General features: G+C 37.6%; 1 protein-coding gene across 3 annotated transcripts; it reads right to left on the bottom strand.

The window, feature by feature from the left end:
• Positions 1 to 1,922: 1,922 nt before the first annotated feature.
• On the bottom strand, positions 1,923 to 108,054 carry CHD9 (chromodomain helicase DNA binding protein 9). 3 transcript variants are annotated; one of them, XM_068411490.1, is made up of 42 exons: positions 107,980 to 108,054; positions 100,058 to 100,135; positions 98,273 to 98,361; positions 88,431 to 90,034; positions 56,334 to 56,671; positions 47,841 to 47,952; positions 44,172 to 44,318; positions 42,833 to 42,901; positions 42,689 to 42,744; positions 41,165 to 41,282; positions 40,549 to 40,635; positions 39,024 to 39,161; positions 36,717 to 36,838; positions 35,229 to 35,472; positions 33,917 to 34,093; positions 32,859 to 33,002; positions 32,086 to 32,341; positions 31,056 to 31,266; positions 28,745 to 28,940; positions 27,798 to 27,965; positions 27,027 to 27,206; positions 25,377 to 25,487; positions 24,487 to 24,683; positions 23,500 to 23,699; positions 22,844 to 23,003; positions 21,787 to 21,876; positions 20,644 to 20,747; positions 20,400 to 20,517; positions 19,668 to 19,725; positions 19,314 to 19,356; positions 18,943 to 19,162; positions 18,609 to 18,811; positions 17,450 to 18,358; positions 15,140 to 15,303; positions 13,551 to 13,602; positions 13,330 to 13,418; positions 12,352 to 12,520; positions 11,159 to 11,298; positions 10,428 to 10,649; positions 9,585 to 9,713; positions 7,443 to 7,547; positions 1,923 to 5,318 (listed from the first exon to the last, which is right to left on the bottom strand). In XM_068411490.1, exons 4-42 carry the CDS (start codon positions 89,865 to 89,867, stop codon positions 4,455 to 4,457), a joined length of 8,547 nt encoding a protein of 2,848 aa, XP_068267591.1. In that variant the 5' UTR covers positions 89,868 to 90,034; positions 98,273 to 98,361; positions 100,058 to 100,135; positions 107,980 to 108,054; the 3' UTR covers positions 1,923 to 4,454. The 3 variants fall into 3 exon arrangements, with proteins under 3 accessions (XP_068267591.1, XP_068267590.1, XP_068267588.1); XM_068411489.1 differs by having other exon boundaries at positions 13,330 to 13,602; positions 15,140 to 15,300; XM_068411487.1 differs by having other exon boundaries at positions 13,330 to 13,602.
• Between the last annotated feature and the right edge of the window lie 36,125 nt (positions 108,055 to 144,179).

Below are 144,179 nucleotides of genomic sequence, written 5' to 3' on the forward strand. Positions count from 1 at the left end.
GCATTTCAACATCCTTCCTCTGTGTATGTTGTCAATATTTTCAAAGACCTAACTCACAAATATTTAACTACTAAAAGCTAGAAAAGGTTTTCTCCTAAAAGAACAGTCTTCCTCAAGGAAATGTTAACTGCAATTTACTTTTGTCATCAGAGACACTTAACCATCAGAAATCCTTGCTGTTACGTTTGAACTGAAAAAAATAATTTTACAAATCATTAGTTAAAAATTAAGTGATCAAGATTTTCTTACTGTTTAGTTATGGAAAGCTATTATCTTTATTTCCTTTTCCTCTAAATGCGACAAAGAAATGACACCGCCTCTCTATATAACATTAGGGCTATTCAGATAAGCCAGAAGAGTTATTTTGTAAACTCCCGTAGCTGCACTAGTATAATTATTCTCCTCTGTAGCCACCAGCACAAACCCGATGTCCCAACAATGTACAGATGTAAAATGTGTTGGTCAACTACAGCAGTGTAAAGCCCACATTACACTGCTACAGCTTGCTTATGTTGAAGGTAATTATAGGTGTAATAGAACTAGATCAGAAACTGTTTATACAAGTAAATGCTAGTAACTTTCACATCCCAAATAATTTCATACAAGACTACACTGCAGATCCCTTTATATTAAGGCACACTTCATCTCACTACAGCTTAAATGCAGACATTAAGAAGTAAACATTCATTTTGATGGTCTATCAGTACTGTCGTACAGAGCAATAAATGAAAAATATATTACTAAATAAAATAGCAGAAATAATTTACTTAGAGACAAAATATAACAAATAGGACAAGAATTTGCCTGGGCCACCTTGTTAATAGTCTCATTTAATCACCATATCCAGGTACTGTTTCAAAGGAAGTTCAAAGGAATGCAAGAAATTAAACACCAATACTGTGCCCTAAATCATCTGTTCCTTGGAAATAGTTTCACTGAAAAATAGATCTAGTTATATTTTAATTTACAGACTAAGAGGATTGGACTGTAAAATTACAAGACATGATTTTTCCTTTTTTTTTTTCTTTTTTTTTTTTTAAAATCTATGAGAGTTTTCTCATAGACCTGATAAAAATAAATTTAAAACACATTATTAGGGATTCTGCAGGACTTCCAAGGAAAAAAAGAAATAGGGGAGAAGATGAGAACAGAGCTCATACGCATACGTGCGTTTTTATCACCTGTGTACAGATTTGAGAAAGCAGAAGCTCAGAAAGGATGATCATGATCTGAAGACAAAATTCAGACTGAAATAAATAAGAAGGATACCACTGAATCATTCAAGTGCAATGACAGGTTAAAACAAGAAGGCACCTGACAACCAGGAGACAACTCGCGCTCAGGAGAAATGTCCATGCCCTGTACGAAATACATGAAAAATAACAACAGTAAGTGCTGTATACATAATTAAAAGATTTAGTAAACGTGTAGAAAGTAACACAGAGTTTTAAAAAGAAAGATTCAAAAGGTACTCCACTGCCAGCATGCTTACCCTGGAACATTAGATGCATCATCATTTCAAATTAAGTGAACTTTTGGACCACAACTTAGACTGTATGCTCCCTTCTAACTGTAACTACTGAAAGGCTGGAACTACAGCTTATTTTGTTTGTAAGGCAACAGAAGTACAGGAAATTGATTCCCAGAAAAAATTATACAACAGTAAAGCATGGTCTTGGGTGGGTGGGGGGGTGTTACATCCTTGGCTTGAATTTTTTTTTTTTTTTTTAATTTGTTTTAAGGTCTTAAGAATAATTTCAGTTTTAGGGCTTACCGTTGAAACTTAACTTTTGCTGCTGAAAGATACATGTTTAATCCTTACACAGACAGCATTATTTTCACATATTGAGGCCGACATCATGGGTAGTCAAAGAATATGTTTAATAAAAAATAATTAAACTTCCATTTGCTCTATAGAACATCATAGAAAGTAATTCAATAAATTACAAATGACTTTTTAAGACGCTTGTTCAACTACAGAAAGCAAATTCAGACTACACAGAACACAACTGGCAAATATTGCAAATGTCCAAAAAAAATCTGGACTAAGACTTGGATCATGAAGCCTGAAACAAGGGATAGAAATACAAGGCAATAACAGCTAAGGTTCTTTTAGTAACTACCAACACACACTTTATCATCACCTTGGATATCCTTTTAATTTTAACTTCAGTATTAGTGTAATTCTACTGAGGTTTCTTTATAACCCTTAACTTTATACAACCGTATTTGCATATAGTTTACTTGATAGTGGGACATTTTTTCCCCTTCTGGTTCAAACTGATTAAAAATAAACCCAATATATTATGTTCAAGTCTACACCAGCCTTCATTACTTGAAACTGTAATTGCCTTATTACATAGAAAGAATCATTAGAATGGTAACCAAACTCACTTGACCATAATTAGGAAAATACTTTATTTCATAAATCTGATATAAATTAGGTTTTAGCCACAAGATTTAGGATTTATTTTGTGGGGTGAGGGTGGGAAGTGATGGTATTGTTGACATACTCCATCAGCAAACTAATTTAATAACTGTTTGTAAAACTTTGGCTATTTCATAGATGCATCCTCGTTAAATAAAAGTGCTATATTACAAAGGGCAAAATATTAAATATGAAATACTTTTTTTTTTTTTATGATGAAGAATTGCTACCCCCTTCTCTTGGCAGTTTTTAATTTTCACTATTGCTAAGACACTGCATGAAGGGCCACAAATCAGAATACTATTTGGGAAAATACGTAACCGGCACAATCCAAATGGTACTTGTATAATTGTGTAATTACATGTAATACTGCTTCTAATCATGGGGCTAGTTATTTTGCACATAGAAACTTATATTTCATTGGTAAAGTTCTTGATAAAAAACAACACAGTTGTTTTAACTGTACAAGCAAGCAACAGAACTATATCAAAATATACAGTTTTTGTTTTTGTTTTTTATTTTTAAATTTATCCCTTTGTAAAGCTTTTTCAATGACTTCTACTAGTACCTGTATCTATTTTCTCTTTAACACTTGCCTATTCTTGGACCGCAAATGATGTAACAGGTCAACTGAAGTCTCAGTCAGTTCAGAACTTCTGTAAATGTGAATCTGGGCCTTGACTGTGTCAGAGTAATAGCAGCTTAAGAAGAAGGAGGAATCATATCACACATCAAATATCAGACAGATTTTATATAGTAAAGGGTTCTAAGGATTTGGACTTAAACAGATGCCTTATGCCCTGTTATTATGGTTTCTAGGAATAATTTGTCTGCCTTACTATTCAAAGTGCTTTTTCTTTAGTGGGCAACTCAGCATAATCTATGAAGTGATATCCCAATAATGATTTTGGGTAAGATTTAATATTTAGTCAGATTTAAATCTGCAGAGAAGTTTAAACTCAAAAGGAGTTCAAAACTATCTATTCTTTTATTTACCATTATTAACTGGTAACTCCAGGAGGTTTTATGACATAAAACACAAATAGAAATCTACACAAACAAAGCAAACAAACAATTTTTACATGAAGTATGCAGTGTTGAAAGGTCTTTCAGTGGCACTTTTGACAGTTTGCCTCTTCTGAGCCTTGGGGAAAATACTCATTTTGGGACTTTTAATTCTGCAGAGGGAGCACAAAACTTTGCAAGGTGTAAACTAAATAGATCTACATGGTGCCAAGTAGCATGAGATAAGACAGTTTTTGCTTTACTTTCCCCTTACTGCTGTCAAAGAGAACAGTTGTAAGGGGGAAAAAAACCCCAACAGTCAGATCTCAAATAACTCAGATTTTAACATGAGATACAGGATGTCGTTAGAAAACAAAACAAAACCTGAAAACAAGTAATAGAAACCAATGTAAACTTCCTAAACTAACTCAGCTGAGGTAACAGGTAGCCAGTTTAATTGGCTGATTGGGAAAAATTTATCTTCTTTTAAACACACTTGTACCTGAATTGGAAACAGCAGTGCATCACAACACTAGAGCATTTTCATGTAATTAAAGCAATGGATGGTGATGTAGATTCTACAGCTTTCATGACATTCATTAGCTGCCCAAATTATTGCTGAGTTTTGATCTGTAAATTATAAGTGTCAAGGAGGCTGTAAAACTATATTCAAATTAAATCAATAATATGCATAAAGTATTCTGTGTTCACTGCAAATATATTAAATATACAGCTCTTACTTGAGCATTATTTTCATAAAATTAACCCCCCAACAAAATTATAATGCCTTTTGTTGTAATTTTACACCATTGTGTATTTGATAGTACATACAAGTTCAGAAACTTATGAACTTCAAGAAATATTACATGCAAAACGTCTCTGAAAGCAGTTTGCACTTCTAAACAAATACTGAAATGTTCGGTCAGTAAATCATTGATGCACTCAACACTGGGTTATTTACAATGAAATAATTAAAGAATAAATTCAAAATCAGTTTATAATTTAAGTGCAGAGTCTGGGGTCAGTCTTCATCACTAGAATCTGAATCCTCAGATGAAGACGATGTACTATCAGATCCAGATGAAGCATCTGCTTTCTCTGAACCCTCATCTGTGCTGTTTTCATTGTGAGAGCTTGGCTCTGTTCCTCCTTTGTCTTCCTGATCTCTAACCCTAGAATTTCCCTCCTTTTCTTCTGTGGGCTTGGCTGAGCCTCTGTCATTGCTTTCACTGTTCTGTACATCAAAAATATTAGACTGAGACAAAGCTGGGATATGAAGATTAAGGCCTGGAGTGAGAAGCATCCCTGGGTAAAGTATGTTGGACAAAAGTAATGGGTTAAGAGAGAGAGGATTGGCAGCTGCAGCAGCAGAGGATGTTGAAGGAGAACTTGAAACAGAGTTTTCACCACCAGTATCCGTATTTTGGTCTTCTGTCCTTTCTTTCTTTATATCTGCCTCCTTTGAATCGCTTCCCTTTTTTTCCTCTGAAATAGATTCTGTAGACTTTGTTAGAAGTCCTCCCATGCCCAGCAAGTTTGGTAATCCAGCCATCCCTGACAGCAGCATGGGGAACATGGCAGCCACGTTCTTCGCTTCTCCTCCAGTAGTTAAGCCAGCTGGCATTCCCATTAATCCTGCTGTTACTTGCAGCGACTGCAGGTTTTGCAGGTTTTGTTGTAAGGCCTGAAGACTAGGCAGATCCACTCCTGGAAGCAATCCGTTAGCTAGCAGAGGGTTAACCGATACGCTTGCAGCGGTGGCAGCTGCTGCAGCTGCTGTTGCTTTAGCAATCTCACTTTTGGGGCGCCTTCCTCTCCGGCTTACTTCTTCCCGCACAACAGGTCCAGTGAGAATACGGTCAAACATACCTTCTGGAAGAAATCCCTGCAAGAGACACATTGGGTGTTTTTAGTATTTTGAGAGCTTAAAGATTGAAAAGTAAAAGCAAACAAAAGACCCAAGCGTACAGCGACTGTCAAAGATTATTCTGGTATGTTAGCACAGCAGCGTGATCTCCAGACAACTCACTGGAATTTGTGGTGACTTTGCGCTATCACATCTCAAATGTCTAAAGGCCCACTTCCACAGTGAGGTCTACATAGGTATCTTCTCAGACCCTCTGCTAACTCATCCTTAGAGGTTTGTTTGCAGATCAAGCCAAATATAGCTAATCATAGGAGCAATCTCAATTTAAGATCTAAACCAGCATTGCTTTACATCAATCATTTGACAGTTTAATTTAAAAAATGACTCAATTTGAGTTAAATATAAATGTGTGATTGCACACAGACCAACAATCTCCGAGCCCTTTTTATTATTGCTAGTGTCTGTTTAACGTCCTCACATTTCACCTCATCCATAAACGTAAGAATGAACAGTAAAGACTCAAGTTCAATTAAAATGAAATTCAGAGCACTTCTTGCACGGTATTACTTCACCTCTGTAAGCTCTCCTACCTAACCATGAAGAAAGAATTGCAATGGACACTAATATTATTCCCTTTGAAATGTGTTGTCTTGAAAATTCCTCTTAAAAATGGCTATCATAAGATCAACTATTACTCACCTCCATACTACAATAGCCTTTTTTTCTTCAGCAAATCTCTCTAATTTAAACTAGCCTAATACAACTAGAGGAATTCAGAACTGATACTCTGTTCTCCTGTCCTGTGGATCACTACTAAATTCTACAAGTAATTCTGTTATTATTTATAGCTTTATTCACTGTAGTCTAATCCTGTTCCTAGTTACCTATTTTTCTACCAAAATGTGCCACAAGGGTACTGGAGAGATTGCCATTTAGAACATCACAGAGAGATTACAAGTTCTGTTGATAGTGACCTAGAAAAAAAAACTAACTTGGTCCTTTCTTTACCAGAGGCTGTAGGAGTAAAATATAATATACTTCTGACAAGTTATAGTAGGTGAGGAAATAGACTTCAAAAGAACATCAACACAACCATCTTCACTTCTGTTACACACATGGAATGGAAGAGCAACTGGGTTACCAAGAAACCATTCTTTATTATACAATACAACTTTTTGAAGTCAAAATACATCCTTTTCTTCAAGGCAAACAGGGAATGAACTCAGAACAGTACACCATACTTGAAGCAATGACACTTAAAAGGAAAGAGAACCAGCTATATAATAGTTCCCCTAATGAAAATGAGTACGTGCTGTTTTGTTGGAACTGTGGAAAAGGCCTATAGAAAAACTTCCTTCTTTTAAACTGAACCAAGTACAACCCTCAAACAAAACCAAACCTCAAACTCACTGAATGCATCTTGCCTCTAGTAAGAAGCTGGCTCAGGACTACCAGGGAATATAGTACTCTTATCAATAACTTTGTTGGTAATCCATACAGAAGGAATACATGGGCAACACTGAAGTTGTAGTGTAGACCTACTCCTAAGAATATATTAATACATCAACCTCGTTCCCTCCACTGGAATCTCAACACTAGTTTTTAGCTAAAAACAAAACCTCTAAGAAATAGAAAATACAAATTCTAAGTAGTAGAAAATAGCTATATTAACACTTGATTTCCATTTTGATTGAGGATAGTAATTTCTTAAAAGTGAACACTGAAAGTATATTAATTAAAAAGTAAAATAAATATGTAAAATTATATTCATCTTCCTAACTGTAACTTTAAGAACAAGAAAGTATTCTGTGGGCTAATACCTTTCCTAAAAATGTTCAAGGCTACATTTATGAGATGAAAAAGTCACAGTATTATAGCACCTTCAACCAAATCTCTAATTTGGGGTTGCCAGCCACTGTCCCTCCCTTCCTCCTACTCACAGCTGTGCCAGCAAACCAGTTTAGGGAACTGAGCTGGCAGGAAAAAAAAAAAAAAAAGCTAACACTGACTCACATCCTGCATTTAATATAATACCAGAAATGAAAAGCATGCCTTTTGGCATGCCTTTTTTTTCCCCTGTTTGCCTTGTTTGTTTTTAAGATACATTTCATGTCACGGTTATCTTATTCTGCAAATACTCACAGACTGTTTTACAACTTCTCCCCATTCAGGAGCCACTCCATACTCTGGGTTTTCTTTCAAGAACCTGCACAAATCCTTCAGAGGGGGAGCAAATGCACCCCCCACCTGAGAAGCAGAAGATAGAAGTCAGGAAATACTTCACACTTGATAAGAAAAGGGCAACATTCATACCTGACACTGTTTCATTTTTGCCTTTTATATAAAACAATACAAATAAAGTCTCACTTTAAATTATAAATGAGTATGATACAGCTTTTGACTCATTCCTGGTAGCATATGTGAGAGACTCTTGATTTGTTCTAAATCTACTAAACTCAAACTCATCTATTAAACTCATATTTTGCTACTTCAATATTTGACATTCCTACTGAAGTTTAATATCAGAGTTTATTTAGACATGCAATGAATGTAAGAGCAATCACATCAACAGAGAACAATAGTGGTCCAAGTATTACCAAGGAGATTTTAACTACAATCTTGTTAAACTTCTCCTTCATCCACTAAATCAATCCTATTCTATCATCTCAGTCAATTTCTGAAAATACTTCCATTAAGGGGCTCTGCTTCTCTTGTGAAATTATTTCTTGTATTTTTTTTTCCTGTGAAAAGTTAAGATTGCTAGACAGCATGTCCTAATAAAATCATATAAGCAGATAAGTAAGCTTTCAAATTAATCAGAGGTATTATTCAGATACAGAAAGAAGGAAGAAATGGCAGAAAGAAGAAAGGAAAAATAATTCCAGTTTCTGCTCAACTTTCTCTATAAACTGCAACTCAAACCCACATTTTCTAGGCTACTTTTGGTCCTCTCACTCCTTGGTACTAAATGTATAACTGAACTAAAAAAATGAGACAAAATTAGTTTGGTGATGCAGAGAAGTTGGGGACAGATTATAAATGGGAAAAGTGAGGCTAACAAAGTAACAGAACAGAGTGTCAACCAGGGTGTGGAAATTTATTAGAGAGAAAAGCCATCATGAAAACACAGGCTTTTACAGCAAGCACAGATCAAATCTCTCACTCCTTGATCATCAACTTTGAAAAGATTCCTCAGGGCACGGCTTACTGCAGAGCAGCCAAGGGTCTGTTTTTCAAGAGACTAGCAACCATACAGATTCTTCTTTAGAGCTGCTGTCTCAATGCACTGAAGAGATTAAAGACTCTCAAATTCTGCCTCACTCTCCTCTACAGATACAAAAAGCTTCTGACCTTACTACAGCTGCATAAAAAAATTTCCTGCTTTCCTTGCAACTGCTCTCTAACAAAAAGAAAAGCTAGCAGTATCAGAGAAAATGCTCCATACATTGACACAATACCTCAAAGACTCCCACTGGACTGCTGCTCTGGTACTACATTGACATTCAAAGACACCAACCCACACATCTGTCCAAATCTGTTCAATAAATAACAGTAATGTTTTGCATGCTTTTCTTGAATATTACCTCAAATTAGCCTTCCCCAAAGCCTATTCAAATGCATTATGCCTTTCCCAGACTTTGATCACCTGTCCAAAAACTTGAATTCAACACCTGGTCTCCCATCTTCCTCTGATGGGATTTTATACAAGAATCCCCCTTCCACATTTGCTCCCCTGCCACACCACTGTTTAACCTAGCAATATGATTTACAACAGATACACACTGGTGAACCATATAGGTCAAATGCCAGCGATAACTGAAAAAAGAAAAAAGCAAAATAATCCAGTACACAGGATCTAAGCAATTCTAATGGACAAGTTTCTATGCAGAATGCACTACCAATGTAATTTTAATCGTGTCAAAAGTAGTAACGAGAAGATGCACACAAAATTTAGAATTGAGAATGCTGCTACTTTGATCAGAACCACATATATTTCAGTGGCCATGCCCCTGTATTAGTCAATGGCACACATATTGCAACATAGTGTTCAAGTCTATCTGAACATAAACCACAGGGTAAGTTTCTAGCCATATCTTACATATTTTCATAGTTGCAAAACGTTTACTAAAAGATTGTCACTGACTTTCTTGCTCTATGTCAAAGCCTTAAAACAAAAACCTTTCCTTTGTACACAGTATTTTAGCAAGTGTAATATTAGAGTTCTTCATTTCAGGTAACTTTTCATTCCGTGCAACATCAGAATGGGAACTGAAATAAGAATACCTTTCTTGCATTTCTTCTATTTATAAGCTGAACACGTTCTTCACCAGTCAAACTATTAACATCCAGTTTATTAGGGTTTCGACAACGGTGTCTTTTTTGTTTGGGCCTCCCATCATGCAGCTGCATCCTCTGTTATAAAGGAATTGAAAAGCCAATTATCTTTCTGATATAAGCGTTTTAAGAATGGTAAGATATCTATGCATTCTCGAATCAGGCATTCATTTGAAGTAATCTGCAATTTCAGAAATATTTTAGTAACAATACTAGTTTACTAATCACAATCACATGATAAGCAGCCCAGCAGACAGCACTAAATCCTCTCTCTGATGCTTCTATCATTGCTTAGTCTTAATAATTTTTCAGTTTTCAATAGTGCTTTAACTGTCAGGACCTTTACTACTATTTTGTACTATAACATCTTTACAGAGAAATAAGGTTGTTATTCCAGATGTCATAAATATGATTTTCTTACATTCTGTTCAACATTAACAAATCTCAAATTCAGAGTCAAAATGAGAACATCATTCCCACACAAACATCACTAACAGCACTGTAACGTAGGTATGAGATACATCCCACAGTGAAGTCTTTAATCCTCTAAAAAATCCTTTAATCCACTAAATATGTTGTTACACATTTTTCAGCTCCCATCATCAGTATCATGGTAATATGATTTTCTTATCTTACACTTTTTTTTTAATCCTAGGTGAAATCAGACAAAGATCAAATGTCTTTGTTTAATATTGCTTTTTTAGTATTTTGTAACATAGAATACAAATTCAAATACATTTTATGAGAAATGTTCTACTATTTAACTAAAACAGAGCTGAAAGGGATACTCACAGGAATACAAGCTCCTGAATCTTCAACATATCCAGGGTGTTCTTTAAGCCACCTTTCTAAATCTTTTCTTTTTGGGGCATCATCACCTGCAAGCCTTGTTCCATCTTTTAGGTTAATTACAGGAACGGGACTCTCTGAATCAAGAATGCCTTGGGACTGCGTGTAAGTGAGTGCTGGGTTTATTCCTGCAGCAACTTGACAGGAGTTAATACCTGGATTAACCTGGAGAAATTCAAAACATTTGACTAAGCTCTCCGCAGAAAACAAACCATCACAAGTATTTCATGTATGATACAATGAAGGCCAGAGTCCTGTGGATCATTATGCACACACTCAAGGACTCAGTGAGATGACTCATCCCATAAAGATAGCTCCCTTTAAGTCACTGTACAATCAGATCCTGTAACAGATGTTACAGGAAAGGATGTCAGAAAGTGTGGCTAGGTCAAGTATAGCTTTTATTAATACACTGTTAGTTACAGTTCATCAAAACTAGAATTAAACTTACTTTTAAAAAATAGTTATCAATATTGAATATATCTAATATTTAGTAAAACTCTACCAGTTCTCATTTGTGTAGTCACAAACTGTCAGTGAACAATTTTAGAAAAAAGCCAACCCAACAGTTTTGAGTAAAAGTTTTTCTTGTATGTTGACAGCTGGTTATGCTCAGTTAAGGGATTAACAGTAATTTGGACCTTATTTTTGGATTCAAAATCAAGTATACTTACATGATTAGGCTGTTTATTTCTATTTATAAAGAGGACATCAACTCCCTCAACATTCTTCCTTCTCCCTCTTCTCTTTTTGACTACAGGCTGACTGTCAGCTATGACTCCATTGGCACTGGCTGTTAAGTGACTGGAAGTACCTAATTAATGATGCAATAAAATTAGTGTCAGATGCTTGAGCTGTTTATAACAAGAAACATCTGAATAAAAATAAGGAAATTACTTGAAACAGTGCAAGTGCATATAATTTCTACAAGTAATATCTAACAGAAATTGCCTATTGTTTTATGACTGTTTAAAACATTTAATATCAAGCTCTGAAAAGCCACTCTACTATGAAAGTTTCCTATTGCTGCCCTCTACCCCCTCCAAATAAAATCTGTACAGGCAGGAGAGCTGTTAAAAGCTGCTGACATCACACACACTCAGAGGCAGACATCCCTAAATAAATGTTTGTAACAAACCCTTAATGGTACATTGCAAAAGAATGAGAAACTACAAAATGCAAGGGAAGAGTAGTATTTTTTTAGAAGAAATGTTCTCATCTGTGTATATATGTAATCTCAATGAATTACAGTCATTTAACCAGAAGCTGGCCTAAACCAAGCACCCAATTCTAATAATTTCAAATATTTTATTCCAAATCTTAACCGCTTGCTTTAGGCTCATTTTCATTTGTCAGTGTACACCTCCTGTTATTTTTTATGAAAATAAGCTCTAAGTTTTCAGCTGTAATCCAAAAAATTGGTTCTAGAGTATTGTCCCTCCACTGTTTCTTTACATAAGAAACAGGAAAGAATATGAAGAGTGCAAATTAACACAGGCATAAATCTGTAACTCTTAATCTTTACTTACAAACTAGCTGCAACAAGTTCCGATTTAAACTGTCAGTGTAGAGCGATGCACTTCATAATTATTAAAATCTTGTGGGGGTGTTTATAATGTATAATCATTCTCATAAATGAACGTTACAGTAACTGAGACTGTGAGAGAGTATTCATGTGGTTCAACCTCATGCCTCAACTTAGGTGCCCACTTTCCCTAAACACACTGAAGAGAATTCCTCCAGACTGCAACTTAGAACAAACAACATTGCAAACAGCTCTCTTCACTGCCTATACATGGAGATCAACGGAAGAACCCAGATGATAGGATTTATTACTAACTCTTATGCCCTCTGACATTTTATGTACCTGATTCGGGAACTGATTTTGGGAAGTTGACAAGGCTGGTTTCTGAAGCATTCTGGAGTTCACGTAGCCGAGCCAGGTATTGATGCTGCCCCAACACACATTCCTCACTTTCAAATGGCCTTTTCTGAGACAGTCCCTGCTTCTGAAAAGTCAATTTCAAACCACCTTCCTGTTAAATAAATCCCAGGGTTAGAAGAGTCTCTTCTGAAGCAGAAATGACTACTTCATAATCAGGATTCTCACAGACAGTTGCTCCGGAAGAGTTGAGGAAGAATGAAAACATTGTATTAGACCTTAAAACAAGTCTTGCTTCTCTTCCATGTAAAAGAATCTGAACAGAAATTTCATGGAATTGCTTCTATGAATATATATTTTAGATTATCTACCATGTTAACTGAAAAATCCAGACACTGAACAGCTGTCTAGCTCCCTAATCTAGTCCTAATTGCACACCAAGTCCAATTACAAGAGGAAATTTTCATATGTTTTTATGTGCTACCAACAGGTCTCAAACTAGAGATAAGAAAAATGTTTGAAGCTTCTAGCCTTCATTTAAACTGGGAAATTTACCTGTAACCCTCCAAAAGATGATGAAATAAAGTGCTTGCTGGACAGGACATGCTGAAATGTTCAAAAAAAGCCGAACAACAGAAATACTAACTAAATTTCTTAAAAACACCATAAAACAGGCTGTCTGAGGAAGCACCAGAATGGCAAAATTTCAATTCAGATAGAGAAATAACAATTATTCCTTCCAGTGGCTTATGCGAATTAAAAAAAAAAAAAGAACAAACACCCCCCCTCAAAAAAAAAACCAAACCCCCAAACCAAATGCTCAATGCCCAGAAGCAGCAGACCCAAATACCCACAAACAAGCGTGTGAAGGAAGTGAGAGTGAGAGCAGGCAGCCACTTGCAGGTAAAGCATGCCGCACACCGCAATCGCAATCAGGTCCTAGGGCAATAAAAATAAACATACGTCATTGATTTTCACTGTAAACTCCTTTTCTCGTACATGCTTCTTCACCTTTGACATCTGTGGTGATTGATCGTATTCTTCTTTAACACCTGCAAGAGGGGGTGTTGGTATGCTGGGCTCACTGTAATCTGCAGCTGCACCTGGGCTATCCAGAAGCTTGGTTGTGTAGAAAGAAGCCACCGTACTGCTGTCATAGCTCCTTCTTGCTGAAGGCCATTTACCTTTCAACACTGTTTGACAAATACTATCAAGTCGATTAATCATAACTCGATCCTAAAAAACAAAGAAAACATTTTTGTAAGAGTAATGCTTATCTTATAATTGTAAAAAGAAGAGAAATGACAAAATTGTTAATCACTGGACTTGGACCTAAAAGATTTCTAAGTTCTTGGATTTGTACAGATTCCCTGTAAAACTTTGTGGAAGCCACCTCTGTACTTCATTTCACCACCTGTGAACAAATATGCAATCTCATCTATACAGGGTCTGGGGCCTCCAAATGCTTGAAACACATTATCTTGCTGATTTTTAAAGGAAAGATAAGGTAACTACCAAAGCAGTATTTGTGGGTCTGGCTTCGACTTGCTGGTAACAGGGTCCAAACCTGTGGGCAGCACCATAACCTATCTAGCAAATAGCATTTATAGAACTAAATCTACAGACTTTTATTCACATCTCATTTTAGCTTTTGAAACCATATTATTCTTCGTTCACATTCTTAAGACACCAAACACAGATTTGTCTTCACTCACCTGCATAATACATAGATCTCAAGTCCCAATAAACTCAGTTAAGTACATGTAAGACTTTAGAAAACACCAACTTTTCTGATATTCTGAGTGCAGTTATTTGTAAATAAAAAATGTGAACACTAAAATTACCTGTTCTGTAAGCAAACGGTTTTTTGCCAAGTTCAAGAGTTAAAAGCCAAGTTAAAAGTCTGACTTTGTACACTCTGCATGTAATTTTTCACAATCTGCCAAGCACCTGTGACATGAAAGTTCTGCTCCCCTTCTCAAAATGAACATTCAAAAATCATGAAAAGTAGTATTTAGATTTAAATGCGTCTTCCAGGAGCAAACATAACAGGAACTAAAAGCTTCTGAAAGTTCAGATCCTACATCTATTTTCCCTGTTTCATCACCCTTTTTGTCTCCTGCATTGTCCTCCTTTTCAGACTTTCCTCAACTTCCTGACCTTGAAACTTTTCCTTCATTACGAGCCTGTGATCTGGCTCTGAATTTTCAAGCTGATTTGCAACTCCTGCCTGTTCCACAGAAAGAGATTTTGAAGTTGTTTTTTATTAAAAAGCCAGTGTATTTTTTTTATATAACATATGCCTAGCAACACACTAAACATGCTAAAACATGCTAAAAGTTCTTTAGAACTATTGAAAAATATAAGCATCAAAAAAATCTGTCACAAAAGTTAACACCCCATGGGCTTTCCTACACTTACAAAAGTTTCATTTTTTTACATTCTTTTGGACTACTCTAAACAGTTCATCTAATTGACTTAAGATCATCCAAATACCTGATAAATTTTTCCATCATCATCTTAAATATGCTTCCTTTAAAGTTTTTTTTCCTGAGTGTTCTCTCTTTTACAGATATAGCTATATAACTGATAGTAAAATTATGACGAAGCATTTTATATATTATACATCATCTACCATGAACAAAATTCTGGGTTTTTTCCCAAGACCTCCCCACAACTCAGTGGTATGGTTTTAACATATTTAATTGAATACTTATGTCATAGCCTACCTTCCCCTACAACTTTGGTTTTCAAAGTGGTATTATAAACTTGCCTTTGGCCAGTAGGATGCAGCCAACATGTATCCACCTTGTAGGAGATAACTGGAATTTGGTGTCCCATTGTTCATCTGGAAACTGTCTTGCGTCTCATCTTGTGTTGTACTCAGAGAGGCTACACTCTCTTCATCATATGCTTTTATATGCGGGGTTCCTTCTGCTAAATAAAACCACTAATATCATTTGATATCGTAAAGAAGTTGAACACTCATTCTAACAGGTTCAGGTGAACAAAACACACAGAACAATATTCAGAGAAAGTCCGAACACGAAGTTAAACTGAAGAATTAATCTGTCAGGTTTTTCAGGATGACTGCTGATCCTTTTCTAGGCTTGTAAATCCCACACATATTCCTGTTAATATTTCAAGAGCTTAATATGTCAAACATTCACCTATCTGAAAACAGACACGCTTCAGAGAAATCTGATAGACAGTCCTTATTTTCACATATTTCCTTTGTAAGCCAACACGCACTAAAATATAGAATTGAACTGAAACGAAAGGTGTCTATCAGCAAAACATGGCAAATCTATTGGGATACTACTTTAAAGAAACACCCCATTTAATCTACTGGATAGAATGCTGGATGTTTCATGTCTTGAATACATGTGTCTGTGTCATTTAATTTTTTAAATTTTAACCACAGAGGATTTTTTCCTAGTATCTTTCCAGTGTGTTCTCTGACTTCTTTATACTTCTCTCCTCATTATTATTTTACTGTTGCCTCCATCCAGACAACAATGTACGTGTCACTATGACATGGGGAAACAGTCTGAAACTAAAAGAAAAAAAAAAAAAAAGGTGCTGCCTGAAAACGTAAATACTCCATCAGCACAACGAGTAAGAGTACTGAGTGACGAATTCTACAGAACTCAAATTTGTCCTTAACAATAGCTATGTACCGAGTTATCTGGTATGATTTAGCTCTCCTTTAAAAGATGTTTCAAATGTGAAAAGTATGCCAAAGGTCCATGAGTACTGTATAATATATGAAGTAAAACCTGGGCTTAAAATTAAAATGTAGATGAAGTTAACAGAATTTTCCTGCATTTACCAATCTTTTCAACACCAACTTACAGCAAAATAGCCACAAAAAGAAAGGCTGACTGATTTACGAGGTTTCGCAATACGAGGATGGCACAATTACTTGCCTAACAGACTGAGCTGGCAGAATGCAAGCCTAATATTTGGACTTGCAGCACATGTTGTAGTATCCACTATCTAGATCTAAATATTTATGTCAAATAAGCATTCCTTTTCTCTCACTGTTTTCATGTTTGCATACAACTGTTTCCTCTGAAAATGTCCTTCCACTGCTACAGGCAGCAGCATCTTAATCATTTTACTTGCCCAGTAATCATTTTCCCAGTAAATTAACCCTATGGTTTCCATTTGTCATTTCCACAGACAAGACAGTCCATCTGATTAACATAATGCCTTTTTCCCTGAGGCATCAGAAAAAAAAATAGCTTATTTACTTATGCTGTAATCCCACTGCCTAACTTCATCCTCTTCCTTTTTCTATTACAGTTTGTTATCATACAGGAGGGAAATCTTTTCACATTCTGAGTTTCAATGGGGCAAGAGTAAAGGACACTTGATAGTATCAAAATAAGGAATGTATTAAATAAAGATCAGTTGGTTTATTAAAAAATTTAAATCACTGATCAGAGCTTTTTGCTTCTACTTTGAAGCTTCAAAAAGCACCTCTGTGTTATTTGGTCCTGTGCTCTACAATCGCCTGTCTTTTCTAAGCAGGTACATATTTTTAAGTGTTTGAAAATGTCCAGTACAAGTACACTGCTTGGCCCCCTGCTGTTTACAAGAAAAAAGCAGCTTACATTACTCTATAGGTTGGACAGAAGGAAGCTCGCAGATTTCATGAAAGCACAATGAGCAAGCTACAAAGACAGGTGAGTACGGGTGAGAAAACAAACAGGGAAACAAAAAGAATGTTCATATTTAGGAAGAAAAAGAAACAGTAGCAGGGAACACACACACACACACAATATATTCCCAGAAAACATTAGCCATTCAACTCTCCTCCCACATGTGAACCACATGCACAGTAGGCTTCCTTAGGCAATCAGTCAACAAATCCTGACTACCTCATCCAAGGCGCTGATATGAAGTAAAGAAAATGCTGTAACCCTGAAATTCTTACAACTCACTTGAAGAATCAAGCAAATATGTTTATTTAAGTTCACTTTTGCAAGATTTAACATCGTTTTTTAGACATTTTTCCATTAACAATAAACTCGTTCAGTTTAAGAGTTATACTGCAGAAATACTGCTACACACATACCACGTTTTTGTGCCTCCTCTTCATCACTATCACTCTCTTCAGATGATGACGACGATGACGACGACGACGATGAGGATGAAGAGGATGAGGATGAAGATGCTGAAGAACAAGATGAAGATGATGAAGAACTAGAGCCCGATCGAGAGTGTGAACAAGACGAGGAAGACGAAGAGGATGAAGAAGATGACCTGGAAGAACAGGATGATCTATCTGAGTCAGAGTCTGAGTCAGAGCTAGAGTCAGATCCCCTTTTGCTGACTCTCTGTTTCTTGGAAGCTGGGTTTGGAGTTAGAGGCTCTGTCCTTGCTGCCACCATGCGCCTGTCTGTTTCAGTCTTCATGGTAGGTTTGTGGTCTGTGTTTTGTATTGGTGTGCCATTTTTTGGACTCAAAGGTTCAGATTTCATTATTGTCTGTGCCTCCTCTGTAGACATAGATTCCTCTTCAGAAGACTGAAGGTCCTCTTTCAGACTTTCATTTTTAGCTTTTGTGTCCTCAAAAGCATTCACTTTAGCATCTGACAATCTTGACTGAGGTGTAAGAGGAGAAGCAGATAATGCCATCTGGTACTGATGCAAGAGTGGAGTAGAAGTCCTCGAGAGTGCTACTTTATTTTGATTATAGTTTCTCTGGGCAGACATAAATGAGAGTTCAGGATCACGAAGAATATGATAGTCTGTCCTGCTAACTCCATGTTTAGCAGCTCCAATAAGTAAATCCCTGTCATGAGTCCCACACTCCCACCAGACAGGTAAGTCTGGGTTTGGCTGGCATAGTTTTAGTCGTTCAAACAACTGTGGGTTTCTAAGAGCCTGTTCTCGCACTTTCCTTAGGAGTTCAATGCGATACAAAGTCCGAGAAGCACGCTCCTCTGTAATTGGTTGGATAAAAATGTTTGGGTCTACGAGTTCTGTATTAAAACAAAACAAAGATGAGAATCTAGCAAAAAAACTCCACTGCAAATCAATACCAGAAGTAGATGGTTTTAATCAGTTAATATATGTCTCCCTGTTACAAGCTTTCAATTTCACTTAACATCTTTCCTTGTTTTCTTCTCCCCCATTTTTATTTTTAAGCACATGAAAGAAAAACCTTTTTCAATATACACACTGGCAACAGAAATTTACGATAAAACAAAGTAAAAAAATATACACACCCACCTTCCTTTGACGGGAGACGACAGACTCTCCTGCACATTGACATAAATGCATACAAGTACTTCTCTAAGCTCTCATCAGTTTTCTTATGTAGTCGAGCCATTGCTCTAAATTTGGTCCAGTCAAATCGTCCCCTTTCAGGGTCAAACACCACTCCAAATGTGGACACAACTCTGTAAAAGTCAGCTTCTTCTCTTCTTGTCCACCTTGAGCAGCAAGAAAAAAATTGGAAATTCTGCCGTTCTCTTCACTATTTCACGCAGTTAGCAATTATTATTTCTTCAATATGTTTTATATAAGGATGTATTAAAAATGCATATTTGCATGCTGCACATACCTTTGCTGTCTTTCAATCTTAGCAGCCATCTTTGGATTTAGAGCAGCTTCTTCATATGGAGGCTGCATCATACTAGTTTGTACTGAGAACGCTGGCTGGATCTGCTGGGCCTGCCTATTTTTACTTGTTCGTTGATAAGCTGTTATTAGGCGGCGGAGACGTGTTGTTAAGGCAGACTGAGTGGGCCAATAGATTTTGTCTCCTTCCATCATTTGTCCATCTATATTACAACAAAGTCACAGGAAAAATAAAGAAGTTAATAATTGCTGGCGCCTGTGGTTCTACACTAGGCAATCTAAATACACTCTTTAGCTAAGAGTTAGGAGAATTAATTCAAAATAGGGCTCAGACTTGAAGTTTTATATATTTACCTCCATCTGCTATTACTAGATCACCTGGGGATGAAACGTCATCCTACAGAAAAACAAAAATAGAAGCAAAATTAAAAATGTATCCCTCTCCAGAGATTTAGGTTAAACTTACATCTTGCAGACAATTTATGAATATGACAAGAGTAACATATATTTTTGACAAATGGCTAACAGAGCATACAACAGAATTATACAATTCCCTCCCATTCCCCTCTGCCCACACAACTGCAACACACAGAAAAAGTTCTGTCAATTTAGAGAAAGATAGAAAGATGTAATAATTTGCTCAATGAAAAGGTGGAAGTATACATTCTAAGTCTGTTAAAAGGAGCTATTAATAGGTGCCTACTATACCTCTACGTCATCTTTAAACATTGCTGGTGCTGGTTTATATTCTGGATCTTCTACATCCCTGTTAAAATTTCAACACAAAAGAACCCATCTTAGTAATATTTTAGAAGTCCTTACATTCTTTTCAATTAAGCAAAACTCTGTTACATTTAGTTAGATATACTCTATTTAATTTTCTATTTGAAACAGGGAAAATATTTCATTTCAGCTTTGGCTTGAATCCTGCGCCCCCAATTCACTATCTCATTCCAAGATGTTCTTCATAACCACAGCTGCTAAAACCTCACTGATGAATAAAAGCAGTTGTTCCTTTCAGCAGTTATCAGTGATACTAAAATTCAGCTACCAGGGTCACTGGTTAGCTACACAAGACTAACACACCAAGCTGACTGACCTGAAATCAAGTTAAACAGATCTGTAGTACTCTACCTCTGAAGGATTTTGCACTTCAGTGTCTAAGTAATATTTCTCACACCGCAACACAAGGTAGAGTCCTTGTTAACAAGTTGCTGCATTTTCCCTTTAACGGTGAGATTCCAAACTTCAGTGGTTCTGTTACATTGTTCCTAACTCTTTTTTCACTGTCTAGAAGTAAAATCAAAGTAGTATTCTTCACAACAGTGACATCAAACTAGTATAAAACCAATTAAGAAGAGAATAAAGCACAACATACAAATTCAGTCTCATTTACTCTAAGGCCCCAAAACATTCATGCCCACTTTTAAGCGCTCATACCCATCCATATAATCATTTGCTCTCTGTTCAGCAGCAACTGCTTTTTCATCTGGCTTGCCAACCCTTTCCAAGAAGCACAGCGCTGGGTCTGCTCTGATAGTGTTGTATTTTTCATAACCTATAAAGGAAAAAAATAAAAGTGGCACAAATTCGACTTTCAGACTAAGCTACAAGAAAAACCTGAGTGTGGGGTGTTTACGTTGAGGAGCAGGGAAGTACATACATAATCATCCACATTACTCACCATGTTTAAAAACTCCAATTAGAAGGGATTTATCTGCATCTGCATCCCACCACTCAGCAGGAACTTCAGAGTGATCTGGCTCAGGGACCCAAACATCAATTTCACTAAGAAGAATCACCAACAGCACACCAACATCAATAACATTCAGAGGAAGAAATGCATTTCTATTTTCTCTTTGTACATTTATACTTTATGTGGGATTTTTTAACTTCTCTCTTCAAACACACATATACAACATGCTATGTCCAATAAACTAATTCAAAGGTTATTCTGAAGGTTGTAAAGTGTCCTAGGATTGAAGTATTTAATTTTTTAATACACTTTGGTATTTAGTTGCAAGTAACAGTTAATAAGTGGATGGTTATGCTACTAAGAGCTACATAAGCCACATAATACAATGTTAATTTATCATTAGGAATAATTTTGATAATTGAGGGATACAATTTTTTACCTCTGCATTCAACGAGACCCTAAAAACAGCAATACAAGACACCCAGACAGTTTGGTATTTTGTATTTGACAGACAGCAGTAATGGGAAAGAATATGAAAGCAGAACCAGTATACAATATTCTTCCTCTCTCAGTAAGCTCTGCCAACTCCTACCAGTTCGTGCTTACAAAACTTAGTAAACCAAGGATTAGCTGCTTTTGTGTTTAATAGCACAAGATGGACTGTTATTCCACAAATGTTTATAGCAGCTTTCTGGACCAAACTAAAACTTTCTATCCACCGCAAGCTCTTGTAGCAGTGAGTTCAAGAATTTCCAAATGGCAATACTCCCATTAAAAAAAAAATAATGAATCAACAGAATATGCAGCACACAACCAAAGAGGCAGGAAAAAACCCACCAATTAAAATGTGAAGTATGTAATTCTATCTTTCACTCACTTGTTCAGTCTTATTTGACTTAAATAATTTTACTTTATATAGCTAGACTCATAAATAGGAATCGGGACTTCCTCATGTCAAGTCAATACGAAGTGTTTAGTAAACTAAGAGTAAGCAAAAATGTTTTTCTCACAGCCTAAGGATACAAGTATTTGTTTTTAACATTTCTTATTTAGGTCTAGGAAGAATTTCTGAATCTTCATTTGATAGTTTACATTTAAAATAAACAAGCAAAAAACCTCTCTATAGTTCACCTGGCATCAATTCCATCAAACACCTTTTGGAATTCATTACCAATGACTTCTTGTTTTAAGTAATACAGCATTCTTACTCGAAGCAAGACCCTAAAACAAAGAAAAAAAGAAATAACAAATATCAGCACTCTAAAAGCTTTCAATAGTTGTTGGTGGTTTGGTTTTGTTTTGTCTTTTGTAATATCACAAATCTTTCAAGTCGTTTTCCTAAAACACACTTCCTTCAGTTATAATAGGAGATAACCTCCAATTCAGGTCACCTAACACTTTTTATTGCCATCACTTTTACAAATCATTTCATTGCAAAAACTCTTTCAAATCCTAGACAAAGACCAGGGCCCAGCAGACCACTCACTTGCTTCATAAAATACTGCTAAGAACAAACTGCTATTTCCCGGTTCCTGCTTAGAAGATTCCCTTAGAAGGAATCTAGTGGGCTGACAATGAACATCTTTCCCATCACCTTTTCACTCCTCTTCACTTAGAATTTGGTGTATGACCCTGGTGGCTTCTCCATGCATTATCTCAATTCTCGACTACAGCTGTATGAAGTTTTCAAGCAGTCTGTGACAGATTTTGCTACAAAAAAAATGATTTGTCTAAACCAAGCTCATTCATGGCTATGAATAAGCTTTCAACAAGGTAGTAGCTCAGAATCTCAGAAGCCTAGAAGACATGCCAAATAAACAGCATGTAAGATAGAGGGGCAATGACTTTAGTGCTTTCAGTTTCTTTGCTAAGCACTCACAAACTCATTAGTCATTTGGCTGCTACAAGGCTCCCCAAACATGCTAGCAAGATCTCTCTCTTTTTCTCTGTACAGACACAAATACATAGTTTCTTTAAAAATGACAGCAGAATTATTTTAGATGTGAAATACTCGGTTCATCTCCTAATACACTGCAACCTAACTATTCTAATCAAGCTAACACCATTAAAACTTGTTTCTTCATAGTGCCACAAGTATTTTGAAGTCTTCTAATACAATGAGGAATTACAAGAGAAAAGAATCTTTACATAAACAGTGAAAGACATTCACACTTCAGCTACTGCTTACTTGTTGCAATGGTGTTTTATGTGCTTTTTGTAACCCTCATCTTGCAACAGATGTTCTGGATTGTATTTTCGGAGCCATTCTGCTTTGTGTATATCAAAAGTGCTAGCCTGGGTCTTCACTTTTTTTCCTTTTCTTCCTCTAGGCACAGGGGCTGATAAGCCTATATAATTTAAAACATAATACAATAACAGCAACAGGTAGGTATAGATCCCTGTGGTACTTATAGCTCCTATATCCTATACCAGTATTGTGACCTGCAGTGCAGAAAAAATACCATCATCACAGCCTACGGATATGAGGTTTTTTCTTTTTTGTCTCTTAGAGCAGCTCTGGAGTACATTTCACCAGCTAAGGACAAAGCAGGAGAGGGGGAAAGAAAGAGTGTGTTGTCACCTACTATGAAACAGAATAGGTTCTTACGAATGGAAATGAAAAGAAGGCTTATGCAGAGTATACCAGTCCATTCAGGTAAGCTATCAAATACAAAGCAAAGCAGAAATGACACTTCTTTTCCCATCAATTGAACTGCGTATCTGGAATAAATTCCACTTATTTCAAGTAGGACACATTCAGAGAGAACTTTTTAGCTGCTTTTATCCCAGTACCACAGGCATACATATATGAAGCTATTAACTGCAGAAACACGTAAGTCTTACCAAGGTGATTCTGTAGCTCCCGTGTTTGCCCATCCTCTGTTGGGGTAATGAGATCCCATATAAAACTTTTTATTTTCTCATCCCCTCTGTAGTGAACAAGACAATAGGCTAACAGAGCTCGGCAAATTATCTCCACATCCTGTTCATTCAGCTGTCTCTTGAAGCGACCGTGTGACAAGATTTCTCTCCATCGACCCCACCTAGTCAAAACACAAAGTGAAACACAAATCAACACTTGGATAGACTGTAGATTTCTGTTACAAAAGGGAATTTCTCTGTAAAATATTTAGCTTTCCACTTTTTTCCTTCAGCTTACGTTCCTGAGTGGAAATATGAAAGTAACATCTGCAACAAAATTCCATCCGTTTAAAACAGCTTTAAACAAAACTTGCCTGTTTACAAAAAAATATGGATGACTGTTCTAGGCTTCTAAGACACAAAACTGATGGGGACTCATACTGATAAGTCAATACAGTCATTTATCTTATAAGGTAGGTGACAGAAGACCTAAGATTTTATTTCCAAATCAACATATCTGATTTAAGGACGCTTAAAATAACTGGTTAGATTTTCAGTTCCTATTTGCACCTCATGAAGTGCAAGATGTTCTGCAATTATGAACATTAAGTCACCTACCAAGCCTTTATTTCAGATATATATTTATTTACAGTTTTGTGCATGCCTGCAGGACGTACTGTATGTAATGATTTTTTAGAGAGACTACTGTAGTGCCCATGTTAAATGTCATAATCCCCTTTACAAAAAGGTTGTCACCTCTCTTTACTGTTTCTTCAATTGCAAACTGTCAGAAAGATTTATTCAGGGTGCATGATAAATTCACATAAATTCATGTTTGAAATAAATTCTGTATTTACACACCAGGTTATTGCCAATATAGCTAAAAGGTATTCCATAAATACAATTTAGTACATGGAAAAATACTATTTTTTTAAAAACTTCCTAGAATGAGAAGGATGTATACAATACCCATAGACCAGTAAGTTTTTTTCCACCCGAAAGCACTCTGTTCTTCCATATCCATTGGAACGGTCACAAGGCCTGCGGAGTTTTGGCTTATCATCACCCTCGCTCTCCACTTCAGATAACTCAGCCAGCTCATCTTTTGTAGCACTAAACGGCCGTGTTTGTTTCCTAATTCTTGGGGTATCGATAACCAGGCTGTTCTGCAAAATTTCAAAGAAACGTTATCAGAGAAAGAGTTGATAAGTCTTTGTTAAGTAGGCGGCTTCAGTTCAGAAACAATTTCTATCTAATGTCATTAATAGGTATTTTGTAAAAACATCACAGTCAACACCCATAAAGCAAGTACAACATTTTGTGGCATTTAAGGCAACAAAAAATGGGTTTCATACCATGATGTCAGTACATTAGTTATAAACAATACTGAATACCTCATCTGAGCTGAATACTTACACAGACTATGCTGCAGCCTCTGTGAGTACAAAGGGGCAATGAAACCTTTTTAGAACTGACTGCACAGGAACGTGTTCAAGTACAGGACACAAATTCCAGTATTATAAAATTGATAAAATTCTTAGTCAGCTATTTCGCAGATTCCAGCCCAAGATTTACAGACAGAGAAACAGGGCAATCAGAACAATTACAGACTTTCAACCATTGCCAGGTCTTTGACAAAAATCAAAGACCCAAACTCCTTTGGGACAGCAAGGAACTAGGAAATACTAAAGCTATCAGCAGGCTGATTACCCATGCACAAACTAACCAGCACAAAAAAAAAAAATCTGATTTGTTGAAATATTAATCAAAAAGCACCACAAATCCTACACCTGCTATTTCAGAATGCAACAGCAAGCACATACTTGAATAAACGTCCATTGAAAAAGAGAAGTACTTACTCTACCACTGATGGCATCTATATCTATTTCTGCTTTTTTGGCCCATTTCTGCCAGAAGTTGGGATCATCTAGCGAAATATCAGTCCTGTTTCCAGATGCAACAAAACTAGCCTGTAATAAATAAAACTAGATCTTACCAACATCATACATCCAAAGTTCATAGAGTTTGAATGCCTTAGTACTGTGAAGCCTGCATGACTATTTAATCAAAATCTCCTAAGCAGCTGTTAAGACTTTAGAAGTTACTTACAGTGCAAAGCAACACAAAAGTTCTCCTCCCCCTTAATTTAATAAAATCAGATCCATAAAATATCAGAAAAATCTAATGAACTTTTATGCAGCATCCGGAGAAAAGAACATTAAGCAGCAAGATTCTTCTGCTTCTAAGTCTGAATCTAAATTACTTGCACGGAAGAAAATAGAATCTTTTGAAGAAGCTTATCAGCATTTGGGGATTTCATCTCATGCAGAAGTACTTGCTTGAGGGAAATTTCAAAGGAGTGTTGAAACTACCAACAATCAAAGCCTGAGAGCATGGAATAAGCTTAATTTCAGAAGGCTTTTAAAAAATCCTGATACACTGCTTTTGGGAAAAGAGTAAATACATATAAACATTTCTAACTTCTGATAAAAAGACAGTGATAATGATGTTCTCTGATTGGTTTCCTCTCTCTTCTTTAGAAGTCTATTTCTTATTTAAGCCACAATCAGCAAGATATAATAGAGCCTAAATAAATGTATATTTATAAATAAACAATTGTATTCTTAAAAGTTTTCCTTTTGCTTTGCCTTTTTTTTTTTTAATTGTCACAACTGCATTTGTGAAGTACCCACGTCCCAAGCTCAGTTATACTGCTTGATATTTTAAAAAAATATTATTTATGTATTTTTTAATTTACCTGAATGTGTATTTGTTCAGATTTGTATTTGCACATGCTTTGGAAATTAAGGAGTCCAAATTTACTTTTTGTTCTGTTCATCCAGCTTTCCAGCACAGGCTTTTGGATGCTATGATGTTACTGTTTTTCTCTTACCCACAAAAAATTAGGAAGTGTTGGTCCAGTTTTATTCTAACTTATTAGTCCCAAGACTTTATATCCTCAGCCCCTGCCATGTATCAAATATATATTCTCCACGCCCTGCTATTTTAGGAGCTTTCTCATTTTGCTTTTTGAACTCTTACCAAAAAAGCTCAGGTTCAAACTATATCCTATGTGTAGGCATCTTTAGAATAAGCCTGACAATTTTTTATCTTATTAATTATTGTCTTATATACATCTTCCCCTGCTCTTAATATATCTGAATACAAATGGATCTATAAACAAAACTGTTTTCATATTCTTGGTTACTGCAGTCCATTATACATCAACACAAGTCCTAGCCTTTCCAAAAGCAGCACACGCCTATTATTCATCTTTGCTCAAGCATGCTCTTCGCATCTGGCATTTACTCAATCTGTACATGCAAACTGGATTTTGCTATGAGCACATGTTAAGATAAACACATAGAGGTAAGAACACAAAAAATGTACCTAAGATATACACACATTAGATAAAAGTAAACATAACTTAAAAAAAAAGCATAAGCTTTACAACATTCAACTATATTTACAGCTCTGTAATCTCAAAGAACAACTTGCTGCTTCTGAACCTTGGCAAATGTGGAGCCCCTTCCTTCCGATTCAATCGTGATAGTTTTAGTACGACGCTGCAAAATTTGATCAATGTCTTCCTCACAGAATTTAGAGCCTTCATCTTCTTCATCCATAATGGCACCATATGCACCTCTTCGAAGCAAGTCTTCTATTTCTTTTTTGGAGAGTTGTTGGATCTGCGCAAGTAAAATAGGTGTTAGACAGTCTAGAAAAAAATTGCCCAAAGTATTTTCTATTTCTCTTTCCCTTTCCAATGTTTCTGCAACCTAACTGTGCCTTTGTTTTTAATAACCTAGATTTTAAGTTTATAAATTAAGATAAAAGTCTAGTTGACAGTTGAAATAATTTGTTATGTGGTTGCAGTACACATTTTTACAAGTATGTTTCTTATTTGTTTTGTCTATTCTCAACACCATGATGAACGTAAGTTTAAAAATATCACTTGTTAATACTAGGTGTAAATCTCATTTTATATTAAAGTAACACACTATATTACCATGAGAAAACACAAGGAAAACAAAGTGGAACTTTTCTCCGTGTTTTAACATTGACATCATCTACCTTGGATCTTAAGAGGCACAAAATAGTGGAAGATTAATCAGAGTTAACTGTCTACGTTTAAAATTATGTCAACTATATTGTTAGTCTACAACAGAAAACATAACAGCGATGCAAACTACAGAAAAATGGTAGCTTCTGTAATTTAAAATAGTTCCCACATGATTACAAAAAAGGGGAAAATTATTTCAAGAAATAAGCCTACATACACCACCGACAGTGTTTTCTCTTCCACTCATACTCTGTAAGACAGCCTTATCCAGTCCCAGTTTCAGACTTGCTCTGTCAAACATCTCTCTTTCATAGGAGTTGCGCGTTATCAGTCTGTAGACCTTCACTGCTTTGTTCTGACCTATCCTGTGACAACGGGCTTGAGCCTTTTGAAGGAAGGGAGAAGAGCAATAAGAATTTAGACTTATCTAGAAATAAGATACGATTCTTTTAAGAAATTATTTCTGCTGTAGTGCAACCTGAAAAACAATAGTATGAACTCCAAAGGAAGTCAATTCACATTTTAGTAAATGGAAGCTATCAGACATTTTCTACATTGTGAAGTTTTCTAAAAACAGTGTAGCAAGCAAAATGCAGATGAATGATCTGTGCTGAATGCTACAGAATGGTATTTCTCTTGCACTAACACTAGATAAAAAGACATGCTAGCTCGTAAGTTATCTGATCTCTAGATACAAATGGTGAAAGAGTTCTGACTTGAGAATGGATTCAATTTCAGTATCCCATTCCTAGATTTGATTAATTCACTGTTTCTTAAGACAAATGAATCCTTTCCTATATATTATGTTCTAGCTGAACAGCTCTATTTCCATAAACTCTGTTAGTCAGTATAGGCAAAATCTAACCCACGGTTTCATAGTGTCATCAAAATCTTAAGGCTTTTATCAACTCACTGACTTAATTTACCTCTGTTGTGCTTTTAAGAAGTAATCAATTTGAAAAAAGTTCGAACCCAGCCAAACCCAGATGACCTCTTCTATCCAAGTAGAAAGTATTCATCAAAAAACATTAAACATACGCCTTAAAAACACCAGAACATTTTAAAATTATGCATGTTCAAAACAGAGACAATATTCAAAGTGACAAATTTATATCAACCAGGTTTGACTTCTTAGGCCTCACTATTAAGCTCAAAAGAATTTACCTGCAGATCATTTTGAGGATTCCAGTCAGAATCAAAAATTATACACGTATCTGCTGCAGTCAAATTAATGCCCAAACCACCAGCTCTGGTGCACAGGAGGAAGACAAAGCGATCAGAATCTGGTTTGCTGAACCGGTCAATTGCAGCTTGTCTGAGATTCCCTCGTACTCGCCCATCGATTCGTTCATATAAGTACCTGGAAATTGCCACAGATACACACACACAAATCATTACAAAATTTTTCGTAACTTAAAGGGGGATCAGAACACGTCTTCTGCTTGCATATTTATTCTTTACAGTGAATAAAAGTGATATAAACTAACTCTGATTATCAGTGGGTAACATAACCAGGAATCATGACAGAACTCGCCCACCTGTAGTACTAATAGACATCAGCAAGTTCAAACACCAAGCATTTCAATACAAGTTCTTCTGAACTTTGTCCATTAAAGCAAGTACCTGATTATACATGCCAGGAAATATATATGTATTACCATGGCACCTAGTTGCACTAAGTGCACACCATAACCTGAAGTCCTGTGTGGACACTTACAAGTTTTTCACACACTATGACACCTGGATGCCTGCCTAGGGTCACAGAAGCAGGACAGTGTACTTTTGTATTATATACCAAATTGTTTGAACATGTTGGGGTAACCAAATCATCAGCAGAAAGCAGTACTTGGTGAGCTGTCCTTGGACAAACTGAACACTGATTCTGTCAAGATTAAGAGAAACGGAACAAAAACGACATGACAGCACCTCTGACAGTCTATATGAAGGCACCAATGAATCCAGGGCTTCCTAAACTAAAACCAGCAAATTTAAAAGCCTGAAGTAAAACTGTCATTTCTGTTACCTTTGATAATTACAAAGACTCCTATGAAACTTCTGAAATCAAGTGAAATGCTTAAAAAGGGAGCAAATACATCTGTACGTTGTAAAAAGAGTAAGATGCTGAATGTGTATCTACTAATCAAAAGCCTCACAACCATTTTTCTTCTAATCAGCTATAAAATGGTACAGCAGGTCTACAGGACCACAGGCATTTTGGCAGGCAGCCATCTCCTACAGTCATGACTTCTGTTAAATGTAAGTCTAAACGTGTGTGCACTCTAACATTTCTAATCAAACAGTAGCATAGAGCGAGTTTCAGGATCTATGGTCTTCAGAAGATTCTACCTGTAGATATGATGCACCAGTCTAGATGTTACATTGTTACAGAAAAAAGAGTGGTTTCGATACTGGATGATAAGTACTACTATGAAGTTAAAATTAGTCTATTAAAATAAAACATACAAACTGTTGAGCTCTCAGTTCAAACAGATACTAGCATTATGAAACAAAAACCACAGCAGCATAGAGTGATATAAAATTATCACAAAAAGAGGTATTAATATAATCTGCTAATGATTTTCAATATACATTCCAGTAACATGCAGGAAGGCTTGACATTTCTACTAATTTTTTTTTTTTTTTTACATGTTAACTCTATATTACTATGTAGTTCACTGACAAAGACATAATTCAAAGCAGTATGTACATTCCAACAAACGGACTATTAAAACAATGAGAACTATCCCTTTTATAGTGCTCAGGTCGATATAGCAACTACCAATTGTAACCAAGTTTAAGGTTAGATTTTATGTGCTAAGGTGTTATGCACTGTATTTAGTCATGTGCTTAAATAAGCTCTTAGTTTCTGCAGAGTCAACAGTATAATCCAAGGGTGCTACTATGTGACAGCAAAAGCCAATCTAAGGAGCTGCTTTACGGCTGGCAGTTCAGTTCTGCTGCAAAATTCAACGCAGTAAAAATTTAGGAAAGAAAGGAAGCACTTTATTTTTAAATTTATAAAAAACAACCAGTCGTTTACCGTTTTGTATTAATATTCTGTCGGGAGTAAGGAGCTGCATTACCCCTGTCTGGTCCAAGTTCAACATGAGGTAAATGAACACTTCCAATGCTTCCTGGGATTTGGATAAGCAATGCTCAGCTTGAGCTTACTTGGTTTCTGACAGGCAATGTACAAACAGTACATACATACATACAAGAACTTTGAACAGAAAAAGCAACAGACTGAAGGCACATGGTCTACTCAACAACCTCTCTTTAGTTGTTCTCGTAAGTTTTTCATTTGTTGGTGAATAAGTGATAAGCCATCACAGAACACAGCAAGTTACACAGTGATTAGCAAAAAAAAAAAACCTCCTGTCTTTGGTATGTTGTAATCACTAATCCCTCACTAACATTCAAAGATACGCCCACTGAGAACAACATACTACAGGAGATAGAATATGCAGATTCTTACCTTTTATGTATAAGGTAATCCTCCAAAATATCAAGGCAGCGCACCATTTGAGAAAAGATAAGGACCTTGTGGCCTCCTGCTTTCATTTTTGGAAGAAGTTTATCAATAAGAACCAATTTACCAGCAGACTGGATCATTGCTTGCAGATGGAAGTCAGGAGCACTCGGGCTATACGTTTCTTTAAACTCTCCAAGGATTTTCTCTTCAGCACCTATCAAAGAATGTATTTCCATATCTGTAAGTGTATCTACACAAATATCTCCGTATACATACAAGACTAAGTTACCAAAATCAGTGCTTGTACTCTAAATGTCCCCCATTAGCCACTGCTGGAAACAGAACAAAGTTCTGGATGGATCTAAAGTCTAGCAAGAACATCTATTTCTATGCTCTTTGAAAAAACATCTGAAGCAGAACGCCTAGAATGAGGTGAACCCTCCCCCAAACTGCAAAAACAAAAATATAACCTGTTCAAGTGTTGTGTAAAAAAAACAACTAAAAAACCACAAGTCCTTCTGTCTCTGTGATATTTTAAATGGGACATGAGTCTTAAAAACAGTGTTTTGAAGACCTTTTCTGAAGTCCCACTATGATTGAAAGAATAGCAAAAACTTTAAGAGCTTAAAGCATATTTTCTTGCAAGCAGGAAAAACATCCAAGTTACTTATTTATAAGTGAGAAAAGCAATGAAGACCAACACAGATCACATCACTTGCAAGAAGCATTAATTTTAAAAGTTAGCTTGAGAAGTTCTTCTTCATGCTGCTTTTAAAGAGATGCAACATTTCCATGAGATAACTGCTTCTAAATGTTCTGTCAAATCCTACAAACAAGTTCATGTTTCAGGCCTCAAATATGCAACTGCCTCACAACTCTGCCTTACATCTATTAAAAAAGAAGCTTCAACCTAATCCAATCCTTGGAAAGTCTGATGAAAATGTCACAGAATTACAATGAGAGTTCCTACACATTTTCAATAGAAGTACAAAAGTAGTTAAAAAAAAATAATTAGTCTTTATCATGTATTTACCTTTGATGAGATAAGGGTGATTACAACACTTTCTGAGTTCCATCATAGTGTTAACCAGATTGGGTACATTTGCTTGCCCTGCTCCTTTGGATAAGAAAGCAAAATTTTTCTCCAAAATCGCTCGATAATATTTCTTCTGAATATTAGTTAGTTCTACTTCAATTATAGTTTCCTCCTTAGGAGCCAGTTTTTTTTCTACATCTTCCTTTAATCGTCTGAGCATCATGGGTTTCAGGATAGCCTGTAGTTTCTGAACCTAAATGAAACACAATAGTTTCTTGGAACATGAAAAAGTAAGTATAGTTTAATTATGAATTTTTAAACTCTGTATCACTCTTTTTTTTCCTAGACTTACATAAAATATTTTCCAGATGGGATATCACCTTATTTTTAACCCCAAATTCCTAAATATTTTTTTTATGTACTCCAAAACCAAAAAAGTAGAGTATCTTTTTAGCACTTGTCTGCAAAGACTCTGCCTACAAAGCCAGAAAACTTCAATTTTTATTATTCTCACTATTTACTTGCCAAATTTACAAAAGCGACCCAAGAAAGTAAAAATAATTCTTTAACATAAAATATCATACTTACTGATTTCTACCACCTGCACAGTTTAGAGAAATTGCATAACAAAAGAACTCATAGGTGATACACTGGGCGTGAAGGGGAGGTCAGGGAGCAATAACTGTTACCATCCAAAACAAAAGCTTTTCCTTCAAGGAAGTCACTCTTACACACTGAAGCTCAAAATGAACTTATTCAACATGCAATACCTGCTCCTCTGTTTTAAGGTCTCCGAATTCTTGCATGAATGTAGATTCAGCAGGAAAACGCAACGGTTCAAGAAAATGAAGGAGGCTAAACAATTCTTCTACTGTGTTCTGCAGTGGGGTACCTGTTAACAGCACTTTATGCTCCTATAAAAGGAAACAAAACTCACATGAACTTATGTGCACGCATTTGCAAAAATTTTTGTGTTAAGTCTGAGCATCATAATCTGAGTATACCAGTTCTGCATGTCACTAAGTACACAGGTAATACAGATAAACAAATTTATAAAAGAACAACAATAAGTATTTTCTACCAGTTTTTCTTTAAATTCTGTCTTCCTACATCTGTAATGAAAAAATGACTGAACACTTCAGCTTTTGCCTGTAATATTCACCCATGTATAATCCTCTCTCTCTCTCTCTCTAGTGTGGAAAATATACACTAAGCATGTATCAGGAAGCAAAGACAATGACTTCTGAGAACATGTAGCAACAAATGTATTAAAGTAATAAGGAAGTAAACAAAAAATGCAAAACTAGTCATGGTGCATCTTGTAGTAATGCACCAAAAGCCTCAAGATTCATCGTAGCATCCGCTTTGAAATATCTTGCACTATATCAAATAAAACCTTAACTACAGGACTAGACAATAATTCTGTTTTAAATTCTACTACTTGCTTGCTTTTATTGTTAAATAACTTGTTTGAAATACTTCATAGGTTTTTCAACATGAATTACTTCACAAAAACTTGCACAAAAACTATTTTATAATTATAAAGCAAATTTAAAATGAAATCTTCATCATAATCAAAACAAACTATAGAAGAGTATCATCAGAAACAGGTTCTGCTTACAGTTAGAACTTGCCACATTTATTAAATCAAAAACATACCAGCATCAGCTATCAAAAATACATACATTTGAAGAGTGTATCAGGAATATGTATCTCCTGAGAAACACTGCTTGAGATGCCTTTTTTGGCAGGTAAAACAAATTTGTGATTTATTATCACACTGTACTTAACTAGGATCAAACCCAAAAAGTGAAATATAGTTACTCACAAGGTTCATTAATTTTAGTCCTTCCAAGAGTTTGCAATTTTTGTTCTTCAGTCTGTGAGCTTCATCGATAATAACGCACCGCCATTCAACTGCATTTAACTCTGGACACCCACCAAGAATCATTTCAAAAGTTGTGATAATGGCTTGGAATCTGTAGGTACCTCGAATGATGCGTCCCTAGAGATTCATCAACACACAAAATCTGTTACATTACTTCAAATCTACTCAATTTAAAGATTTTGTTGCTGAAATTTCATCAAAAGCCAGACATCAGATTTTACATTATAAATTGTTTTGTCATCCCATACACATTTATTACATCTATATAACTCTGTAATTAATACTAGTGAGTAATTATCCATAGCCACAAATTCAATATTGTCTAACCAACAGTAATATTTTAACCACTTTTAAATTACAGATGTAATCATCTAATAAAACTGTTTCAAAAGGTGCATGTAAATAATATCACATTTTTAACCCTGGGAAAATCTGAAAGACTGACACGAAAAACCCTACAGTCAATCAATCAAAATACGTGACAATAATACATTTAGCAATCATACAGTAAGTAATAAAAATATCACCTGAGAACTAAATGAACACTTTTCTTCCAGCTTACTCTACTCCATTGGTCTGACAAAGTGCATATGTAAGGCCTTCAATAAGGCAGTATAAAATAACTCACTAGAGAAACAAGATGTCATTTTAATATTTAGCACTGCTAAAAAAAAGTTTTCAGCCTTATCAATTTTGTAGAAATACCGTTCCGGTTTAAAAATGTTGTTTATTTATGCAGAATATATAGAAAAGGCAAACACCCTTTTTAAAACAGTCAGATTTCAAGGCTTTTTCATGTCATTTAATGTGAAGTATTTCAGACAGAAAAGCAAACTGTACACAGACAAAGCTAATTTACACTAGGAAAAGGAAATCAACAGCTACATAAATGTAACACAGAGCTTAATCGGCTGTATTTTTGTTCTCACTGCTCTTCAAATTCAGGATCCAACTGCAGCCATCTGTGCACACTTTAATCTCCACATGAGTATCAGTGTCACTGCTATTCAACTGCAAAATTACTCAGCATACTGAAACAACATATATCATCCTGCTGCAACCACTTTCACAAAAGTTACTCAGTAAGCATATGTCTAAGATCTGATAATTAAAAAGCTTAAAAAAACACATCACAGGATGTAAAATGGCTTTCACTAAGACATATGTACAGATAATGTAAAGTATACTTTTCATTACTACTACCTGAAACAGGTTTTGGATAAGTTATTGCATACAAGTGACATTACAATACCTGGGAGTCCCTGAAGTACATTTCATACTGCTGGATCATCTGCCTGCTGATCATGCTTCCATGATACACTACAACATTAAGGTCAGTCCACGTGCGAAATTCTCTTTCCCAGTTTGCTATAGTGGAAAGCGGAGCTATGATCAGAAAAGGTCCTCTTATACCAGCCAGAAGGATTTCATAGAGGAATGTAATTGACTGAATGGTTTTGCCAAGACCCATTTCATCCGCTAAAATGCAATTTCGCCTGAAAGTAAAATATATTTATTTGTTATTAGCATCAAAGAAAGTACAGACACTAAAGCTGTTACTCAAATGGACAATTTATAAAAACAAAGTTCAAACGTACCAGTTTAAAACAACAGTCAAAATTGAGGCACTGTAAAAATCCTTGCAAATGTTCCCTGGTTATGGTGAAAGAATGAACTTGGTACACAAAGTCACAGGCTTTCAATCATGTTTAGTACTGGCAAAACCTGAGAATGGAATGGTGCACAGGTTCTCCCAGAAAAATATTCCAAAAGTATTCTTTTGTGACTACATCTGCACTAATTAAAGGAATTAAAATTAATCAGATTTCCTACATGTACACCCACCTTGACAAAACTGCTAGAAATAAATGAAGATTCCCTAAAAGTCACAGATGGAAAGTATCCCAGCTACACTCACATGAAAGTGCATTATAGCATCACTAACAAATTTCCGCTGGTTTCCAAAACTGAGACAGATGCATATAACCAAATTACTACACAAAGTACCACTAGGTGCTCACCCTCAGCCACACATTCCAGCCCTTCACTCTGTCTGCACAGATGCTCACACAGCTATGTAGTGCTTGACTGAGAATTACAAGAAGTTTCTTTTGCAGATCATGAAACTGTAGAGTAAAATGGTATGCTTGCTGACAATCTCTATAAAGGACAGGCAACTGATATTTTGGAAATACAGCAAGCAGAAAGATTCATGAATAGAAATCCAACTCAGATACAGAAAAAAATATATCGTTCTGGAAAAAATCCTGAAAGTTATTATATTCTCATTAACATCACACCACTAATGAACAAAATTTAACTTTAGCTCACAATATAGAAAACAATTATTTACTAGCCTTCTTTTTGAAGGGAGGTAACTTTATTTGAAATACATACTAATTCCAGAAATAATTTTGAAAGATGCAAGTGTTTCTCAGTTGCTCCAAAAATTCTAAAAGCTTGTACTTCGGTGGAAGTTGCTTTTTGCTTTAATTTCCTCATAGTCATTGACAATTTACTTTCAGTTAGGTTAGTTCTATTAAGATTTGGTTTTTGTTATTCTTGTTGGTAAAAACATACTCGTACACCCAAAGGAAGAGAAATTTTTTTTTCCAGTTACACTCTTAGATATAAGCAGAGACGTTAAGATAAATTTAGTTAAAACACTATTCATCCCCAATAACAGTGATTCACTCCATATGGTTTAAAATTTACATTAAAAAACATTCCATGCATATACCTATTGTACCAGTTGAATAGGAGCCAGTTAAGTCCTTCCAGTTGATATTCCCTGAGCTGATTGCCATTTTTATATTCCCTGGACTGTTCTATCTTCTTCCAGGAGTTTGGAGGTGGTCGGTCCTTTAAGGGAAAGATTAATACATGTGCAAGTTGGTACGTGCTTTATTTTTCCAAAAATTTTAACCCACTATTTCCTGAGTGTAACAATTTAGATTTAGAATTAATTATTCAACCTTAAAACTGGGAAAGTGTCATTGTTAACAGTACTTACTCATTACTTATCTGCGGAAACCTGAAATTTGTATTTATTTGCCTATACAAATTAATACTTTCAAAATTAATTTAAGACTATATTATAATAATATCAATCAACTGATTTCCAAAACTAAGCATACAAATAGCTTGGCACTGGTAATTTGAAACACTAATTTATTTATACAAGAAACTTCAAGAATACATGAAGTTTCACTTTGGAAGCTCTGAGAACAGCTGTCCTACAGCCAACCAAGTATTTGGGACTACCAAAACCCCCACAGTCTAAGTAACTCTGGATACTGGTGCTATCCTCCTGAAGTGCTCTGGGCAATCTACACTGAATTACTGTGATCTTGCCCTTTCCTTTCAGCACTTGCCCTGGTCACTGCTGATCACTCGATCTCACAGTTAGCCAATTCAGGAAGCCAACACCAGGAATACAAAAAACTGGACTTGTGAGTGGTTCAGTTCCCTGAATCGATTTCACCAAGGGATCAGATGAAAGACAGTATCAGCATACACAGGATCATGATACAAAGGATATGGCAAAACAGACTGTAACAGTATCAAGGTATATCATCTTAATCCCTAGCCAGCTAAAGGAAAGCTGAGAGGCTACATATAAAAAAAAAAATATACATATATATACACACACACACACGCACTAGCTCCCAAGCCTGGAGACTCAACAGGCTAGCCATTAGCTTAGCAGGCAACTTAGTAGAGAAATCGTGAAGTTTTTGACTGATACTAGGTAGGATTCCGGCAGAAAACATTCTCTTTGGATAGCTTCTGCATCCCAACATGAACGAACTGACACGTTCAAGCAAAATGTTTTTACTAAGAGCTTTCCTGATCAGTTGTACTTCCCCTCCACTTCTCTCAGTATTTATAAAAGCTTGCATTCACTCTAGACTCATGTGGCCTTATCTGGGAGCTCTGCATTTTAGATTTGAGTTTTCTATCTCTTTATTGCCTATGTCATCATCACCTGACACCAGGTCTCAGTGCAGCAGTAGCTGTCCCTACCCAGAGGCTGTGGCTTCCTCCCCTCACCCACAAGCAGCCATCTGTCCTCTCCCCCACACCAGGAGCAGCCACACTCCTGCTCACAGGGCTGCAGTCAGCAAATACCTTCTTGTATTTGCTGGAGCCTGGAACAAAAAATACTTGTTGCTGATGCTAAGATGACGGTCAGTTGTACAGCTGCCCTTTAATCATCTTTTTCTCTCAAAGCCCAATACGATAACAGAGAGGTATAAAAGCCCTTCTTCCCACATGCCAAAATGGCAGGATTTTTAATAAATACTAGAAAAATGAACTAAATATAATGTGAAGACGTTAATCTGTAGATGGAAAAACCGTTAAAATAAAATCCAAAGCCTGCAAATTAAAACACTGTGCATATTCAGTTATGTAAAATAACTGAAAAGTTAGAACAAGTGTTGTACTACACCACGCAGGACACACATGTCTTACTCTGACAATGACATATAGGACTTTAAATAGAACTATTTTGTTTCCTCCTGCTCTATGAGACAGAAGATTGAGAATCTGAAGATAAAACTTATTTCCTTATTACATGTATTTTTCTTCCTTTCAGCTAGCCCTTTATGAAAAGAAAAATAAAAGCAGGAAGTAATTACGGAACCTGTTTGACAGAACTCATTTGCCAATTTCCTTCAGTGCTGAAGCACAAGAATTAACTCCGTTCTCTATAAAAGGATGTTTATACTTTATTCTGTTTTCTCCTTGTCTTAATGGTGTTCAGATTCTGTGATAGCCAGTTTCAATGTGTTGCTCTTCATTCAGTTAGAAGCTCAGAAAGTTACAGCACTTTGTATTTTTTCCTAAACAAATTTTGGTTTTAACAGTTAGGTGAGAATATTTACCTATCCTTACCTGAAAATATTATTATTCCTAGGTAACAAGGCATACACATCCTTTACACAAAATGTCAATACGCCCTATGTTTTAACATAAAAGTTTAAAGTTGGGAAAACCAAATCCAATTTGCGAAGACAGACAAGTAAATTCGGTATAATTTTACCAATCTCCTTGAGTCAGGCCTGGAAGCTTGCAATTGTTCAAATTCTTCTATTTTTGCTTGATCTACATCTTCTTTCAGCTCCCACGTACTGTCTTCATATGGCAACGAACACCATTTTACTAAATAGTAAATAACAGGCTGCAGAAGAAAATTCTGAATGTTATCAGCTTTTAATTTAGTAAGGCATATTAACTGTATGCTATGTGAGTAGCTAGCTTACATGAGAGCTGGAAACAAAAGCACATTTCTGATACTTTTTAAAACATTTGGTGTAGATTCTTGTTATCTACCTACTTATCCTTGAGTTCTCATATTCTGCCACTTGTAGACCCCTGGAGTACTTTTCAATCCCACTTACCCATAAGTAAATCTTAGTCTTAGGAAAGATAAATTACTACATTTGTGATGTTTGTGGAAACAGGGCAGAGGGGTGGAATTAACTACAGAGGTTAACTACAGAGGTGCTACCCAGAACATCTCCTTCACTCTCCAAATCAGGCTACCTAAGCCTAAAACAAAAGAGCTTGAGAAAGTTTCCAAAACAGAGGTCTTCTCAACAAAATAGAAAGCTTTACAGGTCTGCTGGGCAACGTATATAAAAACTCAGGAAAAGTCTCAAAAAGTGGAACCAAAGCAGGTTATTTTAGACTCAGTAAATAAATATTTAAAAATGAAACAAGAAGTCATCTTTCAAGAAGTTGGGGGAAAGTCTTAGGACAACACCATGTTTTCTAGAAGTGTAATAATGACAAATCTGATGCATATAATTAAAAGTAATTTTAACCCTCAACCCTACTGGAGGAAGATTAGTGCAGAAATCACTGGGTAAAAGTCTGCTCATTTTGCTATCTAGAAGAACAGAGTAAGTATCATAGCTATTCCAACAGCCTTAATCAACAACTTTGTCAGTCTTTGTTCTCTGCTTGCCTCAGACACTTTCTGAATTTTGGCAATTTATTTGCTCTTCTGTTTTCCTTTTTTTAATTTTCTAATCTCATGTTTCTGTTCTATATTAGCTTTCCAGAAGAGGTACTGTAAGTTAAAAAAAGTTTTGATAGATACAGATGGAAGGGTCCACTGGTGGCTATCAAAACACCTCTCAATCACCAGTTACCTAAAACCTAGGGACAGAGTTAGAGAGGAAGAGGGAACCACCACTGCACTGCCTTCTCATGCTTTTTTCCAGCAGTGACCCCTTGTCACTATCAGAGAGGCAGGACAGTACATGGCATCAGCCTTTTGTCAGAACTCACAAGGCAGTTATCAAACTTCACATTTATGTCAATAACTACCTAAGCTTTGTCTATTACAACCTGTTAACACTAATAAAAATATAAGCCATTGAACTCTGATTACTATTTCGAAATACACAGCTAACACAGGAAATGACAAGACTGTCATGTCTCATAAAAATATTATTGAAGCTTAAAATTATTAAGGTGTTACTCTGAAATCTGCTAAAATTATGATTATCAAACATTACTTTGGAGGTGTATCTTCTTGACTTGATTTAAGATATATTTACCTCACCAGTGTCCTTATCTTCACAGAGAGATACTTCTAATACCCGGTCTACTTCAACATAGTCAGGATTAAAAGGTTCTTCTTCCATCTGCAATGCAAGATTAGTAAAATCAAAAGAGAGGCAAAAAATGCTGGTATATGCTAAGACTTGGTCTCATCGTACACAAAATGAATTTGGCAGCTGCAAACTACTGAGGCTTTTGCACACATCTTAAAATCCACCCCCACCTTTTTTTTTTTGGCAACTGGCACTGCAGAGGGATCTGACATTAGAGTAGAAAATGCAGTCATTTAGGGATGAAGGGCTGTCTTGGGAAAGTCATATAGTAGAGAAACTAACCATACTAACATAATCTTTAATCTTTCCCTCCTTACCACTTTGTAGTTACCCAAACAATCCCAATGTTAAACCATGCAAGTCAGGCTAGTTCAGTGACTCCAGGAGAGCTGCTCTTAAAATTATGTTAAACAAACAACTCCCCGCTGCAACCAAAACCCAACCCCAATGGCTAATTTTTACTTCTCAACATTCAACTGTTCTATTTAAAAGCAAACTATTAATCTCAATTTTAAAAGGGAAAAAAAAAAGCTTATTTCATCGTATATTTCATACTCACATCTGCGAAAAAGTGAGCTCTTTGTGCTTGCCTTAGTTTGAATCGTTTTATTTTCTGCTGGATTCTTTTATCCTTTAAAAGCTGTTGTTCTGTGGCCCACTCACAGTGGAGATAAGAGCTAAAATTACAGAGATTAACATATTAGTGAAAGCAAAAGCTTACTATCTATTTTTAATATACAGTTAAGATAAAATTTTATAAACCAGAATTTCACTCAAAAAAGAACATTTTATCATTTAATACAGAATTCACTGTAAAGATCAAAGACTTATTCCTCCAAATAATCACCTTAGAGCATCTAGTTAAGGCAGTGCTTTTGGGCTAGGATCCATAGAACTCTATTCACAGATTTCTTTTATGTGTCCTAAGAGACACAAGTGTATCTAAAGCGAGCTTAAATAAATCAAGTTTAAAATCTGACACCTCTTATCAGAAAGTATCCAGAGATACACAGTACTTAATACATTGGATCTAACTTTTTCACGTACTTCATGTGAACATCTCCTCACAGGTACTGCTGAACTATACAGCTGAGCCCATTAAAAGACCAGTGAGGAGCATCAGAGCCCATGGCAAAAGGGAATGTCATCAGATGGGGTTGGGAGAAGCACAAAGTAACAGAGTCAAAGGAAGAAGGAAGCGTAAGCACCAGTACCTACACCATCTAACTGCACCCCAAGTGAGCCTTTCTGAAGTTAGACTGGTTCGACAGGAGTACATCTATTTCTTCCTCACACCCCCTTTTCAATATCTTTTCATCACTTTTTAAGCTTTCTAAAGATATGCTAGAAATAAAGAAGAGCTATTGCTGGATATCTACTCATCCTCAGATGAAAAGACAGAATTTACCCTTTCAGAAAAGAAGAGCTAAATGGTCTCCAGAAACACGTGAATCCAGAGACTCAAAAAAATTACATTTATTGGCAAGAATGTAATGAAATTACTCACATATGTAAAATGAAAAATGTGCTCGCATTTTCAACATGAAGAACTGAGTAGTGACAGGAAGATAGGTATGAAATTTAAAATAGGAAAACATGGAGAAAGTTCTTTTTCTTCATTTTTTTTAATTTCCTGCTTGTGATGTAAAATAATTTCTATTGCTAGAAGTTTTTTTTCTTTTTAAAACAGTAAGACCGACTAGATGTATATGACACTGTATATCTAATCTAGGTTCACAAAATAGCTCGGATTTACATTCATGAAATTATGATTAGCCTCAGGCGTGTAGCCCCCTGCTGAATTTAACGAATAGGTCTTCTCTAAAAATTCTGTTCTTTTGGCAATAATGGCTGTCAGCTTATTGGTCAGTGTTGGTTTCACAACACTGATAGCTTTAAAATTATTACTAACAATATAATGCAGATTCTTAGCAATTTTAAGATCAAATTTGTAAAGAAAAATCTCAAAAGACAACAAAATCTGGTTATAAGTAATCTTCAAACAATACAAAACTTTAGTACATTAATATGATACTTAGCATTTCAGTCAATATCTCCAATGAAACAACTTTTTAATACTTACTAGTTCTTGTATTTTACAAAAAACTCTTCTGTTTCTACTGTCATCCCAGCAGATATCTAGGAAAGGAAATTCAGGGGAAATGTAAAATGAATGATACAACCCCCTTTTTCAAATAAGCAACTTTATGCCATGAAAATCACTTACTTCTTTCTTTATTACCCTGGAGGATAAGATTTTGTCTACAATTGCTGCATCTTCTTCACTTGGATTTTCCTATAAATGCAGGAAAACAATGACATAAATTGCAGTAAATGCCCCGTCTTCAGACTGATCAGGCTTAAAACAGGAAAACAATGACACTATGAATTGCAGTAAATGCCCTCTCTTCAAACTGATCAGGCTTAAAACCTCCAAACACAAGCGGCTTGTTAAAAGATCAATAAAGGCAAATTTGACCTCTACCAGTAGTATTCTCTTTAACAGTCTGGGAGTAAAATTTAAAATCCAGGCCTATTTCCAGAGAGAAATACATGCAAAAGTATAGTAAGTCTGGCACTTCCAAAGCGCATCAGAGGCAACGCTCGCCTGCCAAACACACTTACAGTGCAAGCAATGGTGATTCTGATGCTTTCCAGACACAGACTCACTGTGAGTGCCCTGCTGAGTTGGTCTGATGCAGGGGACATACACAGAATTTTGTTATATAGATATGGAAAAATAAGAACTCTGGCAGACAGGTTAAAAAAAATTAATAAAACAAAACCAGTCATGTGTCAAACTCAACTTAATAGATTTACTCTGAACATAGATAACAAACGTGCTGTGGAATCGGGCAGACAAGGTTGTGCCTGGGAATTCCAGCAGGGCTTAGGTGTGACACAGATAGGGGACTACTTAGCTCTGCCAAGACTAAGGCTGTAGTTCCACAGATAAAGAGCGAATCTTTAAAGGTTGCTTCCAATAAAGAGTCACCTGATTTGTTCCCCATCATACTATCTTTCTCCTTCCAACTCTGGCACTTCTTCAAACATCTCATGAACACATTTTTCCTGTTTGTTTCCTGCCACTTGATTGACCTAGAATGGCTCAACACTACGTCTGAGTCCCAGAGCTGGCACAAGTGTGCCAGCACAACAGTGAAGTGTAAACCTGAAGGGGGGAGAGGAAAGGGAGAACTACCCTTTTTAGAAGTCTTGGTAAGCAGAGATCCCCATAGGCTTAATCAATTTTATACTTCTAAAAGTCATGATAATATTAGCATACAGGTTTTTCATATGCCTATGCAGCATAACACATGATCTGAGATATACCTATCCTTAGTCTTATCCTTAACTTCAGTTAAGTCAACGAATGTTTGTAACAGAAAAGAAAAAATAGTAATAAGCCATTTCTTCTAGTTTGCAAGATCTTAGCAAGATGTCACATTAAATAAACTATGGCTTAGTAATAATAATGTATTCCTTCCAAGTTATGAGCTTTATTCACTGAACTACTTGAGACAAATTGGAAGTTCCCATTACAGACCAAGCCAGTTTTTACTTACCACAAATAATTGTAAAGGCTGTTCAGCTGGTAAAGGGGCAGAATTCTTTTTGATTTTCACAGAAACTTTAGCTTCTTCTTCTGATTGTTTTCCTTCTCCTTCTTCAGCATATTTTTTCCTTTTAACTTGACGATTTGATCTTCTCTTCTGCATCCAGGAGAATAAAAATAGAGGTTTTACCAAAAACTTACTTGAACATGAATTTCAAGTTTGGGGACACTCTAAGCAATACTTTAGCTCTATCTAAAAGCAAAGGCCAACATTTGCTAGAAAATATGAAGCATGTGAATCACAGAGAGACAGAAGTAGCCATATACTATTTTTGATAAGTTAATTTTTTTCCCTGTTTTGTATAAACATTTGATACTTTTATTTTTAGAGTTCGAAAGCAAACATGGAACAATATTTTCAGGGTATGAGAACAAAGCTGGTATATAACAGATCTCCCATAAGCATCAGTATTTCAACAGCAATTTCATAATGCAGTATAACAGCAGTGTGTTACTGTCCAATTCAAGAATCTGAGTGAAAGATACAAACTATGCTGCAGTGTCCCTACTAAACAACAGCACTATTCAAAAAATTACAAAGATTTTCATTAGATCATATTGGTCAGATTGCTGACGAAGTCTGACTTGATGGCTAATGAAGTTTGTTGCTTTGTTAATGTATTTGTTTTCTTCTCCACCTTAATCAAGCTTGTTTAACAGCAGCATTTGGCTTACTGTGCAGTTTCTCTCTCTAATCTTCCACTCTTGTTTCAGCAAGAATCTGAGGACAAGTTCCAGTTGGAGAAATAATGTTCGGTCTAAGAAAATAATTCCTTCTCATTCACTGTTTAAGTTTCAAATACTTCAATTATTAGGATATTGCATATCACTTCCACCCCTCAGTACCAATATATGAGACACTGCATATTTAACCATAAGATTAATTTGTAAATCCACTGGATAAATGATAGCAGAATCAAACTAGCCAGCTAACATTTGAAAACACTGAAATCTGCTTTGGAGAACTGATCATCACAAAAAAAAAAAAAAAAAAAATCAGCAAAGTAAACCAGTCTCTATGAAATAAATTAATTATATTGAGCTACACAGCAAGGCGTATTTTTGTTTAGGAAAAGCCATTGCTGGTTGCAATACACTGAGGTAATCAGCTGGGAGAAGAACAAGTTGTGAATAGAACAGAAAACAAAATGCTGTGGTCATCCTGGCTTCTGCAGAGCAGATATTAAGTAACAGTAAGATTGCAGCACAGGAACTTTCTTCTTGACTGTTAAATTCAGGCCTTGGTCTGGCTGGTATCTGGTAAAAGATCCAGCTATACTTTAACAACTACACTGTAGTATTTTAGTAAGGTAGAGTAGTAACACGACATATACAGTAAAACCCAAAGAGTGGGCATCACCCTTCTTCTGGAGAAGCTGGAACAGTGGATATATGAAACTACTCAATCAGCTTTCCACAATAATGTAGCCAGATTAGCTATTCTTCAAGAAAAAGTGAGTGCGTGCGGCCTGGGGTGTTAGAACAAAAAGAAACTTCACATTTAAATAGACACAGTAACATGACATAGAATGTCACATTATAGTTAAATTGACAATTTGCTGACAGAAGTATTTTTCTTTTAAATGTCAGCTAATAGGAGCTTTGCAAAATGGTGTATGAATTAGGAAAAGAAGGATTAAGAACCAGGTTCAAGTTTTAGTCATTAAGTATTTCTTGGATTTTTCAAAACCTAATGAGGCATTAACTGGCATTTTCAATCCTTCTCACTATGTCTTTTCTTCAAGTATGAAGTGAGTAACATAACATCAACAGATGTATGTTCTCCAACATACTAACACATACCCTCAGTTGTTCGAAAAACAACTTTGTATTTCCATAAGGTGAGGAGCATGGTCATAAACAAATGCACTACGGCAAAAAATAAAGTAGTACCGCACATTTTTCCAAGAAATAAATCAATGTATTTAAGTAAGACACTTACTGTGAAACTAAGCATACAAAATGAATTAGGGGGAAAAAAAACCTCAAATTGCCCCCCAGAGCTTAAAAATAGACAGCCGTTTGCAAGAGGAAAAGAAAACCATGACAATGTTCGAAAACTAAAGAGAGAATGAATGAATCAAGTAAAGCAACTTATGTCTCTTCTGTTATGCTTGTCCCAAACTCTTTTGAAGACAGGGCACTGCTGTGACATTCTGCAGTACAATTTTTTCTCTCCTGTGCCACCCCTTCCTTATTATCTCTACCCGCTGTTCCCTTCACGCCACGATCATGCAATCTGACGATACGCCCTGTTTATCCACACTAGAACTGAAGATGACCCTTGTCGTGCTAAAAACCAAATATCCAAAAACCCAAAAGCAATCAGAAAAAGAAATTATCTTCAGTCTTTTGTATTATATTTGCTGGCCTACAAATTGATACCTATCTGATTACGGAGCACTATTGATAAATTACAGAACTTCAGAACTCAGAAGTTACGTTCTTCAGAACCACTAAACCTGCTTCCACCTCCTTCAGTGTACTAAGTGGACTTTCCATACCAAGACAAATTCCTTGAGAAATAAATAATTTCATGTTCCCTTCCAGGTAACCTTTACCTAAGACAAGCTATCACTTAAGTTAATAAAAAGTCATTCTGGGTAACAGCTTCTGATCCTTTTTTCCACCCCCAGCATTATTATCTGTGAAATACTAAAGGTCAACTCAGTATCTCATAATTGTTTTCTGGCATTGTCATCAAATAATGCAATTAATTTTGACTTAACAACACCTTATTTTTGAATATTGATTTACTCTCTGCAGATGAAATTGCCACAGGACAAAAACCTGTGCACTTTCAGCATACCACCTTATTTTTAATGGAGTTTGCCCTAAAGCAAGTAAGCTGTAATTCTGTTACTAACATGCGCATAAATAGAATATAATCTCTTACAAACAGTTCATACTTCTTTGTGCATAAGTTTTGTAAACAATTAGCTATGCTATTATTATACCAGGGCATTATATGGAAAAATTGCAGAAAGAAAGTTACAAGGGAGATTCAAGGGAATGACTCCACCACTTTAATTCTTGATCTAGCACTTCCTCCAGAAGCATTCCACAAGCAACTAGAGCCTATCAGCATATTGATCATTGCTCCCTTCAGACCCAACACTGTAAGAAATCAATTCTTTCAGTTTCTACAGAAGCAGAGCTCAGAAAAAACAGTAAAGTTTTCAACAAGGCTTTTAAATGTTCCCAAGGAGCAAGTTTCACTATAAATGTCCCTTCTATTAGGCAATCTCTGCATTTTCCCCACAATGTCAGCCAAAGTAAGGATCAGGTCTAACTGCCAGCTCAACAGATGAGTACTTACAGTCTCAAACCTATGGACTTCTGTACTGAAATGAAACAGAAGCAGGGCACTGGAGTCCCATTACAGAAAGGGGACTCTATTCTGTAGGATTTTCTGATTTTTCAACTCAGAGAAGTAGCTGATAATGTAAGGTTCTACCTACAAGAGACAGACAGCTGAGAGAGAGTAACTGTCACTGTGTCAGAAGGAGTATAACTCCTTTAAAAGAAGTCTCCTTATAAAAAGGAGAGAGGCGGGGGAAAAGACCTGTAGAAATAACAACACATACAAATTTAAAAGGGAAAAATTCTGACTACTGACCTGTGAATCTTCATCTTTCAATGGCCGCTGCGGAGTCTGCTTAGCATCTGACAATTCATCTGAGGATTCATTTTTTCTTTTCTGCTTCTTACCCAGTGTGATGATTAGCTTTCTGTTAGGGAAAAAACCCAACGTCCAAGTGAATGCAATATACTAGTCTACTTAACTTCAAGATTAAAAATAACACCACATCTAACAGCAATTCCCATATTATTCTTACTAGAAAACTCAGGAAGCACCATCTGAAAAATGAAAAATATGTCTCAAAACAAAAAGCTACAACGTTACAGTAGACAGTCTTTTCTGCTACTGAGTTTCTCTACAGGCAAGCAGTTACCTTACTATCACAAACTCCTCTGTATCATACATATTTTAAATCTATAAATGAGTAACAGAGATGCAAAATCCAACATTTAAACTAACTGACAATGGTAAACTATACAAAGTTTGCATAAATACCATCTGCAGATGACAACAGTAAGTTATTTACCATAAACAATTTATCATTGCGAAATACATCATATGTTATTTTTACTCAAAAAAATTAGCTATGGACAACAATCTACAATCATTCAAAGCTGTCTGACATGCCAAACTTTTATGTTTAAATAAGTCATTCGATGGTAAAAATGAGGGAATTGCACAAATCCTTTTTGCTTTTTAAAAAAAAAGTAAAAAAGAGAAGTTGTATTCAAAACTCAGCAGGTTTAGCTGTGAGAAATCTTAGAACCTCTCTGAATACGTTAAGAAACAACAACATGCTGAATAAATTAGTTAAATTCTAATGAAAAAGCACCAATTATTTCTTTGTTCAGATTTAAAGGTTACATTGTAAATCACAATACCAATTAATCTGATTTGTTTTTAACTAAAGGGTGTCAAAATATTTACTTTTTGATATTTGAAATGTACCAAATACTCTTCTTTAAATATGTTTTCAATGGCATAATTGCAGAATGATGACAAACTATCCAATAAAATCACAAAGAGTTGTCCTAAAATATTCATCTTTATATCGTAATATATATTTTATATCTAATCACCAGATCTGTGTAACAGAAAATGAGGTAACTGTTCCAGCATACAAGCCTCTTCTGCCATTTTATAGAACAAATGAGTCTTTATACAGGCAATACAAGTTATTTTACACCAAAGTAGCATCAAATATTGGCCACCTGAAAAACCCCTGATGACAAGGATGAGAAGGCAGTGGTTGAAACACTTGTATCTCACTCATTTGGTTCTCTTTGCAAGTGGCCAAATAAGAGAGCTAGCATGTATTTACTACACCCAAACTAAGGGTCCACACCGAAAATGAAGATCTTAAATTACCAAAACACTATGGATAGTTTAAGTAACATGGCTTACGAAAGATTATAGGCATATTTTAAGAAGCAATGAACATTTTCATTGGTTTTCAATATTTAACCACTAGGTATGTTCAGTGGAAAGGTAAAAAAAAAAAAAAAGCCCCTCCTCTGTAGCTGTAGTCCCTCCTTGCGTTCACTTCTTGCACTGCCCCTGCAGTCATACACATAATATTCCATTTCTCTGTCAGCTTTTGCCTTATCTCAAATTCCTTACCCCCAGTACTTCTCTTCACAAGCATCGCCCTGAAATTTTCTTAACATCTTCTCTACATGCTGCAGATCAGAATGTTTCCTCCTCTATATGGAAATGGTGCCAATGAGAGGAATAAATGCACAGTTTCACTTCTTTCTGATCCTGTGCCCAGAACCACAATGCTCTCTGCTATCAAAAGTTGCTGAACGACAGTATGGTGCTAAAGTCATGCATTTCCATTAGTAAAAATGCAATCTGCTCATATTTTGGCCAAAAACTTCTAAAAAATCTGCTATGTGAAAACAATGATTTTCAGAAGCTTGTAAACTGGATCAATTCTGTGAAAATTTTTCATTGGGAGAGCACGTTCTCTTGCCAGTTTATAAATTTCTGCATGAAAAGCAGAAGATCCTTGGCTAAAATCCCTTTTTTCCACCCTGAAACAAACTGTTCTGAACAGAAACTATCATCTATTCTGTTTCTATGAAAAGGAAACAGCACACTGTAGACACAGAATAAATAATATCACTAGACTCCATTCCTATTTCACCTTCTCTTGCCTTTTTAAATTTAAAATGGATCTTATTACATAACATCGAGAAATACTTTAACAATTAGACAGTGTAGATTTAACATATATTTCCTTCTCCTATAACTACAAACTAAAGACATCGAAAAACTTATACCAACGGAAAGGTTTAAAAAGAAGCTATCTCATGAGCCATTACTACTTCTGATCCTTAGCACAATACTCCTAACACGGTTTAGAGCCACAAAACAAAGACTTAAAGTATCAGCAAGACCATCAAGAACCACTATTTGAGGAGCAGTGCAACTTCTTTCTTATAAATTAAGAACCAGTAAGAATCTGCTCCATTCTCCTTCTGTTCGATAGCGAAGAAAGTGACGGAAGAATTGTCAGCACTTTGAACAGCTTGAAAATTATAAAGAACAGTTTTCAAAGCCTTCCACATAGTGAACATGAGGAAGTATTAAAGAGAAAATAAAAGAAAACCAGCAAATACATACTAGGCATGTAAGAAATAATAAGTATTGCTGGCCTTCAACGCATGCCTTTAATACATTGTTTTACTTCAATTTTCCAAAAACAGAGAAACACCAAGTAACTCATTATTAGTGTCCAAAGCCACCTCCCAAATATTTTGATTTGTAGTCAAAGAACTTGGCTATATTACTAGCAATAAAACTTCTCTGTTATCAACAGTATTCCTATTTCTTTATCACTAAAAACTTAGCTAAAAATCTTATCTATTAGCAAAATACAAAGCAGATATTTCCTTGACAAGACAGCATATCCTCTTGGAATGAGTTAAATTGGTGGTATAAAAACAGTTGCTCTTATCCTTTTAGCATATGTTTAATAAATAATACTAACACACTAATATTAGCCACTGTCTCCTCCAGTTACATTTCAAATTAATAACTTTTGGAATGTGCACAGATTTTTAAAATACTCCTATAGTCTTATTGGAACTAACAGCCATTTCAAGCTCATACAACATTGGAATAAAACTGCAAGAGAACAAACAAGTGTTTAGTTATTTATTTGATAAGCCCACACTATTTTGCATTCATATATCTTGCAGTAGAAACTTAAAATTATGTCACTGAGACCCAACTTATGCATCCAAACTAGAATCTCGGAGCAGAGAAAACTTCACCAAGGAGTCACAGCTCAGTGCATGCGAAGCCATCCCAGAGGATGATCAAATTTGGAATTTGTGTGCCATTTCTAACCATGACAAAAATAGTTTATGATCTAACGAACAAAAAGATTCGGTGAGCACCTCTTCCCTTTGAGCACGGATCTATTAGCCAACGTTTGCGTTAACTAACACAAACCACAAAGACAACTCAGTCTGCCTTCTAGGAAACTCGCCTCAGGTTCTATGCATTTAAACTTAAATGATACAGGATCAGCGTCCCTTCCACCCCCCTCCCCATGTCTCCTGTTGATAACTGAGTTTACTTAACTCTATCATATCAACAAGTGATCATATAAAGATTTTCTGTCCGGGTCTTGGGTTCTAAAAATGCTCTGTCATAAACAGTATATGTGCGACCTGCTTCAAGGTGACAAAGACATTTACTCATTTGAGTAGTGAACAGGATCACATAGGACTTACTGCATTCATTACTACATAATTTAAGGGTCAATTAAAAAAAAAATCCACCATTGTTCTTTTTGCACATGAAACAATACAGCCATTTCTGATAACAGGAAACAGTTCTGAACTTAAGGACTACCACCCTGAATCGAACTTCTGTAAATCAAATTCTTAGGATTTGGGGGATTTATTTATTTAAACTATGCAGTGATGAAAAGAATCCTAAACGTAGTCTACTGATATTGTCCTTTACATCACCAATGCAGAGCTGCTGCTTTTCATCAGGGCCATGATATTTAATTTTATGTTTGAGTAGGTGGGAATACATTGAGAGCTATAAAACCTAAATGCCAATCTACTCTGTTGAACAACAGAATGTTCACAAATTCATAGTTCTTCTACCCTTCATATCAAGTGGTAAAAAGTAGACTTTTTAGTTTAAATATGCATAACCTTAAATGGCAGAAGTAGAACTATAATCAGTCAGAAAAAGCTTATAAATGAAAACAAGTTCTATACAAAAATGTTAAGGGTTTAAATAGATTCCTAAACATCAATGCACCTTAGCAAATAGTGAGGACACGAAAAGTGGTTCTGCAGTCCTCAGAAAAATGGTAAAGTTAATTTTAAAGAATTAACTTGATCAGTAATCAACGCATAAAGCAAACTGGTTACTTAATTTGGTAACACTACATATATTATACATGCATTGTTCTAACAGTTTCTGTCATATGCTTACAATGTTCTTGGTAATAAAAGAATTTAGTAATTTATCTTCACCAATGCTTATGGCACAGAAACTTTACTAATCACTGAATCCAGTTCTAAATCATTTGACTGAAATTGATAGGCATTATTTCTTTAACTTCAACAGCTCAGAGGATTAAAAACCTTAATCCTCACCTTCAGAAAGAAACTACAGCCTGCCTGGAAAGTAACTGCTAGTAATTTATAACTAGAAATGATAAATTGGAAAGAATCACGCTGTGATTTTTTTCTGTACATGTAGATCTCAGAGGAATCACTAAGGAAAATGTAAACAGTTAACATGAAGCCCCTAAACACATATCAATTATGCTTAATTAGCAAGGGAAAAAAAAAAAAAAAAAAAGACTGTTTAACAACCATCCTGTCCCCTAAATCCCCTAAATGAAGACACAGTAGTTAAAACTCATCTTAATCCTAGATGAGGGCTACTCAATTTCAGGAAAAGCTGTACTGTATTACATTCAAAAGCACACTTCCTTTTTTTTACTGATTACTTTTTTTATTGCTACCAGGCAATTTTATCGAGGTCTGCTCAGTAACTAGTGTTCCAGGTCCAGCTCTAGCAGACCAGCGACACAGAGTATATCATTTGCACAGATGGAACACTGTGTAACTCTGCAAATCCTCCTCAAGAGCAATACAGGACGTGCTACACAGGATATGCTACAGACAGGATCCTTCAAGATCCCAGCAAAGTTTATGATCGCAATCTAAATAAGAGTTTGCTGTTTGAGTGCTGGACTAGAGACGGTACAATTGTGCTCATGTTGGATAGGCCACGTTTGATCCTAGCAGAGATGTGAAAGATCAGATTAAAACCATTCTCCAAACACTTTCCAAAAAAAAAAAAATATCAATACATTTGTTAGTAGCTTCTGCTCTTTCAACTCTATACTAGCCTTCAAATCAAACAGGAGTCACCTGAAACATGCGTCTGACTTCAGATCTTCTCAAACACCCTTAACTCCACACCACCTCCTGCACCGGGCTGGCTCTCAGAATCCAAACTCAATCAGCATATTTAACAGTTACTGCAAGTTAAATGAGTTTGCTACAGAAAACACTGAATGAAAAGAAAGATATTCATCTGAGATGGATATGTGATAGCGGAACTCCTTCTAAAAAGGAAGGACAGATGGACCCAAACAAACTCTCCACTACTGTTAAAAACTTAGCTTATTCTTTTTTACTGTAGACCTTTATTGGCTGTAAAGTTTCACTCATGATTTTATTGCTTGCAGAAGAACTACAGCTGTTAACAGTTTATAACAGCTGAAAATTGTTTATCTTTTTGATCATGAGGGGACTTTTTACTGTCTTCAGGTTTTCTTTCCTGCTTAAATGCAAGCAATGCCATATAAACAGTGTTGCTATTTTTTTAAGCTTTTCTCCTTATTGAGTAAAAAAGAAAAAAATATAGTAATTTTTTCTCTTCCAATTTTAAACAGATCTCAAAAATCCTTATTTCCAAGAGAAATCCAAAAGTTTTCACAGAATTGAGGTTCTCCCTTCCCCTTCTTGCCCAATAAAGTACTTGTCTTCTAAAGGTATTATTTTAGCATGGTAAAATATTCTCCCAAGATTCAGTCAGAGTTTTTTTTATTTTAAGATAAATGAGAAAACCAATGTACCAATCCACACATTTAAAACCCCAACCCTATTTTGACATAACAATGATTTCCAGAATGTGCTTAGATTTGTTAAGAAATATTTTCTTAAGAATGTAACACGGGAAGAAGCCTTTAAAAGAGTTGTTCAGCCTTCTAAAACCTTTATCAGTTATTGGATTTAATTTTGTTCTTCTCTAAATAAAACAAATTTTGTTTATCACACAATTTTTTTAACCACCTTTGAAAAGACAAGTATAGCTATTCTATAGTAAATATTCTTCTTATCTAAGAAGATCAATAGTTACATTTGCATAGAAAACAGTCTGGTAAGATCATTCTTCAAAAAAATCAAGGCCTTCTTGCAATTACTACTCTTCAAAACCACTGTAGTATATTCTTTGCTAAAAGTTAATATTTTATGTATTTATATAAATAATATAAAATAGTGCTAACACAACATAACACCACATGAAGCTGTTTGGATACAAAAATGACACGTGTGGATGCCTGAAAGCATTTGATCTACTGCTGTCCACCAAAATACACAGAAGTTCTTTAAAATCTGTAATACGTGGCTCTAGAAGACTCCCTTCACTGTTCTTTGACAGGATCTGACTCCGAAATCTTTAGGTATGTGTGGCACATAGTTAAAGCAGTACCTGGCAGCATGATTAAGTTAGAGTGCTACTGGGGCATCAGTTGATTAAATGGGTACATAACGGGAAGGCAACCCTTCACAGCTCAGTGCAAAGTTATGACAAGTTGGCCATACTTAATTAAATGGCAGTCTCTCTACCAGCTTCAGCATGCTTTGGATCAAGCACAAATATGGTTAAAAATATAGTTTGAGAAACGTCTATTTCTCAACTGATGCTGTCTCATGAAATCTTGAAAACTGATCCTAACTGATGTGCACAGCTAAGCGTTTCATGAAGACAGAAAACTGAATGCAGAAGTATAAATCAAAGGTAACAGTTTACTTCACTTTTCCGATTAAAACCAGTAAAAATATGGGAACTATGTAGTATATCATAAGGATGATATTTTGGCAGGTTGTGTTAATTATCCAAAAGAATGAATAAAAAGCACACTAAAGGCAACTGATACAAAGCTTCAGGAAACTGACACCAGCTAAACAGCAGCGTGTAAGTTTTCTGATTAGACCCACAAAATGCCTGTTATAGAACATAAGTAAATTCAAAAACATGAAAGTGAAATCGACTTTGGAACTACACATTCAAAATCCCACTTGAAACAGGATGGAGAAAAAAAGAAAAGGAAGCACTATACAGCATGCTAAGGAATATTATGAGCAGCATTCATATGCCAATCCATAACCAGAAGAGAAAGAAATTAAGACCATGAAAGTTCATGTTAAGAACCGAGTTTAGAGCAGTAACCTTTATACTATGGGATAACTTCTCAAGGAAGTTGGTTACTTCAAACATATAAGAAAAGCACTGATATCTAGAAAAAAAAAACAACAAAAAAATCAAAACAACAACAAAAAAACTACAAAAAACCCCCCAAAATACAGAGAAATGGGCTGATTAAAAGAACATTCACTTCTGCTCCATACACATGAGAATATACATATGTATATGAGACATTTAAATTTGGAGAGAGATGCTAGTTAATATTTCTGTTACCGCAAAAAGAGCATGGATTTAAAAAATAAAAATCAGACTGTAGCTACGATTTCCATTTCAAGCCCTGACTGACACACTTAACATGGGAAATTATACAGGAGAACTAGGTTAGCTCTAGAGTCCGAAGACATGCTACCTACTGAATCCCTTGGAGCGTTCTAAGATCTAATGTCTTTTGAAAGCTCCTTACCCCAAGGTATCCACCCAGCTTGACCCAGCTGAGTCTGCAAAATTTTTAAGAGGGCAGATTACATTGATACAACAGAAGACTACAAAGTGCTTAGAATACAAATTTTCCAATACGCACTTTACTTTTGATACATGTGATATCGGTAAGAATATTCACTTGCTACAAGTTCATTAAGCTTCCAGTTTCTCCCTATGCAGTTTATCATGTACACTGTATTGAACATACACGCCAAAATTGATAAAGACAGCATTTATAATATCAGATAAGCGTAATTTGGAGTTGGAACTGATTACAACACTAGATGAAAGATACTTTTGTCTTGTCTATGCTTCAGAGTAAGCATAGAATATTTACGGATATGAATTTAAAATAATTCCTTTCAAAAGGACAGCCCTACAATGATTTTATCTAAAGAGAAAACAGAGCATTCTTGTTCCTGAATGAGAGAGTCCACACACGGACTTAATCAGGAAGAATTCTGTGTAGGCAGTGGAAGAGAACATGTTATTATCAGTAAGCAGTTTTCATTTTAATCAAGAATTTACAGTCCAAAGAGAAGTAGTAAGACATTTTAATCTACTTACCCAATTTTTGTTTTCTCTTTAATTTTGGACAAGGAACCAGTTTTCGGTTTTTTGCTCTCCTTGTCTTTTGGTTTGGATTTAACTTTTCTACCCTTCTTTTCCTCCTTTCCTTCAGCTGAAACACTGGGAAAGTTTTCAGGACTCATTACTCGTGGAATGTTTCTCTCTCCTCTCTCTTTTGCTTTTGCAATCGCTTCAGATATTATGCGATTTGCCTTCTCTTGTTTACTTTCCGACTCTGCTTTTTTCTTCTGCTTCTTTTCAGACATTGCCCTCGCCTGGGTATTCTGCAACTTCGTATACGATCCTGAACCATCAGTCTTCTTGGAGGAAGGAGGCTGTAGCAAGAGACAAAAAGTAAATAAAATCACCTTATTTTAAGAATAGAAACGTTTCTTGAAAGAAAAAGTGCAAATGTTTTTGATCTGGATATGCATTTTTAAAAAATATTGAACTAGCACAGACTCATGCAGACACAAAAAAGGAATTCTGTTTATACCACAGAATGGCGTGGGTTTCAGAATAACTACATCAATTGTGGGTTTTAAACAACCAATCCACGTACTGAAAATCAGTAAAAAATATCTTTCTAAAATTCCTTCAGCCTTCTTTCCACCTCTGTAGTTAAAGACACTGATCCTTAACCTTTCAAGCATTCCCATACATTTAACACATGCCTCCAATATCTCCAATAAGTGTTCTTCTCCTAAAATCTGAAAAAGCAAAGAACTCCCAAAGGCAACAGCATCAGTATTTCGCCTTTGGTAAGATACCAGGACCACAGATACCTTAGAGCAGTCAAAGGATCTGCAAGACTAAGTGCTATGCGGAACAGATGCTCAAACAACATCAAGATTAAAGAACTGACAAAAGATAAAAGCAAAACTACACAGCTCTATATTCATAAAAAGATCAGAAAGCAGTTATTTCTTTTATTTAGATCAACATAAGGTCGGTGCCTTAGTTAGAAAATGTAACCTGTTTTCATTTTCAGGTTTTCAGTCACCGTTTCATGGACGCAGAACTGTTTACACCACGCATGCAATATTCAGATTATCAGCCTGGCTTTCAGCAGGCCCGAAGACATGTTTGTGCTCTCCTCCCCTCCCCCTGCCCCTCTGAGGAATGGGAAGAATTTCCTATTCAAACAGACAAAAACCCCAGCAGATAACAGTTATGGTAGTTCTCACCCGTAAACGCGCCTCTGCCTACAGCACCAAGAAAAGCCACGGGGCATTTCGGAGCGCAGGCCCCGGCCCCGCGCACCGCCCGGCCGTGCCCCGCGGCAGGCTGCGCACCAAGCGCGGCCCCGGCCGGAGGCAGGATCGGCACCGCTCTCCGAGATGCCACCTGAGGGCCTGCGGGCTGCAGCAAATAACCGAGACCCGAGCAAACAGCAACAAGCTCAAGATGGCGATGCAGCCCGGCTCCCGCAGCAGCAGCCAGTAATAAGGAAGGTTATTCAATCCCATTAGCCTTTTAGCCCAAAGAACCCCTCCTCCTCCCACTCATTCAGGCTCGCACTTACCCTTCCTCTTGGCCTCTTCACTGAAGACATTTTTGGCGTCAGACAAAGGCTTGCCCTCTGCTTTTTCAGCACCCCAGGCAGTGCTCAAGAGAAAAGCATTGAAAGAAGATTGCTAAATGGCCTATTTAGCGAGCTGCAGCCAAGATATGCACAACCCTCCACAACCACACACTGTGATTTATCAACATATTCCTCCCCTGGCCAGTGCCCATCCACGGCTCCCGCCGCCCGGGGACGCGGGGGCCGCTGCCTGCCCTCCCGAGCGGGCTCCCAACAACAGCTGTAAGCGGACAGCCAGATTCCAACAAAGCACGGAAAGAAATGAATGCACAAAGCATCAAAATGCATCAGCATGAATATTAGAGATGTCGTTAAACACACCGGCGGCTCCGCGGAAGTAGGCCAGCAGATGGTGCTGCCCGGTATTATGCCATTACACTCCGCAGTTTAACCCCCAACCGACTGCTCTGCCCTCCATGTGCTACCGCCATTAACTCCTACTTTTCCACCTCCGGCAGTCCTGTTTCTTCGCTTGCAGGGAAAGCCGTGGGAACCAAGCGGTTTTTCTGCCTTGGACTGCAATTCATGACAACTTCGCACCGCCAGTTCTCGCAGCGAAACGGGGCCGGGGGACAGCACGGGGGGACAAACCTCTGAGTCTGTGGCCTCAAACATATTTTCCCCTCCAATATACTTTTTAATTTTTTCTTTTACATTGAATTCATTGCTATAAGCTAGCAACAGTGACTGTATAAGCATTTGCTTACAGGCCTCCCTGCTTCCTACAGAAAATGGAAGAACTCCTTAACTTGATTTTCTCCCTCTGCTCCATGCCCACACCTATGGGACGCTCTGCGGTGAAAATCTCCTCAATTACACGGGACACAGCTACCTGGCAAACTCCTCTTCATTCCAAGATTGTTTGAAAGTGCTATTTTAAAAGATCAGACAAGTTTTTGAGTACATACTGTCAACATATAAAACAAAACCAAAAAGGGATATGATTGGTTTTTTGAAAGGTTATTAAATGAACAAGAAGCTTCTGACAGCATAGCTCCATCCTGGTAATACCCGCTATTCTCAGAAGCCCATTAAAGAAGAATGAAGAAAGATCAGGATTTAATTTCTGTTTTGCTTAATATATATATGGTTAATATACTTTTGTTTTGTGATACATGTGTTTTTCCATAAAAATTTAAAATACTGCCAGGATTTTGAGATTGTCAAGATTAGGCCTTACACTTAATCAGAATGTCACTTCTGTTTAATTTCAAAATGAAGTTCATTGTCCATTGAAAATACTAGTGGTACCAATACATTAAATGGATTATTTTCTTAACAATACCACTTAAATTCAAAGATATTTCTGTAAATATGCAGCTTAATCACAAGGACTATTATTAAATTTTAATTTTACTTTTGAGAACTCTAGCCAAGATGCTTCTTGTAACATTATAGTTACAGTATCTATAACAAATTGCAGTGATTTATCTTTTAGGGTTATTATTTCATAACTTAGTAAAAATGCTAAATAATGTACTATTTTGCATTTTGAGATCAGCCAAACAAAAAATATTCCTAATGTACTCTTGGTATAATTTCAGCTCTAAGCCAAATGCTACTAATGCCAGTATAGTTAGAGGATTTTTAAGAGATTGGTACGTTCGTGAACATTCCTGGGCCAGAAACAAACAAACAAGAAATGCCTAATAATTAAGTGGGCAATATAGAAATGGTGGCTTTTTCATAATTCTTTTGCAATAATCCTCCTAGATATTGTATTACTTTTAAAGCAAAATTTCTTACCCTACATTTCCTCAGAGCTCAAAGCTGCTCCCCAAGTTATTCCTCAACAACTTTTACTACTTTCTTACTGTAGAACTCTGAATATGCTGGATGAGGCAACTGTATGTTTTAATTCCTCAGGCTGACCCTCGGCTTCTTGCTCTATAGTATTGCTTCTGTTTATAAGTTATGTCTCCTGCACTGCACAAACAGTAAGCTATTTGTTATAAAACCAAGAACTTATTTTTTTAATTTCGCTATGACATTTCTAACCATATGGAAATGACATTCATGAAGATGCAGGAAGGCACCAGCCAGCCATTCTAAGCTAAATAAAGCTGTAATGAAACCTTCATCAAGGAAGTCACCATTGTCACAAAAACCAAAACTGGAAAGCAACACAAGCGTTTTGAGATTAGAAGAACCAGAAACATGCTTCACTACAGAGAACAGTATCTGCATGTACTTAGCAACTAAAGCAACAACAACCATCTAATCCAGCAGAGGCCTTTTATTCTGATAATCATTTCACGCTTCCAAAAAACCTGCAGCTATAAATAGTTACAAATCATCATGCATACTGAAAACAATTTCAAAAGCTACATAGCATCTACAACAAAAAGGACAAAGCATTTTGCCAAGCCAAAAGTAGCCCTCCCCCTTTCTGAGAGGGGACACAGACCAAACATCCTAAAGGAGCATATATATCCTTCAACGGTTTACAAACGTATTCCGTCTATCAGCATTAAGAAAGCAATTCTTAACTGACAAACATATAGGAGAAGGTGGCAAGGAAGACCCTGAGGCAGCCACGTATTTAAAATCAAAGATTTTATTAGGAAAAATGTTTTTACTTTTCATGGTTACAAAGATAATAATCCAAATATAACGGAACATAAGCCAATGCAATGCCGTCTAGAGTGTGCACGGAGAGAGCTCCAGGGTATCTGCTGCTGCTAAGAGCTTCGTCGAGCAGCAGCTGAGTGCCATCAACAAGCCTCCCGTCAGCTCCCGCAGTCCTGTGGGCAGCAGGGAAATCAGCAGGAATCACGTCAATTCCGTCTACTGCTGCTGCCTGCAAGAGTCATTAACAGCAGCAGGTATAGGCCGTACTGCTGCTCACACGGAAGAGCTAGCCCTAAAAAATACTACGGGCAGAACAGATAAGACAGCAGCTGTGGACATCCCCACATATGCCCCGCTTCACAGCAGCCAGGGGAGTGTCTTCTCTTCGGCAGTATTCAAAAGACTGTGACATGCTGTCTTGCAGGAGTAGAAGGTACACTACACATGTCTGAATGATACCTTAATTAAACTACTGTAAAAGCAATCAAGTTACCAGACAGTATCGAGAGACAGCATCATGACAGCAGTCTTCCCAATCGCTAGCAGTACTCTGCTGAGCAGGCTTTTCACAGGAAGGCTTTTGCCAACACTTTGTTGTGGGTCACGTAGGACATGCATTTGAAGACCTTCGCTGGCGTAACAGTACTTCCCATAGCAAAGACAAATCACCGTCCTCAATGCTTACAGACATTGGGTTTTTTCCCCTCAAAAGGCTAAACCAATTTTCATTTGCTCCACAACAACTAATAGTTTCTTCACATCCTCTGCGTATCACTACAAGGGAAGCCCCAAGAAGAAAGTTTAACATAGAAAACACTTCTATCTCCTTAGAAAACCCCCCCAAATCCTGCCTTACCTGTTCCGTAAGTAAAACATTGCTTCTACTGTAAGAACACCTTTCTGACAGTAGGTATGGCCATTCATGGTATGAATGGTATGAGAGGAGTATTGCTTTAAAGATTCTGTGCACATACAGAATTGAAGACTAAATATCTCTCCTGAGTTGCATCCATTCTTGATATACTCTAAGGACTGGTAATGCCTTTCCCTGGAATTTTAATAAGTGATACATTCCTGATTAAATTACATAAAGCACTTTTTTTTAAGAACTATTTTCACTTGTGGATCTACTCACCCAAACATTAGCTATCACTAAGAACTCAATTATGACCCTAACTAGCCTAATAACAGAAAGCCAAAGTTTACATTTGCAATGCCTTGAATGATGAGCCTTTTACTTCTCTTGATAGTAGTACACACCTGCGGGAAGATGCACATACTAAGTACTGTATGCCTTGAGAGCATAACAAGTTCTTTCTAGTTTCACGGGTCCTTAGGAAAATCAAGATGACCTTGACGTCAACCACAGTAAAAGCAGCTAAAATTAGCCACCTGGAGGAAACCTGATCTTCAGGCACGGCCACCCCATCTTTGTCCATGTTTACTAAACACGGAATCCCTTTGTGCATGTCAAGTCACCAAAATAGTATCAATATCACAACCGTAATACAAATAAATGAATCACATAACTAATGATTATCAGTAGCTTGGGGTTTTTGTCCAAATTACCTTCTCATTTTTTCACGTTATAATCACATCAAAGTTTGAAAACTGCAGTTGCTTTTAAGCTGCTACAGTGAAAAATCTTGAAGGAATATCCATTCATCATTTGAATTATAAAATTGTATTTAGGAATGCAATTTTGAAAAAAAAAAATGCATGAACTCAATTCTGTGACTTCTGAATTCCGTTCTAGTACTCTGACCTTTTTTTCCTCTAGAACAGTCTGCATAAATAACTCTTCTAGTGATTTTTTATGGCAGTTTTATAATCAAAAAGTGAATCTATTAAAAAAAAAAGATACGAGCTCACACCCTTGAGAGAGTCAATCTGTAGAAGATCCCTTACAGTATGAACGTGTGTCACGCCACACACACACAGAAAAGAGTCTCCTTTGCTGAATGGCAATCTTGGCAAAAGAAGTGGTTTTCTTTAGACGATACACTGAAATAAGATTTCCATGGTTAATCGAGCTACTTCTGCACAACTGATGGGATGATCACCTAAACATGCAATGGAGTTTCTTTTCTCCAGAAAAGTGCCTTTTTTTTTGTCCCTTCAGAGTTCCTTCTGCATTGCTTTTAATTTTCTTGTTCAACAGTTGCCCCACACCATCTGTTGGGATTGCTCTACAAAGCCAAGAGCACTGGCAAATGAAGATCCACTGGGCTCTATCATTTTTCCATTCTCTTTGGTGCATGTATGGAACTATTAAGAGAGCCAATGAAGCATTCCAAATTGTGGTTCTTTCAATATGCTGATAATACTCAATACTCTTCCTTCTTTTTCTTACTGTCATCACTAATGAATGTCTCAGTGTTTAAGGGATACAGAATCTCAAGACATACATATGTGAAACCTAACACAAATTAAAATAGATGTGTTACAGAGCGATTAAAAAAAAGGCAAAAAAATATGGGGGGGGAAAAAACAACAACCCTGTGTCTTCCATCTTCTGTCTTTGTTATCTGTAATGTTGATAAATAAATGGCTAACAACTACAGCAACGTGGCCGGGCAACAGTTTTTATCTGTAAAATAGTCACTTCAGAATGTAAATTTGGTTACTGTGGTTTGTACCTCACAAGGCATTTAACACCAAGCTTATGGCCAAATTGTAAATTTACGTGAAAATGAAAACATTAATGTAAAGGTCAGCAACCTTAAACTAGTCATGTTTCTAAGACGAAACAAGCACCTGGTTTGCATGTCACACACTCTCTACGTAGGGTGTTGTTTCTCATCTAAATGCTACAGAACCCAGTAATACATATCACTAATCAAGTTTCACCGCTTCTACAGCTAGGATACCATAGTTGTGATTAGTAGCAGCTTCTTAACCAGTAAGCCTCTGATTTACCATATCATTTATTGGGAGAAAGTCAAGCCACTGTCCAGTGTAACCAGATGCTGCTAACCTGGGCATGCTGCAAAGGCAGCATCAGATATTAGAGAATGAGCCTACAACACACATGAGCTTCCATTTGGAAGCTTTTGTTTGAAGACAGTTTTTTGGGGCTCAGTGCCAAATATGGTTAGATTGGTTTTCTGACTATTTAGTAGTGGTATAAAAACTGTGCAACTTTCACTGTAATTCTTAAAGGAGGTACTATGTAATGGAGCATATTAAATCGCCAGGAAATGAAAGAAACTGAGAACTTCAGCCTGCTTGCTCTGCCAAGCTGCAGCATTGGATGCGTGTCAGTTTTCAGTGCCTTGGTGTTCTGTGCCCTTCATGTACCCACTTCTCTTTGGTTCTAGTCCATAATGGTGAACACAGCTATTTGGGAAACGGCATACAATACCAGTAAAACCTACTGCCTCAGCGAAATTTCTCAGGTGCTGTTTTTCACATGCCGAACTTGTAACACTGAATACTTGTACTGATCTAAGCCTGATGCAGCACCTATCTTTTGTTGCATCCATGGTGTGGGGTCCCCCCTAGAAGTACCGCTATACTTAACATGAGAAAACTGTGGGCTCTTATATATGAAAAAAATATAATTATCATATTCAAGTCAACGGGCACTGTAGATGCACAACAGATCTGAATTACTAGGCTCAGACCAACCTCAGAGTCATGCCGTACCTCTAATTCTACAGATTCTCTAAAGCCTTTAACACCTAACGTAAGGGTCAAAATGTTTTAGCAAAAAAGCACCACTACTGTTTCTTTCTTGCACTCTTGACTGATCTTACCTGACAACTTTCACAATTATTTGACTCCTTAAAAAACAGCTGGCTTAACTCAATACTCTATAAAAGGAAAGTCAGGTTTCAGTTCACTGTTTGAAAGAAGTCCTGTGCAAGCATCTGGAAATACGTCTGTAAGATACTTCGCCAAAGACTTAAGGGCAAGAAAATAACACAGATCTTTCTGATTTAGAAAGACTAGTCATTAGAGTTCAAAACACCCAGATAAAGCCCTACAAATATATTGATCCACTGAAATCTCACATCATCGAAGACATTCTTGGAAGGTACAGGTAAGAGCTTCTTCTGGAACACACCGCTGTTTTTACAATAGCAAACCTTTTATTTAACAGGTAAGGCCAGATAGCTTCTATAACCGTGGGGAGTGAAATGCTGCAAAGTAGCAAAAGAGAACAGCTCTCCCCAACGTTTTTTTAATGACCTCTTATAGTCCAGAAAAATATAACATTAACTGAAACTGCACTGGTTTCTAGCCTTTCGTCACTGAACAAATGTCGGTTACAGTCATCTCTCACACCAGTAAGCAGTGCTTCAAGAACCTGCTGAGTAACAATATTGGAGAAAATCAGAATAGGCTGTTAACTTTGTGCTTTTCTGTAGGAAACCTTGCATTCCCTTGCCAGATTAAATTCAGTTTATTTTTGCATTATATTTTAAATCCAAAGTAAGGGGACTCCCTGAACAGATATTAAATGTAAATATAAAGTGCAGTGAAGGATGCTAAAAATAATTTGTAATGTACTTAAAGATCTAAGCTTTTCTTTAGACCAAACTACTGAAACGTCTTTTCTGAATGTCTCTCTGATTTTGAAAAGGAAGAAAACTGTTATTAAACACGTCTTCTCCTTTCAAAAAAATATTACAATAAGAAGATACTTTATTTCCTAACTTTAAGATTGATAAAAGGAAAACAAAACCACCTCACAAAATGGAAGCAAACAACAGGAAATCCCTAAATGACTTCTGGCTGGACTAAGATTGGGTTTAGTTCTCCCTCTCCCCAAGGTAAGTCCTTGTTTCAAACATTTTCCTGGGGTTATTTTTTGAGGCTTTGGCAAAAAGAGAAACAATATTTATTATAAAACTGCAAGAACAAGCACCACCAAAAAAAATCATGCACACACAAAAAATTAATTTTTCTATAACCGAATGACTCAGTATTCCATCTTTCCAGTTTGCAAACATCAGGTATCTTGAAAAATGCTCTTTGGCTGTCTACAGCGCTCTGAATGGTAAAGTAGTAAAAAGAGTTCTGCAGACACCAGTGGACTTTTTCCTAATGAGCCACAACCTAAGCCATCCCTACACCAACTAAAACCCATGCCCATCTAGCAAATGCCACACATTCTGAAATTTAATATAGCAGTGCAAAGTAGTAGCCCATTTCCCCCCCGAGTTGGATGCTCCATCCCTGGACACATAAGACATCTCCATGCAGTTATATTCAAGATTAACTTACCTAAGGATAACATGACATGGATCTAAATTTGTTCACTACAACTTCAGTAAACCTCACTGGCCATCCCAAGGAAACACATTATTAATACCTCCACCTGACTGGCCTCTTTCCCAAGTTGCTTGCTCTAAAACAAAATAGTAAGATACACTAAATGCCCCCCTATTCCCTTACGTGACAGAACAGTTGTGCCTCATGGAGCAAGGAACACTTCTGTCCCTTATTACGACATCAGTCATAATCATACATTCTTTGACTAAAGACTTACAAGAAAGATTTAGCTTTAAAATAGTCAGCTAGGTTGTTTTTCAGCTCTCAGGTTACAATCACACATGCACATTAAACTACAAGTGACAGCTGTTCAATTTTTATGCAGCTTGCTTTTAAAAAAAACAAGGCTACACAACCATGCCATACAAGTTTGTGCATTTATGCTTCCAAGCTGCTAGTAATTTCTAATCCATTGATCAAATTTAGTCAAATTAGAACAACAGAAATCTCAGAGATGTTCCCACCACTTACATGAAGTCGACAGACAGGTAGAGAACCGAGAGTTTGAGTGAAATGAAACATGAGCTCAATCCTTCTTGGACCTCTGAGAATCCACCTAAGACATTACAGTTACAGTAGCCACATGCTACAAAATCCAACCCTTTGACATCGCATAATCTACTCACTCTTTCTTTTCCCCCTACTTCCATATATATTATCATCTCACAAAAGAAAATCTGAACAAAAGTTCTGCTAAAGCAATGCTAAACGTGGCCTTCGTGTCATCTACTTCCTGAATTGAAGGCATTCAAATGCAAACCAAAGAACTGTGGAAATGCTATAGGGTCCCATATTTCTTCTGAAGATACTCTAAGTGGCCAAAATATCACTCTTTTACACCTCCTGTTTTGTTATTGTTTTAAATTCATGCTTAGTAGCATCTAACACTGCCTTCTAACTTGTATTTTTCTCCTTCCTACCTGTGCATCTCGGCCTCTTAAATGTGCACCTACTGACAGGACTCCCATGGCAAATTACTACATTATGGAGATTAAGAAATGGCTGAATAAATACTTGAAAAAAGGCAAATGCTGTGGAGTGTACTTGTCCATTTATGACAATATTTAAACTGCTCTTCCTCTATTGAAGTACTAATTTGTCTATGCATAATATCATTCTCTAGTGTTAAATTATGATTGAAAAGGAACTTTTCAATGTATTAATTTAAATGTATGCATTTGGAAGTTTTGAGGAAATTGTGTATTCCCAGAAATGCGGGGTTTATCACTCTTCCGTCTTCCAAAAAGTTTAATACAGGAAATCTAAAATTTAGGATACTGTATCCTGAAAAGATTCCACTTACTGTACTTCCATTCTGATTACTCAAGCCCATTTCAATTCTCTATGCTTAATAAAAACAAAACAAAAAAAGAGAAGAATGCTGCAATAGTTTATATTTCTAACCATTATTTTCAGAAACTACTGCTTACTTTCTACACTTTTTCTTTTGATATTCTAAAGCTCCTGTCCTGAAAGAAAGACAAATTCACAAGTTTAGTTGTCTGAAGTCAGTCAGACAATTCATACGCTCACATTTAAATGCACAAACAAGTCTTGCAAAATGATGGTTGAAGCTTCTGAAACGTAACCTTTTTTATGGACACAAAGGAAGTTAATCTTTAATGGGAAAGATTCTTTCAGAAACTGCCTGTCTGGAAAGGAACAAGATCCACAGTAACACAGCAGCTCACTTTAAGGCCTTATGAGTCACACAAGGAAGTCAAGCATTAGCACTTTTCCAAAACTGCAAGCATGATCAAAAAGCAACACAAGGGGCCAAATAAAATCCAAGCTTGTATTTGCTTGGAACTACAGAATGTCAGAATTCTGTAATTCTAGTGCTTAAGAACTATAAACTCAAACCTGTAACAAAAAAGGTGAAAAAACACCTGAAATGAAATATACTCCATCCACAACATAAGGCAAAAGAAGGAAATGCTGCACACAGAATATATTGAACTTCTGAAGTTTTCCTTTTCAACTTTTATTGCCATTTTCTTAAAATGTATATTTTTTTTTTACAGCAGCTCAAATAAACTCGCACTAATCCACTGGAACTCTGTTGCTATCTTCAGCTCAGTACACAAATATTATCAAGTGAAACTATCAAGCAGATGCAGACTAGGAGTTCAATAATCTAACTTTAAGGCATACCAGCTGTGAAAGCAAAGTACCAACCTGTATATACAACAGAATGCCAATGCTGACCTGAAGTGTCCAAGTGCTATTGTCATCCAGATAAAGTAATAATCAATGGCCTGATACCAAAATAAATACAAACTGCAATGCACACTGTGAAACAAATATTGTGAAAACTAAAGACACAATTGTGTTCGACCATTACAGCTATATGCAGCTGAAAACGTACCATATTTGTCATTTGCATGTGTAAAATTACCTCACATTAAAAACTGGAAAGGGGGAAGGGTGTAGAAAGAGGTGCACAAACTTACTCGATCTAAATAAATTAGAATTTTAAAAGCTACAATTTTTTCTACATTACTAGAAAGTCTTTCACACTGAGGAAAACCCAAAAACTGGCAAAAGTAAGCGTGCAGCATTCTCACCTGCCACTGTAAACTCAGGTTTGAGCTCACTGCAAAATATCAACGTATAGGACAATCTTTTCAACATGGTAGATGCAGACAGAAGATTCTAAATAAAGGTTTTATTTTAGAAGCTGCATAAAGCTTCAAATTGTAAAGAGCAACGGAAATTTTGACTCATTTTACTTTTAAGGAAAAAAGAACATTTGAGTAACCTATACATGCCACACAAACTAGAGGGCATGATGTTAAATGTGTTGAGACAGCTTTTATCCAACCTCTTCACTACACACCCAACAATTTAAATAACATAGGCACTATTCAGATGTATAGTCTTCAGTAAATTACTATATTACTTGAAAAGTATTCATGTTTTAGCTACTGTTTTCAAGTAGTCTTAAATCAAGTTACTTTGTTTACCTTTAGACAGAAGTTATGATTTACACAAGATGACAAAATCCTTAAAAATTCTGATTTTAATGTAAAACAACAAAGATTTGGCTGCAGAAGTGTGCAAAACAGAAAACACAGTTACAAAAAACTCCAAATTAAACTGAAAAAAAGAGCTCTCCTCTTTCCATTTTCCCATGTTACTACCTAGACACTCATATTCTAAATGGCCACCACTTTTGTGTGCCATCAAGAGACTAATTTTCTCCTGTTTTTCATTACCAACCAGAGAGGAAGACCAGGAGACAAAAAACCACCCCAACTACCTCCAAAAAGAACGGCACACAAGGAGCTTTTTATTCACCTTAATCCAAACACCCAAGACCAGCTTCAGCATGCCTATCCCAAGCACACTAAGAAACCAGCAAGGCACACACCTCTTAGCAAGAAAAAGCAATGGGACCTTAATGGTAGCTGGTTCTTGTCAAAACTTAATTTCAGTTAAAACGTTCCTTCTACACCTCTCATGGAAGTGGCCTTGTAAGAAAACTCATTTCTAATTAAAAACAAAACCCCTTTCATCCTCATCAAGTTTACTACTGCCACAATTTCCTTACACTCTCCCCCTTGAAACCTCTCCCTTTGTTTTTTGTCCCAGAGTCAGAAGTCATTACAGTTGTGAAGGGCTGTAAACTGCAGAACCATCCATGGTCTATTTTTTGAACTCTTCTGCTACTTAAAGGAGTCACTTAACCTACTGAAGTGATGAAAGCCAAGGGCAAGTAGGCAAGAACTATGCAGAACTAGCATGAACCTGCCCACCTTTTGTGTCAGCCTCACTTCTGCAATTACCTACAGAAGGGAAAGCTGGGCTAGGTCAGAGAAACAACCACAGATTAAACAAAACAGAGACAGATGATCTTCCACAACATGTTTTAACAGCATAATTTACCAAATTCTACTCAAATTTTGTAGTACGCAATGGTAAAATAAAATTCACTTAGAAGTTAAGTGAAGAAGCTCATTCAGAGTATGAAGGCTCCTGGAACAACATGCTGCAAGTGATCATTGGCTTGGTCAGCACCAGGAAATGATTTGATGATAATATTGGCAACCTCTTTTTTCTATTTTTTTTTGTTTTTAAAAAACCCTGTGCATTTTCACTGCTTGTTCATGGCAGAAAAATGAAGTACTGTAGAAGATGACATGTGAAAAACATTCTTTGATTCCACATTAATAGGGAAATACCGATCATAAGCTATCTTTAAAACAAAATAGATTGCACATTCAGAAAGGCTAGCATGTAAGATCTCTATTTACAATAATTTTATTCACTAAAAGTTTACTGGATCTCAGAACATGGCTTTTTTTGTAGTATTCCTCGATACCTAACAGTAACCAAAATGTTTTCAATGTTTGTAATTTCAGTGAGACAAAAAAAATCAGCTCTTAACATACATTAAAATATACTGACAGAAATGGGGGAAAGTAATTTATTTTTAACATCAACAGTTAGGGAGTCACTAATATCATTAAAACCATACTGACTGCACAGCATATTTCCATTTAAAATAAAGGGGGGCATACTTCTTCCACTTCAATTCAAATCAAATATTTTTGTGTCAGCTTCAATGATCTACTTTAACAGATTTCTGTGCCAGAATCTCCAATATAAAAGAGTACTTTAGCATATATGCAAGCCTAATGAAACCACTCTTGTTGAATCCAGGTTTCTCAATTAAATATTCCTGAACAAAATCCTCCTCCCCAGTTGAGGGTGGAGACTAGATGCCTACAGAAAAGGAATTTATCAAAAAGAGGCGATGGTTTGAAAATAGAGGTCACAAGTTAGAGGATACTACTGGGGACCAACAGGATTCAATTTCAGGCAAAGGAAAAAACCCCAAAGAAAAAAAAAAAAACCACAAACAACAAACAAAACCATTCTTCCTCAGAAGTCTCCTAAAAAATTTCTAAAGAACGAACGTATTATCCAAGAACTTCACAGGGATAACCATTAAAAAACCCAAACCAAACCAAAACAGCAAGGAGCATGAACTTTTGGTAGGGATCAAACAGAAAAAGTTGCAAGACAGGTCTCTAGAAACATAAGCATAGCAATAATTTTTTATCTCAACTGAGTCTGGCTATTAGCAAAAGACGCAAGACTAGACCCAGTGTAAAGCTCAAAACGAGAAATTCTTATCAATTTTCATAGAATCATAGAATAGTTTGGGTTGGAAGGGGCCTTAAAGATCATCTAGTTCCAACCCCCTGCCACGGGCAGGGACACCTTCCACTAGACCAGGTTGCTCAAAGCCCCATCCAGCCTGGCCTTAAACACTGCCAGGGAGGGGGCAGCCACAGCTTCTCTGGGCAACCTGTGCCAGTGTCTCACCACCCTCACAGTAAAGAATTTCTTCCTAATACCTAATCTAAATCTACCCTCTTTCAGTTTAAAACCATTCCCCCTTGTCCTGTCTCTACTTGCCCTTGTAAAAAGCCCCTCTCCTGCTTTCCTGTAGGGCCCCTTCAGATACTGGAAGGCTGCTATGAGGTCTCCCCAGAGCTTTCTCTTCTCCAGGCTGAACAGCCCCAACTCTCTCAGCCTGTCTTCAAAGGAGAGGTGTTCCAGCCCTCTGATCATCTTCATGGCCCTCCTCTGGACTCGCTCCAACAGCTCCATGTCCTTCTTATGTTGGGGACCCCACAGCTGAACGCAGTATTCCAGGTGGGGTCTCACGAGAGCGGAGTAAAGGGGCAGAATCTCCTCCCTCAACCTGCTGACCACGCTTCTTTTGATGCGGCCCAGGATACGGTTGGCCTTCTGGGCTGCAAGCACGCACTGACGGCTCATGTTGAGCTTCTTGTCAACCATCACCCTCAAGTCCTTCTCCTCAGGGCTGCTCTTGATGCATTCTCCACCCAGCCTGTATTTGTGCTTGGGATTGCCCTGACCCACATGCAGGACCTTGCACTTGGCCTTGTTGAACTTCATGCGGTTTGCACAGGCCCAGCTCTCAAGCCTGTCAAAGTCCCGCTGGATGGCATCCCTTTCCTCCAGTGTGTCAGCCGCACCACACAGCTTGGTGTCATCAGCAAACTTGCTGAGGGCGCACTCAGTCCCACTGTCCATGTCGCCAACAAAGATGTTAAACAGGACTGGTCCCAATACCAACCCCTGAGGAATGCCACTCGTCACTGGTGTCCGCTTGGACATCGAGCCGTTGACCGTAACTCTGAGTGCGACCATCCAGCCAATTCTTTATCCACCAAGTGGTCCATTTGTCAAGTCCATGTCTCTCCAATTTAGAGATAAGGATGTCGTGCGGGACAGTGTCAAATGCTTTGCACAAGTCCAGGTAGATGACATCAGTTGCTCTTCCCCTATCCACCAGTGCTGTAACCCCGTCGTAGAAGGCCACCAAATTTGTCAGGCATGATTTGCCCTTGGTGAAGCCATGTTGGCTGTCAACAATCACCTCCTTGATTTCCGTGTGCCTCAGTATAGTTTCCAAGAGGATCTGCTCCATGATCTTGCCAGGCACAGAGGTGAGACTGACTGGCCTGTAGTTCCCCAGGTCTTCCTTTTTCCCCTTCTTGAAGATGGGGGTTATGTTTCCCCTTTTCCAGTTGGCAGGAACTTCCCCAGACTGCCACGACTTCTCAAAAATGATGGACAGCAGCTTAGCAATTTCATCCGCCAGTTCCCTCAGGACCTGTGGATGCACCTCATCAGGTCCCATGGACTTGTGTACCTTCAGGTTCCTTAGATGGTCTTGAACCTGATTTTCTCCTACAGTGGGCGGTTCTTCATCCTTCCAGTCCCTGCCTCTGCCTTCTGCGACTTGGGTGGTGAGGCTAGAGCACTTGCCAGTGAAGACTGAGGCAAAGAAGTCATTGAGTACCTCAGCCTTTTCCATATCTTGGGTAACCAGGTCTCCTGTTTCCTTCTAGAGAGGGCCCACATTTCCCCTAGACTTCCTTTTATCACTGATATACCTATAGAAGCATTTCTTGTTGTCCTTGACATCCCTGGCCAGATTTAGTTCTATCAGGGCCTTAGCTTTCCTAACCTGGTCCCTGGCTTCTTGGACAATTTCCCTGTATTCCTCCAGCCTACCTGCCCTTGCTTCCACACTCTGCAGGCTTCCTTCTTGTGCCTGAGTTTATCCAGAAGCTCCTTGTTCATCCATGCAGGCCTCCTGGCTTTTTTGCCTGTCTTCCTCTTTGTCGGGATGCATTGCTCCTGAGCATGGAGGAGGTGGTCCTTGAATACTAACCAGCTTTCTTCGGCCCCTCTTCCCTCCAGGGCTTCATCCCAAGGGACTTTCCCAAGGAGGTCCCTGAAGAGGTCAAAGTCTGCTCTCCTGAAATCCAGGGTAGTGAGCTGGCTGCACGCCCTCCTTACTGCCCTATGGATCTTGAACTCTACCATTTCATGGTCGCTGCAGCCAAGGCTGCCCTTGAGCTTCACATTCCCCACCAGCCCCTCCTTGTTGGTGAGAACAAGGTCCAGCATGGCACCTCTCCTCGTCAGCTCCTCTATCACTTGGAGAAGGAAGTTGTCATCCACGCTGTCGGGTTCCGGATTTAAGGTCCGCCTCTAAAGCAAATCTAGAAATAAAATGCAGACAGCCGCCCCCCGTCCGCCCCCCCCGAGAGAGAGAGAGGGAGAGAGAGAGGCCCGCCTAATTAGTCAAAAAAAGGAGCAAATCTAGAAATAAAATGCAGACAATCCCCGTCCCCTGCTCCCTGAGAGAGAGAGAGAGAGAGAGATCCGCCTAATTAGTAATTCCAGTGCAGCCCACGTGCGGCGTGCCTGGTTCAATGCAGACAGCCCGCGCGCAGGGCCCGCCAAAAATATAAATAATTCCAGTGCAGCCCACGTGCGGCGTGCCTGGTTCAATGCGAACACCCGGTATGCTTAACCTGCCGGCAGGTAAAGCACCCCCAAACAATCCTGACCCGAAATATTAAAGATTCGTGATCCCTGAGTTCAGACAAAGCACAACCGAGGCACGGTATCAACACACTTGGCTCTGACTTTATTAGATCCAACACTGAGGCAACTCAATATTCAAGGAAAAGAGAGAGAGATATGAAAGAAAGAAAGAAACAGAGAAAACAGTTGAAAGAGAAAGAAAAAAAAGAAAATATTCACCACCCTGAGATCCAGCGATGTCTTCCTTGGAAGATGGCGGTGAGGGTCCCGCGTGGTGAAGTGATCCAGCCTCTTTTATAGAGTTTTTTCGGCAGAGTCATGTGACTGGGAGCCGTCAGTCAACAGTTCGCACCAATCACAGGTCCGAAGGCGGGACATGTCCGGTTCCTGCGCCGTAGGATTGGTCCCTTGCCAGGCTGTCACCGGAGACACGCATCCGGAGGAGGGTGGAGGGCGGGCGCCTAGCTTATTGCGCCATCCCACGTTGCCAGGCTCAGGCATTCCAGGCAGCCGCCATAAGATGTCGCCCGAGCACGTGGTTTACGATTTCTGAGACAATGCTCAAAAGGAAGGGCCAGATTCCCACACCACCCCGTGGCTCAGAAATCATCAACATATAGTCAGTAGTTCGATTCCAGGGGGTGTAGAAAAGTTCGATTCCAGGGGGTGTAGAAAAGTTCGATTCCAGGGGGTGTAGAAAAGTTAGGACAGAAAAAGATAACAGGTTAAAAGAAAGAAAAGGGAAGAGACAAGGAAATGTAGAAAGGTAAGGATAGAAAAAGATAATAGGTTTTGAAGAAAGACAAGGGAAGAGTAAAGCATACAAGGAAATAAAGATAAGTCCAATGACTTGTGATTGGTATCATTCTAATAAACAGAATGAGTCACCTCTTCTTCTTTACAGAAGTCTAACAACAACAATATCATCAATAATGATAAATAGCCTTTGATAAAGTTATAGTGCAACTATAACATGTAAACAAAATGAGAAAAAGTTATACAGTGTAAACACATTTCCATTATCATCAATTTTCAGGAAACCATTACAGTCATTTAACTTTGGCACAAACTCCTTCTTCTGTTAGCAGGTAATCGAGAACCAGCCAATCTTGATTGGCTCTCGAGCACCGCTGATTGGTTCATTGGTGTTTCAGGTTGCGGGTCCATAATACTCAATAATTCGTTGGGGATCATATAATTTGATTCCCAGTTCTTAGCTGCCAATTTTTAGAAGTATGGAGCATATCATCCCAATATACCATACCCCAGCCCAATTTTTTGGTAGTATTTTGAATGCATGGTGCCCGCAAAACCAATAATGACCTTTCAGGGTTCGCATACCATTTGCAAAGGACTTGGCCATGATCTGGCAGGGCGGTAGTCCTTTGACTCAGATGGTTCCCAGGTCAAAGGGGTTCCCTGTCCCACCACAGTTAATGCAATTAATTTAATTCCATCCCCATTTGCATTACCATGCTCCTGCTCATTGTTTCCAAACACAATTTGTACCTAATATTTCCCCAAAGTGAGTGTAATCAGTGGGGGACCAGAAAATCTTCTCCCACCAGGGACTGATTGTAGCATCCTCCCTTTTGGGTGTAACTAATACAATAGTGACCAGGAGCAGGGTGTTGCATAGGCCAAGATGAGGGTGATTCCTTTCACAATCCACTCATGAGCAAGAGAAATGGAGATCCACAATCAACTTTCAGACCAAATGGTCCGCCACACACCCAACAATTAATAAGCTTAAAAGCTTGAGTAACCAATTTTCCCAACAACAAGAACTCATTTTCCCCATGTTAAACCTGAGAACAAGGAAGCAAGGTTCTCGCCGGGTAGGCTTTGAACAGTATAGGCGAGACAACATACAACTGCCCAAAACGATTTGTCAATAGTGACAAAGGCACATTGCAAAAATTATTAAGGCTATACAATTTAAAACTATACATTCAATCAAAACTTCCATTAAATGTTGCTTTCTTCTTCTGCTTCTCTGAACTTCTATCTTCCGACCTGCAAAGGAACAGAAAAAGAAACTTCTCGGTCCTCTTAGTGGAAGGACCGGGTGAGGTTTTGGTTAACCATTGTCTGGTGGAATAAGCTGGGGTCTTGGGAGTGAGCAAAACCATTCTTTTAAGGCTTGGGTTATGCTTTCCCCAGCGACAGGCCAGCCCCGAGCCCGAGCCTTACAGTAAAGATCCTTGGCTCCCATATGTCCTCGTTTGACATGTAGCCACTCCAATAATCTCTCCCAATTTTCCATTACTGGTTCATTTTGTAAGGGAGCTGGACGAGACAATTCACCTGCTCCACCATTCCATCGACCAGCCAGACCATCAACGCCCTGATGAGAGGCCACCCAGGCTATGGCAAAATTCCCTCGTTTGGCAATTCTTACAATGTCCTGCCACTTTTCCTTTTGCCATACCGGTATCTGGTTGACTTCCCACCCATTTTTCTCCCAGAAAGGAAGCCACTCAGTGCACTCCTTGGAGACAGTGAGAGAGTCAGTGTAGATGTAGACAGGAGAAGAAGATTGAGCCTCATGTTGGAAAACACTCCAAACAGCAATTAATTCACCCACTTGTGCACTACCTTCACCTTCTGTTATGATTTTCTCATCAGTCTGGGCTTGTAAAGCAGCAGCTCGATACTTCCACACTTTTGCCTCACGTTTGGCTGAGGCATCAGTGAGCCCGGTATTTGGTGATTGCTTGGAAAATGGAAGCACTACTTGTATGACAGGAGGTGGGAGGTTATTCTCATGATCTGGAGAGAATTCCTCCTGTATAGCTAATTTTTTAGGTGTGCCTTCTGATACGTTAAAGATGCTACAATAATGTTCAATTTGTGCATGCCATTTCTGTACAGAAGCTCGTTGTGCCACCCCGTCAGGGGGAGGGGTCCCTGCTATTTCCTTAAAGGGGCCTCTGAGAATGATTTGTGGCTGACGAATCATGTGCTCAGCCACTAGTAGTGCTAAGCTTACCACAAATAGTTCTATTATCCACAACACTCTCTTTCGAGATGTACTATCTCTCTTTAAATTTATCAGGTTTGGGCGAGAGGGCCTCGCTAGAGGACACTTTGCCTCCATACGCCTCACATTTTTAGGTCCTGATTTCACTGGACCATATTTCCACCCATAGTTAATCAATTCTTGAGCTACTTCCCCCCACGTCCACACTTTTTGTTCTGGGGTACGGCGATCCGGGGTTAAAACTCCAGTTAAAGCAGCTGTCACCCGTGCACTCTGAGGGGTATTTCTGATAGTACCTTGCAACTGAATTCCTAAGGGTTTCAATGAATCAGGCAAACCTCTAACCAGGGGAGTCATCCTCTCAGGATCTACCGGTATCATCATTGGGGATTCCTGCCTAAGCTTCAATTCCCGATCATACATCATTTGCAAACAAGCCGCCTTGTGCACATTCTCCACAAGCTGATCCACCGAGCCTGTAAGCGCAAGAGGATCTCCCCTCTCCAAGGGATTCAAACCTCCAGCCCAATAAGCTGCTCGCTGAGTGAGAGACCAAGGGGCTCTATTATCACCAGTAGTCAAAAACACTCCAGGTCCCCAATATCCCTCAGCTTCTCTTTCACTCAACAGAATCTGATCACCACCAGTCAACGACACTCTCCACACATACTCTGTCTCAGACTCCTTTGGACTGCGTGAAAAATCCCTTTTCAACTTAGCCAATTCAGTTGCTGTGTACGGCACCTCCTTAGTAACCATCTTAGGATTATGGTCCTCACTATCCTCATAAGCATATTCGACCTTAACCAGCGGTCGAAGGGGTTGCGTAGGACCCTGCGGTAAATCACATTGTGTCCCCGCTTCCTCTGGTTCCCCCTTACGGTACAAACCATCCCCTTTGTGATCCTCACCAGGGGACGGGGCTGCATCAGCTGCCTGTGCACGACTCCGTCGCCCTCTGCAGTCACAAGCACGTAAGTTCTCCACAAAAGCCTCCTGCAAACACCTTACGTTCTCCCGCTCATTCTCTACTTCATCCTGCAGAGTTTTAACCCTTTCCTCCAATTCACAGTTTCTCTCCTCTAAAGTTACCAACCGATCTTGCAACAACCGCACCAAAAGCTCTTTTGTCTGCGGCGTCTGTGCCGAGTCCTCCAACTCCTGCTCTTGCGTTACATCAAATGCACTCAGAATTGCACCCATTCTCTCTAAGTTATTGATACCTTCCGAAAACTCAAGGATCCTGCCGACTACGCCAATTTATAAATGTCGGGTTCCGGATTTAAGGTCCGCCTCTAAAGCAAATCTAGAAATAAAATGCAGACAGCCGCCCCCCGTCCGCCCCCCCCGAGAGAGAGAGAGGGAGAGAGAGAGGCCCGCCTAATTAGTCAAAAAAAGGAGCAAATCTAGAAATAAAATGCAGACAATCCCCGTCCCCTGCTCCCTGAGAGAGAGAGAGAGAGAGAGATCCGCCTAATTAGTAATTCCAGTGCAGCCCACGTGCGGCGTGCCTGGTTCAATGCAGACAGCCCGCGCGCAGGGCCCGCCAAAAATATAAATAATTCCAGTGCAGCCCACGTGCGGCGTGCCTGGTTCAATGCGAACACCCGGTATGCTTAACCTGCCGGCAGGTAAAGCACCCCCAAACAATCCTGACCCGAAATATTAAAGATTCGTGATCCCTGAGTTCAGACAAAGCACAACCGAGGCACGGTATCAACACACTTGGCTCTGACTTTATTAGATCCAACACTGAGGCAACTCAATATTCAAGGAAAAGAGAGAGAGATATGAAAGAAAGAAAGAAACAGAGAAAACAGTTGAAAGAGAAAGAAAAAAAAGAAAATATTCACCACCCTGAGATCCAGCGATGTCTTCCTTGGAAGATGGCGGTGAGGGTCCCGCGTGGTGAAGTGATCCAGCCTCTTTTATAGAGTTTTTTCGGCAGAGTCATGTGACTGGGAGCCGTCAGTCAACAGTTCGCACCAATCACAGGTCCGAAGGCGGGACATGTCCGGTTCCTGCGCCGTAGGATTGGTCCCTTGCCAGGCTGTCACCGGAGACACGCATCCGGAGGAGGGTGGAGGGCGGGCGCCTAGCTTATTGCGCCATCCCACGTTGCCAGGCTCAGGCATTCCAGGCAGCCGCCATAAGATGTCGCCCGAGCACGTGGTTTACGATTTCTGAGACAATGCTCAAAAGGAAGGGCCAGATTCCCACACACGCATTCCAGGAACCTCCTGGATTGCTTGTGCCCAGCTGTGTTGTCCTTCCAACAGATGTCATGATGGTTGAAGTCCCCCATGAGGACCAGGGCCTGTGAACGTGCAGCTACATCTATCTGTCCGTAGAGGGCCTCATCCGCTTGGTCTTCCTGGTCAGGTGGCCTGTAGCAGACGCCCACTATAATGTCTCCCATCCCTGCCCGCCCTTTAACCCTGACCCATAAGCTCTCCGTCAACTCCTCCTCCATACCCAGACAGAGCTCCATGCACTCAAACTGATCGTTGGCATAGAGTGCAACGCCCCCTCCTCGTCTCCCCTGCCTGTCCTTCCTAAAAAGCCTGTATCCCTCCATTCCAACGCTCCAGTCATCAGAGTCATCCCACCATGTCTCTGTGATGCCAGTAAGGTCATAGCCTTGCAGGTATGCACGTGTCTCTAGCTCCTCTTGTTTGTTCCCCATGCTCCGTGCGTTTGTATAGAGGGATTTCAGTTGGGCCCCCGACGAAGCTGTCTTGTTACCTGAAATTCCTATCCATGGCTCTTCTGGCGCTCTCCTGCCGACCTGCCATCCTTCTCCAGTCTCTGGGCACCTATTACAGGCCCTGGCATCAGACTGGCTGAATGGGGATGGACTGAGGCTCCCCTCCTTTGGCAAATCTAGTTTACGCCCTCTTTACCAGCTTGGCTAGCCTATGACCCAAGATGATCTTCCCCTTCTCTGATAGATGGACCCTGTTGGCTGACAGAAGACCGGGTTTCTCAAAACGAGTCCCGTGGTCTAAGTAGCCAAACCCCTGGCTGTGGCACCAGTCCTGTAGCCATGTGTTGATTTCCCTAATATGACTGTCCCTTTTAGTCCACTCCCCCTTGACTGAAAGGATCGATGAGAAGACCACTTGGGCCCCAGAGTCCTTCACCACTGCCCCCAGGGCTCTGTAGTCCTCCTTGATATGTCTCAGACTGCTCTTCGCTGTATCATTGGTGCCCATGTGAAACAGCAGCCGTGGGTAATAGGCTGAGGGCTGTACTAGGCTGAGGGCTGTACTGACTTTTAATGGAGTTAAAGTCAACAGAAACTGCTATCAACATACAGCAGAATGACAGCCTGGTTAGAGCCGGCAGCGTGCTGCCAAGGACGTCCTCAAGCACAACCAGCAGCATAAGCACCTTCATTCCTCCATCCCCAACAAGCAAGGTTGGGTCACCATTTCTAAAAATCTCCTGAAATCAATCAATGCCTGTACACATTTGCAATTAACTACATTAAGCCAAAAAAGCACACTGGGCTGGCACCATAAAACATGCCTTTTCTGTAGTATCTGGAGTTCATCAGATTTCATAATACCACATGACTGCAGGTCAAAGAATCCTCCATAGGATGATATGAATAGGAGCTACAACACAGACACATTAAAAAAAAAACCCTTGCCTAATCTTTTTAAAAAATTGTTCTTATTAAACTCAAAGACATTAAGACATGCCTGATTTTGTCACTCACATGTTCCTTAAATTAATTTACCTGCCTTCCCTGTGACAACTTGTGTTTCTGTAACAGCTGGTTGCTGCTTCCAAGACCTGCAAGAACCAAAGTTCCTGCTACAACAAAATTTACACATCAAGCTGAGACATACCTGGGCCTCATGAGCAGCTGCTATGAAGGTTTAGAGAAGAAAAACAACCCAAATGTACTGCATCTTCTAGCACTATTTCTTATCCTTCTGAAGTATAAAACCAGGTACTGTAAGCCACAGCATGTTGCAAGTTGTGAAAAGCACAACAGCTATGTTTTTCTAGTAAGTCTGCTTAAACTACTATTAAAGAACTCTCCTTCTATATGTGTGGTACTCAGTAGAAAAGATAGTACAGTGAAACAATTGTTTTTAAGATTATTTTAAAAACCTATCAGTCAGAACTCTCTTTTTGAAACAATGTTTCAAACTATAAGAAACAAAATGCTCAGAACCAAAATATTTGTGATGTCGTCTTTAACACAAAGGCAAACTTCTCTCTTCTTTCCAACATATAAACTAAAACTAAATTGTGAAGTCATGAATATCTCTTAAAAGAAGCCTTCCTATCAATTTATGAAACTAGTGCTGGTTTGCAATTCAACATGATATTGAATAGCATTATGCGCACGTAGACGATATGCTACTAACACTGAAATTACTTCCAAATACAGACTAACTCCTGAAAAGGCAGTATGTAAAAGATGGGAACATTTTCCTAAGATATAAATTAAAATGCTAGCCTTCACAGTGAGACATCAAGGGAGCAAAAAACCCAGGTAAGTGCAAGCACAAGCCAAACAACCCACACAAAAGAAAACCTGCCACATTTATGAAAGAAAAATCAATCTCTACTACAAATTACACAGCTTTCAAAAACATCAGACTTGTCAACTGCTTCTAGCCTAAAGCTACATTCCTAGACTCATTTCTCAAACTTATTTAAAGCAACATAAGAATTCTCAGTCTCATCATCCTAGAAATCCACTCACTTGTATTTATTAGCCTTCAGAGTTCCCAAATTCAATCCACTCAGCACCTGAAGATAGACACTGTCTTGGAAATCCAGATAACCAGGAAATTGTGCAAATTTTTTAACCAGATAACGAACAAAGAAAACAATACCTCCCCAAATGTAGGAGGCTGTTATGCGGACAAAATGCTGGAAGTTATTTTGATCTGTCTATATATTTAAAATTAATGTAATAGCTAAAAGAAATTGTAAAACCTGAGTGCACAAAGCACACAGACATCTGGACAAAAGCCACACGAATTCCAAATGTACTTCAGATTCTTTGGCTTCAAAACCATACTACTGGTTAACATCTTTACAAGTTCTGCTTCTCTTTCAGTAATAACACTTCACTAACACTTTATCAAGTGTTGATTTTCTGCAAAATGTCTCAAGATGAAGCGCTTGTTCTGGAAGTTTTAGAGGCAATACTTTAGAGGCAAGGTATGTTTGAAGCCACTCAAAAATTCAGGCTCATCTATAGATAATAGTGTTAGACAAAGCAGATGAGTGGTTACCGGTGCCAACGGATAGTTCCACAACAAGCCCACTTGCATCCTCTTTGCATTTGCGGCTGCGGTTCCATGCAGAGTTATTTTACCTCTGCTGCAGAAAGTGATGCTTCCCACTCCTTCCTCTCTCCCCTCTACTGTTTCTGTGGTACACAATTCTGTACTACTAAGAGAAGAACTAAATCAGGAACTTGTATTCCTGAAAAACATCCCCGACAAAAAAGTAAAAAGTTTTTCTGTACCTGAATGAGTTTCCCAGTTCAGTTCATAGCACAAATGGTTGCATTAAAACAAAGTGGAAGAATAGGAGCTTTTTTCCATAAACTTTTTTCCCTTAAACTAATTATACTTTAGCCATATACTGAACTACAGTTTTAACAGTCTATAGTATGGGTTGCTGTCTTTAGAAGACAATTTAAGATGGGTTTTGTTTTCTGTCTTCTCTGTAATTAGGTACTGCTTCTTCCGGACACTAAGCTTGCCCATTTGTATCAGTACTCTCACATTACTGAATTGCTTTGTAGTTCTTCAGTGTTAACAAGACATCTGCTTGCAAATAATTATTTAGATTATTCAGTCACACTTATTCTGCAGTATCATTAAAAAAAATAGTATCTATTTTACTTATTTTTGTCAACTAGTCTCGCCTTGATATGTGTAGGATTACTCCTTTAAGCTGACCTAGCCAGAAGCTTTCTTCCTATGCTTGCCATCTGTTAACTACTTTTTACAAAAACGCTTCTCTTTTGGCACATTTTAAAGACAATTATTGCATTCATTTAATGAGTGTGCAATTATCTCAGGAAAAAATTATATTCTTCAATTATAACAATCATTACAACAGCAAGTACTTCATTTTAAAGAGGAAACATACACAAAGAATTGGACAGCCTCATAATTTGACAAGTGATGAAGGTTGAGAGGGACTTAAGAAAAGCATTAGTGACAGCAAAAAAGATTCAAAAAAAGAAGAATGATGGAACAATTTAACTCTACCCCACAGAGATGGTAATTACTAACAAACTCAAAGTCTTTAAAACAGTAAAGCAGATATTCTGGTGCATTTTCTGTGTTGTTAAAAGTCCAGAAATTTGTCTTTCCCTTACCATACAGCTGTATTTTGAAAGGAAAAACAATGCAATATGAAAAATGGAGAAATTAAAAAGTATAATAAATATCCATCAGTAAATGTGTTACAAACTAATCTCATACATGTACTTTCTTTCCCCAACCTATGCAATTTGTCATTTTAGAAAGAAATAAAATGTATAAAATGCTTATGTAAAACTTAAAAAAAAATATATACAAAAGGAAATGCTTCATACACATTCAACTATAAATAAAGCCATCAAAATCTTGTTCTCTTCAATGATGAATACATCAGTGGCAAAAAGCTACAGATTAGCAATGAAAACATTACATACAGCTATAGTTTAAAAGACTTGGTTCATTCGAGGCACTGCACTACTCAAGCTCAGAGATGTTGCCCTACTCCTCTCATTAACTCTGTGCATTTGACACAGCTTCACCACTTTCACTCCCCCATGTGTGCAGGCCTTTCTGAAAATAATAGAAAGCGAGCAAAAAAAAGCAGGAAAATACGGTACAAAGAAGGTCAGTGAAGGGATTACTTTCATTACCTGAACATACATGATAAACCTATTAGGTGCTGGGAGATGACAACTGAATTCTGCTGCCTCACTGTGGTAGAGACAATTTATTAAGCTCATACAAGGAAGGTGAAAACTGTTCTTTAAGCACACAGAACTAAATCCAGAGCATACAACTCCTAGAAATGTTTAAAAGGAAAGTTCAGACAAAGAGGCAAAATAAGAGGTTTACAAGTGGAATAATCCAAGGGATACTTGTCTACGATCAATTTAGAGTCGATATGAAAGGGCGGCATCTGCTAACACAGTCAGAGGTGAAAGACCTGCGACTATTCAGGACATGCATCTCAGCAGCACATAAAGCAGGACTTTGATCAGGTGAAACCTAGTTCCATCTCTGATGATACGCTCATATATGAGGTCATGCTGTTCTGACATATACAGATGTCCCAGGGCACGACATCAACCAAGCAATCATCTACAATGTTCAGACTTTCTTTGCTAAACTTTCAACAAGGGCAAGACAGATTCTCTTCAAAAATACTGTGTCATCTGCTGCTATAAAACAAGTGGTAGAAAAGCTTGTGCTTGCAAGCACAAAAGCACTTGCATGTTTCAAGTCAGTTTAAAAAAAAAAAGTCATATGTGAGATACTGGAATTCATTAATATACTGAATTATCAAGTTAGGTGCCAAACTTTCAGTCACAAAAGGGAAAAAAAGTTTCACCTGATTTAAGAACTAAGACTATCACCTTGTCCTATAACACTTAAGATTATTAATGGAAAATTATTTTCCAGTTTAATCTCAATTATTCAGCTTTCATATATGTAGACAGAAGAGATTAAAATGCTTATTACAAAATAACATGCACAGTGAGATGGCTGTAAACTTCTCTTAGGACAGTTTATACTTCAGATTATCTTTCCAACTTCCTTTTTCTTCTAATCACGCTGAACAACATTGAAGCATGTATTTTTGTGATCTTTTTCAGCTTTATGAAAAGCAAAAAGATTATTTAGCTTTAGCAAACTCAAAACAGTTTTAAGCAGAGTTAAAAAGATCAGAAATGTTATATTAGTCAAAGCTGAGGCTAAACGAATCTTCAGTGTGTTTCTCCACTTTCTGTTCTGAAACTATGATGAAAAATGCATGATGTAAAATTAAGAGACCAAATTTATTTACAATTATAATCTAATTACAGCAGGCATAGAAAGTATAATAGCAGCATAAGATATTCTAGATTGTTTTTAAATGTAGTATTATTACACTGAACAGATTGTATTAATTTTTAAATTAATTTCTATCAAAAGAATAGCTGTACAAGTAAAAATGTGAGGAGTATGCTTGCTTTCAAATAATGAAACAACACGGATTTAATGTTCATTCTTAATTTTAAATAACCTCAGCATAACTGCAGTCAAAGATCTTTGTCTAATGTTGGGTCCATTTCAATAGCTATAGTTCATTAACTATTTCATAAAAGAAAAAGTTTTCCTTTCTGAAAAAATCTCAATCATTATCAAAGTAAAACTGATGAAAATAATGAAACCCACTAGTAATTGTTTCCTCAACATGTACAAAAGCCAGTATAAGACATTGTCTCATTAAACAATAAACATTTCACCTTAACTATTACATATGAAAGTTATCAAAACTCCTTCCTAGCCTAACTCCTAACCTAAAAACAACCAGATTCATTAAGACCAATGTTCCCTTCCCATCCCTTACCCCACCTTTTTCCTCTCTGGTTAAACTACACGCATTTGTAAAAAGCTCAAACAGAACAAACTCATCTTGAACTTTAAATTCTAAAAAGTCATCAAAGAATAAAAGTGAGAATTAGAACTAAAACCCCTCTTAGAATTGTCATCAGACAAAAGACAGATCTGAAACACTCCTTAACTTCAGTAATTGCTGTACTTTTCTATTACTATTCATATTACATACACAGCTGATTTAAAAAGGCTTTACATTGTTTGCTGCTGTCACTCCCCCATCAATACATTCCTCAACAGTTTGACAACTACCGCTTCACAGCTAGTTGCTGAAGGAAACATTAAGCATCTGTCTGATTAGACAAACTCAAGGTCAGAATACAACTTATACAATTTATTGCATACCCTGAAGTAATAAAAAACAAATCAAATAGTTTTATAACTATCTGTTTTCTGTCTGTTTCATTTCGAAGTTCCAGGGAAAAAACGTAAAACAAGTTCAAATACTGTAAAGTTGCTTAGTTTTCACACCACGATAAAAAGTAAACCCAACCCCTCAAAAACTTAAAACACTCTCCACAGGCCTTAGAACCTTCCCTCTATTCCTAGTTACAGAACACAGTGCTAAAACTGACGCCAGCAAGATCGAAGTAAGCCTTGAAAGGTTCTGATGTATAAAACAGAAAAGTGATAGCACCAGAAAGTTCTATCACACATACTTTTTGCCGCCTGGCTCCTATCCCACATGCTCCTCACAAACGATACTAGCGCCTGGCTTTCTTGCCATCCCCACTTTCCCTGGGATCCACTTCCCCTTCACCTTTCACCCCAAGTACGCTCATGGGAGACCAACAGCCTCAACGGTACCGTTCGCAACCCTGGGTTCTGCTGCTCCCCTTCCTGGCAGGGGCCTCGGGCGCTGCTCCCTCGGCAGTACCGTACACACAGTAACCCACAGGACCACGTTTCACTAGTAGCTACTATATTGCATGTCTTCAGTTTACTGAGATAACTGACAAGAGTAGCTGCCTGGACTGTGCCCTCTTCTTCCCACTCCCTGACCTAAAAAATAAGAAATGTTTATCGAGGCCAACAGTATGCAACTACTGCATCATTCAGTTAATCAAGCCAATCTCAAATGCACAGCCATATACATGTTCTATTAACATCACACCACAATTTTACAGAAAAAGTTTCACTAGTAGGAATTGAAAATTACATGCTCCATAAACATAAGCAGAAGTTGTAATGGAGAAGCAATCTACTGGACCAAGACCAGATGTGTTAAACTCTTATCTTTACACTAATGACATAAAATTAAAGGGGAAAAAAAAAGTGTTACATCGCCTCCTTCACAAGCCTGTGTCCTGCAAACTAAGTAGAAGAAAGAGTGAGGAATTAAGTTCCTTTCCTTCTCAATATTTTTTTTTTCCAATGACGTGATTCTACATTCTCAGGTAGAGAGAATATAGGTAGTAAGAATATAGACAAGTAATACAGTTACTACAACCTTTTTAAAGCTGTCTGCATGTATATGTTTGATGTTAGAGTTGCCTCTATTTTGAAATGCACAGATTGAAAACTAGCAAACATTTATATTCCCTCTTCTTTCCCAAATACAAGCTAAATTCCTCCTAGAATTTAAAACAGGAGTTTGAAATAAAAATTCCTACTTTCACTGTTCACACGTACATGGATTTCAACAGACAGTCTCACAATTTTGGAAACCCTAGATAACCAGCAATGGCAGCTGAATATGTTTATCACAAAGAAGCTACAGCTCCTTCTGCCAAATCACCTAACTGAAGAAGTTTCAGTCCTTCCTGTCAAATCAAATTTGGTCTGGAAGCTACCAGGCAGTGCCAAAATGTGATAATACTAAGGTATTAGCTTACAGGTAATGCAGTCACTGATACCCCTCTTCAGGCATTAACAAGGAAAGCCACTAGACCAGTCTCCAGAATCATAGCAATAGCTTTAAAGATTGATACATTTTAAAAGCTGAAAGAATAATTATTTGTGCCTTTGGCTGTCAAGTCTCTCCTATATTCAAGACGTATTTTCTTTTGATTTAGGAATTTTTTGAGCTGAAAAATCTGCAAGAATCTCACATATGCTGAGGTTTCTAGTAGCTGTATTAAAAAAATCATGTTGCTGGTTACAGTGTTGTGAAAAAATAACTTAACTTGCCCTGTTTTGTTTTTGAAAAGCTTAGCTACTCTCTTAAGAGACCAAAGCAATACAGAAGCACCAGTCTATATTTCAATTTATTGACACTTACACGCTTCCTATAAAAGAGGAGATGATACAGATGAAGATAAAGGCCAGTATTAAAAAAAAAGTGGACTTAATACCTCAATTAAAACTATTTCAAAATTCACTACTTTACATATTTTATGAGAAAACACTTGTAAGAAACAGGCTGAAAGACTGAAGGATTGTCCTTTTGAACTCTTCAATGTTCACACAATTTTAATTTCTCTCAGATCATCTGAAAAAGGCTGTCTGCAAAGTTAGTTTCTCTTGTATACCAGTAAAAAAGTACAATATAATTTTTATGCTTTCTTGTCCTCCACGTGGAGGGCTTTAATACTTGCAGTAGATGTGCACGTTACACTAAAGCAACTGAAGAGTTCTTTGGTTTAGCTAAAAGTAACAAAATCAAACACAGGCATAGCCTTTCACATCAAAAACAACAACAAAAAAGTTTGATTTTTTAGCCAATGAGCATGAGCACGAGCACAAAGATACCAAGCAAAGGACCAAGTAACAACAAAACCAGTGCAATTCTTGTAGGAAATCAGCCACACAAGCCTCTTAAAAATATGTTGCTCTAAGTACTTTAAAAAAAGACAATAAGCCATTATATTTGCACCAAAATCATAAACCAACCAATTTTCTTTGCTGTACTTGGGAAATATAAGCAGCAGCAGGAGTGGCACCATTGTCTCTGAATAAATATTTCAGGTCATATAAACCCTGTTTTCTATAATGGTAAGTAAATATAAGGAGAAAACAAGGTCTGCATCAACAGTTCGGGTTTTTTTCCCCTAAACTGGCAGTTTCTTTGATTTCTTCAGGGTCAAATAACAACAGCTCAGAGACTTCAGTTATCATGCTTTGGCCCAAGCACCAGTCACTATTATGCATTTCACCAGATCAACCAAATCAAACAGCTCAAACCCCCGCCCCCCGAAATCCCTACATACCTGCCCTTGTAAGGTTACATGACTTCTGTCTTGTAGATGCTGATTAGAAACTGAAGAATGCCAAGGATGGATCTGACTTTGAGACTGTGCCCGAACGAGGTCCGATGACTGTGTTACTTGCTGTGGGGTTATATGGTGTTCTAGGTCATGCTCTAAAACATGGCTTGTGCTATCCTGAACAAATGGAGAATCATCAAACTGTGGCAGAAGGTCTTCCTGAAGGAGGTCATCCGGGTCAAGTCCTGTAAATGGTTCATTATGAGTCTCGACCTGATGAAGTAAGTTCTCATCTAAAGACGTAAAACCGTTGCTTTCAATAGGGTCAGTGAAATGGCTTATCTGAGAAGCAGAACCAGCAGAAGCTGGAAAATTAATATTCACAGGAGAGAGTTTTGAACTACTAAAGTTGCCCTGAGGATGTGCAGAATGCAACATCTGAAAACTATTTGAATTCAAAGGTGTATTAGGATTCAACATGTGCTCAGTTTCTTGCTTGGTCCCTGTTTGAGATGTAAAGGCATCACTTCCAGTGAAGTCAGAGATAGCGTGTGTCTGCTGGCTAGTAGAAAGACTTGTTGTAGACTGAAGAAGGCTGGTAGGAGAAATGTGGTTATTAGAGTAAGAATAAGGAGATGAAAATTGTTGGCTATTATTGACAGAACATGGAGTAATAGTTGGGGACTGTCCATCAAAATTTCCTTCTTGATTCCCACAAAAATGTATTGAAGCACTTGCAGTTTGAGAAAACTGTTGAACAGACAGAGGCTGCTGTGAAGTTGATGGTGGATTAGAAACTGGCGGTGGGTGGTTAACACTGACTCTGTGAGAAGTAGAAACGTTAACTTCCATGAAGTCTTTTGGCTGACTCAGAGCATCTTGCCCCGTGTTGTTTCTGCTTTGTTGCGACCGTAGCGAGGCACACTGATGCTGCGGTTCAGTAGCCTGAAATAAGGCAAAGTCATGGTGTGCTACAAAGCTTTTGTTTTGCTGCATAGACTGAGAATGTCCTTGGTGAAAGGGGGACCCATTTTGATTCGAAACAGATGTGGCAGTTTGATGGCCCCACATAGGACTACCATCAGCCACATCTGGAAACATCCCATTAGACTGGTTTTGTGGATGAATTGGTGAACAGTTGAATTGAGAGTGTGGTGATAAGACGTTGTCAGCTGAGCTATTAAAAGACTGATTTATTGAGTGAAGTTTCAGTGAATCGTAGTGATTCAGCTGATCAAACTCACTCATCTTTTGTTGATTTTGAGCATCTTGCACATGGTTCAATGAGTCTATGTGCAAAGGTTCAAATTCTGCACCCAAATTCAATTCATCAACAAGTGAAACAGGTCCAGGCTGAACAAAGGCATCATCTGACAAACCTTCTAAGGTCTCACTAAAAAGATTGGCATCATCAAAAAAATCCATCATAGGATCAGTCATCTTGATAGGTCTGTACTGCTTTTTCTCTCAACTCCAAATGGAGTCAATTTTGGCTCTCTGCAGTGAACAGAAACAAATGTCATCCAGCGGTCACCACCTTATCCAAGGCATGCCAACATCTGTTAGTGCTTCTCATGAAACATTCGTCTTAAAAGTGTTAAAGCATCCTATGGGAAGGAAAAAAAAGAGAGAAGAAAAAGAAAAATTACTTTCATGACTCTCCTCATCGCTCCATCCCCTCCCCAACACTTTTACGAATTTTTGATATTTTGTTCATAACTTTAGTTAAATCACAAATCAATTCAGTTATTTTTGCTTGTACTCGATGCCCTGTGCGGCATTTATAAATTTTGTGCCTTACATTGAAATAATATTTGACGTTTTAAATGTAATGGTTTCATGTTTTTCATTCCGTTTGCTCTGTTACCTAGGGACACTTTTAGATTCTCCTTTGCCATTTTCATTAAAACGACACAATTCTGTTACCATTTGGCTTTTTAGCAGTCCAGAATTAAAATTTGTTTGTAGAAAGAAATCATATTATACATGAAACATACACAATAGTTCTGTATGTTTAAACAAGAAACTTCAGAGGTTATAAAACACATTTAAAAACAAAGCTACCTTGACTTCAGTAGGAAAAGCTGAGATACACTGTTTCTTCTATTTAACCTGCATTAAATAAGATTCTGAAAAACTATATTTTATCACACTTAAAGACATGATAGAACTCTCATTTAAAGGAAAGACAAGAGGATGAACACAGTGATATGGTCAAAGGTAAACACAGGAAAAGAAGTACCTTTGGTTCAACAGCAGAGTTTACATACTTATCTAGTTTTGAGACACAAGTTGTTTTTCTTCTGTATTTATTTATAGTATCACAGAGTGATCATCACTGAATTAGTTTGCAATCAGGGATTTCAGCCAAGAGAGGCTGAGAAGGATGGTTAGTTTAACTTTAGCTGGAAAACTTGCACATTTGTAGTGTAATCAAACAGAATGGGAAATGAATGCAAATGTGTGTCTCTGATAATTTACCTCCCCAGATAACTAGTAAACATCTAGAACAGAGGAACAATCACTTTAAATAAGCATCTTCATGGAATAATCATTCCTTTATCCTGCCAATACATATATCTAATTACTATAAAGAAAAAAGGAAGGAAAACATCCACAGCTTTTAATTCCTGACCCTACTACTAAAGCTCACCTTCACGCTCTCCTCCTCCATTTCAATTGCAATTCTGCATTAATCAATTCTCCCAAGAATAAAATAAGCATAGAATCCTTCCAGAAATGGACACCCTGGAAATCTGAAATATTCTCTGAGGGACAAGGTTCATGTTGAACCTCTTAAGTACAAAGTAGTCTTTGACAAGCTGATGAAAACCTGTTCTGCTTATACTCCTAAGTCCACTGAAAAATGTTGTGACCATACTAAGAAGTAATAAACCTTGTTGAGGGTTTGGGTACACAAAACTTCTGGTCTACACAGAAAAAGGACAGATGGATCCTGCATCACACAGAAAGACACCAATTGCTGACACCTATCAAGTATGGATTGGAATAAGTGTTAATTACTACGAGTATAGAGAACAAGCATGCCATAAAAAAGACACAGGAACTTACGAAGGTAACATCTTAGCATAGCAAAGTAGCCGTGGATTCTAGATGATATACATACAACTTACTGCTTAAAGCTAGGACTTTCTGAAGTCCCAAGTTAAAGGAAGCATTATCTCCTAACACTGATTAAGTTGTCTGCTTATGATTAAACACAACAGAATAATGACTTTCCCATTATCAAACTCCTTCCAACGGATGATAAACCAACATCAGGATCCAGGTAGATGATGTAGCATGGTTTTAGGTTTTTGTAGCATTTCTGATATATTCATCTCCCACCTTAGGATATTTCAACTCAAGAGATAAGTTGGGGGAGAGCTATTTCAGCTAAGTCAGATTAAGTACAGCAAGTATCATAGACACAGGACAAATGATCTAATTAAAGAAACCCCCATCTGGGGAAAGATAGATGGAAATTATGGCAGTCGTGTAAAATGTCATGCTCCAGTCTATCAAGGACTCTATTGTTAAAAGCTCAAATTTGAAGACTATATCGATAAAAGTTTACATATTGAGACTGAGTATAAATAGCTCAGCAGACCGCATACAGCACCTTGGTTATGCCCAGAGACAAATCACAGTGAAATACAGTTTATAAGGAAGGCTACTCAATTTGTGCCAACTTGAAAAAATAGAAAAAGAGATTTCTTCTGTCTTTAGCAATATAGATACAATAGATGTACAATATTTTTTTTGGTTTTGTTTACATAGGGTGACATATGGGCCAGCTACTTTATGGTAATTAACTACTATACATGCTCTTGAGTTTAACTACATAGTAGCCTAAAACTATAGAATAGGACTAAAACAACCCTGTATTGAAAAAACATGTACCAGACAATCTCTTCATGTTTTATTGACTACTGTGTACCTTCATAGTAAAAAACAGGAAAAAAGGATGCATAACAGCTGGCATCACTGCAGTTGTGACACTAACTCTGAGCTTGCCTCACAGAAATTTGCTTCTTTGCTCAAAACCCAAGAAACACTTTCCATCTTAGTTTCTCCTACTTTCTTTCAGCATGAGAAAATAAGAGACAAATAATACAAACTCTCCTTTTAAAATGCAAAGGCTTTACAAAACAAATAAATCTTAGTAGGTATAAAAAGGAAACGTAACCTGAAGATGCCAGCTTCACTTCAAGGATCCAAGCAAGACAGAGCACAGATGAACTTCCAAACTGAGAAATGTGAAGGCTAGATACATAAGAAACCTCTCCATGGCTAATTAGACCAATGTAAATTTATTGTCAAGAAAGCTTCTCTGTAAAGAGGAGATCAGCAAGTGGGGGACAAAAAAACCCAACCCCAACCCAAAGCTCTCTTGAAAAGGATATCTGTAGGCAGCCTGAACAGAACCCTGTTTCAAAGACACCTTGTTTTTTGACCAGAGAAGTACTTTTACCCCTAGCCTTTTTCTTCAGTCTCTACAAAATCCATCATGATTTTTCAGCCCAAAGAAAAGCATAACTTGGAAATTCAAGGATATTCATTTGGAGAAACTAGCCTTCCACACAAAGTCATCTTCCAAATTTATTGAACAATTGTCCTTTTTGTTTCTCTGCTATACTTGAATATGAAAACTTTAGATGCTCAGCTTGCAAGTTGTGAAGGCATATGAAGGCAAATTGTGATGCACTTCTGAACCTAATTGGGACACAAGTACTAATTTTCTGTCCCTTCCTTAAAAAAATCCTACCTCCTCATATCCAACTTAATGAAACAAAAGGTTTGACATGAAAACTTTTTACATGCTTTCTGTTAGTGATTCTCTTCTCCACGTCCTTGCTCCCTCTTATATAGAGAGTGACGGCAGCTACAATTATGTTTTAACATACTTTTATCCAACCTTCTCCTTCCCCAAACAGATCTGTGGTACCAATTCGAACTTTGGGACATGCTTTTACCTTCAGCTGGCAGAAAAGCATTCAAGGAAATAAACATTTTGAAGACTTTCAACTGTTGGACTTGACAACTACAAGCTTAACAATGCAATGGCAGCCAGTGTTTTATAGTACCAGTTCCAAAACACTTCTCATGGAAGATAAGCTCCTATTGGAGCTGCATTTTAATCAGAATGGGGAAAGTAGTTTTGAATCCCTATTCAATAAAGCAAACTACAGTAAAAGAAGCAGAATGTGTTTAAAAAAAAAAAAAAACAACATGAGAGGAAAAAGAGCTCTTCCTTCTTCCTTAAAACCTTTGTTTTGTCAAAACGAAGTATTTTACCACAAGCAATCACTGTTATGGTAAATCATTCCATTTCACAGCAATCTGAAGTTTGATTTCTCTTAGTAAATACAATTAGACTTCTTTGTATCCTCTTACATTGAGAATTTGTGATGAAGTTACACTTCTTGTAAAAACTACATTAATTGTAATACTTTGTATCTCTAAGTTCTCTACCATTATTGTATACAGATTTACATTAATCTTTACCCAGCCTGAAGTTAGAAAGATCCTTCTACAACATCAGCATCTAAGAACTGCTTGGACCAGTTCTAGACAATAAAATGAGCACCACAATCAAGGCACAACCGGACAAAGCAATTGGAAGACTAGGGTTGTACTTGAATTTAAGAAGCTACTGCCCCTTAACAGCTAGAATTGCTTCAACAATATTTACCAACTATAGGAAATTTGCTAAATTTAGAATTTTCTGCAGTTGGGTTTTTTTTTTTTATATGATGGAATCCAGAGGCATTCAACAGTATTTCTTACTAGTATTTAGTTTCTCCCTTTGTATTTTAAACTCTCAACTTTGTACCAATCAAGCTGATTTTATGTAGACAACTAATCAAAAGGAATTACTACTGCTACTACAAGGTAACTACTATCTAACAGCTATGTAACAAAATTATACATTAGACTCTTCTGAAAAAAAAAGTGCGTGTTTTTTTTTTTTTTTTAATAACATGAAGTTTTCTAAAATTAGTTACCAGGAAACATCAACAGTATCCCCCAAGATAAGGTGAAACACATTTCAAGGTTTGGCATCTTCAGATATGCTAAAGCATCCAGAATTTAAACAGTAAATTTTTTCAGATTGCCAACTGTACCATTTGATGTCTTGCACAAAACATAGCATTTTTTCCAAAAAGTATTAAACTATTCTGCAAACATACTCGAATCAGAACAGAAACATCTCCCAGCTCGTTTTTTTTTTTTCATCTGGTCACTATTCATTAAACTGAACACCTATACTTTCTTTAATCTACTAGTTCTTAACATTAAGAGATCTATTTTAAATTAAATATGTAAACCAAAATATTAGAACAGGAGAAATGGTATTAAAATACATCTTATGAGTCCACGTGAATGAAAAAATAAGAATTTCTGCATGACCCATGTTTTTCATTTAAAAACAAACAATGTTGTATTCTGCACGGTCTAAAGCTATCTTTTCAATTACAACCAGAATATAAATCAATGCACTACTGTTGTTCCTCTTAATCTGCAAAAGCAGCTATCATGTACAACTACTGTAATTCTAACTTTTTTAAACTTTAAGATCTTTTTCATATTTTACTTATTATATCCAAAACCACTTAGAAATTAAACCGGCTACACTCAGCCCAGTTTGATTCCTTTCCTTAAGTGTGTGTGCAAGAAGAATGAACCAATACCAGAGCTAGGTTAGGAAACTGAGGTTGCAAGTCAACAAAGTTAATGCAACTCCTTGCAACGGTGGGGGGAGAAACTGTCTGCATTTTGGTTGCCCATCAGAGTTTAGTAACAACCCTTTATTCTTGCCAGAAAGAAAGACCAAGAAAAAATAGATAGCCTGAAAGTCTCAAAGAGATGATCCTCTTTTCTACTACGTTAGTGTGCGGTAGATCTGAGTTGTAAAAAGACAAGCTGTAGTTACAGACACAAGCAAGAGCAGAATGAAGGGAACAGTACAAGATTTTAAGACCAGAAGAAAAAGAAAGATTTATTTTACAGAACACATCAAAAAAGGATGAACACATAAGAAAACAGAATGCAACAAAGATATGAAATTTTGCTTTGAAAAAATGAAGTGGGAGTAGCAGTAAAATACAAGATAATAAAAACTACTGATGTGTTTTATTTCATTAATTGCATTGTTGATTACTCTTGATGAAGTGACAACAGAAAACAAGCTACTCTAGCTATAAGCAAATAAATCAGGTAAAGATTCAGCACATTACCATGACATCCACACTTTGATAGACTAAGTATCACTGCTTCACATGACTGATGTGTGACAGTACCATAGACAGGACGAAGTCAGTGACTTTGATGGCCATTTTTTACAAAAGAAGTTGAAACAACAGCTATCCAGACAGATAACAGAAGCTATCTCAGAAAGAAGCTAGGGACAAGTTGGTATACAGAAGGAATCGAAACTGAAGTCATAAAAGCATGACATAACAGAAATCCAGACTACAGGTAAGGGACACAGAAGGGGTAAACACAGATAGTCATAACTAGGGAAGAGTTTTACATTATATGCAAAGTGGTTTCTTTTTTTTTTAGGAAAGCAATGCAACCAGGCATAACAGACTTGCTTTCAAACGAGATCTGCCAGAGAGACTGAAAAAAATCGTTTTATTTGCTAAGTTCTACGCAGCATACAACAGCATGACAGGTTTGTGGCTTTGTATGATTTGCTCATGTATTAGCAGATGGAACACTGTGTCAAAAGAGGTAGACAACACAGCGTGTTAAAAAACAGGTACTCAAAAACCTGATCACTTCTGCATAATATTCAGAAATGATAGAGACATTCCCTCCCCAATATTAAAATTTAAAGACAATTACACTATCATTTGTCAGATTTAATTATAACTAAAGCTTTGGCCAAGTTCAAAAAGCTGCAGTAAATTAAATAATACAGAAGTTACTTCCCAGTGATGTGCCAATATAAATGATATTCTATTATAGATTTAAAGATCAATGTACGTATTAAATTTAAAATGCACAAAGGGACAGTGCAATTTCCTCAAAATCCCAGATGTGTAGAGGATTAAAAAAAAAGGAACATTTAGACATTTAGTAGCTATGAACTCTTTTATTCCCTAACAGAAAGCAGTAAGTCTTAGTACAAGAGTGCCATGGTATCTGTACCTAAATATGGATGAAAAGATGCATTTTCTCTTATTGTTATCACTAAAATTAGGAGAAAATTTGTTTGGGTAGCCTGTTTCATTAAATATAAAAAAATACACAGCCAATGATACACATAAATACACATTATTTTATTTTAAAATTGCTTTTCATTGGTATGCATTTACAATTCTTTTCAACTAAAGAGCCATCCCTTTAGTAAAATCATACCCTCAACATACTGGCCTTATTCAGAATTCTGTTCTGCTACAGAGTTCACAGACATCACACTAAATACTCAAAAGATAACTCAAGTACCTTGTATTTTGATTTGAAGATTAAGAAGAGAAAGATTTGAAACTGAAGGTCCAAAATTAAACTCTCAGGACTTGGTTTGAGTCCATGGCTACAGTTCCAGCTCTGAGTAAGAGCATAAAACTGGAGCAAACTGGCTTGTGTGTGCTTGTCATAGTAATTCAGAGTAGTCTGTTCTCATACCTACACTTGTTTTGCTTCCACTAAACACCTCATGTAACTGTTTCCCCCCTCTACTTCCCAGACATGCACAAACTCCCTTCTACCACCTCTCCTCCTTTCTCCTGAAGCAGGTAGCCTCTGGGAAATAAATATTAAAGACTTATAGAAAAAAAAATATTCAGTAACTGTCAATTGTTATGGTCATTCATAAAAGTTCAAGTCAACCAACATGACAAATGACATTTCACTTGGAAAGAAAATCCATCTTCCAATCAACTAAAGACAAATTTCTACCATTCTCGAAGATGTTTGCCTTCACTGTGAATGGGGCAACTTCTTTACTGAGAGAAGCTTTGCTTAAACTGAAGAGAGCAAAACCACACCAAAAGAAAGTGTATCACAGAACTCTCTGCATAAACCAGCATGATACCACGAAGTCCCACAGCATATGTTTGGGCCACTTACTATACTTCTTTAAGAGATCCATTTTAACATTAATTTTTAACTCAAGGTAAATTTATAAAGTCTCAAAATTATATTTTGGCAAGCAGTGCTTAATATATGGGGAGAACACATAACGAATTCTGTGATGTATGATGTAATCTTAGCTATTTTGATACCTACAAAAATTAAAATACTAGTAGTATTTAGAAAAATTCATATTTTCTAGTGAGATTTTTGTGGTTGTTTTGTTTCTACTGTTTTGAACTGGGGGGTGTGCAATACCACAAAGTTTCTTCAGATGAAATACAGTTCATATTATTGAAAAAAAAGTATTGTTTTTTTAATTGCACAAAATTCACATTCCTTCCTTTTGTTGCTTTCCAGGACACAGTTTCTTTCTTCCCAAAACTCCAAATTCAAAAGATGTATGGTGAGATGCCCAATTAAAGCCTATAGAATTGTTGCATATATCAGAAAACACATCTAAATCACAGACCAGTTTTTAAATTATTTACCTATATGCCATCATGCTGTTTCTCTATCTGTAATACTACAAGTTAGAGTTATTTAGTTAGAGCACTGATATTTAGATACATGAATTCCAAGCTTAATAATTAGCTTGGCTCAAAATTAAGAGCTAGTGCGGGCACCTAAAGAACGCTAGACTATAATAAGTACCTGATTAAATTATAAGACAAAAAAGAGTTGCTGAAATCTTCTAAATTAAAAATATATCACAAGATATTTAAGAAAAGGGCCCAAGTCAAGATAAAAAATATCCTTACCCATGAATATAGAACACATCTCTTTAATGAAGAATTAAGAAGCTCAGAGATGTGCTTTAAATCCAGATGGGTACCTCATCATTAGAGGCCTGAAAATGAAACATGGTAAACAAGTCACACAATAACCAACTTCAGGAGTATATATGCAAATGCAATACTTTGAACTCAAAAACGTAATAGATAACCATAAAAACAAGAGCACCAGAATCAATACACAATCACTAGTAGCCATAATTTTATTAGGCAAGTAAAGTGCCTGACCACTGAAAAAAACCCAACCCTACAAACCTCTAAGGTTGAAGGGTAGTCTGTGCCAGAATACTAAAAGTTTTAGCGCAACTTTAAGACACGATATAAGGACCAAAAGCAAAAGGTTTTGAGGTTAGCTTTTAAACCTGTCAATGCAAAAAGCCCTGTACATATTGTCTTTTAACAGCAGTATGCTATTACATACTGACAGAGGTACTTGCCCATAGGAACTGACACTGCCTTTCTAGGGGACCATATTTGCATGACAGTTTTATCCTACTCCTTGCCTTGACAGTAGGTAGAGGAGCTCAACTTCGAGGGGTTCTCTTTCATGGGAAAATGTGCACGGGGTGAAAATAAAGGCTTCTAGGGCCTGTGTGTAAAAGTCTCAAAGCAAACAAAAACACCCTCTAACATTAGAAGACAGACAAAAGGTTAGTATATGAACTTACATTCTATACCAGTGTGTTTTTCCATAAACAATGCTACCCTTTCAAAGACATGATCATTCTCTCCAAGGCACAGAGCATCCTCCAATCCCAATAAATACACATTTCCCTCTCCCTAAATATAGTTTCCTGATGACAAACTCCTGAACACCTTTGCAAGAATATTAATATACTTCAACCTTTAAGCTTTATTAAAAGATAAGATAGCAGATATCACTACATTAAGAAGCAGATTTTAACACAAAGACTATTTCTTCTCCCCACATCTTTGAGACAATGTTGCAACATGTCAAAGATATAAATTGGTTATAACAGCTATCAAAAGCCTACAATGTTCTAGTAAAAAAAATTTATTCAGTACTAATTTGGTACATAAATTTTGTATTTATCCCCCTTTTATTATTCAGTAACTTCAAGACTTATTCCAAGGCTGCTAAACTAAAATGTCACTGCTCTATGTTAATAGGGACGCTTAAGTAACGCTCAGAGGCTTTTTTCTAAAATTCATAAACAATAAGCATGTACCCAAACACATATGTAGGTGAAGGTTGCTAAAATACTTCCATCTTTGTTTGCTATGTGAAGTCATACAAATTTTGTATCACTTTTGTAAATTTTGTAAAACTTCCTCTAGTTGTTCTCTTTTTCTATGCTAGAACTCCCATCATGCAAAAGTCTTCTTCACCTCCAGAAGCAGAATCAAGTTTGAAATTATTTAACTGTCAGGTTTTATGCAGAATTTCAATATATTTTTTAACTCCTAAACTTCTGTTTATTTAGAAGTTCTTTGTCGACTAAACTAAGTTATAGTATAAAGGTTTTACAATATATAAATTAACTGAATAGAGGCATTCCAAAATTTATTTTTAATTGAAAAAAGGAAAAAATAAAAACTTGCAATCAAGTTATTTCTCCTAGCTATAAGAGTTCAACAGCAAAAAAAGAAACCTAATTCACCTGTAACTACCATAAAATATAAACATTATCTTAAGTTCTTGGCTATCCAAAACATAGCTGTTTTGGATCCTTCCCTCAACTAGATTCTCCATGAATCCTCAAAATAAAGAGAAAAAAAGATGTTTCTTACTCTTTAGGACAGTGTCCACTTGACTGAACAGCTTCCAATATGGAGACAATTGTGGAGTACTTAAACATTTGAAAAATCCTATGTTGAAAAGAAGAAAAAATACATATAACTAAATATACATTCACCATATCTACAATACATTATTCTAAATGTAAAACACAAGAAATTGCTTCAGACAGCAGAAGAATCACTGATGATTATACTAAGTGCCAAAGAGAAAGACACACAAAAGGAACTTAAGAGCTTTCTTAAGAAGCAAAATGGGATCTATCTCCATAGATTCTCAAATAAGCTGTATTGCATGTGAACTTTTATTTACATATGTATAAAAATATATATGTATATATATCTGTTAAATGAGGTAGGGTAAAAAAATGTTCTGTAAGTGTCCTTCTTTGGAAGAAAGTCTTAATGCTTGCTTTTAAACCTTGAATTGGGAAAATTCACTGATATACGACAAAGCTTATACTTTCTTAAGTAGAACAAGAACTAAATTTGATACAAGCATGCGTAGATACTTATTAAAGTATCTTAACAAATTTTTTAAAAATTATCTTCCATAGCCCAACTAATATAGTTTCTTCATAAAATACTGAAAGAAAAATACACATTTCCCTAAGTGCACATGGATTTCCTTATGTTCTTGATGGAAACCTAAAGCATTACTATTACTAATAAAAAATTTTGAACAACAGTAATCTTTCTCATTTTGGGCACTAAAACACAGACTCTTACACATGCTAGTGTAACAGGAACTAAACTATTCATTTCAACTAGTTTAGAATAACCACTTTAATCCCAATTTCTCTATTTTTTAAAACATCACATAAATTTAATAAAACAATTTAGTTTTGTACAAAATCCTTGTGTGCTTTTATGGCTTCAGTCTTTGCAAATACCCTTTAGAAAATTTAACAGTAGCAGTTTAAGAAGTTACTATTTTTAACTACCTTCTTCACCTCTCTGCCAAAGGTTATGGCCCTCAAAGCACAGCCTGCAGAACAAAACATGTACGTGTGCATCAGCTGCTTCAGTGTATAGTCTCATAATTTAGTTTTAACCCTTCCTCTTGTTAGTTTAAACAAACCCATTAAACTTTGCATTAAAATGACTGAGGTGTATACATACATCCTATTTTGTCATTTATATTTTGTGGGCATTAATTGCAATAAAGGGACAATAATAATTCAGAGAATGACAACATCTTAATTTGCTACAATTGATTGTGGCTAGAAAGATACCAAAAGTTAGGAGAATCTTCTTGAAAAGAACAATGTTTATCCCCGAGTCAGTTTATTTTAGTGAAAATAACTGTTAAGAAGTTCAGGGCTTTGGCCACACAACTACTGAAGGAAGCTATACTAGTAACCAGTTCTGCTCTTTAAACATTATTGCCATTTTGCTTCTCCAAAGCATACCTGTGAAGACTTTCATAAATTTCAGGACTTCAGTGAGTTCCTGCTTATTTTTCTAACACAGAGAACAAAATTTCCCAATGTTTTTGCCCAAAATGTTCTTTTCTTCAGGTCCCTTCAGTTTGAATACTGCTAAACCCCAACTTTTTTCTTTAAGATATCTGCCCACAAATCTTAGTGTATCTGTACAGATATTGAAGGTCTCTTTTTACCCTCTTAGTTGTTAAAAGAGTTAGAAAAACATACTCAGTAAACATAATTGGTAATTTACAGTTTACTTCTGGTCACTAGAAACACAGTTACACAAGCTTCCTTATAAGTTTAAAAAGAAAATCCTGCTGTTCAGATTTCTGATGTAAGCATTACAGGGTTTCTATAGTTTTGCCATAAATTTCAGCATTACACCTTAAATTAGACCTACAAAATATGTTTCTGATTTCCATTATCTTTCCTGAGGAACTACACTGCAATTTTAAGATGCAGAAAAAAACATTTCCACTGAAAACCAGAAAAAAGCCTTCTCATTCTGACATGCAGCCTAACCCAAGATTTCATTACAAACCATCAGAGACAAAAGACTTCACAGCATAGCCCTCTTTTAATTCACAATCTGATAAAACATTAACTTCCAACAATTCTCATGTTCTAGCCTGATAGGCATCTTTGTGAACTACTGAAAGTTTATAATCTGGAAGTACCAACTAGAACAATGCAAAGGATCATGTCTGCTTTACAGGTGCCTATGGATCATGATCTCTGAGTACAGACCAACAGTTGTGAAGACTTGACACTGACAGAGAGAAATCTTCTCTGTGAAGATTTGGGAAAAAAAGAGCACAATCTCAAGTCTTGACACAACCAGACCAGGATACCGTGATAGTACTCCACTGAACAGAACAGGTTCAGACTTCCCACCCCAAACTACATTAGCTGGCATAAGGAGTTCCATCCTCAACAGAAGTGCATACCTTTCAGAGAGAGGCTGCAAACAACTTTTCTGTTTTGTTTTGGGTTTGTTTTTTTTGTTTGTTTGTGTTTTTTTTTTTGGTTTTTTTTATATTTATGAGGAGATTTGATATGAAAGTGTTTCAAAAAAGTCCCTCCCAAGCACATGTAAAGCAAGATACTCCAAGTTTATGACTTGTTCAATACACTCTTCTTAAATTAAGAAATCAATTAAAACCTATAACTCAAGCAAAACAGCATTTTCCATCTTGTTTCACAGCTTCCAGTACATTCAGGATATGTTCCTGAATTCACTTGCAACAGGCAGAGACTCCAGACTTCTACTGTAACATCAATACTCTGCCACAAGAGTCTGACAAAGTAGAATTTTAAAAAACTTCCCTCAGTGAAATGGGACAATACTCATCTGTGCCTCAAGGGTATCTATCAATTAGTTCTTAAAAAATTACCTAAAAATCTGGCTCTGAAGCTAAATTTTAGTTTAGCTTCTGAAAACCAGCAAAAAATGCTTTCAAACTCTACACGCTGAAGCCAGCAACACCGTATTACATGGAATCAGGCCCACTGTCTTACCTAATGCTGTTTTTAACATTGGTGGAAGCCACTAACTACAATGGCTTTGCTACAGGGCAACTGAAAACAAAAATATATCCTATTTAATTCTCAGATTTCTTCTTACATATGGAATATCAGTTGAGTAGAGTTTCATGCCATTATACAGATGTAATCTTTCTGAAGTTTAAAACTCTCTTCATTAGAGTGTTAAATATCAAATGTAATAAAATAATTTACTCTTCAAAACCCATTTGCAGAATAAATTTTGGAGGAACTCCTGAATTTTAGTGACCAACAGAAAAGAGTGAACCAACCTTTTAATATTGCTCATGCAACACAAGGAAAAGCGCCCAAGAATGCGTTGCGAAGGAAATAATTTGGTAACCAGAGTTACTACATTTTCTAATATGACTCAGATAAAGAGCAAAGTCAAGATTACTATTTGTCTTCAGAAAAAGGATAGGAACATTTTTCCATCTTCCTGCAAATTTTAACTGTTGATTTAAGATTAAAACAAAAACATGTATCTTAAAAAAAGATAGATGCATGTACACTGGTGGCCTAAAGACATTAGTATTTGATATCTCTTTGGTAATCTGTATGAATGAAGTTGCAGATCCCAACACATTTGCTCACTAACAGATGCCATATCATACCAATGTATTTCTGCTGAATTCTGAGTTTCAAAAAAAATGCTTCCTCCCTTGTTTCTTGCAGCTTAGTAAGTGAACATAATGTAAAGGCAGCACTGAAAGAGGAACTCAGTTCCAAGGTGCTGCCAAAAGTAGCCTTTTACTTGATCACTAAACCTCGTTCTAATTGGTAGCTGTGTATCCATCTGAATACTACTATATATATGTTTTGAAAGTACTACTAAGATGCTAATGTTTCTGAAGTCAAGCTGTAGCTCCGCTAACCACATTGTTAAAAAGTGTTTGATTTAGAGCTGGTCTTCTGCAAGTTTTCAACACTGCAGTTACTCAAAAACATGGTCATTGTAAACCACATTATACTTTTTTCAAGTAATACTTTAGAAAAAAAACACTGCTTAAAAAAAGATCTCTCCTCCCTGCACTACTGTAAATAAGAAAGTTGCATGTTCAGCCTGTTTGACTTTTGGCTGGCCAGCTCGCTCTCACATTTATGAATTGGCCAGACGAATAAAACATGAGAATCCTGCAATTCCCTCAGACAAAGCAAGAGCTGCAAACTCCTTCCGGTGGTTGTTGTATCAGCAAAGTAATTACTTCTTCACATCATAGTTTATTTTGCTGAAGGGGAAAGAGAATACTTCAATAATATCCTAAAATATTTCCAGTAATTCTAACTATCAATTCTTGAATGTTTGACTAAATAAACAGACTGTTTCTCCATCACCCATTTGTGTGTACACAGATACCAGGCATTCCTGAAGCACTGTTTGTAACTACAGGAAGAGCACTAGAAAATAGAATTGAGAGTACACGACACGAGCCCAAGTGAGTGTGAGATTTCTAAGTGTTCATTACACTCACAGCTCCATAGTTTGACAGAACCAAGACCATTACAAGGACAAACAAAGGTAAGTCAGTGAAAGAATAGAAAGTATCCACAAAACTAGTTTAGTTAGAAAAGACAGTGAGTGCTAAGGGTTACCAGATTTCAGTTAAACACAGAAAAATATTTCAGCTAGATGATTTATAAACGTAAGTACCAAACGCTACTGAGAATTTAGTTCATATATAGTGGAGGAAAGAAGTAGAATACTGCAATCCAGTGATGAGTAGGATCACGCTGTTCAACTCCACCAGATCCAACTTCTCCTCAACCTAAATTGCACGAAAAGCATCAAAGAAAGACAATGATGCAGTGTTTGGACACTTATTTCTACAAGACTGACAGAAAAGAGAAAAGCAGCACTGTAAGGAATCCTGACCCATAAAATATATAATTGTCCAGCTTACCTGTACTTTTGAAGTGTCTGAAGGACAGACATACTTTAATTATAGTGAAAACTTGTATTGTAAAATTGTAACATACACCAAAAAAAAAAAAAATTACAATTAGCCATATAAAGCAAGTAAGAATAAAAGTGCACCTATTTACTTCACAGGTTGCACGAACAAGGCAATTTTAAAGCAGCGTGTCAATCTTTTTGTTTTAATCTGCCCGCATCACTAACTTGTCTCTCATAAAAGGAAACAAATGAACAATGCCTGTTTTAGGGCCTCTATAGTCTCTTAGTAGTGGTTCATGTCATACATCTTTTAGATAACATCACTAAAAATACTTTTTAAAAACCACACTGTGCTTTCATCAACATTTCTCTATGACTGAATTCTTAGACTGATCTTCAGGAGCATTTAGCTCATGTGAAATCAGTAGGTGCTGAGATTCCTCAAAATTCTTGATAAATTGTGAGACTTAAAATTCCAGTTCTTTTTTACAGTAAAAATGACAGCTTTACTCAGAGTGAAATAAGTTAATACATCTTCATCAAGAAGAGCAGCATAAATTCTCATAAATTGAACTACTTGGTTAAACACAAACAAGTTCGCACAAACTAAACCAGCACAGATGCACTGTAACCACCTATGTGCCTGCCCTTATCTTATAAATGCAAATTAAATTGATGTAGCTTACCCACCAATGGGGAAAAAAAGAGAAAGCTACTTCACATTTACTTTAAGGTTAGAGAGTTCACAATGGGCAGTAACCACAGAGTTGCTGATACCTAAGTTCACAGACTACCTTACTTCCCACTAACTTCTCTGTGTGCCCTTGATTTATACATAGGGCCTGGCACATTGATCCCTGAATTGGTTAGCTTTCATGAACATCTATATGAATTTTTGTTCTTCGGTTTACAAAAACTGGGCATGGAAGTGCACGGCACTTCAGAAGCCTCATCTGCCAGATGCAGGAACAATGAAAAAGTCATTATTAGGGGTGTGTAGAAACTTTGTGAGTAGGTAAAACCAAAAGATACTACTTGCTACTCATTCTTTAACAGTTAACAAAGTATACGATAGGAATAATTATTAATTTTAAAATATTTACATTGTGAAAGAAACTAGCAAAAAGTTGACCTATGCACCAATAAATTAAAATCCAGAGCCAGGTTAAAAAACCAGATATTGCTCAAAGATGACTGAATGTTAATATTCTGCCTTGAATGCTAAATTATATCTGCATACAAATGATTACATTTAAAATAAGGTAAAATAACTATCCTACCTCACACCTGCCAAATGGGAACTCAATGGTGTCAAATGACACAGGTTTAAAAACAGATGCAGAGAGCTCTTACCACTGATGGGCCTAGTTTTCCTGAGAGGAGGATTACTTTTTACGGCCACTTCTTACAAAGTCTCAAAAAAGACACAAGAGAAGAATTAGAAACCTTATCCCTTTACACAGATTGTTGCTTTGTCCCTCATGAGCACGCACTGTAACACTACAGGGTTCAGATCTCTTCTACATAAGGGAGGGAGACTGAGCTGTATTTTCTCACACCGATGAAGTTAAACAACTTTCACGAACTGAAGGAAGTTTTTAGTTGCTAAAGACTCAAGGCCCTTATGATACAAAGACAGTGAGGAATGCAAACCATTTCTTACGAACTGAAAGTATATGCACCAACCTCAATGTCAAAGCTATACAGCCAAATGGACTCTCTTCACCTGTTTTTTATCCCTGTTCACAACAATTTGTGTGTGAAGAGGCAATGAAGAGGTTTTAACATTTCACTACTTTAAGCCTTGGTAGGAAATAGCGTAATTTCTCCACTTCGCTAGAATAAAGATGCATGTCATCTATCCACCCAGTGCTATATACATACAGTACCAAGCTAGCCTCAAAATCCTCTCTCCTTGCCATCCCCGAAGGAAGTCAGCTTGCGACCCCTATCTGGAAAATGCCAGTCCATAAATTCCAACCTTGCACTTTCACAGCCAAGTCCCTTTTTAAGCCTCCACCCATGCAGTGGGAACCTGCAGCCACATGCCACCGGTTCTCCTCACCCCAGAAATCTCCCAGCCCAGAAGGACAGCAGACTGCGTGCCCACCTCCATCTCTCCCAGACACACCTCACCCAATGCCAACCCTCCCCTTCCATATTCCCTTCCCCAGCTCCCACGTTTTCTGCTGTCATGGATCCAAGCCAGTGGGCTGCCAAACTCGGCTCCTCTTTTTCCTACTGCTTCGCTTGCCCGAGAAAATGATTTTAATTCCTCCCTCTACCCACCCCATCATCTTGCATAGCGAGAAACCAGGTCTAACATTCCCACTTTTCTGCCTTGGAGGGTGCCACATCCCTTCCCTGCCACACAGCCCCCTTCCTGAACGACATAAGGTGGCTGGGGATGCTCTTGCTCTACCTTCCTCCACCCAACCCTTTCCTCCCGCTGCCACCTTCTCGCTGAGGGACATTTAACCTCTTCCTCCGACCTCCCTGAGGAGGAAACCAGCCCTCTTCCCTTCACCCTGCCATCTTCTTACCTGAAAGAGGCCAGGGGCAGGGCATGCTGCCTCTCCCCCACCCGGCTACCTAGGGAAGGCCCCATTCCTCCCCTCCAAACTTTGCCCCTACCTGCCGGCCGCCCCTCCGCCCGCGGGCCCCGTGCCGCCTCCTCAGCCCCGTTGCGGGGCAGGGAGGACGGGGACCGCATCCCCGGGCGCCCCCGCCGCCTCCATCCTGCCCCGCTCCTCCCCCGCCGCCCCCAGGAAAAGCTCGCCTCGCCGCCGCCCCCCTTCCTCCTCCCAGGGACCGGCGAGGAGCCCCGCGCCCGCCGGCTCAGCCGCCGGTGTCGGCGAGGGGCGGAAGCAGGTCGAGGCGCGGCAGCAGGAGAGCCTGGGCGGCGAGCAGGCCGCGCCGCGCCGTCTCCCGGCGGGAGGAGGGGCGGAGGGGGCTGACGGGGCGCCGGGGCCAGCCGGTGTCTCCGGCACCTGGAGCGCGGCCTGCTCCGGAGGCGGCGGGGAGCAGCCCGTCCCTTCACACGTACTTACCGCCCGGTTCGCCATTACGCGGCGGCAGCAGCGCCGGGAGCCCCCGCCGCTACCCGGCAGGAGGCACACGCGCGGGGGGAGGAGGAGGAGGAGATGCCCCGCGCCTGACAGCTCCCCGCCGGGGCGGCCTCGGGCAGACGCGGCGGCTCAGAAGCGGCGACAGGAACGGCGGCGGCTTCCCCTCCCCCCTCGGGGATTCCCCCCGGGCGCCCAGGGAGCCGCTGGCCGAGGGCGGCACTTACCGGGTGGCAGGGTGGCTGGCGCAGGCCGGCGGAGGCGGGCGGCGGCGGAGCTGGCGAGGGCGGCGCGGCGTGGCTGGCTCTGCTCCCCGCGCCGCCCACCGCGCAGGCCGGGCGGGAGGGGCGGCCGCCCGGGGGCGAAGTTTCACTCGCTCCGCGCCGCGACCCCACCGGCCCCAGCGAACCCGCGGGGACGGGCTGGGGGGCGCATTTGCATATTTGTCACCCCCGCGCTGATTGGCCGCCCGCGCGGGGGCCGCCGCCGCGCGCTGACACGGCGCCTCGGGAGGGGAGGGAGGGAGGGAGCGAGTGGGGTGTGAGCGGCGGCGGGCGGGGAGGCGGCTGTGCGGGGCCGGAGCCGGGGGGAGGAAGAGGAGGGCGGAGTGAGGCGGCGAGCGGGGGAAGGGGTGTGCGCGGGGAGGAGTGAGCGCGGGAGCCGGGGAGGGGAAACGGGAGCGTGCGAATTTCCTTCCCGAGACACCTTCACCTCGCGCCGCAGCCCCCGCGGGAGGGGGCCGCCCTGACGGGGAGGGGGCGGGAAGCCGCCGCCGAGCCGATAAAATGGTGTGCGGGCGGCGGGGCGAGCTGATCCAATATGGCCCCCTTCGCTGGCAGAAGCCAATCCCGGCCGCGTTTACTCTGGAGGCTCCGGCAGAGACCAGGCCCGGCTGCTGGCGGCGCCGCCGCTAAGCAGAGGCCGCCGCGGCGCTGGCTGGAGCGGCGCCCGCCCCGCGGGGAGCAGGGCTCTTCCCTGCGAAGGGAACCTGGGCGCTCGGGCGCGTTTGCGCGAGGCGCTGACGCAGTCGCTGTCGGCGGTTTGCTCGTGCCGCGCGCGGCGCAGCGCCTGAGGGCAGAGCCCAGCCCGCCGCGCCGCCGCGGCCCGCGTTCCCGCCGCGGCGTTACCTCACGGCAGGAGCGCTCCCGCCTCGGCCAACTCGCGGACATTCGTTCCCTCTATTAAAATACTTAGGGCTCGCTTAACACCTCCGCCCACCATGCAGCTCCTTAGCTAGCCAAGACTGTCTCCCCTCTCTAGGGAGAGCCTGTGTGACCAGGATCAGTACGTGTGACCTGTTGGCGGCACCACCACATTTCGCCTTCAAGCCCCAGTACCGGCATGAGCGCGAGGAGCGTTCCCGCCTTTCAGAGGTAAACGGAGGCGGACACCAGCCACGGCGAGCAGAGCCCCAGGCACAGCAGATCGAGCCCTTTGCAAATGGATCACTTGAACATGCTCACACAGCACATAACATTCCCACAAAGTTAACTGTAAGCCTTTCCCTTTGCTTCTACATAGTATTTTTTCAGTCATATAAAGTGGAGTGCATTAAATGCCAAGTATTGATTTCAAGATCGTTATTTAGAAGTAGCAGTTGACAAAACACTTGACATTTATATTATCTGAAGTAACTTTTTAAAGAGTCTTGAGCTACAAAGTTGTTACAGCACTCATTTCCCTGGGGCAGGAGACCAGAGCAAGAAGCTGGAGGAGCATGTTTCTAGCATGGTTGAAAGGAGAATCACTGAAGGGTCTTGCTTGCAGTTTTATCTACAGGGACATATAAATAGAAAAAGCTCTTCAGGTGAGCAGTTACATAACTCTTGCTGAGTTGACCTAAGGACTAAATTAAGAATTCCAGGAATACGAGAGAATTCCCAGTCAGAGTTATCTACACGTGGATATTGTGCCTGGGAGGACTATATGCTCAGAGGTAATAAGAAATCTCATCCTAAGGCTTCCTCTGTAGTTTGCTAACAGGGAACTAGTGATATACTTCCACTTCTCTCCAAACTGTTGCTTCTATATTTAGGACATCATTTGAGACATCAGTTTGTCATTATACCCAATATCAGACTCCTTGTGTATCTCATATGCCTAATTATATGTTATAGTACATTAATTGATTTCAGGGTTTCTAAGTAGCTTAGCTGAGCTTCTGGAGATGTAAGTCCAAGGTAGGTTCTTATTCAGCATTAGTTCAGAAAATAAGACTTTGAGCAAGCTACTTAAGGTCTTTTCCAACCTGGTTGATTCTGTGATTCTGTGAATGTTTTAGCTTTATAGCACCTTTGTCATTCTCCCTACCTCTCAACTCTTTCATAGCTAAAACTTTAATCTCGCTCTCAAGATTATTCAGAAAGGCTACTGTTAACAGTTATTCTGAAGTTTCTGTACTTTCTTCTTTTAGTTAGCCCTATAGATTTTCTTTCTTTATAATTTCCATTTTTCTCACTAGCAATTGAGAACAACATCAAAAAATAAACATACCTGTTTTTTTTTTTCATCCTAGTAGTTTCTAAAAGAAAACACATATGTCTCTGCTCCTCTAACCTCCATAGAAAAAGGACATACTTTTACAGTAAAAAGGTGGCCTTCACCCTTTTATTAGAATTAGCCAGCCAATTATAGTACTGCCTTAATAAAGCTATCAACACTATTGTAACACTGTGAAGGGCTCTCAGCTGTAGATAGTGTGAAAGGTAATGTCATAAGTTGAGAGCACAGGCTTAGAATGATAAATCACATGAATGTCTGAAAATAGGATCATGCGACTGGTTATTCTGTTGTTCAAAAGGACATTGAATCTCATGAACACTTAATGTCTGGATGGATCCTCTTAGAAAAATAACAGGTTGCTTAAATGTACAGAATTAAATGTTGATTTTTGTTTTGGGCTTCATTTTCTTAAACATGTCAATATCTCGTCAGTTTTGGAGATTGGTTTTGCACAGTGTTAAATTTTCTTTCCAAAACTTCTGTCACTTTATATCACCACCCCAAAATCCTAGTATTGTTTCAAACAATCAGCATTTTAGCAGGTTTAAACTTCTGCAACTTTATGTCATCATCCTGAAATCCTATTATTGTTTCAAACAATCATAATTTTAGCAGGTTTTATACATTTCATGAGATCTTTGTTTTCTCAGCACCACTACATCACAATGTAATTATATTGCCTTGATCCATCATAGCATACAGATGACTCTTCTAAAATGTTGGATTTGGTAAGGGTGGAAGAATACTTTGTCCCTCCCCTCCTTTATTTTCCATAAATATTTTTCTTCAGATGTCCCATGTACAACAGAGTTAGAACACATGCATTTTTTATGTTCTTGACTCCCACAGAACTGTAGCAATTTATTCTGCCTTAAGATTTACCATGTGTGTGCCTTGTAACACATTGTAGTCTATAGACGGAGAAGTCCTGTCTACTCAAAACAAGGGCACTCATCCTTTATCGTTCTGTGAGCGTGGGATAAAATTTTCCAAGAAAAGAACAACAGAGGAAATCAGTTGCTGCACTTCGCTAGTTTCCTGTACTGTGATTATCCATGGTAGTTCCTGCAGGGGTATTGAGGTCAGGGCTGGAATGAAGTTCACATGCAACTGAATCAGCTGCTGAGATTCAGCTGTTGCTACAGTGACTGCTTTGATCCTTCTCAGTAGCCACTCTGTGTGACTTGGGAAAGCAAAGAGCAGCTGTCTGCACAGATTGCTGCTATTAGAGCAACTCTTCATACGTCTTTGTAGACACACTCTAAAAGCCTGGTAGGAATCTGTGATGCAGGTGAGGACTTGTAGTGCCATGCAAACCGAGACCTTGCTGAGGTGTTTTGGCTGCTTGGTGCACTGCCTCTGCAACCTGCAGCATGAGCAGGGAACAAAACGCTTTCTCTGGATGACTTTTGGAGCAGTTAACAAGTCTGCAAGGTGAGGGTAAGCTCACGTTATTTTACCTCTGAATATATTCAAAGTCGTAGGTTCCCCTATAGTTCAAATTGGGGAGTTCTGCTTGGTTTTGTTGTGCTGTTGCCTGGCAGTTTGTAGATTTGTTTGATCTGGAATATACACTGGAACTCCTGCAAGGAGCAGCTAAGCTGTACACCTGCAGATGTGAAACACTGCAGATGCAAAGTAAGTACATGGAAGCAGATGGTTTCTCTCATGGCCTTGCAAAGGCAGATGTAAACCAGGGCATGGTTATAAAACTTTTTAGATTAGGACAAAATTTAATTCCTTTGACTCTGTGTGTGGGAACAATTGAGTCCAAGGACATGGATCAGAAAGAGAAGCTGGAATTCTGAATATAAACCTTTCATGTAGTGATAAACAACTACAAATAAAAATCTGATTGCTAATTAAATCTGCAAATAATCTAATTTGTAAGATGGATATCTCTTGGCATCTAGAATGTTTTACTCTTAGGATGGTATGTCCTAAAAGTTTACCTGGCAGCCAGATACTACTGATATAAATTGAGTAAACCTGTGGTTATGGTATCAAAATGCTGATTGCTAAAACTGCTTCCATTGCTGTTTTCTTAAACACATACACCTGTAGTTTGATTGTCTGCTTGCCACGATGACAGCCACAAGTACACTGTTAATTAATAAAACCATAATGATAGTACTAAAATGAAGTCTGTCATGAAGTAGGCAGCATGAAAGGAGAACATTTTAAATCTGAGCTTACTGAAAAAGTATTTTTTTACTAAATCATGTTTTTATTAAGAAATTTTAGAAGTGTGGTTTTTAGGGGATTGCTGGCAGTAACCAATTGTAGGTTTTGGCAAAGGTTTGCTGCATTGTCCTTTGAGAGAACAAAAGTTCATATCTTGATAGGCTGAGGCCAGTGTGTGAATCTGGGTGCTAAGACTTAGGAGATTTGCAAATTGGGGCTTAAAATGTAGTCTGTAAAGATCATGTTCAAAGAAGAAAGGTGATACAGGACCTCTTTTAGGCATCTGTGTTAGGAAGAAAGTAGCCCTTTAAGGTTTTGATGACCAGGTGGAACAGAGGGCTTGAAGGTCACCTGACTCTCTTTGGGCTACATAAGACAACACTGAAGCCCTGCTGCAGTTTTCTGGGGAGTGGTTGAATGTGGAGGAGGTTTTAAGACAGGAGGAAGAGAGTAATAGCTGTAGGTAAGAGGTTTTATTAAAGTAGAAATACATTAGAGATTTTATGCTTTTTTCTAAGTCTAGAGGAAGCTTGAAAGTGGCTTAAGTGATCTGATAATAGGGTGAGTACTTTGAGTTGTGCTAGTTAGTAAGGTGCTGAAAGTAAATGCACTGGTTAAAGTCTTTTAAAAATGTGTCTTTCCTGTTTTTACCTTTTTCATTTATTTCTATCTATAGAAACTGAATGGATATGCTATTACTTGATTTTTGAATGTAGAGCTTGTAGCGAGCGTAGTCTCTTTGCAGTTTTGTGTCTAATCAGTTTTTACTAGAATGTATTTACTGTAGGGCTAACTATTTGTGTTTATTGTCTATGGGTTGGCTTTAAAGGTAGCTGGCATTGGGAACTGCTTCTTGACTTGGGAAAACTTCTAGGATATTCTTAAGTAAGGACTAAGTAGCTCTTATGAGGTAAAAAAAGGAGAGGGATAGTATATGAGGGACTTGAAGTAGAGGTGTGCTTTTTGGCTTTTAATAATAAAAAAAAACTTTTCTGGAGGTGTCTGGCTCCTGACTGTGAGATGTTAATGGGCCTATTGTTAGGACCGACTTATGTTTTTTGATGGTGTTCTCCTTTGCTTTTTTCTTTGATAGTAGAATATGTAAAGAGTTGTTTTTAGGTTTTGTGAGATAAGACTGTCTACTAGAAGGGGTGTTGGAGTAGTTACAGCCCCAGGGTTTTCTTTGTAAAGATGGATAGAGGATTAGTAGTAACTTCTACTCTCTGTTGAAGGCTTGTGGTGCTCTTACTCATGTAAAAGTGGTAAGCATGTACTATAGGAAAATCAGTATATGTTGAATATTCAAAGCCTCTGGTAAAAGTTTAGTAAGGAGTGGGAAGAAGGGGCAATATCATTGTAGGCTTCATCTAATTGTAAATACTAGACAGGAAAACACTTCAGACTAACTAAAAAGGAGGTTTAGGAACTTTTCAGGTGGTTTGAATGTACAAAATAAAATGTAAGTTACTAGTTTGTCAGCTGCTGTATCCTGGGACTGTAGTATGGAAGGAACTCTTGTGAAGGAAAAATGAAGTTTTAGTCAAGAACAGTTGCACTATCAATAGGGTTAGTAATTATAATCAATAGGGTTGTGGGACTTGCACGTGTAGCTCTACTAAACTTTTTGGGATTCTAGCTTCAGGACTGTTTTGCAGTCCAAAGCTAGCTGTAAAATCAGATAGTATTGTGGCCACTTGTCAGAAAACATAGTAACTCACAATTACTGGTATGATCTATGTACTGGGTTTTCTTAGGCATCTCTGAAAATTTAGCTGGAAATACTGTTTTATGTAATGTGGACATCCATATCAGTATGCATAGCGTCATCAATTGTGAGCAGTGTATGAAGTAAATCCTTAAAATGTTAAGTTTTAATGTAGTGCTTTGGTGTAAAATGCTGTTTGTTTCCTGACTTATATGAAGTGTAATGCCATAAAACAGGCAACAAACTGTTAATATTAATTCTACTATGCTTTACTCTTAATTCCCTTTTACTCTGTGTAATACTAAGTCAGTGAAATAAACCCTGGAAATTGACTTGTTTCCTATAGTGCAGCACGCATGTGTTGCCTCATGAGAGCCCTATCATCACAGGCAGGTTTTTGAAGAGTTTGGGGTTGATATCTGACTTTTGTGTGAGGCATTCATTTATCTAATGTGACTTGACAAAGCAGAGCATGACTGAGCAGTACGAATGGGTGCGCAAAACCACCCGTGTTAAGACTAAACTTTTTGTTACTGAGCATAGAAAGCTTCTGCTGCCCTCTTGTGGTCTTTGTATAGACACATTCTTGCTCTGAAGTTAGAACATTAATTTTCCTTTAAAGCTGAATTTTAGCTGCCAGTAAACTTAAAGATGTCCTTGTTCTGGTAGACAAGAGCTAATGTTACAGGATATGGACTGTTTTTCTATGATAAAATTACTAGCTTTTATGATAGGAGAGCAGTGGATGTCACTTAACTTTTGCAAAGCTTTTCACACCATTTCCTGCACTATTCACATGGCCAAGTTGGGACTTCATGCTCTGAATGGGTACATAATCAGATGAGTGGAAAACTCGATGATCGGGTGTGGAGAGTGTTTAATATTCTATACAAATGCTGGTAACGGAATACCACAGGGATCCATACTGAGGCTAGTTCTGTTTAACATCTTTATCAATTGCTAAGAGGAGTTTGCAGGTGACATGAAAATGTGGGAGGACCAGTTGATGTGCTCAATGACAAGAGTGCTCTTCAGAGATCTAGACAGGCTGGAGGACTGGCAGGGACCTGCTTTCCTGAAGCTTGTTTTCTAATACCAGATCACAGAATCACAGAATGTTAGGGATTGGAAGGGACCTCGAAAGATCATCTAGTACAATCCCCCTGCCGGAGCAGGACCACCTAGACCATCTCACAAAGGAATGCGTCCAGGCGGGTTTTGAATGTCTCCAGAGAAGATCCCTAGAATGTCTTCAGAAATCTCCTGTACTATCTTGAACATGTCCAGATATTTGTTTTGTAAATCTAAATGATGTAACATGCCAAACTAACTATTCAATTTTTTGTCTGATGAGAAATGTGGATTATCATTGGTTGCTTTACAAAACTTGTGATGAAGCTATAAAGAAGTGAACACTTGTCTGTGTTGGCTTCAATAAGTAAACCTCAAATTTGCACTGAGATAATAGCCAAGTAGTCTTGAGTCTGAAAATGAGATATGTTCTTTATAATTCTGTATTGTTAACTTAAACTAGAACTCATCAGCTCTTAGACAAATTTTTTAAAATAATGTTAATTTTTGTCAGTCATGCATTGCGTTTTTAAAGTGAACAATCTTCTGTTTGCCTTTAACCTGATAAATACAGAATCAAGACCTGCAGTTCAAGACCTGTGTCAAATACATTTGGTGCTATGTAAACTTCATCAGTATCATATAGCTTGTGCAAATTGTTGCCTTGTGAGTTCCTAAGGTATCATGGAGTAACTGCTAATATTACTGAATTCTGTGAACTGTGTAGTTGAGCCCTGAAAATGTCTGCACTAAACTGATCAACTTGGATCATCTGCTCTAGACCAGAAATCTTGTTGGTCTGCATAGTACACCTCTAGAGTGGCTCTGTGTGACTGCTGCGCCTGCCCTACAATTTTCAGTAGGGTACTGATTGTAAAACTTGTAAGCCAAAGAAGTTTTACATCTATGTGCCCCAAAGTATCTTCTCTTGAGGATTGATTCGAGGTAAACTGTGTGGGGTTCAGCAGTCATTTGGTTAAAGTGATGTAGGCAAACCCTAGTAAAGCCTGAGTACTGTAAGAGCCACACAAGCAGGCTGCAGCCATTCTGCTCATCTGCAGTACTGAAATTGTCCAAGAGGGAGCTGAAGACAGAACAGAGATGTGGCTGTCTGCCAGTGGTTTTAGGAAATCACAGGAGAGAGGTTTTGTTTCATTGGGGTTTTGCAGCAATTTGGACCTGTGTGCTTAAATTCAGTTGAAATAATTCTTTGGATCTGGGCCTAAACAAATGAAGTTCCTTTGGACCTTGACTTTCTGGGCTGAAGTCAAATATTTAACATCTGCTTACAAGTGATTAGTTAATGTGGTAAGACAAACTTTTAAAGACTGGCGAATGCTCTGGCTTGCATTTTTTATGTTAAGCTTCATTTCTGTGAAACTTCTTTACCTGTCATGAACCGCAAGAATATGGAAAAATTAAATTTAAAGGCCTTTTTAAATGTTACCTGTGGAAACCTTACTGAAACAGTAATGTGCATCTTAGCCTACTGGTGATTCTTTGTTCAATGGTTGACTATTACTGTGTACAATAAACCAGATCTACATATGGGAAATGAGAAATTTGAGTCTTTAAGCAAAATATTCATTGGCAGATAACACACTGTCACTTTTCAGAAAGTGAATTCTAACATGTACTTCCTAAGCAACACAATCACTTGTATGGTACTGTTTCTGGTCCTTCTGTGTCCCTTGTTTACTTATCTATTGGTGCCATAAAACTTAAGGAAACTTTCAGATATTTGTAGCTGATCTTGTATTTTGTAATGCTGTGGAGTACAAAAATTTGACTTTGGGATGACTGAGTTAAACAGCTAACTGTAGTTCACTAAAAATGAAATCTTAAATATTTATTTGGGCCAACTAGCCATGCATTGCTTGTATAGACTTTTATCACTGTCTTCTAAGTGTTCCCTGCAGACCTCTAGGAGTTAGGATTGCATTTTGGCTATACTGGGTTTGATTGTTCAACAGTTTTATTGCTTTTACTCTCCCTACTACAAACTGTTTTCCTTCTTTTTTTTTTTTTAAACGTCCACCAGTAGTTACCTTTCCCTCCAGTCCTTGTCTGTCTAGTTATTTAATGCTTAAATTGCAGGAGGGCTTCTTGAGTGAGTGCATGTGTATGCACACATGTGGCTTTGTGGCTTTTTTCAGTAGCACTTAATAAAACAAGATCGTGATCCATGGGCTCCAAGAAACTCTTTTTTTTTGGTTAGGAATAGACTCATTTCTTTATTTCCATTTTTACTAGGTTCAGTGGAATTTAAATATTCTTTCATTTTTTTATATGAGCATCTTTATCAGTTTCAGAATGGTTAGATGGTGGAGGTGTGTATCCGTGTATATGTATGTGTATATATATGTGTAAAGTGCCACACTTGTACTTAAGGAGAGGCACTTTGTAGCCCAAATATTGCCTGCCACTCATGACATCAATGCTAAAACTACTTCTGCAAAAATGAGATTTGACTGCTCACAAGAGGGCACTGCAACTTTACTTTTGTGCATGTTATTGTGAGACACAAGCCTTGCCATGAGATCTAGCAACAGAAAAGCAAATATTGCCACTCTCCAGTGTAATTCATTTTAAAACCAAGCTCTTATCAGTAAAGATTGTCAGGTCTTTTTTGTTTAAACAGAAATTAAATTATTGAAAGTAATCCAGAAATTGGAGTTGAGAGCTTTGAAACGGAATGTTTCGTTAGCTTCAGGGTTGAAGTATTGTAGCTGGTGATGACTGAGCAAGACAAGCTACATAAAGAAATCTGTGATCTCATTTAAAAAGAAAAGGAAAGCCTGTCTGGCCATAATAAACTAATTTATTTACTTATCAAAGTCTTAAGTGTCAGTAGGCAAGTCATTGTAAGAGGAGTGTTCACTTAGTAAAGATTAATTATACCCTCCAGCATATCAAGTTTATTATGTCCAATAAGTATGGCAAACAGCTGGAGGAACATGTTTGTCTTTACACTTGATAGCATTCTCTTGCCTCAAGGTCTGACTCCTGAAAGAATAATTAGTTGTTATGGGTGAATTGTTCCTAATTCTGCAAACTAGTTTTTGGTGTGTATTTATTTCTGTGCTTTAATGAGGGTATTGGGTCTGATACTGAAGTTGCCAATACATAACTTCTTAAATAGTGTCTCAAATTTAAAGCAGAGTCCTTTTTAGTATTGGTTATCTTTAATCCACACATTCATTGGATTTAAACTTTTGTTCTAGAATGGTTTTTCTCAGTGGAAATGCAAAAGACTGTCAACCCACAAATGGTTGGACTTCTAGGGTCTACCTGCTGAAGAAATTCATTATAACAAGCTGGTTTTACAATGTTCTGTAATGGCTCTTTCACTTCTGAAATTACTTACCATTGAATGACATAAACTCATGAACTCTAAGTTATGAAAAAAGCATGTATCACTGAATAGACAAGGCAGGCTTGAAACCAAATTATATGAATAGCTAAAGGGGTCATAAAAATCTACTGAGTAAACCCTGTATGTTTTATGCTATAGGATTATGACCCAAATTTGGGGGTGGGAAGGTGCTGGCAGAAGCTAATAGAGACATCCAGGTAGACAATGAGAAAAAAAGATTACTCGAGAAGTGAATAAGAAATGACATAAGGTGCTTCAGTAGAGCAAGGAAAGCTGCTGACAGCAAAACGAGTTTAGGATCTCAAGAACAGGATTTAGCTGAGGAATTTAAATTTTCTTTTTATGCGGTGCTCTGAAGATAATGTCAAAAAGCAAGATAATGTTTGGTTTAAACAATAAGAACTTCATATTGGTGAAAGGCAGGGATAATTATTTTGATTTTAAGAAGTTAAGAAGACTGAGCTGTCAGGATGGCCTTGTTACAGGGCGGTTTTGAAATAGGGGGAGAGCAGTTTTTCCTAAATAGGAATGTCTAGGTAAATAATGCATCAAGAACAGATAACAGGCAGTGGGTACCTAGTTCAGTCTCTCTTTTTTTTTTTGATGTTGAATGAATGCTGTCCATGGCACACGAGTGTGACTTACTAAATTTGATGTGAACCTATGTGGGAAGGAATAAATCACATTTGCAAATCTATGTGGTGACATTACTATGATTTAACTTGAAAATACGAACCAGCTGGAATACCTTACTCCTTAACTTACTCCTTATGAAGAGCTACTAAATCCTGATTAACAGTCAATTGTGTGAGGACTGGAATCTTAATTCCAGCTAATGAGCTGAGTTTGCAAACAGAGGCTTATGCTCTAGATTTGGAAGTTCTGCTTCAGCAGCTTGTCCAATGGTACTTTTAAACTTGGACTCCGTCACTGTTCAGACCTGTGGACTGTTTCAAGGTGGTGCTAGAAAGAACTTTAATTAAATGACAAATTAATTTAGAAGCCCTTTACTTTGTATTTTTGGGCTGTTAAACCATTCTACTTGGAGCAAGAATCTCCGAACCCCATTAGCTAAAGCTTTTATTTCTTAGCTGGAGCTGATAGGCAACCTTTTTTAATCACTTTTATGGAAAGTGGTCTTTCAAGCTGAAATAGCAAAACTTTGAGTATTTTATGTACCCAACATTCTTGTTAATGATAATATTGGGAAGATATTATTGGAACACAAGAAAGAAAACACTTGCCCATGAGACAATCTGCCCCAAAAGAGAACCCAACTACAGCAAGTATTTAATAAAATACTAAATGTCTTACTTTGACTGCATTAATACAAGAGCCTGGGGGGAGGGGGAATGGGATGGGACCAAAACCAAACCTATTGTCAGTACGTTTTTCCTTAGTTCAGTTTGTCTTTAGGACTAAAACATCTATTCAAAGCTCTGTGTTGACAATATATTGAGGTGTGTGATTTTCTATTCCAAGTGATAAATGGCCCTACAGGGCTCAGGAGCTGCTGTATTTGATAAGCTTGGGGGAAAATAGCCCTGTTGTCTGAACTTTTTCACATATGTTTAAATAGTGCCATATTAATTTGATTAACTCCAATTTGAAGGGCTAATATACATTTCATGCCCCCATGTGCTCCACATGCCTCTCTTTGGCAGTCACTAGTCCAGTTCTCTGATGTTGTGTACTGCTTCCAATTCTGTCTCTACAGATAACCTTGTGTGGGATTTTTCTGCTGAGAGATGATCACTTGAGGTGCATCTCTGTTACTGTACAGAACAACTCAGTGGTTAAGAGGAAGGCCATAAAGGATGGAGGAGGCTTTGCATATTTGGGATACAGACTGACTAATTTTGTAATCCTAAGGCATGGGTTGTGTTGCGTTTCAGTGCAAATTAATTCTCGGGAATGCTTGGTCTCCTAGCATCTGATAACTTTCTCAGATACCTATTTCCCCAAAACTTCCCCTTTGCCTGGCTCAGCAGCTTCTCTTACCAGCTTACCTGTTTTTTCTGTTTTCAGTAACTTTACCTGTTTTCCCTTTTGAGTTGTTTATTCACCTCTATTTTGAGAGCACTTCCCCCACCTCCTAAAAATGACTCAAAATGAGTTGTGAAGTGTCTTCTGTTTGGCTCAAAGAGCAAATAGCCATGAACAGACTGTCTTCCAAAATCAGATTCCACTGCCTTTTGGGAAGAGCATTTTAGCCATGGAGTATTTTCTTAGCGTGTGTAGCACAGTTTCTACAGAAGTATCAGGGTACCTTTCCGCATGTGTTAGGTGGCTTATTTGGTTTATAGCAGCTGCTAACTAAACTCTAGGGAAAAAGATCAAGGATTTTCCCAGGTGTTTCATTATTAGAGCTGTGCATTGGGACTTAAATCTTCTGGTTTCTATTGACAGAATTGAGTAACTGGACTCCATCTCATCAAGAAATAGGTGAATTTGAGTGCAACTGATGGAGCTGACTTTGAATCTAGGTTTTTCTGCAAAGCTAGAGTCTAGTTCTGCACAGCTGAAAGGATTGATTCACTGTATCAACAGTCTACTATAAAGTTTATTGGTCACATTATGTAAAGACTTGCTAATTCTCACTTGCCTATGTCCTCTCTGGTTAAAGGAAAACTCCATATAACTTTCTGGTAGTATGTGAAATCACTGCTTCTGAAGTTTATAGGTTAACTGGAGCTTTCTTCCCACAGATTGTTTCTGATTAAAGTACTATAAGCTCTGAAGTAATTACTGTGGTGATAGAGCTTTCAAGTATTGTTGAAAAGTTACTGTGGCCATATTGGTTTTGAACTAGTGGTTGAAATGCCTAACTGCCTTTATTTGTAAGGATTACTGATGCTTCATAGTAACTGAAGACCCTTCCATCCTGGCATAACAGTGGTTATCACAATCATGAACTGTCCCACTGATGGAGGGGTCAGCAGAGGCAGCACACTTTCTCTGTATTTGACACCTAGAGCATGTCACTAAAGCACTGATTTCTCCACTAACTTGTCACAGTCTCAGACTGAAGGCACTTATGTGACCTTTGCCATCCAAATCGCAGACCTCTTTCAGTATCTTTATTTGCAGAATTTTGTCATATGTTGTCTATGGCTAGAATATGTCCATGTTGTAAATCCCTCAGTAGAAAAAAAAGATAGAATGACAGGACAATGTTTCTTTGAAACTTAGTAATAAGATATGCTTAGATACTGTTATAAAACTTCAGAATGCAGTAAACCTGGCTTGTGGTCTGGCTTTCTACTTTTTTGCTATGCTGTTTCTGATTCCAGAGGTACTGGTTCAGGCTGTTGTTGCTGTCTATCATATCTTGCAGGCAGATGCTTCTGGCATGCATAGAACTTTTATTCCATGATGTCAGGATGCGATTCTTGCAAGGTTTAGAACATGTATGTGGCAGAGTTTTATGGTTTAATCTTCAAGAGAATGATTGAATATGTACAGACTGACCAAGTTCGTGTGTATATACAGCAACCAATAACACCAATTAGGTAATATCAAACTCTGATTATTTTGGTTGCACAAAGTTGAACACACTAACCATCAAATATGAAGAAAAGCCCAGAAATACTTTGTGCTGCTTTTTATTCTTGTTCTTTTAAGTTACCTTCTATTATGTTCAATTTTGCAGTAGTTTAAGTACATAAGCTTGTTTTGTAGCTACTCAGTCTTTGCACTTTCAACTCTTGTAGCGTCTCATTTATATAACAGCACTATATATCCAATTGTCTTGTAAGGATTCATGATCAATAGGTATAACTCTCATGGGCGGTTGAAGCTTTTGAGCATGAAAGAACAAGTTAGAACATGGTTGTTGGGAAAATAGCTACACTGGACAAAGCACAGTGGAATGTTCTATGAGTAAAAATAGCAGTGGACAGAAGAAATGATTGGCTAAATTAAATGGATGTTCATTCTCTCCTTTCTGTTATTTATGAAGGGAAAAAGAAAATAACCCTCTGCTCAGAAGAGTATTGTTGACTGTATTGTCTAAAATGTTGGTTTTTTTTTTTAACCTACAGCTCTTTATGAGTGTGCTGAACTAACAGCACTTTTCTAAAAGCCTAATGTGTATCTAACCTATATGCATTTTTTACCAGTCTCATTGTCAGGTTTGAACCTGCTTGTTTATTTCCAGTTACGCAAGTTGACCACTTTAATACAAAAGTTGCTACTCTTAGAATAAATTGGACAGAATACCACTCTGTTCTAGCTTTCCTATGAAAATAAAAACTTGAAAAAGTTTTGGTCTTGGAATTAATCTGTGAATATTTATAATAATGATATCAATTTTTAATGTATCTCCCTTGAACTGGGAGCAAGGGTGTTAATTATATTCTTCTGTGTGCTTCAAACTCCTTAAACATGTCCAAATTTGACTTTGCCATTTTGTTTTTGAAGTGTAGTTAAATCGTCGCCGCAGTGAGTTTATGGCAAGTCTTCTGACTTCAGCAAAATTAGTTAGAATTTCAACCACTGTTTAGAAACCTTAGTTAAGTGAACGAATATGTGATTTTGGATCTCAGCTAAGACTCATAATACAGATGACACCCTTGATATGAAGAGTTCATGGATGGCATTAGCATTTGAGTGCAGTGGCCTAAAATAACAAACTCCAAAGAGCTGATGTAAGTATTGAGAGTCCAGATAGCTGAGATATAATGTCAGGAGTGTCCAATGTAGAATAGCTTAACTTCTGATTATAAGTTGATCAGGAAGAACTATTTAACTTTAATACCCTTGGTAATTTGAAGATACGGAACAGCAAAACTTTAAAATACTACTTAAAACCTTGGTTCACAGTTTTGCAGTAGGTGTAATGTCTTGGCTGGTATCAAATTTGGTGGCCTCAAGTTGTGATGGAATAGTCCCATGGGTCTGTCTTCTGGCAAAACAGACGAAAGCATAGAATCTCTGTGTCCTTAACTCTGTCATGTCATATTGTAGGTTTGCTGTTTCTCTTTCTCCCTCACCTGGTGGATGGCAGAAATTTGGCATTTAATGATTTAGTGAGATACATTTCTTACTGATGTTCAAAAAGCATGCACACAAAGCTTAGAGTGATGTAGCTCACTTAAGAATTCTAAAAGGTCAGTTCTTAAACTTAGTTCAGTGAAATTGTCAAGTACTATAACATATTTACTACTTTGATAGAGTTTTTTTTCAGCCAGCCAAACACAGCTTGTGTTTCTAAAGAGAGAACAGATTGTCGTGGTTCCTTCTCCTTAGTGTACAGAAACACAGGCATATTTGACAGCAACAGAACAGCATGTTAGGATTGAGACACAAAGATAGGCGTATATGAACAAGTTTTCTGTTGAGCTGTTTACCATCTTACTCCTTTAGGTTAATAAATAGCAAGTAGGCATTCCTTTGGGAGTATACAGCTAAATTAATCCTGGATATCTACTTAGTAAAATTAATTAGGAAATAGTCTCTTTTCATATTGCTATTTGGAGCTTAAAAAATACTGACTTGACATGGATTTCATAGTAAAATCTATTAAGGTTACTTACCTGAGGCAGGCAGACCACTTCTCAAAGAACCATAATTAATATAAGTACAGAATGATGTTACCAGTCTAGTTTAGCCATTCAAATTAAAAAAAATCTCTGATGAATAGAGGGATGACAGTATGTACTTTATGTGCCACTGAAAGTTTTAACACTTCCTTGTATTTTCACTGGAAATGCAGAACACAGTAGTGGGGAAGGAAGTAATATATTACAGTATGCACAAAATTTAGATATCTTGATTGTGTACCTGCAAAGTAATTGCAGTTCATTCTTCTTGTTTGAAAGTGCTTGACCAGATGCACCTGGCTGCTGGTGATCAAAAACTGCTAATCAATAGGAGGAAAATCATAAAAGTACTAGCTAAATGCATGACAGAAGGCAATTCTCCTGAACATGTCAATGGGCCTTGTCATCAGTGTGCAGTGCTGAGTGAACATGATCACTGGAGCAGTGTACAGCTGTATTTCATATTGTGGAAACATTTTTCAGGCAGTGAGCTGAGCCTGCTTGCTGTGGGAAGATGCAGCTGTTTCTGATATAGAATTTGTCCACATAGGGGTTCAAACTGTTTGAAGATTGCAGGCTTTCCTTTAAGAAGTAGTCTTCCTGTGTAAAAGCAGTTGTAGGCCTAATATCTTACTGTGTACTGTAGTTGTAGTGCGAAATAAAGCCATAATGTATTCCTGCACAATCCATTAACTAGCCTGAAATATTTAAACACCAGATTTTGCTTTCCAGTAGATCTATATTTTTAGGGATCACATATGCAAAAACTTGTAGTTAATTACCTGTAGTAATGAGCAAGAACTCTTCCAGTTTAGCTGTTTGGTTAGATAGTGTAAGGGCTTGCCTTGTATCTTAGATAATTCAGTTTTGAACAAGTATTGTTTATCTTTTCAGTTACTGTAACTGCCAAAGCAAGTCAATGTTTGAGCTAGGTACAACACTAAATACTAGACTGAGGACCTTGTATTACCTGAGCTAATTCTCCAGTTTTTTAGAAAGACATTGAGGGATGTTTCTATGCTACTCAAATAAATGTGTACTTATTAAATGAAGAAACTTGAAGAAATCTTTAGAAGTCTTTGTTTCTTTTTTTCATTAGAGACTTGTAAAAACTAATATGATCTATTAGAACAAATTCCACTGAGAAAAGTTGAGTTTAAGATGAAAACAATCCTTATTCTCCAGAGGAGCCATAACCAGGGTCATATAGGTCACTGTAGAGTCTTTAAGAAATGAAATCTATCTGAAGCTGTTAAGAGTTGCAGAAGAGAGGTGCTAGGTGAATGGGGATGCTCACATTCATGTGTTGTGACTTCTTAGGCTGGTCTCTCCTGCTTCTTGTAACTTTTCTCAGTCCATCCTGGGTAAATTGGGACCCAAAAATCTGTTTCTTCATTTGTCTTCACAATGAAATTGTTCAGCTAGATTCAAGGCATTGATTGTACAATTATCACTTTATCATTTCAATTACAATTTATTCAAATGTTGGATGCTTTTAAAGGTTGTGCCAGAAAGTGTTCTCAATCTGTCCTTCAAGAGCTTGGAATGTTTCTTCCATTACTGAATTGTATATCTGTGATTCACGTAGCAGACTCTTCATAGTTAACTGGCTTACTAGTCACTATTCTTAGACTTCTTAAAATATTAGAATTTTAACACAGAGTTCATAAAATAAGAAGTCAGAAACTGACTAAAGAGCATGTCTCTCAAAATGTAGTTCAAGTGGTTTAAAGCATTCAGTTCCCAGAACTCAGTTAGCTGCTTCCTAGTTTTTTCTCAGCCAGATTAATCTGCCATGCAAGTACATGTTGGGTCTCATATTTATAATGGGCATGTGACTTCCTACAGGAGCTTTGAGAGGAGGTTTTCTTCTGTTTTTAGGGGAGATAGATGGAAGCTGCTCAAGTCATATCTTAGGAGAAGCACAATGAAACTGAGACTGCTTTGTAAATGAGGTCTACTAGGCAGCCTTTAAACCTTGGAGATGATGAGCTAGTTATGAGACTAATCAGGTGATCTCCCTTACTGTCATGGGAAATAAAGGGTACAAATATACTCAATTAAGACAGCACAATATGCTCAGTAATGTTTCAATGTGGAGTTTTCTCTGCTGCTTTCAGGGTGCTTCTATAAAAGTAGTTGGCAAGTAATACTTTGTCTAATAAGTAGATAAAGGAAAGAAGTTGTATTTTAGTTCATTTACAGAAAGTGACAGTTCAATTATTCAAAAATAGTGGTCTACTGCATGGTTAAGTTGAGAATACTTTCTCATTTGTCTGGCTATTATGCACTTCCAGTTTTGAAAAGGAAATATGGGATGGAAAAACTAGTATTGTTGCTATGGGAACAAAAATTTGCTGCCATTGAATAGAAGCTAGTTGTTGCTGCTTAAGTTTGTGGCACATCAGTACATTGACTGCTGCCAAGATATTAAAGTGCTTCTGCATTTATTGTCCAGTTCTAATATATCCCACTTGATGTCTGAATTGCACTGAATCTTAAGCTACTACTACAAGCAGGACTTTAGTAATTTAACAGAATGATTTCTCATTTTGAAGAAACCTGTTTTGGCATTTTTCAGTATTTTCAGGGATGCAATGAAGACCCTTACAAAAAAAAGCATTCTCTTTCAACAGAGGAAGGAAGTAAATGTGTTAAATCAAGAGATGTTCCAAAGAAATATCTGACTGTGAAAGCTGGCAAACATGCGTTTACCTACTATTGCAAACAAAACCGAACTAAAAGTGGAGTGCGGTGGGACCAAAGTAGTCTTAAGCAGCAGGATAGTGTAATTATATAGGTACCTCTTATCCTAAAAAACTTAGGACAGTGTCACCTCTGAGCACATCTTATTTTTATTAAAAGATATTGTGATTAATCCTGTAAGATTGTAATAATCAGGTGCAGCTCTTGTGGCTATGTAGACTGTATAATATTGCACAATCAACATAGTATTCAGCTACCATCTAGTGGGGAATTTGAGGTAGTGTTCTGAAAAATCAGACAGGAAACACTCAAGAATCATTGGTACTTATACAGGTATTATACTTTGGGGAACTGCTGAGATTTTTGTCTGATCATAGTCCTTACAAATAAGACCATTCTGCTGCTTAAGGCCTACCTGAATTGTCAAGTGGATGAAGCATACAAATGGTGAAATGCAGAAGCATAGAATTGTATTCCCGGGTTTTCCTTATAAAACCAAAAACTACTCATGTCCCTTTAGAGTCTAAATGCCTCCATCTTCCTCTTATATTTTTAAAACAGGCATGCTGGATTTAAGTCAGTCTGGCAGATACAAATTCCAAAATTCAGTAACTAGATTACAGTTGCTTTGCTATCTTTGGCATTCCTTGTTCTTCATTCCTGCAATGCAAGGAGCCTTCTATAGACACCTACGAAAAAAAAATCCTTTAGTGACTATTTAGGACCCAAATGGGCTGCAAAACCAGTAAGAGCACAACAGTTCTGGAATCTATCCAGAAGCCTGGAGGACAGCCTGAGGAAGAAGAAAAAAATGAAGACCCTGGCACAGAAACAACTGCTGATGCTATCCAGAATTTAGCTGTAAAGGACAGAGCATGTGACAGAACAAGCTGAAGTTGGATATCGATGTGCTCCAAATACAGGCTGTAACTATGAAGTAAGCAAATTGTTTATTGGCATTTTGTGCTTGAAGGGATTGATCTTTGTGTTACTGACACTGTGGAGTTAAAGGCAAGTTTCTTATTGAATCTTAAGGAAATTGCATTTACAGATGCTGGTGTGAGATTGCCATTTAAGTTGACAAATTCCCTGCACTGAATACTCGAGGAAAACTATGTATTCTGCATGAGAAGCCCTGCCATCAACATCACCTCCTGGAAGCTTGGCTGAATCGAAAGTAATCTCACAGAAATCAGTGAAGTCCTAAATCCTGGGCATTAACTGGTTTTAAAACAAAACCCAAAACATACGTGTATGTATCTGTTTTAATTCTCTGACTCTGAAACAGTTTCTATTGCAATGACTTTTAAGTATAAATAGCGGTTATATTTGAATAATCTGAAAGAGTTTTCTAAGAAACATCTAACAGAAATAGTGCAGTATTTAAAAACTGAAGTACATATTAAGTTCTGTCTATTCTTAACTGTAAAAGTTGATCTATGACCTATCTTTGTATTTATTATGTAACTCCAATATATCTGATAGTAATGAGCTCTATTGTAGCAGTTTAAAAATCCTGATTATAATCCATCTTGATTCCTCTTGATGCAAAGACTTGCAACAATTGCTCTACAGTTCTGTGCTTAAAGACATAACTAAAGTAGATTACTCTTCTAACAAGGTCTGTACTATTTGTATTTTAGGTCTATGGGAATCTGGTTAAAATTTACTTGTTGGTATTTGCTTCCTTCCATTATTAACATTTGCACTAGAAGATGTACATATGCCAGGACATGCATACTGCTAGGTGTAGATTTCTTTGTGGGCTAGCCTGTACCTCTGTTTCTTCTATTAAAAAGCAGCCTAGCAGTTATTAAAGCTTGTTCATTAATTAAGTGCTTGTGAATAATGCTTATTTCACCTTCTCAAAATGAATATACATGTGAATTGTATGTCCATTAAAAATGTTGAATGGTATGTATTTCTTTCATGGAGGTATAAAACTCAAACATATAAACAAAGCTTGTAACTTTTTATAACTGATGTATTGACAGAGCTGAATGATTGCTCTGTAATAGCACTGAACTTCTGGAGGTTTTTTGATAACTATATATAATGACTAAAGAACAAGAAAATATATTTGGGAACCCTGGTTTTATAAATATGGCAGCTTTTGAAGTTATTTGGGTAGCCTATTAATAATCTGAGCCTGGTGTCTGTAGATATGCCAGAATGAGGTAAAGCTGTCTTAATTGCTTTGAACTAATGTAGGGAGCCTGCAAAGGAATTGATTCAAAAACACTGTAGTGAGCTAGAAAGGAACATCTATCTGTCTCTGAACTGTGAACAAGCTCTAGTTTAGTTGTGGGACTATACATGGCTTTGACTCCCAAAGAGGCATATACACAATATGCTTGGCTAACTGCTTAAGTAGCTGAGGATGAGCTATTTCTGAGGGTTATTGCCTCAGACTGAGTAGAGGACAAAGTTTGTTTATTAAGACAGGTTAATTTGGCTGGGGGGGGGGGGGGGGGGGGGGGGGGGGGGGGGGGCGTAACTAAAGACTAGAGGTTTTTTGTTTATCAACAGTTGGGTGTTCTTTTGGGGGGGTGCCCCTCTCTTGGTCTGTCCTTCAATGATGTATCAATCTGGAGGCAAAAAATAATTTGTTAGGTTAAGTCAACTAACAGGTAAAATCCTGTAGATGAAAGCATGGCTTTTCTTAAATGCTTTGAAATACTTGAGCCATGTGTCACTCATTTGTATTTAGGCAGAGTAGTATTTCTGTCTCTTACTCAGATATCCAAACCTCATATGACTGTCATGTTATGTTATACCTATAAAGGATAAAATTAACCTTTGTGTAGAGAAGGAAGAATAGAAGATGCATTTCTCCAAAGGGTCTGTTTCTTGCTGTGTTGGATATCTCACTAATGTGGCGTTTTAAGTCCAGTAAGCAGTCTGAGTTCAATAAATGGCACTGTCTTTAGCACACATATTGGGCTTACTTCAATTTGTGCTGAGGGAGGGATGAGTTGGAAAGAGATCAGGTCTGCTACTACTTGCTGTGATTTTTTTTTTCCATTGTACTCACAAGAGCCAGTGAAGAAAGCAGAAGTTAAAGGTGGCTGGCACTTCCAAATAAATGTTCAATGTTTGTCCGAATTAAGCCATAGTTAGCAGATTTAGAGCCTCTCTTTAGCCACATACATGTTGGTTGGTGATTTTGTATGTCTGCATTAGCATCTCTTGTTTTAAATGCTGGCAATGTTCACTTGGGAGTATGAAATACAGCTGATATATTGGTGTAAACTGAGAGCTTAACTGGAGCAACCTAGGCATAATGTTACTGCCAGGGAATGGGCTAACAGGTAGGGTAGCTATGTGTGTACTTCTGTATACTTAGCAACCTGAAGCTCATGGGAGCCAAATCTAGAAATTTGTAACAGGAATTACTCTGTCACTGAATAGCTGTCTAACTGTTAGATTTGGTGGGGTGGCTGGTATCTTATTTTAGATTAATTAGTTTGAGTTGTTAAAGAAGTGGGGCAGGTGTTCCTCATCCCAGTGACTGGCATCACCCCAGCTGTTTCAGTTATGTGTACACATGGTATATATACTTTCTTTTTCTCTTGTGAACTGGATTCTAAGTTCTTAGTGGTAGTTTAGGACCTCTGGTATCCATATTTGGTCATATAAAAAAAACTTAGTGTGCTTCTCTTCCTCTGGAGACCTAGTGCAGGATTTCCTAGTGTTTTTACAGCTACACTCCCTTGTGGGAGGAGAAAGTTGCAGTTCCAGGAAAAATTGTACTACTTGCATTTTTGACTACCAGTTTAGTTCCTGCACTTTACAGCTGGCAGTTCTAACATGAATTTTTAAAATGGCACTTGATCCTCAAGTACTTAGCTTAAGGCATTGACTGGATAGTTATTTAGCACTTCTTGGTACAGACTTGAAGTCACAGAACTTACTAGGAGTTTTTAGTGTATTTATAGTAAGGAAATAATTTATATTGTTCTAAGCAAATTATTTTTTCTGATACTTTGATGTTCTCATATCCTGGAAGTTAAGTAGATGATAGTCTGAGATTTTAAGCTAGTAGTACTGAATGTCCCGTAGTTTCTTTTAGACATTGCACACAAGTCCCTTGTTCCTTCATGAGCTGCTTTTTGGCTTCTTTTATCAGAACAGTCTCTTCCTTTCCCCACAAAAAGTGTTATCTAGTATTCTGTCCTACTGCATTCTTCATGACTTCTTCCTCATGTGCACGGATGAGCTGTGCCACAATTGGAGGTTCTGCTGCTCAGAGCTAGGGGGTTTAGGTCTAGGTTGTTGTAACAGATGAGCTATAATTAGACACTGCTACAGAGGGAGATGGAGATGCAGATCAATTTGTTCAGTTCTAGAAGAATTTTTAAAACACGGTTCTACTGGATCCAGGTGCAGCAGTTGTGAAGCCCTGGACAGGGCGAGTGAGCTCTGTCTTGCTTGTGTCAATGTGCAAGAGCTAGCTCAAGAAGGTTGTGCAGCGTACCATGATGTATCACAAACGCTGCAGGAATGGAAAGCTGTGGTAGGCACATGCTGTCTTTGAGTCTGGTATGAGAGTATTTGACCTCCAGACATCAGGGGCTTTATTGGGGTTTTCTGCTTGAAGTCTTCCCTTCTCCATCCCCTGTTCCATAATCTTATCTTTGTATCCTGGGAGCTGTTATATGCCCTTATCTTCAGCTTGCTTCTTGTTACCTCTGTGTCTATCTTTGGAAGGCAAAACAAGTATATTATCTTTTATTCAAAGCAGGAGGGAAACTGTTGCCTGTGCAAGAGCTGCTGCATAACTGTCGAGTAAGTAACTTAAATATTGCTGAGTCCTGGTAGGGTGCCTCTTTGTTGGTTTTAAAAAAAAAAAAAAACAAACAAGCAATGTCTCTTGAAACATTTGGGTTTTTCCTCATCTACCATCCAGTCATCCTTAATGTAATGCCCTAGGGGCCTGGGAGGGATTATGCTGATGACAGAACTACTGGAGGGACTGTCTTTGTGACTTTGTCAAATGTAGTGAGACTCATGTTTGTGGGTTTTCCCCCCAAAACTGCTTTTGATAACCAGTAACATTTCTCAAGAAATTACCTCTGTCTTGAATGCTTGAGAGTGTGTGTCTATGTATGAAATTATACAGAAATTAAAAAAATTACTTTTTAATGCAAAAGTGCAGTATTCCATAGCAAAATTAAATGCAACTTTTCAGATAAGTTGCCAAAAAAATTTCATGTATGTCCAATGTGTCTTATTCTCCACTTTAGGAAAAATATAGAGTGACAGAGAGGTAAATCAGTAGTCGGAACTGGCATTTGTGGTAAAATCTGTGCACTAAGCTTTTTTGGAATTAACAGTCCTTCCCATCTGCAATTAAAAATACTTCTTATAATTAACTGAAATGCTGAGAAGGTTGGGTTAGATGAAGTGAGACCTTATCTGCATATCCTTCTCCTCCTCTGCCAGCTGTAGAACACTTATTGCATACAAAAATACTTGGTGAGACTCATTAAATTTTCTTCAGAAGTATTAAATCACTGAAGCAAAGGAATTGTGCGACTGTTTAAGAAAATATCTGCAGGCAAAACCCACTAGAGGGCGATGTTGTAAAAGGAATGGCGAGGCTAAAAGGTGTATTAAGGGATGTGGGTACATAACCTTTGACCAGTAGGGAAGAATGCAAGACACTAATCTTGCATAGCTCTTGTAAATCTACCAGACAGAAAGGCATATGTTTTTAACTATAAAGGCTTTGACCTAAGTTTTTGCTGTTATGAATTGAATGCTTAAAATCTTTTCTACCTAGTACTTACTTTCTGAAGTGTTTCCTGTTCCCATATTGCTGTTGTGTAACCAGTGCATATTGGCCACTTTTGGGCATCTGTAGCACTACATTATGGAGGCTGTGTTTAGAGGCAGACTATTTTTTTTTGTGTACCTCCAATCTGTTGAGCTCTTGGGTAAAACTTTAAAACTGTTTTTACTATTGTGTTAAATATGAACTCCAAAAGGTTACAATTACTTCTAAATTAAGTTAAGCAGTAGTAAAAGATAAGGTCAGTGGCTTGATGGAGGATCCTGTTGGGACACCTTTGAAATACATGCTGCCTCTAAACTGTGGTTACTTGAAAATTTATAATTTTTCTTGTTCTTCAGTGGCTGAAAAACATACTTTTGCTTTGCTTTACAGAAATGTGATGGTAGCTCTCTGGGGAGAGATATAATATTTTTATTATTGTGAATGTCTTGAACTGCTGTGTACTCCTCAAACATGAGAAGAAAATATTCCTGAAGTATTGGTTAAAAATCATCATGAGTTTAGGCTTGCTGTCTTTAGATGATTTTAACAAACTGGAAACAAACAACTTTAGGTCTACCATTGAAAACAGTAGATTTAAAATCTATTTTAATTTAAAATCTGTTTTAATTTAAGTGTATTTCACTCTCTTACAGTGCAGTAAGAAAATTCATTAATTTTCAATGTACGGAGGTATGGTGTGGCTAGATGATACTATTAAGAAGCTAAGTTCTTGAAATGAAATACATCAGAGGAAAACTATGTTTTATTCATGAGTTTATGCATGTAGTTCTAGAAAACTCCAAAAGTAATGAATCCTTGAAAGCAGATTTTTTAACTGAAAGCTATTTTCTGTATTTGTCATGCAGTTCTGCAGTAAGTAGAAGTGATCTCAAATTAAAGAGTGTTTGTTGTCATAGACAAAGTATAAGAAAGAGTCTACTTAAAGGCTGTCATAGTAATGCTACTTTCTTACATCCTTGATTCTTTGATCTATTTAACTTATGTAGCTTCTGTCAAGCCAAAATTGCTGCTTTCTGATGAATTTATTCTATATTACCTACAAAAAATGCCTTGAAGAAATGCTACAAATACTGTTTATCGGGTTAAATTTCTAGGCCCAGCTGTGATGGGAAATTATTGTTCTAAACAGATCTTTGACTACTACATCTCATCTGCACATTTGCTCTTCACGAAGACTGTGCTTTAGGATATTAACTCTTGTGTCCTGGCATCACTTTTGTCTCTGTAGCTACCTTCTCCTGGTTCCTGATCTGTTCTGGAGTCAGCTTCCTAGCCCTGGTCCATTTTATTTAAACTTTCCAGAGCTTGTGTTGACTCTCCCTCCTTATCTGTCAGACTCTCTCTTACTGTATATATGTCAGAACAATGCAATCTTTTGGCTTGTATGTTTTTCACATTGGCTTGTTCTGGGATGGTTGCTGTCTGCAGTGCTGGCATCAGACACTATCTGGATAGGCTTAAATCCTCCGGTAAAATAAATTTTATAACTGACCGTTGTTTGCTTGTTCATTTTTAATGCTTTTACTCAAGCTGGTCATGTGTTATGAAGTATGTGTTTTGATAAGAGATATTCCTTTTGGGATGACAATTACTTGAAGATCCATAGTTTATATCTAGGACTCTTCTGGTGTCTAAAATGTAAGGATGCTGGGTGATTCTTTAAGTCTTGACTACTCTGAAAAACTTTGTAAGATTGCAGTGGACTTCATGGTCACTTCTAGTTTCAATAGTAGTTAGTTACGTGGTGATTAGTCACTGAGAATGTTGAAGAAGATTGTCTTCTGGTTTGGCTTCTCTTTCAGATAAGAAAACATGGCTGCTCTTCTGCTATTTTGGATCATTATAATCCACAACACTATGTTCTACAGCTACTAAAGTATTAAACATTGATTTTAATTTTTTTTAATCAAGTACTGATGTTTTTTGCAGGTATCATGGGTGCCAGCTTGACTAAGCATGTGTGCTCAGTAAGATGCCAGACCTCTGGAGCTCATAGGAGTTGGGGCCAAGCTTTTGTCCTCAGTTTCTCCAAGTGTTTAGCAATATTTATACTTACAGGGTAAAATACATATAAATGTATCCTATATTTTCATTCATGATCTTGTGGTTTCTTGGTACTGAAGCAAACTGTCTGTACCCAATTTTCCTGGTCCCCACACTGAGTCTGGTATTTGAACACATGTTCAGAATACAGCATTCTTTTCATTGTTCCTTAATTATTATAACTTGAAAGACAATAATTTTTAAGTGAAGTCTAATTGCTCTGTTAGTTCAAACATCTGCTAGAAGATTTCAATAGATAATGGTACTTTGAATTGCTGTAAGCTGGATTTTGTTACTGATGGCTGGCAAAAGTCTTTAATATATTAGCCTTGAAGCTACATTGACCATAATAGTAAACAGTTTGTACAAATGTAGAAGTCTAAGAGAAATATTTGCTTAAAAATTATTCTGATATTGTTGTGTATTGAAAAAGGTTCATTCTGTTGACTGGAAATGTTAAAGTTTATTAGAAGTCAGAAATTCTTTGGAGGGGTTTTTTAATTCTGCAAAGCCATACTAAATCTAATCATCAATTAGAGCCAAATAATATTGGCAAATCATTTCTATAAAAACAGAAACTATTATAACTTTAAAAGGTGCAAATGAAACCATACTTCAGAAGGAGATCAATGAAAAGCACTTTATTAGAAAATATAAATCACTTTTTAATTTTAGATGCAGTAAGGAAAAATACTTCAGTTTCATTGAAATGGATTGGTACACCTGCAGAGAAAAGCAGCTTTATCATCTCATTATCAGTCAATTAATATTCAGGTCTAAATGTGAATACTGTTGCAGTTAACTGTAAATGAATGATTTTATTGAAGTCTTAATAGATGAGGAAAAGCAGGCTTCTGCTGTGCTAAATGAGGTCAGGTGGGGGGAAAAATAAATGAGTAATTCTGTTAGGGATTTAGAAATCTTTTCAGTGTTTCCAGAGCTTTAAATAGACATTTTTTGAGGCAAACTTCCATTTTGATCACATTTAAGTTTCCTTATAAAGGGTGCTACCAAGTTGTATTGGTAACCCTCCACATTTAGCCTTTATAATATTTCAAAGTGTAGAAGGACTTTTCTAAGTTGAAGAATGGATTTGCATACAAAAATGGGAGCACTATCTAAACGTTTATCTCACTTCAGTACTTGAAAGTCATCTTGGACAGTTCTGCTTCCTCCTTCAACACATGCCTTGTTAGGTTTTTTCTGGAGTAGCTGGGAGGGACTTCTGAAAGGGAAGGAAGAATGGGAATGATAAACTTTACTCTTACAGAAGGAGTAAACTTTCTGCTAAATTACAAACAGAGAAGGCCATAGCTTGCTTCAGTTACTCCTTGCAAGTTGTTAGCTTATAAAAAGACAAAGTCAGCTGATCACAGCTAAGGCTTGTTTATTTCCCTGTAATGCAGTCATCATCTTGGGCCTGGACATGAATCAGGCTTTAAGTTAATGCTTTGAATTGAGTTCAGTTGTGATAAGATCCTTTTTTTTTTGGGGGGGGGGAAGGGGTAAAGAGCAGATATCAGGATTTAAAATGGAATTACTTACACAGAAAAAATCTATTAGAAATTGGTTGAGGTTGAACTTTATGGTGGATCCAATTCTTGGATTGGATTGTCTTTTTTAAACTAAGTATAGTGCTTCTAGGACACTAAATACTGTGTATACGTAGGACAAAAAAGTATTACCCTATAGGAGTATTGAGGTCGCTTTGAATTTCAGTAACTTCTGTACTTGGGAGTTAACTAGAATATGTAGCCAAGGAAGAAAAGATTCTGCTTAGGAGCAAAAATTGCAGTAGCAATCAGCTTTCTTAAGCTGTAGTGCTCTCTGTTTGTCTAAAAGTCTCCAAAAAAAAAAAAAAAAAAAAAAATTGGCAATAAGCATTTAATTCAAAACAGCTGCTCTGGATGCTCAGAAAACACACTGTGCTCATAGTACAATACTGCACAGAAGATGACATTATTGTTTGGCTAACTTAGCTCAATAAAAGCTTCTGTAACCAAAAAGTAACTTCTTAAAGCATAAGTAGTAAGCTGTGTCATGCACTGGCAAGCTCTTCCATTAAGTGTCAAGGGGGAGAAAATAGTGATGTGCTTGGTACCACATTTGATGCCAGAAAGAAATCCTCAGACACAAATGACTGGAATGGGTATAAATTTTTTTTAAGGATCTGCCTCATCTGGATGACTTCAAGGAGTGAGTGTGTACCTGCTGTTGAGTAGTTTTGTTTTTTTGGTTTTTTTTTTTTAAATAATATCAATAAACAAACAAAATGGTGTCTGAACCAAACTCAGGATGAACAGTAAAATGTCTGAGATTTGATAATCAAAGGAAAAGCACTGGATGAACAGATGGCTCACATGATAATTGTAAGTTAACTTGCAATGTTTTTAAACAAAAAGCTGTTCTGAAGCACCAAATATGTTCTCTTCATTTAGAAAATGTAGAACGATTTTAAGACTTTTCTAATTTCAAAAGTAATATTTTATAAATTTTTTTCTGAACAAAAAGGTTCCATTGGAGAAATGCCTTGCTTTGTAGAGTTTTCAAAGCAGATCTCCATGCTTTGTAGAGTTTTCTTCCTCACTTGCACTCTTATCTAAAGCTTTCATCATCAACCTATACTGTTCCCCTTGGTGTCCCTCAAAAACCCAAAAGAACCCCCCAGTCCAAGCTGCTATTAGGATTATTTCAGCTGTAAGTGCTTGTGGTCACTGTTGTAATGTATAATCAGGAAGAACCTCATTTGAAGATATGTGAATATTAACTTCTGAAGCCTTTTCTAGTTCATTACTTTTAAGCGGCTAATGATCTGGAAAGCCTGCACAGATACCATTATTAAGTGGTCACCCAACTTCATACATTCTGCCCACAGAACAAAACATCCTGACACACATGCTCTAAACCCATGGTCTTACATTTTCTATGTACAAGAAACTCATCCACTGTTTCAGTTAACAAAAAGAATTTACAAGAAAAGACTTTTTTGTGACCCTACAGGCAACTTACTGTTTTAAGGGGAGTGTGTTTTAGTGTATGATGCTCTTGATCCATTACAATTTATAAGTGTGTGTGTCAGTATGACTACCTGTTTGTTTCTCTAGTGCTCTTATGTTTGAGAAATATATATGCTTTTTTTGAAACATCAGTTTTACTGTCCATTATTTGAGCAGATATCAGGTATCTGCCAAGTAGTGTATGCTGGCATTAGTTACATTTGTCATATATGAAAAATGTTAAAAATGAAGGCAAAAATTGCTCATTGATATATGATGATTCACAGACATGCAACTGGAGATGTAAATCAGGTAGAACTGAAATACATGGAAGGCGAATAAATAGAAAGCTGGTTCAGTGTCTGCTTTAATCATTAACAAGCTTTTTTCCATGATCCTTAGTTATCTCATTTATCTAATCTAGCAAGGCATAAGATGCTAACTGCTGCAAAAGGACCAGTCATTAGTAGCCTCCTGCTATGGATAGGATAGGTGGAGTATGAGTGTGAACTCATTACAGTCCTTTCTAGAGAGAACCTCTGCAGGCATCTGCTTAAGGAGACTATTACTGCTGATACTTCCCCAGCTTCTTTATTTTTAAATTGCTATAGCAAATCCAGTTATTGATCTTAAGTTCCCCATGCTCTGTAGCTCTATTGAATGTTCATCAGAGGGAACTAAATCTTCTGCAAAAGATTTGTCATCCTCTCTTCATTCAAAGCTAAGGCTTCATTATCTTTGTACTGCAGTTGATCTGACTTTTGATAGCTGAATTTTTTGCACAAGACTAAAAAAAGCATCCTGTAGCTGATTGACCTGTGCATAGAATGTTTATGCCTCTTTCTTCTGATTTCCTTTTCCTGCAATGTGACTTAATGTTACATGGCTAGAGCAAGTGATGATGTTTCAGTCTTGTAATAGCTGAATACAGAAAATTACAGTTAAATATTCCAAATTATACCACAATTGTGAAAGCAAGCTGAGTAGGCTATTCTCTACAAGGATATTTTTCTTTTACAGAAGAATGTGAAATGTTTGAAGTATTAGTATTAAATGTTAGCATCTGATCATATTTATTTTTGAACCTTTGAGCCTATGGTTCACTTTTTCTGTTCTACGCTATCCTTTCTTTCTGTCAAAAAATCAGTTCTAAATTCCTTTGTCTTAGGTACATTAATATGAGTTTATCAGTGTAATTCTGTGGAATCTGACACAACAAAAATAAGATGGGGAGGGAAGACAATTATTTGTGTACTTATTAAAAGCTCTCTTTAATGAGGCAGCAGTGGATGAGATCTTTGTACTTGTTTGATTCTGGAGTTCTTGAGTTTGTTTATATTTTCGCTTAAATGCAAAGGGAATGTCATTGTTTGAACATATTACTGAACATATATTTGTAATTCATATATAATGATGTTCCAATAATTTCACAACTGTTACCTGCAGAACTAAGTACGTAGTCAAGAGTTTATCTTGACAGCAGGAACTTAGGGACCTAAGAGCACATTTCCTCCCATCCCCAGCCAATTAAATGCCTTGACCAAGTAATTTAGCCAAAGCCGACTTTACACTTTTTGAGCATTTCCAGTATCTTTCAATTATAAGAGGGGGAACATCAAAACACAAACACACTTTGAAGAGAAACCTAATACTGCACAAACTGCAGCAGTTTCTACCTTTTCCTCTTCTAGAAGTGTTCTAGATTTATTCTTGGTGGATGGGGAGGCAGAATTACTTCCATTATTACCCATTTTCAGGTGTTGAGCAACTTTCTTATATGCACACCCTGAAAATGTCATACAGGCAGCCAAGCTAACAGGTCACTGGATCAGTACATCATCCAGTTCAGTATTTACCTGTGCCTTCTGTTCAGCCCCTTCTGTAATCAGCTAAAAGGTAGGTGGCTGCCTGGTACCATTGTTTAATCAGTATTGTCAGAAAACCCTTTGATCTGATGAGTCATATATAGATTAAAGCTGTGAACATCAAACTTTATTAGCCCTTCTTCAAGTATTCAGAAATACCTTACTCCCTTCTGTCTTGTTCCACGCTGCCCCTGTCCCTTTCAGTTCTTGCTGTTGTCTTGAGTCATTCAGACCACTTCTGCAAAAGTACCTTTTTAGATGTACTGGTTGACAGTTTGTATTGTGGCACATTATACCAGGGTCTATAAGCTGTGTCATGCTATGTTGTGTAATGTTAGGTTTGTCAAAATCAACGTGGTGTGTTAAAAAAATTTAAAAGGTGCAACATTATAAAAGTCAATCGGAGAAGAGATTTCTATGGTACAGAATATCTGCTTCCCTGTTTAACCAGTTTAGTAAGCAAATCCTGGAGAAAGCCAATGTGCATATTCTGCTTTTTAGTTTTGTATTAAATAGTGTACATGTACAGTGTTTCAGAATCAGATCAGGTACAAAAACTACTACAGAATCAAGCTGTAGTGAATATTGCAGCTAGCCACTGACCCATTGCAACTCAATATAAGATTTTCCTAGCTTTGACAAATTAGTTAACACATCCATGGATTTTTAACTGATACCAAAAATCTCTTGCAGTTGACATTTAAACAGTTAAATTGACAGGTACGATGCTCTTCACTATTCCTGGTCGTTTTCATAAGTATAAAACTGGTGGAAGGGGTGAACTGAAGTCTGAATTTTGTGAACCACCACCTGAAACTATCTTGAGCTTATTTAAAAAAATAAAAGTGTAAAGCTTCACTTTTAAAATCCTGCTTTTATGTATAAATGTTTTATGTATAATATATGGAACACATACTGTACACATCTATAAAGATGTACATATATATGATCCCTCCTCTGTTGATCCTTTAAAGTGGGAAGAAGGGAGAAGATGAAAAATAATACCAGAAGCAGCATTTCTTCTCTTGTTCAACTTTCCACCAACACTTTCTTTCCTCCAAGTGCCATGGGCAGGGATTTCTTTTTTTGATTCACCTCAGTTAAAATAGTTGATATAGGGTAGATACTGGGTATGGAATAGTGATGACAAATGTGCCTGGGTTAGATAAGTCTTGATTTGTATTTAATTGTGCTAGTACATGTTAAAAGATCTCTGGGACCTGTGGATGATCTTCATAAAGGGAAACAAGATATAAATTCAATTCCCCCTACCCTAGTACTTGAGTGTTGTGTATTGTGTTGATGCTTCAGGTGGGCTATAACAATTACTGAATTAAGAAGACTTCAGGAGAGGAAAGGCAGCAACTACTACAGTATATGAAAGTTGAAAGACAATTTTGGAGAGAAGCTTGAGAAGATGGTCACTTTAAGTTGTGATAATCAACTTTGACTTATCATAATCTCAGGATCTAAGTTGTATTTACCTATTTACTCTAGCTATTTCCTTTGTATGGCTACTGTGCTGCTTTATTCTCTCTGTCCTTTTCTCCCACCTCCACAGCTTCTGCTATTGGTTTCTGTTCTCTGTTTACACAAAAGTTTGTTCTGACCATCTGCTGCATCATTATATTGGGCTCTTAAGCTACTGTAGATGCAATAAAGTAATTGCTACTTGCATTACGGAATAACTGAAGCACTAGGGAGCTACTTTGGAGGGTGGAAGTGTCACAACTCTGATCTTCTAACCCACAGTTTCCCAATATTTATTATCATCTATAAATCTGTTCTGGTTTTCCTCTTCTACCTACTCAATTTTTTTTTTTTTTTTGCTTTAACAGGGTAACCTAAACTCTGGTTTTATTTTGTTAAGTTTGTCCCTGTTTTTTCCTTGTTTCCTAGTGAAATAAACAGACTATGTTCCGCTCAGCTGTAATAGGATGCAAAAAATTGACCTCTTAATGACAGCTAGGTTTCTCTATTCCCTTATCTTTTCCTTCTTTTCAATGATTTTGATATTGCAGATGATGTATACCTATCCTATACATAAGACTAGATTACTAAGGAAATGGATATCGTGATAAATTTACCATTTTTGTGGTTGTTCACTAAGGGTCATCTTTTAAACAGCTGAAAACTTGCACTTTACTCTCCCGGTAGCTCCGTGTAGGTGTCTGACAAGATCAGGCCCCAGAATTCAGGTTTTTCACTTGAATAGACCAGAAAATAATTTAGCTAAAAAAACCCCCGAAGGTGATGCTCTCTTAGTTGATGGCAACTCATTGGAGATTTTTTCCCTTTAAAATGCTTTTTATTTGTTGGTTTTAAGAGTATATCTGTATGGGAACTAAATAAGCAGTGCTCTAGCTCAATGAATATAAGGAATGAGTATGAAGTATAATATAGCAAATCTTCATTGTTGCTTTCTCGTTTCAAGTGAACCGTAGTGGAAAAATGTGAGGGTTATCTGGTTTATCCTTTATAGTTTAACTGAAGGTTTTGGTTCAATGATATTACTAGTTGTGTTACTGCAGAATGTAAACAAATGCAACTAACCCAGTGTTCTTCTGGTATGTGTGCATACATTTGTGTGTGTGTGTGTATTTGTGCTGAAATATAAACCAAATACAATATTTATTTCCTGCTTGAAAACAACAGCTGGTAAATCTTGGCAACTGTCAAAGAATAAACTGAAGGTAGTCACTTTCATCCTCTGACTATATGGCAATATCCGTATCTACAGCAACAAAGCAACTGATCAGCTGTCTGTAGTTAGATCTGACACTAGCATATGATGGGGATCCTAAACAAGGTTTGCTATATTGATTTTGCTGTTCTGTGTTAGATTAGCAACATATTTGAACATAAGGAACATGATAGTACTCCTTTTTATCCAGTAAAATCTAGTAGGACTCATGTTTTTCATGAAGTGGACATATGCTATCAAACCACATAGAAGCCCAGATAATAATATAGGAACACCAGGTATGTAAAGGTAATTACTAGGAGTATGGTAGTAACTAGGTAGTTACTATGCCACCACTGTTTCTGCAGACTTTTTTCTTTTTTTAAAAAAAAAGTTAAATTATTGTCTTTCTATTTTTTTCCCTGCTTTTTAAGCAGAAATTTAGAGTGAAACAAAAAGATGAACACAGCTGATGTGAAAATGATCACTTGATCATTAGAAAGGATGGCTTGTCAAACATCTAAGGAGGAAGCAAAATACTTCAGAGTACAGAATGTTCCCAAGCATTAGCACAATAGTATTAGAGGAACATGCAGAATATCTTTTTGGACTTCTTGATGAGTATCCGGATACAGAGGAAGAGAAGTTTGAGATTATGACCTCCTTGTACCTGGTCTTCACCCTAAGATGAACCATCTTCAGCGAAACTATTGCCAATAGCAATGCTAATCTGGCAATGTGAGCATGACTAGCATTTTGAGTCTTGGTCATGCTGCCTGAATGTAGGTTATGGCACTGTTAATCTACGCTGTCCTTCTAGGTTATGTTTGTTTAATTAAGCAGTAGGAACAAATTTTTAAAAAAATTTAATTAAGCAGTAGGAACAAAGAAAACCCCAACACAACAACCCTTAAAGTAAATAAACAGACAAAAAAAACCAACAACAACCCAACCAAACCAACATCAACTTGTATTAGTAACCTCATGTTTCTGCTAGTCAGGTGAACTAGAATAGTAGACACTGTTTTCCTAGAATCTTCAGGTATTAAATCAAATTCGTGCAACCCAATATTTTGCAAACACATACATTCATACAACTCTAAACTGATGATTTTGGACCCTGGTACGAGAATTACATTCATATGCAATTGATGGATGCAAAGGTCAGATCTGTAGACTGGGGTAGCTTTTGATATATTTCATTGTAACTTCCCTTTTATTTCCCTGACCTTCCATGTTCTGTAATACTAGCTGTATCTTCCTGATGGCTTATAAATCCTAGTTGGAAAATAGATCCCAAAGATACAAACCAACATTGTTCTAAAATAGCAGGAATTTATTTTTCCCCTCATTGTGGGAGACATTAACGTGATGTTTTAACTGTGCATTGTTTACCTATAAGGGTTATTTCAAACCAGGACAGGTAGTATTTGAAATTCCTGTGAAAACAGGAACTAAAATTATCAAATTGCTCTGTATAGTACAGGTACCTCTCCTCACGGGGCACTAAATGTCAGATAAGACAGCATCTTCAGGGTCTATAAGTTTAATTTAATATTTTTGGGAGCAAGAGGTATGTAAGGTAAAATAACTTGAATCCAGTTATAGTTGTCTTCCCTGTGGACAAGACATCCTTTGTTAAACAATCTTAATTTTTTAATCCCACATCTAATGCTTCGATTTAACCCTTTGGCACTGATCTTCTTTGATT

Source organism: Nyctibius grandis, chromosome 12, assembly GCF_013368605.1.
Source record: "Nyctibius grandis isolate bNycGra1 chromosome 12, bNycGra1.pri, whole genome shotgun sequence".
In the NCBI taxonomy this organism is placed as follows: Eukaryota; Metazoa; Chordata; class Aves; order Nyctibiiformes; family Nyctibiidae; genus Nyctibius; species Nyctibius grandis.

Excerpts from the sequence above, each read along its gene's own strand:
- CHD9 (XM_068411487.1), bottom strand. The coding sequence starts at position 89,867 with ATGACTGATCCTATGATGGATTTTTTTGATGATGCCAATCTTTTTAGT. Across the intron at positions 20,748-21,786 it reads TTTGATGGAATTGATGCCAG|TGAAATTGATGTTTGGGTCC; the intron begins GTGAACTATAGA and ends GATTCTTCTTAG. Across the intron at positions 15,304-17,449 it reads AGAGGAGGCACAAAAACGTG|CAGAAGGAACCCCGCATATA; the intron begins GTATGTGTGTAG and ends GGTTTTATTTAG.